The following is a 144,179-nucleotide window of genomic DNA, read 5'->3' as shown; positions in this document are numbered from 1 at the left end:
CTCTGCAATCTCCTCCCTTGCTTCCCAGAGAATCCTAGGATAAATGCCATCAGGCCCAGGGGACTTATCTATTTTCACCCTTGCCAGAATTTCCAACACCTCTTCTCTACATATCTCAAAGCCATCCATTCTACTTATTCGTGCCTCAGTATTCATATCGACAACAATGTCCTGTTCCTGAGTGAATACTGACGAAAAGTATTCATTCAGCGCCTCCCCAATCTCTTCAGCCTCCACTCCAGCCTTTATACAGCAGATTCTGATGTGAAAACAGTCTTTTTGGCTGATTTGGTGCATATCCTGCCAACGTGGAGACCATGGGTCCAGTCAATGCCCTCTCCTAATCACTCCAAGCTGGTGGACAATGAGCCAACACCCAATAAGGTCATTTAAATAGACAGCCATCCAATGGCCACTCAGCACTCAGGTACTTTGACTGAGTATTGTTGTTGCAAAGTTTGTGGATGCCCTGTAGTAACCTTTAAACGTGAAGGTCTAGCTGAACGATGGGTGATCCAAGCACTTTACTGGCCCCCTGTTGATTGTGCAGTCTGATTCAGTGCTGGGCTGCACACTGACATTATTGAAGTGAGGAGACAGTGTGTCGTTTGCATACTGCCTGTCTCAAGGAGAACAAATGTAGACTCATCATAAATTGTAATTCCTGTTTTCTAAAATGAAAGTTTCCTCACTGGAAGTTTTCATTCACAGTCAGTTATTTAGTTGAAGCCGTATTCTGTGTTCATCCTGACAGATTCGTACCTGAGGGACATTACCAGTATCTCCCTGGAAATACCATTTCCCATTGAGCAGTTTGGGTTTCTCTAGCCTTACCATGTTTGAAACAGGGATCAGTCTTCATATTATCAAGATACTCCTTTTGAATATTGTTTAATGAATGAATGCATATGTTTTTGGCGACAAGATGCAAACTCAGAAATCCAGGAAAGATGAGACCAGTGTCTTATAAAACCCTCACTTTAAACTTTTAAACAGTTACATTCTTATGTCTGACCATTCTGTGCTGTATTGAGTCGTTATTTTCATATTGTTCAGACCATTGAAATTGGTTTGTTCAGTATCATTCTGAAACCCCTTACTAAATGCTCTGTCCCAGTTCAGTTCTTCCATTACACACCTTTTTATCTATTGTTCATTCCTTTACAGAATGCTTGTGATGTCGACAGCATTGACATTAGTGGCATTAACAGTAACTGGTGTCACAATGAGGAAGCTGGTCTTGCTGGGTTAAACTTTCACCAATATACCATCCCCACTCCTGAACTAAAAACCCTCAGCATTAACCCCAACTCCCAAACCCCAGCCCAAAACCCAATTTACATCAGTCATCCTGATTTCCAATCTAAACTCCTAATCTGAACTAATAATCTCTGACCCTATTCCCAATTTCACAATTGACCCACTTACTCCAAATCTTCCCCCAAACCTATAAACCAAATGTTGCCTCTAGCAGGTATGTCGGTTATAGTCTGGATAATCATGTGTGTTTTAAATTGATTATTCATCTATTTGCCCATTAATTTTGGTTGGTCTGATTCCTGCCCTAAACATTCTGAAGTGGTATAATTTGATTCACTCTTTTTCATAACGTATTGTCCTGAATGATTAAACATATGAGGAGAATGAAGATTAGAGTTGTACGATGGCTGCAACATTATTGTGACTCCTTCCCTACTCATCCAGAAACACCTGGGGAGGGGAAGGAGCGTATTTAAAACAGAGAATGATGGGTGGTAATGGGCAGGGGGATTAGCTTCACATCACCCAAACAAAGAGACGGTGGGGGGAGGGAGAGTGTCATTTGGGTGAATGCTGGATCAAATGTCACATTCACTCCCTGGATCACAAGCTTTTCCACAGTAATACCCAAGCCAGCTCTGGGATTATTTGAAAACCTGAGGGAATTACAACCCAAATCTATATCTGAAGAATTGATGGAACATGACAATCAATTCAAACTGATTAATTCCAGACATTTCTGTCTACTTTTGAGCTCAGACTACCTGTGTTTATATTTCCGGTCTCCGATCTCCTCAGACCATGAACTAACAAGGACAGATGAGCTGCCCTCAGCCTCTATCAGTCCCTGTTTCACTTGGGCACTCACAGCTGAGTCCCAGCAGCCTGACCACTCCATCTGAGGTTTTCTCTCCAACAAAATCTCAATAATTTCCCCCAAAATTCACCGATCACGGTGATTACAAGTGGGAGCTACATCCTGTCAACTTTTGTCACTGGGTGTTGGTACAATGACAGGTCATCATTTAACTCCATGTAATTTTGTATGTTTTGGATATAACCATCATTTGTGTGATTCTCACCCTGTGCTCTCATATTCACAATGTTGATTTTCCAGAGGAGGAACCCAGTGGAAGATGCCTCTCAAAACCAGCTCCTTTCACAGACTGATCAACTCTCAATGCCTTCTGTTCTGTTTCTTCAGCTTTCACATTGGGAAAGGTAATTCATTTCTCAGCACTTCCTTTGTTTCACTTCTTTTACATTCCCCAGTTTATTTTCAATGCTGTATGAGGCTGGTGATCCAATACGATGAATTGTGCATGTACCTCAGTATGAACATTGATCATAGCTTTACTGTACAAACACAGTTAATAGAAGGTAAAGTAATAAATTAAGACAATTGCAGTGCTGAAAAAATTAGCTGAATGTGGCAGTACGCAATGGTAATGACAAAGATGGGGGATCAGACCTTTCACCTCTATCATCAGATTGTTATACCTGAGTCCTTTCAGAGAGTAACATAGTTGACAAAAAGGAAAAACATGAATCTAAAATGGCTACAGGGGCCACCTGCCCAAAGGTTGGCAAGATTCATGAGACCCATTTGTATGAAACAATCAATCTACTGTGAAATTACCATTTTATTTGAAGAAATGCAATGAGCAACCATTCAGAGATTTTTACCCCCTGTTTAGTACAGTTGTGAGTATTACTTTAATATTTTGGCAGATGCAAAAGTTATCAATCAATCAGACTGGTTGAAAAAAACAAAGGATCAGACTCTGGAATACACACTGAATTGTATTTCAACAGCTGCTTTTCAGCATCAGGACTAAGAGAATGAAAAGTGAATGTGTGCAGCAAGAGCTGGAATTCTCTCTCCCCTTTCTGTTTCTAACATTATCTCAGAAACAGCACCCAGTGAAAAAGTAAATTTGAGAAACAACTGTTCACCAAGAATTCAAAGATCTTCAGATTCTGTTACTGTTGAGGATAAAAGTCCCTAAACTCTGATTTCAGATTAAGAGTTAACATCTCAAGGAGTCTAAACTCTCCTCAACTGCATGAACATTATTCCTGTCTATTTTGAACTTTCTACCTCTGTGTATGTGTGTGTTAATTTTAATGATTGGTTCGAGAATTAAGTGAGTCCTAAAAGTTCTCTTTTCATTCAAGAAACTCTTGATAATGTACTCCTTCATTTTGTAGTGATTGTTAATTTTTTTTTTGATTGGAAGATCATCACTGTAAGCTGAACAAAATAAATAAAATGTTTTTCCAGCCGACTAATAGGAGTGAGAAAATAGGGACCTGATTCCCTTCACACACCTGGTTATAATAGGTTCAAAAACTGAATTTAAAAATTGGAAAAATTTACTTATCCTCCTGAATCCTGAAACTTCCTCCAGTCAAAGCCCAATAAACTCTCCAGCAGCGAAGTCATTCAGTTTGGTGAAAGGCCTCCTCAGTGAGCAGGATATGACATGAGATTCTGTTCCTGACCTTCTTCCTTGCTGACAGGCTCAGGCTGAGGAAGGGAACAGACACGGCAGGAGGAGGGAATATTGTGAACTCTCTGAACATGAGATCCCCTTTCAGTGCAAAATCTCAGGCAAGCTCATTTCATCAAAGTTACAGATTAAACTCACAGTGTCACTTTACTGTTCGGTACTATCTATTGTCTTTACATTTCCTGATCCCTTTTCCAGGGTGTTGGTTTGGAAGAGCAATAACTTCCTCCATCTCAGTGTTGGCAAGCTCAAAGCCTTTGACTGTGGCTTTGTTTTATCACACTTGATAAGTTGATGGAGGATTGAGGAAACAGGTCGAACAGTTATATATTTTCATGCATATACAAGGACAGCGAGTCTGATCATGAAATGTAAAATCAACTCTCCTGGGTTACAGCCAACTCCCAGCTTTATACAACATATTACAACATTACTTATGACACAGACCGTGTCTGTACTTCACCCAAGGATGGATGTATCTTGCTGATAATATGGCTCCTGTGTTTTAAGCCACCTGTGTACATCCGTGGTTCCTGTTTGCTTGGTATGATTAAAATTTAATCCCTAACTGACTGAAATTTATTCAACACCTTCACCTGATCACACACATTTATTAACCTGCTCCTCAATTCACCCTGTCTCCTTGATGACAGGAGGGAAAAGAAATTGTTCCCCAACTCAGTGTTCCATTTATCTCTGATTTGAGATTGTGAACCCACATCCTCTCCATCTCAAAGACTCCCTGTGTGCACATTTGTAATGTCCTAATTTCTGCTCTGACCTCATATCATTTGTAGCTAATCCCCTTTCTCATCTCGTTGACAGCTCCATCCTCCTGAATCGCCTCGTCTGCCTCCCCCCTGAGACCCTGTGTTAACCTGTATTCACCCTGTTGATGTCTGTTTGAATTTTATATGTCTGGATGAGACCCCTGTTATGATCGCAGCTGATGTTCTTACTGGATAAGTCAGATCTCAAACTCAAATCCAGCTTGATAGATCACATCACATGAAGGGGATCGAATTGGCTGAAGATTGGCATCTGTAATGGTGGGCACACCTGGAGGAGGCCAAGATGGATCATCCAGTTGGCAGTTCTGGATGAAGGTTGCTGTGAATGCTTCAGACGTATGTTTTGAGCTGATGTGCTGGCCTCTTCCATCATTGAGGTTGGGGATGTTTGTGGAGGCTCCTCTTCCTCCAGTGAGTTAATGGTCCACCATTATTCATGACTGGGTGTGGCTGGACTGCAGAGCTTAGATCAGTTCCATTGGCTATGGGATTGCTCGGCTCTGTCTATCAGTTGCTGCTTGTGTTGTTTGGTATGTAAGTAGTCCTGTATTGCAGCTTCACCAGGTTGACACCTTACCTTCAGGTATGCCTGGTGCTGCTCTTGGCATGACCTCCTGCACTCTCCATTGAACCCAGATTGATTCCCTGGCTTGATGGTACTGGTTGAGTGGGAGATATGCCGGGCCATCACTTTACGGATTGTGCTGCAGTGCAATTCTGCTGCTCTTGATGACCCTCAGTGCCTCATGGATGCCCAGTCTTGAGTTGCTAGATCTGTTCGAACTCTGTCCCATTTAGCACAGTGATAGTGCCACACACACACGGGAGGTAATTCTCAATGCGAAAGCGGGACTTTGTCTCCACAGGGACTGTGTGCTGCTCACTCTTCCTGATACTGTCATGGGCAGATGCATCTGTAGCTCCCGATATTGTGCCCTTGCCCCCCTCAGTGCTTCCTCCAAGTGCTGTTTAACATGGAGCAGTCCCAATTCATCAGCCGATGGGTGGATGGTCCATGGTTATCAGCAGGAGGTTTCCTTGCCCAAGTTTAACCTGATGCCATGAGACATCACGGGGAGTTCATGACATTTTGGCCTTTTTATCTGCTCCCCTTTTCACTATTTGCTGAGCCCCAGTCAAAAGTGGTTTGTTCACTCACAAGCATTGGTTAGATTCAAAACGTGGAGACGTGGATTGGTGGCATCGGTTGTGAGCTTTTGATTATAAACGTCTCTGTAATTAGTTTCAGTGGTCTGGCAAAACATGACTCCATCTTTATATAATCCTGACCAATAAAAATGTTTTAAAATTTTAACCTGCGTTTTATGAATACCAATGAGTCCTTACAACGGCATCAACGTTTTGTTTGCCTCCAGTGAAGGGCCTTGGACCTTTTTATTCCTCGAAAGGTGCGATGAAAAGAAAAGTTGTTGTTGTTGCTGATGATCAATTCCTGATAATGCAATTGGTGTGGGATTTCCCTCAATTTTCCACCAAAGTCACAGTATTGATTTAATAAGCCTCTGAGAAAATTTCTCAGGTGTTGATTAATGCTTATCTTGTGATTGTATTTGCAGCAATAGTTGGTGCTGAGTTTACAGTTTGTGGATACCTGAACAGTCACATTAATAAATCTCATCACTACATTGGCCCAGACCCATGTTCATTGAAAGTGTCTGTGAAGAAAACAGGCTTAGAAATAGAAGCTCATCTCTGTGGGAATGGTTCATCTTCCTGGACACAAGATCCTGCAGCACCTACACCTGCAGCTTCATCAGAAATCTGCATCACCTGGAAAGGATCCGTTGGCCAACTCTACATAACCCGTGGTGATACTGGAAAGTCGTATCCAACTGCCATGTCCACTGGAGGGAAATGTTGTCAACATTTCACTCTCACCAATAGCAGTTCACACAAGAGTTCACCGTTGCTGAGAGACATTATTTACATAAATCAGTCAGACTTCAGTCCAGTTCATATGGAAAATGCTTCTTATTTGGAATTTACTGGATCTGAAGGAGCATGTGGTGAGTAGAATAATAACTGACACATTGTGAATCATAGATATGTGACTCGATGACTCTATTTATCACAGATAAAGAATAAAATAGAGACATAGACCCAGGCTTTCTCTGTTTCTCCTACAGCCACAGGAGGAGGAAAGTGTGAGTGGGGGGTGTGTGCTGCTCCCTGTCTTCAGAGACGTCCCCAGTCAATGGGGAGGGGGAGATGGGAGGCCTGGGCTATATTATGGAGCACCAGATGAACACTAAAAATAAAACTTTTGATTCTATAAATAATAATAATTGTACATCGCAGCACAATTAATTTCACGACCTGCTTAATGAAAAGATTCGATGGTTTTGAACCCAGATTGTGGAATATGCATTTCATTAAGCTTGAGAGTATATTTCTCACAGGTAAACTACTCCCAGTATTCCAGGAATATTAATTCCTGTCCAGCTTGATTTGGCAACATCTGTTCTAACCAGATTCAATTGTAATCTAATAAAACTGAAAGGTTTTTGGTGAAGTTTTTAATTAGATGATTGATAATAATCACAACAGATGTGATGTTTTCAGCTATTTATCAGGACCCATGTTGAGAGTTTAATGTTCCCGATGCTGTATCAGGACCACAAGTGATTTACTTTCCCAGTCCCAAGCTTCCTTTCTCCTTTCCTTGTATTGTTCCTGTTTCTGATGTGGGACCTTTCACTCAGGAGAAAGATCTGGCTGGACATCATTAAGTTACCACGTCCATTCAGTTTCCCTCTCCCCAGATGCTGCAGGCCTGCTGGGTAGTTCCAGCATTTCCTGTTAGTGTTTCACAATTTTAATTGTACTGTTCCAGACAGAGTTTGACACAAAGATGGAGATGTGTGTACACAAAGCCTTTTTAACATTACACTGCAATTTGCAAACATACACATAACATTTCAAAGTTTGAAATACTTTCCTGATATTGAAATGTTGAGTTTCCCCTTTCTTTCTACCAGTATCTTTCCTATTAGAATCCCCATTGGCTGATTGCATAAATCAGAAAAACAAATTGACTGACCTCACAAGGAAAGGACAACTGAAACTAAATGATGCTCGCTACGCAATGTTACTGACCAACAGAATTCTCGGGCAATGTAAGAGGAACATTTCAGTTGGGTAAGTGTGAACAACTTAAAGTTGAAAACAATATTTAAAAGGTGCTGTGGTGAGGGGACACATTTTAGATGTATTTTATCCAAGGATTAAACAGATCCACTGCCAGGTTTTTGTTCCTTTCTGCTTCAATAATATGTCTGCGAGGATTGTTTGTCTAGTTTTAAGGTTTCTGATAAGTGAATAAAATTTGTTGTGTCATGCAATGCTGCTTTTTTCAACTTCAATCTTTTGTCTTACCAGTAAAATTCCTCGAAGAATATGAAATGCTAAAGTGCATTTTGATGTGTGCTTAGCTCAAACATTTTAATTAAAAATGAGCCTGAACAGTGCATTCTGCCATTTCATTCAAACTGACACATTTTGTACTGACTGGATGTTGCCAGACTCTCTGGCCTGTGGTGCTTTTTAGCAGCAGAGGGAGAAGCAGGAAAGGACGCCCCATAGTTAGCATCACACTGAAGCAGTTTGGGAAGGGTGTCCCACAGTCAGCATCGCACTGAAGCAGTCTGGGCGGCTTCTCGGCCTTTTGGCTCGGAATATGTGTAGTCCCTGAGGACCAGAGGAAGAGATTCTGCTCGAGTGCTGCAGGTTCGGCGCAGCAGACGTGTACTGGCTGGGGAGATACCACAGGGGTTGTGTTGCAAGTCATCAGAGCTAATAGAGATCATTGCTGGATCGTGGTAGGATGTTGGAGGTTTGTTTGGTTGTGCTGACCTGCTCTTGGTGGATCTTCATGCTGGCTTCGGCCTAACATCAATTCAGGTACTCACAGCCCAGACCAGGGCATTCGCAACACAGTCAGAGTGTCTGTGAAGAAGGTGAAGGAGTGCACACTGTTCGATCAGACGATGTTTATCAAGAAGATTTTGCTGGAGTGCTGCGGGTTCGACGCAGCGGTCGTGTACTGCCGGCAGGATTTCCCAGGGGCAAGCTATTTTGATGTGACCTTCAGGAGCATGAAGAATTGCGAGCAGTTTCTGAAGGTCTTCAAGGAGAAGGAAGGGGAACCTCTGATCTTCATCTTGTCGGCAGTTCCAGAAGGAGAAGGAGAAGGAAGGGGAACCTCTGTTCTTCATCTTGTCGGCTTCCTGCACAGAGGAGTCGGGTTGTTACAATCCATATGTACAACCCCCACGTCCCAGCAGCAGATATCTTGACCTTCCTGAGAAGATACGTCCAGGTCGAGGGAGAAAGCACCGATGTGGTCGATCCTTTTGGGATCTGGACCAGCAAGCGGCAGGTCAGGGTAATCCTGAGGGTCGATGCCAGTGGGAACGTCCTCCACCCACCCACCAGCTTTGCTATCGGAGGAAGCAGAGGTTACCTGACATATGCAGGGCAGCCGAGAGTGTGCCGAACCTGCGGGAGGTCAGGCCACATGGCGGCGGATTGTAAGGTGACCGCCTGTCAAAACTGCAAGCAGGAAGGGCACCCGACCAAGGATTGTAAGGAGGCCAAGAACTGTAATCTGTGCAGAGAGGTGGGCCTGCCATGTATAAGGCCTGCCCAAGACGAGGGGCCGCCACCTACGCACAGATAGCCAGAGGTGGTAACACGAGCCGTGGACCGCCTAAGACCAGCAAGGTAGCATAAAACAGCATGGAAACGGGGTCTGGAGGCACCCAGAAGGAAGGGCAGGCTGTAGCGGAGCAGGCGGCAGACAGCGGGGAGGTGCAGCAGTGGATCCAAGCTCCTTCAAGACAGACGGAGGAAATGGAAGAGGAGGGATCAAAGGAGGCAGAGGATTGGATGACTGTCAAAAGCAGGAAGAGGAAACCTCGCCAGGCCCCCAAAGCCGCCCTGCAAAGGGGGAAGCGACACCTACATGACGAAGATACTGGCAGCTCTTCCAACAGTGAGGACAGGTGCAAGGAGGGACGTCACCAGAGGAAGAGACAGCGTCACAGGGAAAAAGCAGGGCAGCACAGCCCAAACAGGAAAAGATGATCCTTCTGAGGTACCCACCGGCCCACAGCTCCAGGTAACTGGGAGCAGCGGCCCTGTGACAGCCCCGCTGTCAGACAGAGAACTGGACTATGTGGACCCTGGGCCTGACCCGAAGACTCCAGAGTGGGAAATGGCCCCAGCGTGGAGACGGACAGCTATGTCAGCCCTGGGAGGGTCCAGCAGTTTGCCGTCACCACGGGGATGCACACATCTACCCCAGAGAGGCAAGACCAGCGGCAAATGGGCACTGGTAACCTCACAAACTGTTAAAATGGGGATTAAAATTGCCAGTATCAATGTGCGTAGCATCAAATCTGTTTCTACGATGGCCTTCCTGGCCAACGTTAAAGCCAACGCCCTGTTTCTGCAGGAGTGTGGGATACCGCACCTCAGCAGCTACAGGAGATGATCGAGCTTGTGGGCCCATGCGCCGTCAGTGTGGTCGGGGGGCAACGATAGCCGCGCCTCCAGCCTGGATATCCTGTTGCGAGGAGGCAACTTCACCATCTCCGAGGTTAAGGAGGTGGTAGGCGGGTGCCTCCTCATCACCGATGTCATGTACAGGAATGACTCCCTGAGACTGATTAATGTGTACGCCCCAGTGGGTAAGAGGGAACGGTTGGCCGTCCTGCAGCAGCTTCCACTGTTGTTGGCTACGTCCAGGCCGGTCATTCTGGCCGGAGACTTCAACTGCATCATTGATGCAGATGGACGATCTGGCGGGGGGGACAGTAAACTGGACGCCACGTCCAGAGCCCTGATGGAAACGGTCAAAGACGCCAAGCTGCACGACGTCTTCAGCACCCCTGCAGATGGAGCGCAGTGTAGATACACCTGGACACGGGCAGACGGGTCTATCCGCTCAAGGATAGATGACCTGTTTGTGTCCCAAACGCTCTCGGTCAGAACCACCGACGTCAAGCCGGTGTTCTTTTCTGACCACTGCCTCCTGCTGGCCGACTGTCACCTACAGGACGAGCAGCAGGCGGGCAAGGGAACGTGGAAACTGAACATAAAGCTGTTGACCCCGGGAAACATTGAGGAGCTCAAGAGGGACTACGCAGGTTGGAGAACCGTGATGCCCCTCTTTGAGTCCCCAGCAGACTGGTGGAAACAGTAAAAGGGAACATCAAGAGGTTCTTCATCCTCCAAGGTATTCAGGAGGCGAGAGAGAGGTGGGGAAAACTGTCCCAGCCCCAGGAAAGTATGCAGAACCTGCTCCTGCTGTAGACGATGGGGGTGGATGTCACGGAGGACCTCCAGGAGGTGAAGGGCCAGCAAGCCTCGCTCTTTGTCTCGGAGGCCTCCAGGATAATCTTCCGGTCCAGAGTCCGCTCGGTGAAGCAGGACGAGACGTGCTCACGTTTCTTCTTCCAGAAGGTGCACAAAGAGAGCTCTGTGCTCAGCAGCCTGAAGGAAGAAGTTGGCTCGGTAACGTCATCTCAGGCTGACGTCATGAGGATCATTAAATCCTTCTATGCCAGTCTGTATGACTCGAAGCCGACTGACAGCGCGGCCTCCCAGTCGTTCCTGTCCTCTATCACGGAGGTCTTAGACGACAGATCACGGCAGAGGCTGGACCAGTCGCTATCTCTAGATGAGCTGACCAAGGCCCTCGAGTCCTTCGAAAAGAATAAAACTCCTGGAAGCGATGGCTTACCGGTCGAGATCTGTTCTGTGCTGTGGGACTTGATTGGCCAGGACCTGCTGGAGGTGTATGTCAGTATGCTTCGGGCAGGTACCATGAGTGAATCCATGAGGAAAGGCATCATCACCCTCATCTACAAGCGGAAAGGGGAAAGGGAAGAAATCAGAAATTGGAGACCAATCTCACAGTTGAATGCGGATTACAAAATTCTGTCAAAGGTTATCACCAACCAGGTCAAGTCTGCTCTGGGGCCGGTGATTCACCCTGACCAAACCTGTGCTGTACCGGGCAGGAAGATCGCTGAGAGTGCGCACTCCTCAGGGATACGATTGCCTACATGCAGGACAAAGGATTGGACACCTGCTTGATCAGCCTGGACCAGGAGAAAGCCTTTGACAGGATATCACACAGGTATATGAGAGATGTTCTCTCCAAAATGGGCTTTGGAGAGGGAATCTGCAATTGGATCAGACTGCTCGACACCAACATTGTCAGTGCAGTCTCACCCAATGGGTGGGAATCAGATAGCTTCCCAGTCAGATCTGGAGTCAGGCAGGGCTGCCCTCTCTCTCCTGCCTTGTTTGTGTGCTGCTTGGAGCCATTTGCCGAGTCCATCAGGAAGGATGCGAGCCTGAGAGAGGTGACTATTCCTGGCAGCGGGGGCCTGCAGGTTAAGGCCTCCCTGTACATGGATGTCATCACCGTTTTCTGCTGGGATTCACTGTCCTTGCGCAGACTCATGTGCATATGTGACCAGTTCGAACGGGCCTCCGGGCCAAGGTAAACCGAGGCAAGAGCGAGGCCATGCTCTTTGGGAAACTGGATTCTGGGTCATCCAAGATGGAGGATGGGAAAAATTTCTGGCTGTAAGAGCTGCTCCTTTTTATTTAGGTATTTAGGTGTTGGAGGTGATTTCCTCGAATTCTAGGAGCAGCGATTACTGTTTTATCTGCTGTTGCATTGTTTTGGAACTTTGGGAAAAAAAAGTCAAAACAACAGCAGATTAAAAGGGAGAAGAGCAGACAAAGGAAGCACGTGGTGAGGACAGTGCAGGAGAGAGAGACAGAGAGAGAGAACCTGCACAGTTACTGCCTTTGCTGTTTGAATTAGTGTGTCGCTGGACATCGGAGTGCATCTGGGAAAATTAACAAACAGTGAATTTCACAACTAATCTTGGAGGAACCAGTTTGGGCAAAGTTCACAGCACAGAGTCAGATAAGTTAATTGTTGTTTTAAGTCTGTCCAAGAGAAAGGCTGCAGAAGTGAGTATAGTGGATTCAATCTTGATTATAATTTTTTGGAGATAAGTCTCTTGATTAAACTTATTTTAAGTCATAGCTATTAATTTAACCTGGGGCAGTGTTTGCAGAGGAATAAGACGGTGATATTTTCTGGGTCTGTAGATTGTGAAGGAGCAAAAATGGCCTTTGCAGTGATATGTACTTCTTGTCAGATGTGGGAGTTTAACTGTTACTGCAGATTATATCTGCCATAAAGGCTGTTGGATGTGAATCTTATCAGATCGAGTGGATCGGTTGGAGAGACAGATAGAAGCGATCAGGCATTTGCAACAGCAACAGTATGTAATGGATGGCAGTTATAGGAAGGGGGGAAAGTCTCAGATACAGTCACATAGATGGGTTAACTCCAGGAAGGGTGAGAGAGGTCAGCACGTAGGGCAGGAGTCTTTTGTGGATATACCCATTTCAAACAGGTATACTGTTTTGGAAAATGTAGGGGGTGATGGATTCTCAGGGGAATGTGGCACGAACAGCCAAGTTTCTGGTGTTGAGACTGGCTCTAATGCAACGAGGGGTATGTCGGCTTCCAAGAGATCAATTGTGTTAGGGATTCTGTAGTCAGAGGTATAGACAGACGTTTCTGAGGCCAGCAGAGAAAAAGCAGAATGGTGTGTTATTTCCCTGGTGCTCGGATCAAGGATGTCTCAAAGAGGGTGTAGAATGTTCTCACGGGGGAGAGGGGCCAGCAGGAGGTCATTGTCCACATTGGAACCAACGACATTGAAAGGGAAAAGGTTGAGACTCTGAAGGGAGATTACAGAGAGTTAGGCAGGAATTTAAAAAGGAGGTCCTCAAGGGTAGTAATATCTGGATTACTCCCAGTGCTACGAGCTAGCGAGGGCAGGAATAGGCGGATAGAGCAGGTGAATGCATGGCTAAGGGCCTGTTGAATGGGAGAAAGATTCACATTTTTGGATCATTGGAATCTCTTTTGGGGTAGAAGTGACCTGTACAAGAAGGATAGATTGCACCTGAATTGGAAGGGGACTAATATACTGGCAGGGAAATTTGCTAGGACTGCTTGGGAGGATTTAAACTAGTAAGGTGGGGGTGGGACCCAGGGAGATGGTGAGGAAAGAGATCGATCTGAGACGGGTACAGCTGAGAACAGAAGTGAGTCAAACAGTCAGGGCAGGCAGGGACAAGGTAGGACTAATAAATTAAACTGCATTTATTTCAATGCAAGGGGACTAACAGGGAAGGCAGATGAACTCAGCGAATGGTGAGGAACATGGGACTGGGATATCATAGCAATTACGGAAACATGGCTCAGGGATGGGCAGGACTGGCAGCTTAATGTTCCAGGATACAAATGCTACAGGAAGGATAGAAAGGGAGACAAGAGAGGAGGGGGAGTGGTATTTTTGATAAGGGATAGCATTACAGCTGTGCTGAGGGAGGATATTTCTGGAAATACATCCAGGGATGTTATTTCAGTGGAGCTGAGAAATAAGAAAGGGATGATCACCTTATTGGGATTGTTTATAGACCCCCCCCAATAGTCAGAGGAAAATTGAGAAACAAACTTGTAAGGAGATCTCAGCTATCTGTAAGAATAATAGGGTAGTTATGGTCAGGGATTTTAACTTTCCAAACATCGACTGGGACTGCCATAGTGTTAAAGGTTTAGATGGAGAGGAATTTCTTAAGTGTGTACAAGACAGTTTTCTGATTCAGTATGTGGATGTACCTACTAGAGAAGGTGCAAAACTTGAGCTACTGTTGGGAAATAAGGCAGGGCAGGTGATTGAGGTGTCAGTGGGGGAGCACTTTGGGGCCAGCGACCATAATTCTATTTGTTTTAAAATAGTGATGGAAAAGGATAGACCAGATCTAAAAGTTGAAGTTCTAAATTGGAGAAAGGCCAATTTTGACGGTATTAGGCAAGAACTTTCAAAGCTGATTGGAGGCAGATGTTCGCAGGTAAAGGGACGGCTGGAAAATGGGAAGCCTTCAGAAATGAGATAACAAGAATCCAGAGAAAGTATATTCCTGTCAGGGTGAAAGGGAAGGCTGGTAGGTACAGGGAATGCTGGATGACTAAAGAAACTGAGGGTTTGGTTAAGAAAAAGAAGGGAGCATATGTAAGGTATAGACAGGATAGATCGAGTGAATCCTTAGAGTATAAAGAAAGTAGGAGTATACTTAAGAGGGAAATCAGGAGGGCAAAACGGGGACATGAGATCATGTTGGCAAATAGAATTAAGGAGAATCCAAAGGGTTTTTACAAATATATTAAGGACAAAAGGGTAACTAGGGAGAGAATAGGGCCCCTCAAATATCAGCAAGGCGGCCTTTGTGTGGAGCCACAGAAAATGGGGGAGATATTAAATAATATTTTGCATCAGTATTTACTGTGGAAAAGGATATAGACTGTAGGCAAATAGATGGTGACATCTTGCAAAATGTCCAAATTATAGCAGAGGAAGTGCTGGATGTCTTGAAACGGTTAAAAATGGATAAATCCCCAGGACCTGATCAGGTGTACCCAAGAACTTTGTGGTAAGCTAGAAAAGTGATTACTGGGCCTTTTGCTGAGATAGTTGTATCATCGATAGTCACAAGTGAGGTACATTAGTTTTGCTCATGCTGGGTATCGGGTCCTTTGTCTTGGTGAGTTGTTGTCTGAGAGTCGCTGTTGGTTTGTGTGCTGTTATGAGTCCTAGTGGTCGCAGTAGTCTGGCTGTCAGTTCAGAAATGTTCTTGATGTATGGTAATGTGGCTAGTCCTTTGGGTCGTGGCATGTCCTCATTCCGTTGTCTTTCCCTTAAGCATCTGTTGATGAAATTGCGCGGGTATCCATTTTTGGCGAATACATTGTATAGGAGTTCTTCTTCCTCTTTTTGCAGTTCTGGTGTACTGCAGTGTGTTGTGGCCCTTTTGAACAGTGTCTTGATGCAACTTCTTTTGTGTGTGTTGGGGTGGTTTCTTTCGTAGTTTAGGATTTGGTCTGTGTGTGTGGCGTTCCTGTATACCTTTGTGGTGAATTCTCCGTTCGGTGTTCTCTGTACCATCACGTCTAGGAATGGGAGTTGGTTGTCCTTTTCTTCCTCTCTAGTGAATCAGATTCCTGTGAGAATGGCGTTGATGATCCGGTGTGTGTTCTCTATTTCTGTGTTTTTAATGATTACAAAGGTGTCATCCACATATCTGACCCAGAGTTTGGGTTGAATTCGCGGTAAGACTGTTTGTTCTAACCTTTGTATTACAGCTTCTGCTATGAGTCCAGAGATGGGTGAGCCCATGGGAGTGCTGTTGATTTGTTCATATATTTGGTTGTTGAATATGAAGTGAGTTGTGAGGCACAGGTCCAATAGTTTGAGTATGCCGTCTTTGTTGATAGGTTCCCCATCTTGTTGTCTGTTCTGTATGTCCAGCAGGTTGGCTATTGTTTCTCTGGCTAGGGTTTTGTCGATAGAGGTGAACAGTGCCGTTACATCGAATGAGACCATAGTTTCTTCCTTGTCTATGTGTATATTTCTGATGATGTCCAAGAATTCCTGTGTTGACTGTATAGAGTGTATGGATCCGCTGATCAGGTGTTTCAGTTTCTGCTGTAGTTCTTAAGCCAGTTTGTGTGATGGTGTCCCTGGTAGTGATACTATGGGTCTGAGTGGGATGTCTGGTTTGTGCACTTTCGGTAGTCCATAGAATCTGGGGGTCTTGTTGCTTTCAGGTTTCATTCTTTGTAGGTCAGACCTGGTTATCTGTCTGTTTTTTTTTTGGAGGTTCCTCAGTGTGTTGTTTATCCTATTGGTGATAACAACGAGCACCCGAGCTACAAATCTTCTCCCAAACTTTGAACTGTTTAAGAAGGGCGGTAAAGACAAGCCAGGGAACTATAGACCGGTGACTCTGACCATGGTGGTGGGCATGTTGTTGGAGGGAATCCTGAGGGACAGGATGTACATATATTCGGAAAGGCAAGGATTGATTAGGGATAGTCAACATGGCTTTGTGTGTGGGAAATCATGTCTCACAAACTTCATTGAGCTTTTTGAAGAAGTAACAAAGAAGATTGATGAGGGCAGAGCAGTAAATGTGATCTATATGGATTTCAGTAAGGTGTTCGACAAGGTTCCCCATGGGACACTGATTAGCAAGGTTAGATCTCATGGAATACAGGGAGAACTCACCATTTGGATACAGAGCTGGTTCAAAGGTCGAATACAGACAGAGGGTGATGGAGGAGGGTTGTTTTTCAGACTGGAGGCCTGTGACCAGTGGAGTGCCACAAGGATCAGTGCTGGGTCGTCTACTTTTTGTCATTTATATAAATGATTCGGATGCGAGCATAAGAGGTACAGTTAGTAAGTTTGCAGATGATACCAAAATTTGCGGTGTAGTGGACAGCGAAGACGGTTACCTCAGATTACAACAGGATCTGGACCAGATGGGCCAATGGGCTGAGAAGTGGCAGATGGAGTTTAATTCAGATAAATGAGAGGTGCTGCATTTTGGGAAAGCAAATCTTAGCAGGACTTATACACTTAATGGTAACGTCCTAGGGAGTGTTGCTGAACAAAGAGAACTTGGAGTGCAGATTCATAGCTCCTCGAAAGTGGAACCGCAGGTAGATAGGATAGTGAAGAAGGTGTTTGGTATGCTTTCCTTTATTGGTCAGAGTATTGAGTACAGGAGTTGGGAGGTCATGTTGCAGCTGTACAGGACATTGGTTAGGCAACTGTTGGAATATTTCATGCAATTCTGGTCTCCTTCCTATCAGAAAGATGTTGTGAAACTTTGAAAGGGTTCAGAAAAGATTTACAAGGATGTTGCCAGGGTTGGAGGATCTGAGCTACAGGGAGAGGCTGAACAGGCTGGGGCTGTTTTCCCTGGAGTGTCAGAGGCTGAGGGGTGACCTTCTAGAGGTTTACAAAATTATGAGGGGTATGGATAGGATAAATAGACAAAGTCTTTTCCCTGGGATGGGGCAGTCCAGAACTAGAGGGCATAGGTTTAGGGTGAGAAGGGAAAGATATAAAAGAGACCTAAGGGACAAATTTTTCATGTGAAGGGTGGTACGTGTATGGAATGAGCTGCCAGAGGATGTGGTGGAGGCTGGTACAATTGCAACATTTAAGAGGCATTTCGATGGGTATATGAATAGGAAGGGTTTGGAGGGATATGGGCCGGGTGCTGGTTGGTGGGACGAGATTGGGTTGGGATGTCTGGTTGGCGTGGACGGGTTGGACCGAAGGGTCTGTTTCCATGCTGTACAACTCTATGACTCTATAACTGGGCCAACCAATCCTTGATCCCCTTCACCATCAGGACCGACTACCTGAAGGTGCTGGGTATTTGGTTCAAGGGGGCTGGGGCATTCGCCAAGTCTTGAAGGAGCGTATCAGCAAAGCAAGGCAGAAACTGGGCAGATGGAAGCTGTGGTTGCTCTCCATTGCAAGAAAAACTTGATCATTAGGTGTGAGGCACTGTCATTACTGTTATACGTGGCATAGGTCTGGCCTATTCCCAGAACTTGTGCCGCTGCAGTCACCCGGGCCATCTTCCAATTTATATGGAGGTCAAAGATGGACCGGGTCCGAAGGGACTCGCTGTACAAAGATCTGGGCAACGGGGGAAAAAATACACCCAATGCCACCCTCACCCTGATGGCCACCTTTGTGTGTGGCTGCATCAAGCTGTGCATGGATCCCTAGTACGTAAACACCAAGTGTCACTACGTACTGATGTTCTACCTGTCCCCGGTGTTGTGAAGGATGGGCCTGGCGTCACTGCCGCAGAACGCTCCGAGTAGTTGGACCGTTCTGTATCACCTGTCCTTCGTGGAGAAGTTTATGAAGAAAAACACCTTTGACCACAAGTCCATCAGGAAGTGGTCAGCCCGTAGTGTCCTTGAGACCCTTCGGGAAAAGGAGAGGGCGGATCCTATCGAGCGGTTCCCTGAGCAGACTGTCAAAGCCATTTGGTAGAATGCCTCATCACCAGAACTTTCCAACAAGCACCACCAGCATGGCTTGGCTGGTGGTGAGAAGGGCTCTGCCTGTGAGACCCTTTATGCATGCCCGGACTCTCTCCCACACCGCACACTGACCTTGAAGCGGCTGCGGGGGGGGGGGGAAATGAGACAGGCACATTCCAGAAGGAGGTGTGTGACAATGCAGAAGAAGTCTGGAAAGGAATGTGGTGGTGTTTGTTGAGGTTCGTCCCGAGCAGCACCATGACGAGGGATTCCGTGCTCTACGGTCTGTTTCCCTGGATGCACACAGAGACAAACATCAACAGTGCCTGGAGGATCATCAATTCAGTGAAGGACGCTCTCTGGGCGGTCTGAAACCTGTTGATCTTCCAGCTGAAGGAGTGACCCCGACTGAGTGTTGTAGACTGGCACATTCCAAGGTCCAGGACTACGTGTTGAGGGACGTGTTGAAGCTTGGGGCAACTGCTGAAAAGGTGCGGTGGGGAAAAGACCACTGTGTAACATCTGCCTGCCTAAAAATAGGGGGGGGCACCCAGTTATTTGGGCTCCACTGACTCCTCAGCAGAAGAGCTGGATAGTAAATGTACAGACTTGTATGTTGGAAAAATAAATTTTGATGTCTGTATGTAAAGAAATGTAATGTGTGCACAAGAATGGCATGACCAATTGTATAGAGATCCAAATTATTCATAAAATTAAGTATATTTTTGAAATAAAAAACATCTGTGAAAATCAAAGAGTTGGATGGTGAGAAGAAGAAGCCAATTTAGTGAGTATGGTTTAATGAACATTTATTTTATTTTTCTCACTTATAGTTTGTAAGGTGTTTATTTTTGGTTTATAGCTTGTAAGTGTATGAAAATGGACGTGTACTGTACCTCTGAGTTAAAAGGTCTCAGAACTACCTCATACAGCACCAAGTGTTCTCAATAAGATACAATGTAGCAGGTGGTCCAGCAGATAGGGTAACTGGTTACCTGGAGACAAAAACAAATTTGAATTAAGCCAATCAGTTTAAATAAAACCGCCCAAAAATTAACCAACCTCCAATCAAGTTTGAATTTAGCAGCTTATTAAAAACCCAATCAATCACACTACCCAATGCTTTGGAGGTATAGGACCAGGAAAAATTGAACAGTTGAGGAAGAACTGCCAAAAGACCAACAGATGTAGACTGCCAGTCAGAACTAAGGACCTGTCTAGAGAAGGAGTTTGCATAGAGAAAAACATCAAACAGGCCTGGAGAGCAAATCTACTGAGGAAGATATAAAGAGAAGATTTGACCACTGGCTGGTTTTGAAATTTGAATATTTCAGTAAATCTTAATCAGGGGTTTTATCAGACTAGTCTTATAGAAGGGAAAGTGAAAGATGGTTAAAGGAAGGAGTTGTAAATAGTTGTTAATTATTCTGTTACACTTTGAGAAATAAGTTGTTAGTTTGTACTTTAACTAGTTCTTGACCTCTCAAATTTTCACAGATTACAGCAAGGGATAAATCTTTTCTGTGTTGCTGGTTTAAATTGAGCAGGAGGGCTTGCCCCATGCCGTAACACAAGGGAATAATGCTGTAGTCCAGAGAATAAGAACCTGGAAAAAATCAACGTTATTGATTTTACAGACAATCTGAGGGTCGAATTGAGCAGAAAGTTATGGGAGTAGATCTCAATGTCGTGGTGTGCTCCTCCTGCTCTGTGGGGAAAGTGGGACCAGAACATGTGCAGGAAGTGGCTCCAGCTGCAGCTACTGGAAGGGAGCCTGGGTTTCAGAGCTGGAGCAGAGACTGGGGACACTGTGGAGCATCTGGGAGGCTGAGGGTATCGTGGAGGGAAATGGTCACACCGCAGACTCAGATGTGAGAAAGTGAATGGATGACCACTGAGCAGAGTCACAGAATGATGCAGCAAGTGCAGGAATCCCCTGTGGTTGTCCCCCTGCTAAACAGATAAATCCACGTTGGATCCTGTTAGGGGTAATGGCCTCTCAGAGGAATGTAATGACCCTAAAATCTGTTGCACCATGGTTGGCTCTGCAGGACTGGAGAGGAAGGGTGAACAGCCAATAGTTGTAGAGTACATTGATGTCAACAACATAAGTTACAAAAAGAAATGAGGACATAAAAGCAGAATGTAGGGAGTTAGGCAGCAAGTTACAAAGGAAACTCAAAGGCCGTGATCTCAGGATTGATCCCAATACCATGTGCAAGTCAGAGTAGAAATAGCAGGATACATCAGATGATTATGTGGCTGGAGAGCTGGTGTGAGGGGGAGGTTGTCAGGTTACTGGGGCAATGGGGAATTCTGGGGGCGGTGGGACTAGTGCAGTCTGGATGGTGAACACTTGTGCTGGACTGGTACTGATGTCCTGCTGGGAGTATTTCCCAGTCTGGTTGGGGAGGATTCAAACTGAAATAGTAGGGGGATGGGAACCTATCCAGGGAGACAGAGGGGGAAGCCAGGACAAAAACAAATGATATAACAGACAAAAGGGAAAAGGAGGGAGAGGAACATTGCTGGTTAAAGGGCAATTTACGCAATAGTTAGGAAGGATATTGACTCCAATGAAATGGAATCTCTTTGAATGGAGCTTAGAAACACCAATAGGACATAAACCAACACTGGAAGTTATATATAGACCAACAAACTATCGTGGTAATGTGGGCATTAAACAGGAAATCATAGAAACAGATACATGGTAATTCAGTGTAATTTTAATCTGCAGATAGATCAGGCAAATCAAACCAGTACCAATGCTGTAGGAAGAGGAATTCCAGTGCGTTTGCGAGATGATTTTCTGGATCAATGTGTTGATGAATGAAATAGAGGAAAGGGCATCCTAGTCTGAGTATTGTGTAGTGAGAAAGGAATGATTGCAAATGTCGATGTCAAAGGCCCCTTGGGAAAGACTGGCCATAGTATGATACAATTCCTTATTCAGTTGGAGAGAAAAAAATGATTGAAGACAAATGTATATCTGTTACAATCAGAGAAAGGGAATTTATAATGGGGCACAAAGAGATGGCAGAACATTTACATGTATAGTTTAGTCTGATTTTCATAAATAACATTTGAAAAATGTTGAGGGAATCAGGATCTAGTGACAGGGAAGAACTGAAGGAAAACAATTGGAGAAATTGATGGGATTAAAGATCAATAATTGCCCAGGGCCTGACAATCTCCATCCTGGAGTACTTAAGGAAGTGGCCCGAGAAATAGTGGATGCATTGGTGGTCATCTTTCAGAATTCTCTCGTCTCTGGAACCGTCCCAATAGATTGGAGGGTTATTCATTTAACCCACTATTTTAGAAAGAGAGCAAACAGGGATTTATAGAGTAGCTAACCTGTCAACAGTAGTTAGGAAAATGCTCAAGTCTTTTTTGAAAGATTTAATAGCAGTGCACTTAGAAAGCAGTGAGACGATTGGACAGTCATTTCATGCTTGACAAATTCACGGTAAAGTAGATTAGTTAAGGGGTATCTAGTGGATGTGTTTATTTAGATTCTCAGAAGGCTTTCGATAAGGTCTCACAGAAAAGAGTGTGTGGGTTTGGTGGTAGTGCACTGTCATCGATAGAGAGCTGGTTGGCAGACAGGAAACAAAGAGCAGGAATCAATCGGTCTTTTTCTTAGTGACAGGCGGTAAGTAGTGGGGTACCACATGGAGTGGTGCTTGGGTCCCAGTTATTCACAATATATATTCATGATGTAGATGAAAGGACAAACAGCCATGATCATACTGAATGGTAGATCAAGCTCAAAGGGCCGAATGGCCTACTCCTGCTCCTATTCTGTGAAACCTTGCCATTTTCAATTCAAACTACACTGAACAATAAAACACAAAGACTGTCACCAAATGGTTTTCACTTTGGGGATGAACACTTTGATTGTGTTGCCCTCCCAGGGGCGATTGTGTTCATCGTGAATACACTGATTCAGTAAGGGCACCCATCTGGAATCCAATTACAATTCACTGGCACCTCGATCCTCTTGCAAGAATAAAAGTGAAATATTAGAACATAGAACATTACAACACAGGAACAGACACTTTGACCCACAATGTTGTGCTTAACCTAACACCAAATTATACTGATCCCTTCTGCCTGCCCATGGTCCATATCCCTCCATTCCTTGTTTATTCATGTGCGTATCGAAAAGTCCCTTAAACACCACTATCGTATCTGCCTCCAACCCCATCCCCCCACCCCCACCCCCACCCCCAGCCCAGCCCAGCAGCATGTTTCAGACTCCTACCACTCTATGTGTAAAATACTTACCCCTCACACCTCTTTTGAACTTTCCCCTTCTCATGTTAAATGCATGTCCTCTAGAATTAGACATTTCAACTCTGGGAAAAAGATTCTGACTGTCAATCCAATCTATGCATCTCACCATTTTATAGATTTCCATAGAGTCTCCCCTCAGCCTTTGCTGCTCCAGAGAAAACAACCTGAGTATGTCTACTCTCTCCCTCTCGTTCATACCCTCTAACCCAGGCAGCATCCTGGTAAACCTCTTCTGCACCCTGTCCAAAGCCTCCACATCAGCCATCATGTAATGTGCTGACCAGAACTGAATGCAGTACTCTAAATGTGGCCAAATCAAATTATTATAAAGGTGCAACTTGACATCCTGAATCAATAAAGGCAAGTATTCCATATGCCTTCTTTACCACCGTATCTACTTGGGTGGCCACTTTCAAGGGAGCTGCGGACTTGAACTGGAGACCCTTCAATATATCAATGCTGTTCAGGATTCTACCATTAACTGTATAGTTTTCCTTAACATCTGATCACCCAAAGTAGATCACCTCACACTTACCCAGCTTAAACTCCATTGGCCATTTCCTCTGCTCATTTTTCTTTTTAAAAGCTGTGTGATAATTCCTTGGTGTTTTTAAAATTAACCCCCACACTACCACCTAACTGCGGTAGTGCTTATTTTTTCCCCCAGCACCCATGGTGTGTGTGTGTGCAGGTGTGAGACACAGTGAAAGACACAAGGTGCACGAATCTTTATTCAAATTTCCACCACCAGGAAGATAGGAAAACACCCGAGTGGCCAGTGACAAGCACTGCCCTTCAAACCACAGGGCAATGCTGTGTGAGCAAAACAGTGAAGGGGAGGGTAGGGACTAAATCAAAATAGAGTTGGACGGGGAAGTAATGCACTCCACTCCCTGCGGCGCCCACCTCTCCCTGAACGACTCCAGGGTGTTGGTGGACACCGCGTGCTCCTTCTCCAAGGACACCCGGGCCCTAACGTAACCCCGGAAGAGGGGCAGGCAGTCGGCCCTAACGACCCCCTCCACGGCCCGCTGCCTGGACCTGTTGATGGCCAGTTTGGCCAGGCCCAGGAGCAGACCCACGAGGAGGTCCTCGGACCTGCCCTCCCTCCTCCGTACCGGGTGCCCGAAGATCAGGAGCGTGGGACTGAAGTGCAGCCAGAAACAGAGGAGAAGGTTTTTAAGAAAATCAAAAAGGGAGTGCAGACGCCCACACCCAATATATACATGGTCCACGGACTCCACAGCGCCACAGAACAAGCAGTTGGGCTGGGAGTCCGTGAACCACCGCAATCTGCGGTTGCAGGGGACTGCTGCGTGCAGCACCCTCCACCCCAGATCCCTGAGAGAAAGGGGGAGGACTCTCGCGTAGAGAGCCCTCCACTGGGGATCCCCAACGCCCGGTGGCAAATGGGCACGCCAAGGCGTGTCCGGACGGTGGATGAGGGAGAAGAGGTGGATGGTGTGCAGCAGCAGTCGATACAGGGCCTTCCTTTTTATATCCCTGAAAGGGACAAAATTAAAATTCCGGAGGCGGCTCAGGTTGTGGGGCACAGGCTCCCGCGGGAAGTACGGGACCTTGGGGCCAATGTGAAATTCCGTCCGGGCCGGGGTGAGCGCGGACGGGATCCCACCGCACACCTGAGCGTCCTCCAACCGGTGCACTACGTCGGGTCCGAGCACCGCCGTTTTAAGGCGTCGGATGGCGGTGGCCACGTACCGGACGTCTACCGCTGCCCTGCTCGCTATGTCCTGTGGCAGCGTCCAGCCCAGCACCCAGCATGTCCCCGACCCTGGTCGCCCTCGCCGCCACGGCCCTCCCCTCCGACAGCCACTCGAACCCGCGAGTACGGAGGTGCGGATTCCTGAGCAACGGCTCCCTGACGACAGCCGCTACTCCAGCCGGAGGGTAGGCGCGACGCGATTCGACCATGTTCCAGACAGTGATCAGGTCCTGGTAAAAGACAGGCAGCACCTTGAGGGCGACCTCCAAACCGTCACGGTCGACGAACAGGAGCTGCGTGTCGTAGTTGAGGTTACGCACCTGGCGGAAAAAATACGTCGCCAGGGCGCACCACCTAGGAGGAGGCTCGACGTAAAGGTATCGCCGCAAGGTCTGAAGGCGGAACGTCACGACCTGGGTGCGGACGCACACCAGCGACTGACCGCCCTCCTCGATAGGGAGACTCAGAACCTGCGCGGCGACCCAGTGCATCTTTTTGTCCCAGAAGAAGTCGACCAACGTTCTCTGGATATCAGCGACAAAGCCAGGAGGAGGGACCAAAGTGACCAGCCGGTACCACAGCATGGCGGCCACCAGCTGGTTTATGACCAGCACTCGACTCCTGTAAGATAGCACTCGGAGCAGTCCTGTCCAGCAGCCTAGGCGAGCCGAGACTTTGGCCTCCAGCTCCTGCCAGTCGGCCGGCCAGGATTCCCCAGCCGGGCTGAGGTAGACCCCCAGGTAGAGGAGATGGGTGGTACTCCAGCTGAACCCCCGTTACTCCTCCGGCAGAGAGTCCACCCGCCACGGGCCTACCAATAGTCCGGAACACTTGGCCCAGTTGATCCTGGCGGAAGACGCCGCAGAGTACACGGCCTGGCACTCGCACATCCTCCCCAGGTCAGCCGGGTCGGTGAAAGTGAGGAGCACGTCGTCGGCGTAGGCCGAGAGGACCACCCCCGTGCCCGCGCCGCGCAGAACCAGCCCCGACAACCTCCTCCGCAAGAGGCGCAGGAAAGGCTCCACGCACAGGGAATACAGCTGGCCGGACAGGGGGCAGCCTTGACGCACTCCTCTCCCGAAGCGAAGGGGCGCCGTCAGGGACCCGTTAACTTTAACCAGACACTCTGCGGCGGCGTACAAAAGTCGGATCCGGGCGACGAACCGCGTCCCGAACCCGAACGCCCGCAGAGTCCCGAGCAGGTACTCGTGATCGACCCTGTCGAACGCCTTCTCCTGGTCGAGGGACAGGAAGGCGCTCGGCAGACCAGCCCGTCGACAGAAATGGATCAGGTCCCGGACCAGGTGGACGTTGTCGTGTATCCTCCGGCCCGGGACCGTGTAGGACTGGTCCGGGTGAATCATGTGGGCCAGCACGGAAGCCAGGCGAGAAGACAACACCCTGGCGAAGATTTTGTAGTCCGTGCTGAGGAGGGAGACCGGACGCCAGTTCTTCAAAGAACGAAGGTCCCCCTTCTTCGGCAGCAGGACGATGACCGCCCTGCGCCAAGAAAGGGGCAGCTGTCCGGCATTTAGACACTCCCCCAGGACCTGTGCGTAGTCGTTCCCCAGGACGTCCCAGAACGCCCTGAAGAACTCCACAGTCAGCCCGTCCAGCCCCGGGGTTTTGCCCCTCGAGAGCCGGTCGAGGGCGCCGGTCAGCTCCTCTAAGGTGACGGGAGCGTCGAGCCTTCCGGCGTCCTCCGGGCTGAGCTGCGGCAGGTCCTCCCACAGAACTCTGCGAGCGTCCTCGCTGGACGGATCCGGAGAGAACAGAGCCGTGTAATAGTTTCGGACGTGGGCCCTGACGCCCTCCGGATCCGAGACGAGGGACCCGTCGTCGGCCAGCAGCACAAGGAGCTGCTGACGGGTGCCGCGCCTTTTTTCCAGCGAGTAGAAGAAGGGGGAGCCGCGGTCCAGGTCCTGCAGGAGCTGGATCCGCGACCTCACGTACGCGCCCCGAGCCCCGACGAGCTGCAGGTCCCGGAGCGCGGCCTTCTTCTCTTCGTACACCCCGCGCAGGGCCGGGTCCGCGTCGGGCTGACCGAGGCGTGACTCCAGGTCGAGCATCTCCCTCTCCAACTCCGCGATCCTGGATTTCCGCCTCTTGGTCGACCCCCTCGCGTACTCCTGACAGAAGACGCGGACGTGAGCCTTGCCCACGTCCCACCATAGCCTCAGGGAGGGGAAGCTTCCCCGCTTCCTTCTCCAGCCGGCCCAGAAACGACGAAACGAGTCCCGGAACCGCTCGTCCTCCAGCAGCAGGTTGTTAAGGTGCCAGTACGCGGAGCCGAGCCTGGCGCCGAACGGAAGGAGTTCCGCCCACACCAGGTGATGGTCCGTGCACGACACCTGCCGCGTGGAGGCCTTCGGAAAACAGGAGGCGTACGCCCGCGAAACGTACAGGCGGTCGATTCTGGACGCTCCGACCCCAGGCCTCACGAAGGTGAAGGCGATGGAGTCGGGATGGAGAGTCCGCCAGACGTCCACCAGGTCGAAGGACTTGACCAAGTCCCCCAACCTCTTCCCCGACGCGCAGCCAGTGCGGGCACCGCCGTGGTCCCTGCCCTCGAGGACGCAGTTAAAATCTCCCCCGAGGACGACGCACTGGTTCTCGTCGATGGAAGCCAGATGAGCGGACAGTTCTTCGAAGAAGCTCGCTTGCCTCGGCCCGGCCAGGGGAGCGTATACGTTCACCAAGTGAAGCACCGCGCCCCCCAGCCGAACCGTCAGGTGAAGCAAACGGCCTGGCACCGGCTCCCTGACCCCCAAGATCTCGGGCTGAAAATGCGGGGCCAACAGGATAGCCACCCCGCCAGATCTGCGGGTGAGGTGACTCATGTAGACCCCCCCTCGCCACTCCAGGAGCCAGGTGGCTTCGTCTCCCGGGGCAGTGTGGGTTTCTTGCAGGAAGCACACCGCATACCTCCCGTCCCGAAGGACCGAGAGGGTCTGGAATCTGCGCTGTGACTCCCTGCTGCCGTTGATGTTGAGGCTGGCTATAGTAGTCTCCATGTCGGAAGCGTTGTGCTACCACCACCAGTGCAGTTAAAAAACAAGTACAATTACTGGGAGGACGAGGGAGGGGCACAGGAGTCCCTCGCCCTCACCAGGAGTGCCCCCAGGAAGTTCCTGACTCGCTTTCGCTCGTTGACGCCGAGCCCAGGCGCCTGGCGAGCAGCGTGGGCCGACCAATAAACTTTCTCAAAAGAGCTCCAGCGGTCGAGCGCCAGTTGGGCTCTATCCCGGCGACCTCGAGTTTCCTCGACAAATTCCCGGAGTTCCTCGAGGGGGATGAGGGGGAGATCGGCGGGGGGCACCTGGGACTCAAAAACGTCACTGCAGACGGAGTCCGCGTCGTCCCCGGTGTCCGCCACCGACCCCGAACCCTCCTCCGGGAGGTCGCCCTCGGTCGCCGACCCCTCCCCCACCGAGAGGATGGGGGCTGGTCCGGCGCCGCCAACAGGCCTCGAACCCCCGGCGACCCCACCCCCAGGGTCACCGGCGGTACCTTCCTCGGCGCACCCCGTCACGGAACGCCCCGAGTTCGGGTCGTCGGGCGGCGGAGGCTCGGGGCCCCGCTCTCCTCCCGACACCGGGACGCCTGGCTCCTCGGGGAAAAGGTCATCCCCCAGGAAAAGATCGTCCCCCAGGGCCAAGGCTCCCGGAAAAACAGTCTGGGAGGGAGGAGCGGGGATAACACCTACCTCCCCTCCGCCGCTCGGCGACCCAGTAAAGGGTCCTTTGTCGTCGCCCGCACCGCGGCCCTCGTGGTTGTCAAAGTCCCCCCCAGGGGCCAGTGGAGTCGAAGCAGCAGGAAGCCCTGCCGTAGCCCCTGGGGGTTTGGGCAGGTCAGGCCGCGGTGCGGGATCGTTGGTGGGTCCTGCGGGCCCATCCCCTGGAGAGGGGCAGCGCCGCCGGCGCGCTGCAGGACTGTCTCTCCCCTCCAAGGGCCAGCCCCTCTTTCCCAGAGAGACAGGGGGGGATTTATGGGCCTTCCCCTCCCCGCCCGCCTTGGTGGTCATGGGGCCTGAGGCCCCTCCCCCCAGCCTTTCCCGGAATACGATTGGCTGGGGGAAGGCAGGGGGCGTGGCCAGGGTGGGGAGGGTCAGCCGTGTCACTTCCTGCCCCGCCCCTGGTTTATCAGGTGATAGCGGGCGGGGCAGGGGCCCAGTTCCCTCTCCGGGGCCTGGAGACACGGTGGCTGCGGGAGATTGGGCAGCAGTGGTCCCCCCCAGGTTAGTGCCAGGGTGTGGCTGGGCGGGGCAGGGCTCGGGCTCGGGCTCCGGGTCCCCGGGGCCAGGTGTTGCAGGGCCTGGGGCAGGCGTCGCAGCCCCAGGGGTTTCTCCGTCGGGGCGGGGGTTGGATGTGGGGTCAGTGGGGTCAGGGTTGGGCACGGGTTCGGGGGTTTGGGGGTCAGGGTTCCCGCGCCGGGGCGACGCTGGCACGGCCGCAGGGGCATCGTCGTGCCGGGGCGGGGCAGGTCGTGGGCTGGGTGTCGGGGATGGGGATAGGGTGGTCTCCCCGTGGGCGGGCCTGACGCGTCGCGCCTTCCTGAGCGCCTTCCGGCCGGCTGGACGCTCACCCCCCTCCCTGCCGGAGGCTGGAGGATCGGAAGCCTCCGGCTCAGGCTCCGGTGCCGGGGCCTGTGGTGTAGACTTTGGGGGAGGGGGAGTGGGCGCGGCGGCACCACCGGCAGCCGTTGGCGAGGGCTGGGCGGCCTTCTGGGTGGGGCAGTTTCTTCTAATGTGCCCCACCTCGCGGCACAGGTGGCACCGCACGCCGTCCGCCGTCCAGAAGGCGCGGTAGGCCGCGCCCTCGTGGAGGAGGGTAAAGGAGCCCTCCGTGACCTCCTCCCGGGCCAGGCAAATAAACACCTGGCGACGGAAGGAGTAGACGTGACGGAGGGCGGGGTCCTTCAGACCGAGCAGGAGCGGCTGGATCCCTGACCGGATCTCCCCCAAGGTGGTGAGGTGGGGGAGAAGGAGCTCGCTGGCAATAAAGGGCGGGACGTTGGAGATCACGACCCTCTGGGCCGTGACCTCCAGAGGGTCGACGGGCAAATGTGTCCCGCCCACAGCGAGCCCCCTCTCCACGGCCAGGTGGACCGCCTGCTCGGTCTTCAGGAAAAATACAGCCTTCCCGTACATCCGGGCCGCAGCGACTATGGCCAGTGGGCCGACCACACTAGCCATGGCCTTGCTGCAGGCCTCGATGGTCATATTGGGGTGGGGATAGGCCTTGACCCCCAGGCGTTTGGTCAGGTGCCTGAAGGGGGTGTGGTTTGCAGCCGGGGCTGGGCCAGCCGAGCCTAAGGCAGCGGCTACCCCGGCGTAGGTGCGGCTGGGCCCCGCGACCTTCGGGCTCGCCATTCTCTGCTGCCGGTGGTGGAGTCGGTCCTCTGGTAGCAGCAGTGGTGGAGGTCGCAGGGAGAGCCTCAAGCAGCGACGGTGGAGACCTGCCTCAGGTGTCAACAGAGGTGGAGGCAGGCCTCAGGCGAGTCCCAGGTAGGCCCTCGGTCGCAGCGGTGGGGGGCAGACCTGTTGGGGAGGGTCCCCAAGGCAAGTCCCAGGCAGCCCCAAAATCAAGTCCCAGGCAGCAGATGTAGAGGCAGGCCTCAGGCAACAGCAGTGGTGGAAGGCAGGCCTCCGGCAAGTCCTGGGCAGTTCCTCCAGTCACAGCAGTGGTGGGGGGCAGGCCTGTTGGGGAGGGTCCCCAAGGAAAGTCCCAGGCAGCCCCAAAACCGAGCCCAAGGCAGCAGTGGTGGAGGCAGGCCTCAGGCAACAGCAGCAGCGGTGGTGGTGGTGGAGGTCCTGGGGAGGGGCCCCAAGGCGAGTCCCAGGCAGCAAAGGCGGAGGCAGGCCCCAGGCAGCAGCAGCAGTAGAGGCAGGCCTCTCCTCAGGCCACAGCAGCAGCAGTGGTGGTGGTGGAGGTCCTGGGGAGGGGCCCCAAGGCGAGTCCCAGGCAGCAAAGGCGGAGGCAGGCCCCGGGCAGCAGCAGCAGTAGAGGCAGGCCTCTCCTCAGGCCACAGCAGCAGTGGTAGTGGTGGTGGAAGTCCTGGGGAGGGGCCCCAAGGCAAGCCCCAGGCAGCAGCAGGGAGGCAGGCCCCAAGCAGCAACAGGAACAGGAACAGTCCTCGCACAGACACAGAAATGGTCCAATCTCTCCAGCAGGGAAGGAAACACTCAAGTGGCCAGTCACAACTCCAGGAGTGTCAGTGGACACCCGCGTGCTCCTTCTCCAAGGACACCCGGGCCAACATTCCTGTTTATTTTTTTTTATTTTATTGGAGTCAGTCCTCAACGAAGGAGATTTTAATCACCTGCTTATACTTTGAGAGTTGGTTCCCTAAACTGAGGAGATTCTAAATCTCCTGGTTATATTTTATTTTATTTTTTTTTAACTCAAGTGGCCAGTCACAACTCCAGGAGTGTCAGTGGACACCCGCGTGCTCCTTCTCCCCCCAGGGACTAAATCAAAATAGAGTTGAAGGGAGAAATGATGCACTCCATCACTCCTGTCTATATTTTTTTTTAGGAAGATAGGAAAAAACACCCGCGTGGCCTGTGACAAGCACTGCCCTTCAAACCACAGGGCAATGCTGTGTGATCAAAACAGTGAAGGGGAGGGTAGGGACTAAATCAAAATAGAGTTGGAGGGGGAAATGATGCACTCCACTCCCTGCGGCGCCCACCTCTCCCTGAACGACTCCAGGGTGTCGGTGGACACCGCGTGCTCCTTCTCCAAGGACACCCGGGCTCTAACGTAACCCCGGAAGAGGGGCAGGCAGTCAGCCCTAACGACCCCCTCCACGGCCCGCTGCCTGGACCTGTTGATGGCCAGTTTGGCCAGGCCCAGGAGCAGACCCACGAGGAGGTCCTCGGACCTGCCCTCCCTCCTCCGTACCGGGTGCCCGAAGATCAGGAGCGTGGGACTGAAGTGCAGCCAGAAACAGAGGAGAAGGTTCTTAAGAAAATCAAAAAGGGAGTGCAAACGCCCACACCCAATATATACATGGTCCACGGACTCCACAGCGCCACAGAACAAGCAGTTGGGCTGGGAGTCCGTGAACCACCGCAATCTGCGGTTGCAGGGGACTGCTGCGTGCAGCACCCTCCACCCCAGATCCCCGAGAGAAAGGGGGAGGACTCCCGCGTAGAGAGCCCTCCACTGGGGATCCCCACCGCCCGGTGGCAAATGGGCACGCCAAGGCGTGTCCGGACGGTGGATGAGGGAGAAGAGGTGGATGGTGTGCAGCAGCAGTCGATACAGGGCCCTCCTTTTTACATCCCTGAAAGGGACAAAATTAAAATTCCGGAGGCGGCTCAGGTTGTGGGGCACAGGCTCCCGCGGGAAGTACGGGACCTTGGGGCCAATGTGAAATTCCGTCCGGGCCGGGGTGAGCGCGGACGGGATCCCACCGCACACCTGAGCGTCCTCCAACCGGTGCACTACGTCGGGTCCGAGCACCGCCGTTTTAAGGCGTCGGATGGCGGTGGCCACGTACCGGACGTCTACCGCTGCCCTGCTAGCTATGTCCTGCGGCAGCGTCCAGCCCAGGCCCCCGGCACCCAGCACGTCCCCGACCCTGGTCGCCCTCGCCGCCACGGCCCTCCCCTCCGACAGCCACTCGAACCCGCGAGTACGGAGGTGCGGATTCCTGAGCAACGGCTCCCTGACGACAGCCGCTACTCCAGCCGGAGGGTAGGCGCGACGCGATTCGACCATGTTCCAGACAGTGATCAGGTCCTGGTAAAAGACAGGCAGCACCTTGAGGGCGACCTCCAAACCGTCACGGTCGACGAACAGGAGCTGCGTGTCGTAGTTGAGGTTACGCACCTGGCGGAAAAAATACGTCGCCAGGGCGCACCACCTAGGAGGAGGCTCGACGTAAAGGTATCGCCGCAAGGTCTGAAGGCGGAACGTCGCGACCTGGGTGCGGACGCACACCAGCGACTGACCGCCCTCCTCGATAGGGAGACTCAGAACCTGCGCGGCGACCCAGTGCATCTTTTTGTCCCAGAAGAAGTCGACCAACGTTCTCTGGATGTCAGCGACAAAGCCAGGAGGAGGGACCAAAGTGACCAGCCGGTACCACAGCATGGCGGCCACCAGCTGGTTTATGACCAGCACTCGACTCCTGTAAGATAGCACTCGGAGCAGTCCTGTCCAGCGACCTAGGCGAGCCGAGACTTTGGCCTCCAGCTCCTGCCAGTTGGCCGGCCAGGATTCCTCAGCCGGGCTGAGGTAGACCCCCAGGTAGAGGAGATGGGTGGTACTCCAGCTGAACCCCCGTAACTCCTCCGGCAGAGAGTCCACCCGCCACGGGCCGACCAGTAGTCCGGAACACTTGGCCCAGTTGATCCTGGCGGAAGACGCCGCAGAGTACACGGCCTGGCACTCGCGCATCCTCCCCAGGTCAGCCGGGTCGGTGAAAGTGAGGAGCACGTCGTCGGCGTAGGCCGAGAGGACCACCCCCGTGCCCGCGCCGCGCAGAACCAGCCCCGACAACCTCCTCCGCAAGAGGCGCAGGAAAGGCTCCACGCACAGGGAATACAGCTGGCCGGACAGGGGGCAGCCCTGACGCACTCCTCTCCCGAAGCGAAGGGGCGCCGTCAGGGACCCGTTAACTTTAACCAGACACTCTGCGGCGGCGTACAAAAGTCGGATCCGGGCGACGAACCGCGTCCCGAACCCGAACGCCCGCAGAGTCCCGAGCAGGTACTCGTGATCGACCCTGTCGAACGCCTTCTCCTGGTCGAGAGACAGGAAGGCGCTCGGCAGACCAGCCCGTCGACAGAAATGGATCAGGTCCCGGACCAGGTGGACGTTGTCGTGTATCCTCCGGCCCGGGACCGTGTAGGACTGGTCCGGGTGAATCATGTGGGCCAGCACGGAAGCCAGGCGAGAAGACAACACCCTGGCGAAAATTTTGTAATCCGTGCTGAGGAGGGAGACCGGACGCCAGTTCTTCAAAGAACGAAGGTCCCCCTTCTTCGGCAGCAGGACGATGACCGCCCTGCGCCAAGAAAGGGGCAGCTGTCCGGCATTTAGACACTCCCCCAGGACCTGTGCGTAGTCGTTCCCCAGGACGTCCCAGAACGCCCTGAAGAACTCCACAGTCAGCCCGTCCAGCCCCGGGGTTTTGCCCCTCGAGAGCCGGTCGAGGGCGCCGGTCAGCTCCTCTAAGGTGACGGGAGCGTCGAGCCTTCCGGCGTCCTCCGGGCTGAGCTGCGGTAGGTCCTCCCACAGAACTCTGCGAGCGTCCTCGCTGGACGGATCCGGAGAGAACAGAGCCGTGTAATAGTTTCGGACGTGGGCCCTGACGCCCTCCGGATCCGAGACGAGGGACCCGTCGTTGGCCAGCAGCACAAGGAGCTGCTGACGGGTGCCGCGCCTTTTTTCCAGCGAGTAGAAGAAGGGGGAGCCGCGGTCCAGGTCCTGCAGGAGCTGGATCCGCGACCTCACGTACGCGCCCCGAGCCCCGACGAGCTGCAGGTCCCGGAGCGCGGCCTTCTTCTCTTCGTACACCCCGCGCAGGGCCGGGTCCGCGTCGGGCTGACCGAGGCGTGACTCCAGGTCGAGCATCTCCCTCTCCAACTCCGCGATCCTGGATTTCCGCCTCTTGGTCGACCCCCTCGCGTACTCCTGACAGAAGACGCGGACGTGAGCCTTGCCCACGTCCCACCATAGCCTCAGGGAGGGGAAGCTTCCCCGCTTCCTTCTCCAGCCGGCCCAGAAACGACGAAACGAGTCCCGGAACCGCTCGTCCTCCAGCAGCAGGTTGTTAAAGTGCCAGTACGCGGAGCCGAGCCTGGCGCCGAACGGAAGGAGTTCCGCCCACACCAGGCGATGGTCCGTGCACGACACCTGCCGCGTGGAGGCCTTCGGAAAACAGGAGGCGTACGCCCGCGAAACGTACAGGCGGTCGATTCTGGACGCTCCGACCCCAGGCCTCACGAAGGTGAAGGCGATGGAGTCGGGATGGAGAGTCCGCCAGACGTCCACCAGGTCGAAGGACTTGACCAAGTCCCCCAACCTCTTCCCCGACGCGCAGCCAGTGCGGGCACCGCCGTGGTCCCTGCCCTCGAGGACGCAGTTAAAATCTCCCCCGAGGACGACGCACTGGTTCTCGTCGATGGAAGCCAGATGAGCGGACAGTTCTTCGAAGAAGCTCGCTTGCCTCGGCCCGGCCAGGGGAGCGTATACGTTCACCAAGTGAAGCACCGCGCCCCCCAGCCGAACCGTCAGGTGAAGCAAACGGCCTGGCACCGGCTCCCTGACCCCCAAGATCTCGGGCTGAAAATGCGGGGCCAACAGGATAGCCACCCCGCCAGATCTGCGGGTGAGGTGACTCATGTAGACCCCCCCTCGCCACTCCAGGAGCCAGGTGGCTTCGTCTCCCGGGGTAGTGTGGGTTTCTTGCAGGAAGCACACCGCATACCTCCCGTCCCGAAGGACCGAGAGGGTCTGGAATCTGCGCTGTGACTCCCTGCTGCCGTTGATGTTGAGGCTGGCTATAGTAGTCTCCATGTCGGAAGCATTGTGCTACCACCACCAGTACAGTTAAAAACAAATACAATTACTGGGAGGACGAGGGAGGGGCACAGGAGTCCCTCGCCCTCACCAGGAGTGCCCCCAGGAAGTTCCTGACTCGCTTTCGCTCGTTGACGTCGAGCCCAGGCGCCTGGCGAGCAGCGTGGGCCGACCAATAAACTTTTTCATAAGAGCTCCAGCGGTCGAGCGCCAGTTGGGCTCTATCCCGGCGACCTCGAGTTTCCTCGACAAATTCCCGGAGTTCCTCGAGGGGGATGAGGGGGAGATCGGCGGGGGGCACCTGGGACTCAAAAACGTCACTGCAGACGGAGTCCGCGTCGTCCCCGGTGTCCGCCACCGATCCCGAACCCTCCTCCGGGAGGTCGCCCTCGGTCGCCGACCCCTCCCCCACCGAGAGGATGGGGGCTGGTCCGGCGCCGCCAACCGGCCTCGAACCCCCGGCGACCCCACCCCCAGGGTCACCGGCGGTACCTTCCTCGGCGCACCCCGTCCCGGAACGCCCCGAGTTCGGGTCGTCGGGCGGCGGAGGCTCGGGGCCCCGCTCTCCTCCCGACACCGGGACGCCTGGCTCCTCGGGGAAAAGGTCATCCCCCAGGAAAAGATCGTCCCCCAGGGCCAAGGCTCCCGGAAAAACAGTCTGGGAGGGAGGAGCGGGGATAACACCTACCTCCCCTCCGCCGCTCGGCGACCCAGTAAAGGGTCCTTTGTCGACGCCCACACCGCGGCCCTCGTCGTCGTTGTTGGGCAGGTCAGGCCGCGGTGCGGGATCGTTGGTGGGTCCCGTGGGCCCGTCCCCTGGAGAGGGGCAGCGCCGCCGGCGCGCTGCAGGACCGTCTCTCCCCTCCAAGGGCCAGCCCCTCTTCCCCAGAGAGACAGGGGGGGATTTATGGGCCTTCCCCTCCCCGCCCGCCTTGGCGGTCATGGGGCCTGAAGCCCCTCCCCCCAGCCTTTCCCGGAATACGATTGGCTGGGGGAAGGCAGGGGGCGTGGCCAGGGTGTGGAGGGTCAGCCGTGTCACTTCCTGCCCCGCCCCTGGTTTATCAGGTGACGGCGGGCGGGGCAGGGGCCCAGTTCCCTCTCCGGGGCCTGGAGACACGGTGGCTGCAGGAGATTGGGCAGCAGTGGTCCCCCCCAGGTTAGTGCCAGGGTGTGGCTGGGCGGGGCAGGGCTCGGGCTCGGGCTCGGGCTCGGGGTCCCCGGGGCCAGGTGTTGCAGGGCCTGGGGCAGGCGTCGCAGCCCCAGGGGTTTCTCCATCGGGGCGGGGGGTAGACGTGGGGTCAGGGTCGGGTACGGGTTCGGGGGTTTGGGGGTCAGGGCATTGTCGTGCCGGGGCGGGGCAGGTCGTGGGCTGGGTGTCGGGGACGGGGATAGGGTGGTCTCCCCGTGGGCGGGCCTGACGCGTCGCGCCTTTCTGAGCGCCTTCCGGCCGGCTGGACGCTCACCCCCCTCCCTGCCGGAGGCTGGAGGATCGGAAGCCTCCGGCTCAGGCTCCGGTGCCGGGGCCTGTGGTGTTGACTTTGGGGGAGGGGGAGTGGGTGCGGCGGCACCACCGTCAGCCGTTGGCGAGGGCTGGGCGGCCTTCTGGGTGGGGCAGTTTCTTCTAATGTGCCCCACCTCGCGGCACAGGTGGCACCGCACACCGTCCGCCGTCCAGAAGGCGCGGTAGGCCGCGCCCTCGTGGAGGAGGGTAAAGGAGCCCTCCGTGACCTCCTCCCGGGCCAGGCAAATAAACACCTGGCGACGGAAGGAGTAGATGTGACGGAGGGCGGGGTCCTTCAGACCGAGCAGGAGCGGCTGGATCCCTGACCGGATCTCCCCCAAGGTGGTGAGGTGGGGGAGAAGGAGCTCGCTGGCAATAAAGGGCGGGACGTTGGAGATCACGACCCTCTGGGCCGTGACCTCCAGAGGGTCGACGGGCAAATGCGTCCCGCCCACAGCGAGCCCCCTCTCCACGGCCAGGTGGACCGCCTGCTCGGTCTTTAGGAAAAATACGGCCTTCCCGTACATCCGGGCCGCAGCGACTATGGCCAGTGGGCCGACCACACTAGCCATAGCCTTGCTGCAGGCCTCGATGCTCATATTGGGGTGGGGATAGGCCTTGACCCCCAGGCGTTTGGTCAGGTGCCTGAAGGGGGTGTGGTTTGCAGCCGGGGCTGGGCCAGCCGAGCCTAAGGCAGCGGCTACCCCGGCGTAGGTGCGGCTGGGCCCCGCGACCTTCGGGCTCGCCATCCTCAGCTGCTGGTGGTGGAGTCGGTCCTCTGGCAGCGGCAGTGGTGGAGGTCGCAGGGAGAGCCCCAAGCAGCGACTGTGGAGACCTGCCTCAGGTGACAACAGAGGTGGAGGCAGGCCTCAGGCGAGTCCCAGGTAGGCCCTCGGTCGCAGCGGTGTGGGGCAGACCTGTTGGGGAGGGTCCCCAAGGCAAGTCCCAGGCAGCCCCAAAATTGAGTCCCAGGCAGCAGATGTAGAGGCAGGCCTCCGGCAAGTCCCAGGCAGTTCCTCCAGTCACAGCAGTGGGGGGCAGGCCTGTTGGGGAGGGTCCCCAAGGAAAGTCCCAGGCAGCCCCAAAACCGAGCCCAAGGCAGCAGTGGTGGAGGTGGGCCTCAGGCCACAGCAGCAGCGGTGGTGGTGGTGGTGGAGGTCCTGGGGAGGGGCCCCAAGGCGAGTCCCAGGCAGCAAAGGCGGAGGCAGGCCTCGGGCAGCAGCAGTAGAGGCAGGCCTCTCCTCAGGCCACAGCAGCAGCAGTGGTGGTGATGGAGGTCCTGGGGAGGGGCCCCAAGGCGAGTCCCAGGCAGCAAAGGCGGAGGCAGGCCTCGGGCAGCAGCAGCAGTGGAGGCAGGCCTCTCCTCAGGTAACAGCAGCAACAGTGGTGGTGGAGGGAGTCCTGGGGAGGGGCCCCAAGGCAAGCCCCAGGCAGCAGCAGGGAGGCAGGCCCCAAGCAGCAACAGGAACAGGAACAGTCCTCACACAGTCACAGAAATGGTCCAATCTCTCCAGCAGGGAAGGAAACACTCAAGTGGCCAGTCACAACTCCAGGAGTGTCAGTGGACACCCGCGTGCTCCTTCTCCCCCCAGGGACTAAATCAAAATAGAGTTGAAGGGAGAAATGATGCACTCCATCACTCCTGTCTATATATGTTTAGCCAGTGTTCTCTAATTGGACCAGGTTAACTGCACCAATCAGGGAACTCTTTACTATCTCAGATCCACCTGACTGACCTTGTTTCAATCACGACAGTGTTCAGTAACTGCACCTCACGCTGGGTAAGCCATTGAGCCACGGCCTTCAGGAAGTCTGACAATACTCTTGTCTCCCAATTTAATCTTACCTCATGGTTCTTCAGATTCATCTGAGAAGGAACTGAGAAGAGACTGATGCCCCCATTGAAGCTGCTATGTTTGATCTGGTGGTGATGTGGTTTCTTTGGGGATTAACAGATACTCAGATCAGACACCTTAGTAATTATTACAGTATGTTTACTATCACACTGAGCATGGCAGCAAGGTAACAGAGCAGCATACATAGTGATGACATCATGATAAAGGCTGATGGGTTCTGATGCAGAGTCACTGGACTCGGAACATTCATTCTGCTTTCTCCCCACAGATACCAGACCTGCTGAGTTTCACCAGCCATTACTGTTTTTGTTTCATGACACAGACTGAACTGTAATAAATAAGTTAATATTGACCCTAATGTGTGAATCCCTGTTTCTTATCCAGTCCAGAGCTAACTGTCTGTGCATTTTCCAGCCTGGAGTCTGATCTACGTAAGGTCCTGATGGATATGGATTTTCCAATGGACAGTGAAACCTTTGTACTTCCAAATGTTAAGGCTACTGTGATCAAAGAGGATCTGAAAGGTGCTTTAGCATTTACAGTTACTGCCAATTTCTCATGGGTAAGTGTTTTCAGAATGCAGTAATTAAAAAGGGTGGAGTAATGAAATGTGACATTGTCTGCCTATTGATAATATTCGTATATTAAATACCCACCCACCCCCCCCCGGAGTAAGGATCACACAAATATTTAACTGCAACAGTTAATAGAATCAGATCACTTCTAACTGGATAATCTGAACAATGACCAAGGGGGAAAGTCCCACCTTTGTAGTGTTGCTTGTGATGAGACTACATGAGCACTGTGCCCCCCCTGGAGATGGGTGCTGTGGTGCCAGCTGTTTCCAGTATACCCCACATGGTCCAGCCTCTTGAGAAGGTGCCCCGTGAGCCCTGTGTGTTACTGGAACCAGGTGATGAGCTACTATCCTGGTTTTACACAGCAGCCTCCCTGCCTGATGTAATACTGAATTCCCCAACTTGGACCACCCAGGGCCAAGCACCAAACATGTGCATCACAGAATCTTTATTCAGGAACATAGCCAGTGACATGGACAAATGGGAACTGATCATCCTTGTGCAGTGTCCGAGTGCCTGTCCTGGTGTTCCTGTCCAGCTTTACCCCATTGGTTACTGCATGGTTAGTGGAAGGCAGCTGACTTCCAATGGGGGGAGACTGCAGGTGGCTTTTGCAGGATTTCCTGGGGAAACCCTGGGCCTGGCTTCAGACTGAACCATCTCACAACAGACAGCAGCTGTCTGGACTGACAGGGTAAGGGACAACAGCAAGGGGACTGGTGGAGTGGCCACAGTGAGAGCACAAATGCTGTTACCCTGAGAGAGGGCAGCAGGTTGATGCTCCAAGGTGCCTCTGCCAGTCCCCCAGGCAGCATCCCCAGATCCCTAGTGATCTGTTGGAGGATGAGCTGCTGGCCTGCTCCAAGAGCCTGCAAACCCCTTTGCCCACTGGGATCCACAGACATGTTCACAGCAGGTCTGAGCCTGCATGGGACCAAGCACAACCTCAGTCTGATCTCACACTGCAGCATTGAGGGGTTTCTTGGCTTCTGTCTGTGCTTCAGTAGAGGCTGAGACAGTGAGCACAGATACTGGATCACTGCCCTGTCAGCTGCTGCACTCAAGGAGCTGGCTCCCACTGTCCCAGGGGGAAATGATGGGATCCAAGCTCTGTGCAGTGCCCTCTGTCACATTGGGACTGAGCTTCACCATGCCCTTTGATAGGCTGTCTGACATGGCCTGCTAATGTACCAAGCATCTCAGTGTGCATTCCCATCATCCTCCTTCTGTAGGCCTCCCATTAATGACCCCATCTGTGTTCCCTGCAGCAGAACCTGCCCTCCATGGAGTTGGCACACTTGGTACCCATTTCCCCTGGCAGCTCACCTGTGAGATCAATTTATAATGCCCCCTCACCAGTGACCTGGGTTTGAACTTCCGCCTCCTCATGGCTGTGAGGAGATCCCCAGCTGGCAGTTCCTGGGAATCGGAAAGCAGCCAATCAGAATGGGAGGGTTGGGATGTTGGAGGAAGAGGCAGAGGAAAGCACCAGATCCATGGTCCCACAGTCTGCAGCTTTCATTTGATTCCCCATCTCAGGGTGAGAGTGAGGAGGGGATTGAGATCAGCAGAGGCAGTTACTCACCGTCATCCTTAATGTCCCCCATGAAGCCATGGGCTCTGTTCCAGCTGTCCCCATGATTCTCAGCATATTTCCAGAGGTCCCTCTGTGAATGAAATGGTCCTGTAGCCACTGATTCTGTCGGCACTGTAGCTATTATGGAGCACCTTCTCCTGTAAAATGTGATTGCGTCTATTGCAGTGTGTGTGCGTTTAGCATGAGTGTTGCTGAGTGCTGCCGGTGAGTGAGAAGGGTTTGGTGTATTGAGTGGTTAAGAATGTGTGGTACACTTGGTGGGACATCCCAATGGATGGTGCATGAACTCACCTTTCTGACACACGTGAGACTATTCACTATTTTGTGACAGGGCCAGGTATTGAGGTGTCATCTCCCTTGCAATCTGTCCTGACTCCATTTGGAAGCTCTTTCATGAGGGCCTTCAGTCTGCCCACAGCTACAAGTGCCTCCTCCCTAAATCCATTTAAAAATGGAGCTCTCTCCTTTGCCTGATGTCTCAGTTTCCCTGACCTTTCTATTCCAACATGGAATTTGTGCTCCCAACACCGGCAATATACTTCCAAATCTCAAAATGGCTGCTGTAATCTATCTGCCCAGGCACAGCTTCCTCTGCAATACAATTGTTCCTCTGTATGTAACTTCACTGGCCTTCAAAGATTTGATAATTTCATTGATTAAATTTTGGGAATGAAATAGATCTGTCAGTCTGAGAGAATCACCTAAAGCACAATGTTTCTTTCCCCATTCGTTCCTGCATCACTTGCAGTAAGATAAATCAGCCCATTCTTCTGTTGTCAGAGTGAACTGAAGGCTGTTGCTGACAAGGTGGCAAACTGCTTCCTCTTTACTCCTGGGTTTTTCTGCCACACAATGAGTTTTGGGTTTGAGACAGACCGGTTGTGGAGAAGACAAGTGAAAGCTTATCTCTGTCCTATTCTTCACATTAACAGTGTTCATGAGACTTTCTACAAAATATTCAGATACATGGTGACCTCACACCAACATCTGACTTATAGTTACAACAGGGAATGATTAATCTGTTTCCTTCCAGTGTTGAGGCCCATGTCTTCCAGAGAGTCACACCTTCTAGTGTTTTTCCCAGTGTATTTATACCCAGTGATGTGCAGCTCTGTGACATCTCAGCAAGCTTGCTCCAGGGTCCTATTACCCTGACACAACACTGGGTTATGCAGAAAGCACAATGAATGGGGATTTGCTGCAAAGGTCATTTGGACCCCCTCAATTCAGATACTTCTGCTCATTTTCACAGATGATGTGGACGTTTTTTGGATTAGATTCCCTACAGTGTGGAAACAGGCCCTTCGGCCCAACCAGTTGACACTGACCCTCCGAAGAGTATCCCACCCAGACCCATTTCCCTCTGACCAATGCACCTCACACTATGGGCAATTTAGCATGGTCAATTCACCTGGCCTGCACATCTTTGTGACTGTGGGAGGAAACTGGAACACCCGGTGGAAACTTACCCAGACACGAGGAGATTGTGCAAACTCCACACAGACAGTTGCCCAAGGTTGGAATTGAACCTGGGACCCTGGTGCTATGAGGCAGCAGTGCTAACCACTGAGCCACCATGCTGCCCTTTTAAGAATATCATGCTAGTGTTGAACTGGGATGTACAAATTAAAAATCACACAACACCAGGGTATAGTCCAACAGGATTATTTGGAAGTACAAGCTTTCAGAGTACTACTCCTGATGAAAGATCGGTGTTCCGAAAGTTTATACTTTCAAATAAACCTGTTAGACTATAACCTGCCAGTTTCAGGGAAGTCTCCCATTTAGTTTCTGAGTTCCTGCTCATGCACTTAGACTTGCCATTGCTCCTAAACACAGTCATTCCAAAATCACCTTTTGTCAGATTTTAGCTCAATCGTGTAACTTCCCTTTCAGAGCAACAGCCAACCTTTGAACCCTGGATCATGTGATGTTCTCCTATTGGATGAACCAGGTGAATGACCCCAATCAGGGAGTGCATGTTCTGAGGGCCAGCTGCCTGACCTTGTTCCAATCCCAGCACTTTTCCCAATGGGGATTGAGGGATGATTTGACAGAGAGGCAGAAGATAGTGAGAAGATTGGAGAATGTGGACAGTGTGAAGCTACTGCCATTTCCTGATTGTATAAGTGTCAGGGAACAGGAATTTAAGGTTTTTGTAAAAGTTGCAGTGGGAGTGTGAGGAAGAATGTTTTTATACTGTGAGTGTTTGTGATGTGGAATTCATTACCTTCGAAATTATTGGGGGTGGAAAGGATCAATAATTTCCAAAGGAAATTAGATGGGCACTTGAGAGCAATAAATTTGTATCCGACAGAATAAATCAAGGGAAATGGGAGTGAGCAGACAAGACTAGACTCTCACAGCTCCCTTTGTACACCTCAGTTTTCACAACTCTTCCCCCTGTCCCTCCAATGCTGTCACAGTGCCCCCTTCCCACCCACACTCTCATAGCTCTGGGAATAGTGATTTTTGTCTAAAGTTTGGGAGTCACTGATCCACACACTTTCCCTGTTCCTGATACTCCAGATGTTCTCTCCTCCTGTGCACCTTCCGGAAAAGATCCTCAGGGACGAGGGGTGGCCATTGCAGGCACAGACACATGGCCACCTCTCCCATTATAGCAGGGGAAAGGTACACGGCCTGTCACAGTGTGACCCAGCAATGCATGAGCAGGCCCTTGGCCTCTTAAACATGTGATCCCATTGGCTGGTCTGCACTAGTCCCAGAAAGGACCTTCCATACTGTCCCTGTGCTCTGTGCACCTCACACTGCAGAAAGGGGGAGGCCTTTCATCAGGACCACATCATCAATTGTCACTCCTCATCTGACCAGGAGGATGTAGAGGGAGTAAGGGGGTCTCGGGCCCAGACTCTCCACACACAGTGACCCAGCTGAGGTAATGACCAAACACTGCCTTCCCTGATGTCCTTGGGAGCTGTGATTCACTGCCTGAGGCCTGAAGTGCCCTGACATGCTGTGGTACTGCCTCACAGCTACAGGAACTCACTGTGTCACCATGGCTACTGGAGGTGCTGGGGTCACTGGCAGAGGGACTGAGGAGGCTCTGTGTGTACTTGGAGCACACTGAGAGAAGGCCCCGAGCCAGAAGGGGCCTCTTCTCCTCCATTGCAAGGGATACCTGCCCCATTGTGTGATGGGGAGATGGAGGAGCCCCGAGAAGAGACTCTCCAGCTATCTTGTTCCCCTCTCACCTGGTCACCCTGTGGGTGTGTGTGTGTGTATACATCAAGTGACCTGGATGTGGCTCTCCATGAGGAGCACTAACCCATCGATACAGGAAGCAAGACACACCCACGGCTGGGACAGGATAGCACCGATGGCCTGAATGGACTCCTCCATTGTCCATCCATGGGGATGTCAGCCTTTAGCAGCTCCCTCACCTCTCGCTGCGACTGCAGCAGGTTCCATGTTACTGACTGCAGAGGCCCCTCATCAGCTTGGGGCTCAGTATAGGCTTGGCCTCGACCAGACCTCTGTCTGTCAGTGGTTTCAGTCATCACCGTCCCCATCAGCTGCTCAGGAGAGGCAGTGATGTACTCACCAGCTTGTGACATTGTATCAGATAGTGAGCAGATAGCCACTGCCCGGGTCTGTGTTGGTGGGGGGTGTCGGGGAATGATGTGATGCTGCATCCTCTGAAGGATCCTCCTTCTCCGAGTGGAATACAACTCCCTGGTCTCAGCAGCTGACTGTCCTTCTGGAGCACGGAGTCTGGTCTGAGAAAACACAAACAGTCAGGGGGGTAAGGGCTTCAGATCCCCTCCTCCCAGCCCTGCCCTGCCTGTTGTGAATCTCTGTGTGCCCAGTGGTGACACAAGAGCTCAAAGCCCCCTCACTCTCTTTGCTGTTCCACCTCACGGGGGGAATGGACTGGAAATCAAACTCTGCTATTCCCAGAGTCGTGACAAAAGTTAATGAATTTACATCATATTCAAAACTCCCTCATTTACTTGTCTTTTTAGATCCAGGTTAACAGAAAACATGGACCAGGTTTTCATACTAAACTATTTCCTTCAATTTATTCCTGGTACACGGGTGTCACTAGCGAGGTCAGCATTTCTTGCCCGTTGGGAATTCCCTTTGAGAAGGTGGTGGTGAGCTGCCTTCCTGACCCACTGCTGTCCAACTCAGACTTTATCGCGATTGACACAACTGAGTGGCTTGCTCGGCCATTTCAGAGGGCAGGTGGAAATCAACCAAGTGATCCTGATGAACAAGATCACTCTGCTCACAGGATGGAAAGTTCTTTTGAGATGGTGCCAGGTCCTGTCTTTCAGTGAGGGCACACTGAGATTGGCACCTCATTACCCACTCCCACTTATCCATTCAGCATGTCCCTCACCCTGGGTCCTATTACCATTGGGCCTTTTCCTTGTGTGGGAACAGCACCCGCTCCTAGTGCCAACACCAAGATGGGCACCATCATTAAAAACAGAGGGTTCAGGGAGGCTCCAACTCCATAAACTGCATTTTCTGTCTGATTCCCATTAAAAATCCTGATATATTGATGAACTGTGGAGTGCTGGGAACATCCTAAGGTCATCGGTTGCTATAGAAATGCAAGTCTTTTTTTCATCATCAGTTAAAAGTCCCACAACACCTAGTGATAGTCCAATAGGTTTATTTGGAAGCACTAACTTGTGGAGATTGTAAGACACAGGATTTAACACAAAATTTTGCTATCTGTCTTATGATTCTACACCACAAACACCTGATGAAGGAGCAGTGCTCCAAAAGTTAGTGCTTCCAAATAAACCTGTCGGACTGTATCTAGGTGCTTTGGGATTTTTATCTTTGTCCACCACAGTCCAAGACAGGCTCCTCCAAATCATATCCCTCATTCAGAGTGAAGGTTGGAGTGACAGATCTTCAACTCCCTTAAAACCCACTCTCTGCCTCGTTCAACCTGTCACCATGGAATTATTAAACAACAAGGTTACATTGTCAGTGGCTTGTTCAGTAAAAGACGATGGAAACTATTTGAAACCATCTTATTATCATTGTGCAGGTGGGCCCTGATGGTCGGATGGAGTTCACTGCTGTTCAGATGTCTTTGCTATTTGCATTACCTCTGGCCGGGAACCCAAGGGCCGTTGTCACTCAGTTGAAGAACGAACCCTCCATCCAGGTAATGGAAGGAACCCACTCACTCTGAATCTGTATTGATATGGATTCCAGACTGTCAGTGTTTCTGTTTGTTATTCCCTTTTGTGGATGAATCTGGGGATTATTCTCTCTTTATCTGGAACCTGCTGTCTCTCCAGTATTTCTGACATGGCTCCTCCTCACTTCAGATAAAGGCAGGCTTTAATTCCTGGGCTTCAAGTGAGCAAGATCTTACATTTACAAACATCATGATATCATCTGAGTATATCCGAGTTTTCCCACCCCATCTCCTTCTGTATACCACGAGAATAAATCTGTTAATTCACCAAACATCGAACTACAGGAGATTAAAGTGACACAGTAACTCAGTGATGATCTGCCTCACAGCGCCAGGGACACAGGTTCGATTCCAGCTTCAGGGACTGTCTGTGTGGAGTTTGCACATTCTCCCCATGTCTGCGTGGGTTTCCTCCGGGTGCTCCAGTTTCCTCCCACAGTTCAAAGATGTGCCGGTTCGGTGAATTGGCCAAGCTAAATTGCCCACAGTGTTCACGTGTATCTCGGTTAGGTGCAGTATTCAGGGAAATTGTAGAGTAATAGGGTAGGGGAATGGGTCTGGGTGGGATACTCTTCGGAGGGTCGGTGTGGACTGGTTAGTAAATGGCCTGTTTCTACACTGTCGGGATTTGATGATATTATTGATCCAGACCTGTGGATAGCAGTATGTCCACAGTCAGGATGTTCTTCAGTGTAAATGGCTGGGACAGGGGCCTCCATATTAATGGGGAAATGGGGAGGGTGCAGGAACCCAGCAGGGGGTGAAGGACCTGACCAAGTAGACAAACAGGAGGCTGGAAGAACGCAGCAAGCCCAGCAGCATCAGGAGGTGAAGTCAATGCTTCAGGTCTAACCCTTCATCAGGACTGGATGTGGGGATTGGGGGATCTGCAGATAGAGAGAGGGGAGAGGAGGGGAGGGATGGGGAGAGTAACAGAACGGTGAGGCAGTGATAAGTGAACACAGGTAGTGGGTTCGACCTGGTTGGTCAATGGGAGGGATGGATCTGGTTGGGAGCTGGAAGGAAGGATCAGTGGGTGGAATGGAAGGGAGGGGTTGGGGCTGGAAAGGAAGCCGGGGGGATGGGTGGGAAGGTTTTTGGAAGTTCGGTAACTCGATGTTAAGTCCTTTGGGCTGTAGCCTGCCCAGGCCGACCTGATCAGGCTGGGGACGTGGAGCTCCTCATGATCTTCCCTGGAGAGAGACATTTCCATCATTCTGTCCAGCCTCCCGAGTGACAGTCGCCCAGACTGACTGCCTGGTTTACAGCAAGAGCAGAAATGTCAAGGGGATCTCATGAAACCTGCAAGAGCAGGAAATGGAATGAAAAGAGAAAGTACTGGAGAAACTCAGTAGGTCTGGCAGCCTCTGTGGAGAGAGAAACAGAGTTAATGTTATCCGTCCAATCTGGCTTTTCTGATGAACTGAGGAGACGTGCTGGGAGTGTGGCTGAATTAGGCCGGGTATGAATTGTTGTATTTCCTAATGACAGGTTGTGGTGTCGAGATAAAGCCGTGTGTTTGCAGTTTGTCAGGTATTACACCAGACTGTGGTGCTTCCAACTTGATTTACATTTGGATCCTATAAATATTCATTTACATAAAAACCCAGTCCCTCCTTGAAAACCCAATCAGCAGTGTGTGAGAATCTGGTGAGACCATTTCAAATCTGTTTCCCGGTGATGTACAGCAGACAGGTTTCTGCAGTTTGGTCTGAGGGCAGCACTTTCTCTTGGTTACGGCACAAGGGAGAGGGACAGAAAGCTGGCAGCTGGCATGGAACTTTGGGAATGGCCAGGTTGTGGCAGTGAGGGGAGCTGGGGGAATGGGGTCAAGGGGGTGGAGGGATACACAAGGAATTCAGGGGAGGGCAGAGGTGGGATAGGGAGTGGAGATAGACTGGGAACAGTCAGACATGGTAAGGAAATGAGGGGCCTTGAAGGTGGTGTCAGTCCTGTCCACATTTGGCTCCACCTCAGGCTGTTAGCTGATAAACCCATCGTCTGTTTCCACTGAGGCACATCCCACAAGGAGCTGGTATTGATCTGTTCCTCACCTGAACCATGGTGAGAGCAACATACAGAGGCAGTGAGACTCTGGGTGGACAGGGTGGATCTGACAGGGAGTACCCTCTCTCCTCCAGCTGGGATCAGAACAAGATCAACTACAGTGAAACCAAATGGGAACATTCTGGATATACAGAACGCCCAAGGTCCAGGTAACTTTAGTTGTGTTCCAGACCCAGCTGATGGTGCTACTGGACACATCAGATCTCAGAGTGAAACCTGACCTGATAAACCACAGTAAACTGGAACAAAGAACTGTGGGTGCTGGAAATCAGAAACACAACACAAACTGCTGGAGAAACTCAGCGATTCTGAAGAAGGATCACTGGACTGGAAGCATTAATTCTGTTTTTCTCTCTGTACATGTTGCCAGATCTACTGAGTTTCTCCAGCACTTGCCTGTTTTCTTTCAGATTCCCAGTATCCACAGTTCTTTGTCTTATATTGGGCTGAGGCGGGTGTTGGGTACATTCCCTACTGCTGTATCCCCACAGACATGGCCCGTTGTTGAACTCCAGACAAAGTGGAAGATGTTTTGAGTGACCTCCACTGTCCAGGAGTGGAGTATGGGCCAAAGTTTCACCACATTGAGAAATGAAGAAACATCTCCCAGCTGATGACCAGCTCCTTATCTCCAATGGAGAGGGAATGTCACTTCCCCAGCCCAGTTTCAGTCACATCACAGTTACCCACACCTTCCAGGTTCTAGCACACACCTCAGCTCCTCTGAATCACATTCCCAGCACCTTCAGGTAGTCTGCTCAGACAAGGCAAAGGGCAAAGGATTGATTGGCCCAGTTCTGAAAAGGAACAGGAGCTCATTCTTGCTGCAGTTGATTGTGTCCTGAAGCCAGTTTGAACTGGTCACAGATTCTCATCAATCTGATCACTGACGGTGAATCTGTGCAGAAAACAGTGATGTTTTCCATGTGCAGGGATGATTTGAACTCAGTGTCTGCAGTACCTGGCATTTTCCCTTTTCCTACACCTGCCTCCTTCCTACTGTACTCCGTAAATGGTTCAATACAGCACACAAACAGGACAGGAGAGAGGACAGTCCTGCCTGGCTCCATCTCTGATCGGAAAGCGTTCCCATTCCCACCCATTATTTAAACTGTTCCACTGATGTTTGTGTAGAGCAGATGGATCCAATTGTGGAGTCCCTGCATTAACCCCATTTGAAGATCAAGTTGATTAAGTCAGTGTTGGATATTCTTCCAAAGGCCTTCTCCAGGTCCAAGCTGACAAGTCACATCTCCAAACCCCTCTGGCCTCACTGAGGTGTTTGTCCAGACTCTCCCTCATACTGCTGTCTGAGACCTCCATGAGAAAGAACAGCAAAGACTGTGAGGTCTTTCTGCCTGTGGGCTTCCCATCCTAAACTCCGATGCAGTGGGACATGCCATCCAGCCACAGCAACAATGTAGGTGAAGCCACGGCCTAGAATGACCAGCCTGGAATTCACCAGCAGCAGTGGGAGCTGCTGGACACCAGCAGGTCACTGGCTGGTTTGAGTTGGGTGACATGTTGCTTCACCACGGTCAAGACTGTTTTTACAAAATTACATCTTTATTATGAAGGTGACTGCCCACAAACTCCTTAACTTTGTGGGAAGGGCAATCAGTTTCCCACAGTGGAACACCAAGGCCAGAGAATTGGACATTATTTCCTTCTGACCAGATCGATGGCCCATGGAGCCATTGCTGTGACCACTGCCTGTATTTACTGAGCTGCAGTATTCCACATTCCTGTCAATACAGTAAACAGCACTGACCTTGGTGAAGGACACAAGGTCAAATCACTTTGCTCAGTGAACATCTGCTGGATACAAAATGGAGGCAATCTTGATACATCATTAAACTCGTTTGGTTACCAGTGTGATGAAGGTTCAGGAAATGTTATTGATATCAATTGGGAACCTGTGTTCTAAGGTAGGAGATGCATGGATAGCTTTCAGGTTGATTTTAATTTCTAAGGTTATTGTTAAGAATGGAAGAACACAGTTTTATTTCATTTTTGAGTTTTGTTAGTGGTACTGAAATGTTGGACAGTTTGTTCATCCTCACTTTACTGCGGGTTTCCAGACTGGAATAGACCTTGAGGTGAACAGTTGAGCGCATTAGAAAATAAAACTTATCAAAACAGAAACTGCTGTTGTCTATTGACAGGGCTAAAACAACACAGAAAGGCAGAATTGTACAGAAAATCAAAGGATACTTGTAGGTTCAGTCACACCGAAGAGCTACTGTCTATTTAGCTGTCTCCAAAATCTCCTGGAGGTCAGTAAGGTCGGCGGATTTGTGGACAGTGATGAAGGATGTTGTAGGTTACAGAGAGACATAGATAAGCTGCAGAGCTGGGCTGAGAGGTGGCAAATGGAGTTTAATGCGGACAAGTGTGAGGTGATTCACTTTGGCCGGAGTAACCGGAATGCAAAGTACTTACCAAGTAAGATTCTTGGTAGTATAGATGAGCAGAGATCTTAGTGTCCATGTACACAGATCCTTGAAAGTTGCCACCCAGGTTGACAGGGTTGTTAAGAAGGCATACAGTGTTTTAGCTTTTATTAATGGAGGGTTCGAGTTCCGGAACCAAGAGGTTATGCTACAGCTGTACAAAACTCTAGTACAGCTGCAATTGGAGTATTGTGTACAGTTCTGGTCACCACATTATAAGAAGGATGTGGAAGCTTTGGAAAGGGTGCAGAGGAGGTTTACCAGGATGTTGCCTGGTATGGAGGGAAGGTCTTACAAGGCAAGGCTGAGGGACTTGAGGCTGTTTTCGCTAGAGAGAAGGTTGAGAGGTGATTTAATAGAGACATATAAGATAATCAGAGTGTTAGATAGGGTGGACAAGGAGAGCCTTTTTCCAAGAATGGTGACGGTGAGCACAAGGGGGCATAACTTTAAATTGAGGGGTGAAAGATATAGGACAGATGTCAGAGGTAGTTTCTTTACTCAGAGTAGTAAGGGTATGGAATGCTTTGCATACAACGGTAGTAGATTTGCCATCTTTATGTACATTTAAGTCGTCATTGGACAAGCATATGGACGTATATGGAATAGTATAGGTTAGATGGGCTTCAGATTGGTATGACAGGTCGGCGCAACATCAAGGGCCAAGGGGCCTGTACTGTACTGTAATGTTCTATGTAAAACAGAACAAACCAATTGTACCAGTATGAGCTGAATGAGAAACTTTAATGTGGAAACAGGGGGATCCTCCTATTCATGTACCTGTCCAAATGTCTTTTAAAAGTTGTAACTGTACCTGTATCTACCACTTCCTCAAACAGTTCCTTCCACACAAACCATCCTCTGTGAGAAAATTTCCCCTCAGCTTCCTTTTCAATCTTCCTCCACTCAGTTTAAAGTTATGTGCTTTAGTTTAGAACTCCCTAACTCTTTGGGAGTTACCTTATCCATGTCCCTCATGATTTTATAAACCTCCATAATTAACTGGGGGAGGGGAAATTTATATCACGATGAGACAGGAACTGTGGAGTATAAATTGGGAACATTGTTCTGCGGGAAATGTACAACAGAAATGTGAAGGCTGTTTAAGGAACACTGGTTGTGAGTGTTGGATAATTTTGTCCCACTGAGACAGGCATAGGAATGGTCAGGTTAAGGAGCCTTGGATGACAGAAGAGCTTCTTGTCAAGAGGAAGAAGGAAGCTTACTGAAGGATGAGGAAGCAAGGACCTGGCACAGCTTTAGAGGATTACAGGGTAGCTGGGAAAGAACTCAAAAATGATCTGAGGAGAGCTAGGAGGGGGCATGAAAAAGCCTTGGGGGAAAGGATTAGGGAAAACCCAGAGGTGGTCTACGTGAGGAATAATAGAATGATCAGAGAGAGGGTAGGGCTGATCAGGGATAGTGGAGGGAATTTGTGCCTGGAGTCTGAAGAGGTAGGTGAGGCCTTAAATGAGGTTTTGCTTCAGTATTCACAAGAGAGAAAGACCTCGTTGATAATGAGAACATTGTGGACCAGGTTAACAGATTGATATTAAGGAAATAGATATGCTGAAATTTCTGGGAAGCATCAAGTTAGATAGGTCCCCAGAGCCAGACCAGATATATCTGAGGTTACTATGGGAAGTGAGGAATGAGATTGCTGCACCTCTGGTGATGAACTTTGCATCCTCACTCTCCATGGGAGTAGTACTGACTGATTGGAGGGAAGCAAATATCGTTCCTCTGTTCAAGAAGGAGAATAGGGAAATCCCTGGGAATTACAGACCAGTCAGTCTTATGTCTATGGAAAGCAAGGTACTGGAAAACATTCTGAGAGATAGGATTTATGACTATCTGGAAAAGCATAGTTTGATTAAACACAGTCAGCATGGCTTTGTGAGGGGCAAGTCATGCCTCACTGGCCTTATTGAGATCTCTGAGGATGTGATGAGGCATGTTGACGAAGGTTGAGCAGTGGATGTGCTGTGAATGGAGTTCAGTAAGGCATTTGATAAGGTTCCCCATGGTAGGTTCATTCAGAATGTTAGGAGGTATGGGATATCGGGAATTTTGGCTGTCTGGATACAGAATTGGCTGGCCGAAAGAAGACAGCGAGTGGTTGTGGATGGAAAGTATTCCTCCTGGAGCTTGGTGACCAGTGGTGTCCCACAAGGATCTGCTCTTGGGCGTCTGCTCTTTGTAGTTTTTACAAATGACTTGGATGAAGAAGTGGAAGGATAAGTTAGTAAGTTTGCCAGTAACGACATAAGGGTTGGTGGTGTTGTGGATAGTGTTGAGGGCTGTTGCAGGCTACAAGACGTTGACAGGATGCAGAGTTGGGCTGAGAAGTGCAGATGGAGTTCAACGGTCCTTGCAGAAGGCAGAGAGGGGTAGGGACAGCAATGTGTTCTTGGTGGTCAGGTCTAATTGGATTTGGCGGAAGTGGTTAAGGATGATGCGTTAGATGCAGAGACTATTGGGGGGTAGGTGAGGACAAGGGGGATTCTGACTTTATTGTGTTTTGAGGGGTGGGAGTTTAGAGCCGTTGAACAGGGAATGAAGGTGGTCCGGTGGAGAGCTGTCTGGATGACAGAGGGAGGAAAAGCATGTTGGTCAAAATAGGTGGACATCTGGGATGATCGTGAGTGGAATGTTTCCGCATCCGAGTAGATGTGGCAGAGGTAGAGGAATTGGGTGAAGTCGATGAACTGCTTCAGTTCAGTCTGGGTGTAGGACGCTGCACCGATGCAGTCATTGATATAATAGCAGAAGAGTTGGGGTACATTGACTGTGTAGGTGCTGAAGAGGGACTGTTCGATATAGCCAACAAAGAGGCAGGCATAGCTGGGGCCCATGTGGGTACTTATGGCCACTCCCTGGATTTGGAGGAAATGGGAGGAGTTAAAGGAAAAGTTATTGAGGGTGAGGACCAGTTTGGCGAGGCAGAGGAGGGTATTGGTAGAGGGGGACGGGATGGGTCTGGTGGACAGGAAGAATCAAAGGGCCTGGAGGCCATCCTTGTGAGATATTAACATGTATAAGGACTGCACGTCGATAGTGAAGAGATAGCACTGGAGGCCAGGGAACTGGAAGTTGCTGAAGAGATGGAGAGTGTGGTTGGTGTCGCGGATGGAGATGGGAATTGCCTGAACTGAGGGGCAGAGGATGGAGTCGAGGTAAGAAGAGATGAGTTCATTGGGGCAGGAGCATGCCGAGACGATGGGTCGGTCGGGATAGTTGGGCTTGTGGACCTTGGAGAACAGGTCAAACCGGGCAGTGTGGGGCTGGGGGACTGAGTTTGGAGGCAGTGGAGGGGAGATCACCGGATGCAATGAGGACACAGACAGTGCGGGTGATATTGGTTTTTGGCTTAAAGCCAGGATTGTGGGCAGAGTGGAGGAACAGTGGGATGTTGGGGCCCATGGACATAAATCCCTCAAAGTTGCTGCCAAGTTGATCGGGTTGTTAAGAAGGTGGATGGTGTTTTGGTTTTCATTAACAGGGGGATTGAGGTTAAGAGCCAGGAGGTTTTGCTGCAGCTCTAGAGTATACACACAAATGATTTGGAAGAGAGCACTGTTGGTATGATCAGAAGTTTGCAGATGAGACAAAGATTGGTGGAGTAACAGAAAGCATAAGGGACTTTCAGAGAATACAGGAGGATAGAGATAGACTGGAGATTTGGGCGGAGAAGTGGCAGATGGACTTCAGTCCAAACAACTGAGGTGTTGCATTCGGCATGTCTAATCCTAGAGTGAATTATACAGTGAACGGAAGAGCCTTGGGAAAAGTTGATGGGCAGAGAGATCTGGGACTGCAAGTCCATTGTACCCTAAAGGTTGCTGCACAGGTGGATAGAGTGGTCAAGAAGGCATACAGTATGCTTGCCATCATTGGACAGGGTATTGAGTATAAGAGCTGGCAAGTCATGTTAAAATTGTACAAGATATTGGTTTGGCCGCATTTAGAATAGTGTACAGTTCTGGTCGCCACATTACCAAAAGGGTGTGGATGCTTTGGAGAGGGTGCAGAGAAGGTTTACGATGAGGTATGGAAGGTGCTAGCTACAAAGAGGTTGAGTAGGTTAGGTTTGTTTTCATTAGAAAAAAGGAGCTTGAGGGGGGACCTAATTGAGGTTTACAAAATCATGAAGGGTACGGCAAGGTTGATAGAGACAAGCTTTTTCCCAGGGTAAAGGATTCAATAACGAGAGGTCACGTTTTCAAGGTGAGAGGTGGAAAGTTTAAGGGGGATACATGAGGCAAGTACTTCACACAGAGGGTGGTGGGCATTTGGAATGGGTTGCCATCAGAGGTGGTAGAGGCAGGCATGGTGAATTCATTTAAGATGCATCTGGATAAATGCATGTGTAGGTGGGGAACAGAGGGATGCAGATGCTTAGGAATTGGGTAATAGGTTTAGACAGGAGATTTGGATCAGCTCAGGCTTGGAGGGCTGAAGGGCCTGTTCCCAGGCTGTAAATTTTTCTTTGTTAACCCTCCATTACCCCTCTCTGTTTCCTATCATGAAGCCAATTTTGTATCCAACTGGCAAACTCCTCCTGAATCCCATGTGATCTAATTTTACTAACCAGTCTACCTTGTGGAACCTGGTCAAAAGCCTTACTAAAACCTATGTATGCAATGTCTACCCCTCTGCCAAGTTTAAAAAGAAAAATCACACAGCAGTCCAACAAGTGTATTTGGAAGCACTAGCTTTCGGAGCACTGCTCCAAAGGTGTGTTTTTTTTTAGGTGGTTGTGGAGTATAAGATAATTGGACACAGAATTTATAACAAAAATTTACAGTGTGATGTAACTGAAATTATATTGAAAAAGACCTGGATTGTTTGTGTCTCATCATTTAGAATGGCCACGTTGGTTTCACTTCATTCTTATGTAAATCCCAGAACATTTTTAAAGTTACATTCTCAAGTGAACTTTAACAACGTGTGCCATGCTCGCCCAGATAATGCACTGAAGGTGAGAGGTGCACTGTGTGAGGCTGTCTGTGCCCCAATGTTCAGACTGATTCTATTTCCAAAACTGGGAATTTACAGCATCTAACAGATGTTGTGCAGTTTTTGAGCAAAATAAAATATAATTTTGCAAGTACAAATTTACCCCACAAAGGTGTGTGTGTGTGCGGGGGGTATTAATGTCTGAGAGTGTGTGTGTGTGTGACTGAAAAGGGGTGAGAAGGTGCATGTGAGGGTGGGAGTGTGAGAAAGTGCATGTAATTCTGCACAATTTTAAAACTAATACAAGTATGAGCATTGTTCCTAAAATGCAACCACGAACACTTCCGTCACTTGCCCTGCATTATTTCCCAAGAGAAGGTCATGTTTTGCATCTTCTCTCGTAGGTATATCCACATTTTGAAGAAAGTTTTCTTGAATGCATTTAACAAATTCCTCCCCATCCCAGCCCTTAATATTATAGCCATCCCAGAAATATGTTTAGGAATTTAAAATCCCCTATTTCACTCCAGTTATTCTTGCACATGTCTGAGATCTCCCGACATATTTCCCCCCCTCAGTTTCCCACTGCCTACTGGGGGACCTATAGTACAATCTCATCAGGATGAACATTCCCATCTTGTTTCTGATTTCCACCAATATGGCTTCACTGGACGATCCCTCAGCAATATCCCATCGAAGGAGTAATGTTTTCCCGAATCAAAAATGCCATTCCCCCTCTTCTCTTGCCTCCCTTTCTATCCTCCCTATAGTATCTAAACCCTGGAACATTAAGCTGCCAGTCCTGTCCCTCGGCTTCCCTGTAGTTGATGTTGTGCTCCCAGTGATGTTAGTGCTGGAGAATCAGATCCCAGACTGAACCCTGGCAGGATTGATCACATTTTGTTTTGTTTAAATTTAATGTGGCAGTATTTCATTGAAATAAGCTCTCAAAGCTGCAGATTTGTTTGTCACAATAAGACTAAAGTTTATTATGCAAAAGAAATAAAAACTAAATCAAACAAACTACACTATTGAAAACAACCATTTGAATGATTTCACAACACAATAGAAAGAAACAAAATCCCAACTACTTTCCAGCATCATTTACTTTGGAAAGATCCAGAGAAATTGCTTCTGAAGTGTTTCTGGAGTTTTGAGTTCACTGTTTCTTCTCAGTTCAGGTCCCGTGAGCTGTGGGGCCTTTTCCCTTGACCACTTACACATCTGAGAACTTAGACTTTCTCAGTCTTTTAATAATCTGCAGAATTCGAGCCAAACACTTCTTTTCTAGAATGTTTACAAACTACATGGTTTCACCGAGGTATTTTATTTTCTTAACTGCTCTGATCAATTCCTGCTTTCTTGGAGAAAATGTATTTTTTTCTGACCCCAAGAGCTGTCCTCCCAACTGCCCTCAAAAGTTGAACTTAAATTTAAAAGGCTTCCTCATCTGAGCTGCTAGTCAGCTAAGAACCTCATATGTTCTCTCTCTATTCATAAAACCCCTCTGCCCACCCTGGTACCAACAAACTTGGTGCCCCAGGAAGCACATCCTGGATTTAAATCATGGTTCCAGGAAGACTGACCTTGGTCATCTTTAAGCTCCGTCATCACAAACTGAACAATCCGGCCTGTTCCACTTCAGTAGACACGGGGGTGCCCACTGGACATCCCACTGCACTCAGTCATTTGGGTTGGGATATGCTCTACCATTTGCAATTTCCAGTGTTTCAGAAACGCGGGGTATTTTCCTCCAGCTCCTTAAAGATTTGCCATTACTTTTTCTGGAGTCACCATTCTTCCATTCTCCAGCCAAAATGGAGCAGCTCGTTCTCATCTGTTTCCGTGTGGAGCCGCCCCTTGACACTGGGTTGGTGATGGCTCATCTCTTATTTGACTCATGTTTTGTGGTTAAACTAAGACCATAAGATGGAGGAGCGAAGGGAAGCCATTCAGCCCATCAAGTCTGTTCCACTATTCAATGTGATCATGGCTGGTCTGATAATCCTCAACTCCACTTTCCTGCCTTTTCCCTGATTACCCTTGATTCCTGACTGATTAATAATCTGTCTGTCCCAGCATGTTTGTCTATTCCTTTGCAAATGCTGGCTGATATTGCCATTAATACCATGACCATCACTTTTGCAGATGATTGAGAGCAGACTGATGGGGTGGGAATTAGTTGGGATGGATTTGTCCGGCACGTTCTGTCCTTTGTCAGGGCATATCTGTCATTGTCCAAATTGTGGGAAACTTCCTGTATTGTGTGTGATGGACTGCTCTTCCTGGTTCACCATTTCCCCTTCCTGTGCACAGTCATTACAATGGAGGGGCTGTTTGGTTCACCTTACTGGGCCATTTCACATGAGCCAATGTGGAGTCACATATCAGCCAGACTGGGGAAGGATGGGAGGTTTCCTTCCCTGAACAGCATTAGTGACAACCTGATAGTTCCATGGTCACCATTACTGGGACGTGCTTTTGATTCCAAATGTATTTGTTGGTTAATTGGATTTAATTTTCACATCTGCACTGGGATTTAAACCCACATCCTGCATTGACTGAGGCTTCTGGACAACTAGTCTAGTAACCTTTCCCTGACACCATCATTCCCACAATCCTCGCCACTGTTATCCAAGCATCAGCTGAAACTACTCAAATATATTCCCCAACAATGAAGAAGGGAGAAAGAGAGAAAACAGAAAACTACAAACCTGTTAGCGTTATACCAGGAGGAGTGAAAATATGAGAATCGGTTTGAAAGAATGTAATAACTGAATACTTCGAAAATAACATTTGTTTGGACAGGGTCCACACGGATTTGTGAAAGGGAAATCATGTTTGACAAATCTGTCGGGTTTTTTTTTGAAGCTATTACTTGTAACGTAGATAATGGAGAACAAGAGGATGTGATGTACTTGGATTTTCATAAGGCCCGAAGCAGGAGGTTGGGAAACACACTTCGAGCACCAGGGACTGGGAGAAAGGTCCTGCTGTGGGCATTGGGAATTGGTTACCAGACAGAAAAGAGTTGGAATAAGTGGGTCATTCTGAAGATGGCAGCCTGTGTCCAGTGAGATTCCACAAGGGTCAGTGTTTGTATCACTGCTGTTCACAATCTAAACCAATGATGTGGATGTGGGGACCAAATCTAATGGACAGCATCGTATCGGGGTCTGAGCAGCGTGTGTTATGGTGAGCTGTGTGACAGAATTGGGTGACACATGCAGTGAGATCCATCTTGACATCAGGAGCAACTCGCACCATCTTTTCACAAGCAGCATGGCAAGTTTCTCACTAGGCAGCGGGGAGTTACCAACTGATGCTCCGTATTGATGGTTAAACACCTGGTTCATAACCCAGACCACCTCATTAACAGTCAAACTGCCATCTCACCAACAAGCCTGATGGCAGGGAAACTTGACTGGGGAACCAGAGTGAGCACAGCGTGAGTATGAGGTATTCGAGAGAAGATGGTGGGACTTATGCTGGCAGACTGGAGAAGGTCATTGACTTCTTCCTATAGCACTGGGCATTCCACCAAACAGTTCAGACTGCTTTACCCCAGTGAAACCTTTGAGCAGGATGGCATGGGGTGTCAGTGCCAGCCCCTGTGGGGGAGGGGTATGGGGAATGGAGTCAGCACTGGGCCCTGTGAGGGAGGGGGATGAGGAATAGAGTCAGCACTGGGCCCTGTGGGGGAAGGGCACGGGGTGTAGAGTCAGCACTGGGCCCTGTGAGGGAGGGGGATGAGGAATAGAGTCAGCACTAGATCCTGTGGGGAGGGGCATGGAGCAGTGAGAACAAATTTACATTTTTGAGGATTTGGAGGCCTAACCCCTGGAGGAAAAGAGCAGGATTGTTATGGTTAGAGGTAATTCAGTAATAAGGGGAACAGACAGATGGTCCCGTGATTGTAAATAAAACTCCAGGATGGAGACATCGGGTGAAGGATGTCTCAGTGTGGCGGCAGGACATTCTGAAATGAGAGGGTGAACGGCCAGTGGCCGTGGTACACTTTGGTGCCAATGACATGGGTAAGACAAGGGATGTGATCCTCAAAACTAGAATAATCTGGATTTAGGAAGCAAAGGACACGGTAGCTCAATGCTTTGCACTGCTGTCTCACAGCACTAGGAACCTGGGTTCAAAACCAACTGTGTTATTGTCTGTGGAGTTTGTACATACTCCTCGTGTCCACCCGGGTTTCCTCCGGGTGCTCTGGTTTCTTCGCATAATCCATGTCCAGGTTAGGTGAATTGGTCATGCTAAATTGCCCATGGTGTTAAGGGATGTGTCAGTTTGGTGCTTTAGTCAGGGGTCAATGTCGAGTGATAGGGTAGGGGTGTGGGTGGCTTGCTTTTCAGAGGGTTGGTGTGGACCTCTTTGGCCAAAGACCCTGTTTCCACACTGTTGGGTTTTTATGAAGTTAAAAAAAGTAGGATATCAAAGGTAGTGATCTCAGGATTCCATTGGTTCAGGCTCACATTGGTGTGAACAACATGGGTAAGACAAGGGATGATGTCCTAACAGCAGAATACAGGGATTTAGAAAGCAAGTTTAAAAAGTAAGACCACAAAGGCAGTGATCTCAGGGTTAATACCAATGCCACATGTACATCAGAATAGAAATAGTAGGTTATATCAAACTAAAAAGATGGTGCACAGGAGAGGGTTTGTTTGCTGGAGCATTGGGACATTTTCTCGGGGAGGTGTCACTGTTACAATCTGGATGTATTGTACCTGGACAGGACTGGAACTGGTGCCCTTGGGAATGTATTTGTCAGTGCAGTCAGGAAGGTTTAAACTAATATGCCAAGGGCATGAAACCCTTATAAAGGGAGAAGGATGACACCAAGGTAAGGATGAAATCAGAAGACCAAATGGGAGGTAAGAAAGGTGTGAGGCAGAGAATCCAAGGGCTAGAATTGAGCAGGGCAACAATGAACAGAACTGTGGAAGCCTTAAGGCCTTGTGCCTCAATGTGCAATTACTTTCAATAAAACAGATAAATTTGCCACACAGATCAGAGTGGATATGATATTGTGGGTATTACAGAGATGTGGCTGCAGGGTGACCAGGAATAGGAACTGAATTGCCACAGGTTTTTAAATTTAAGAAAGAAGAGACAAAAAGCAAAGGTGCAATAACACGGCTGATTAAAAGGGAAATTGTTGTGATTATGAGGGAAGATATTAGAATAGACCCGTGACGGTGCAAATAGAGGCCATTCAGCCCATCAAGTCTGTACCAACTCACTGAAGATCATCCCACCTATCCCAGTCTGCCCACATTTACCACGGCTAACCCACCTAGCCTGCCCATCCCTGGGCACTGTAAGGCAATGTTTTTAGTGTGGCCAATCCACCTAACCTGCACATCCTTGGATAGTGCCTGGCAGAAACCCACATAGACACTGGGAGAACATCCAAACTCCACACAGACAGTCCCCCAAAGGCTCGAATTGAAACTGGGTCCCTGACACTTTGAGGCAGCAGTGCTCCCCACTGTGTCACCGAGCTGCTCGAGAATAGCTCTTGTGAAGTAGAATCTGCATGGGTTTAGAAACACCAGGGGGCAGAGAATGATAGTGGGAGTTGGAATATCAACCCCCAAACTGTGGGAGTAATATTGGGCAAGGCATGAAAAAGGAAATTAGAGACACAAGTAACAGAGGTAATGGTGACCTTCGGGGAGGGTGACCACAAGAAGATGAAATTCTTCATTAAGATGGAGAGGGCTATAGTTGTGTCTAAGACTGTGGCACTGAATTTAAATAGAAGAAATTATGATGGTCTGAGATACAAGCTGACCATGATAATTTGGGGATTGTTATTGAAAGGGATGGTAGTGGTTAGGCAATGACAAACATTTACACAGACAAACAGCAAAATATATTAATTTCTGGAATGAAATTAAAACAGGAACCGTGTAACGCCCTGGTTAACAAGGGAAATTAGGGATAGTTTTAAATCTGAGGAAGACACATCCAAATTGGCCAGAAAATCAAAGACCAGAGGATTGGAAAGACCTTTGGCCCTTGCAACGGGAGAAATAGAGACAGATTAAGAAGGGCAAAACAGAGTATGGGAGTAATCTTAAAGGAAACATACAAGCTCATAGTAGAAGCTTCTTGGAGTACGTTAAGAGAAAAAGGATTAATAAAAATGAATATAGGTCTCCTGCAGTTAAGAACAAGAGAACTTCTAATAGGAAACAAAGAGATGGCAGATCAATTAATGACATACTTTAGTTTCGTCTTCACAAAGAAAGAAAACATACAACTTCCAAAAATATGGGGGAACCACAAGGTCAAATGAAAAGAGGAATTGAATGAAATGAGGTTTTGTAGGGAAATGGTATTGGGGAAGCAGATAGGAGAAAAGGCAGATCAATCCCAGGGCCTGATAACCTCGAGCACATCTGTATTTTCCAGGGCCACATTCTAAACCTCTCTGATGAAGGTTATCTCCCATAATTCTCTCAACTCTGGAACAGTTCCTATGGATTGGAGAGTAGTTAATGTAACTGAGGAAAATCATCAGTTGTTGTCTTTTCCTGAGATGAATTAATGTTCAGAGGTTTTACACAATGTTGTGGTCTTCTCCACTGAGGTATTGTCACCGTCAGATATTCTGTCCTCAGGTCTTTATTTGGCAAAATTATTTGTGGATCTTTAAACAATGTTGTCTCTGACACATTTGTTCAGGTTGCCAAGTGTTGATCTGCATATGACCTCATCTGTCATCTGTACAGTGCAGGAAACTGGTCCCGTCTGTGTTATAATGATGGCCGGTATCTACTTCACACCAGTGGTATAATTCCTCACCAACACTTGTTGAGCTTTTTATAAAACCCAGTGTTTGCCCTTGTTCTCTCATTGGGAACCCTGATTCTGCTGTTTCCCATCAATGGGGTCCTCTATAATGGGTGGTTCCAGCAAATCAAATGCCATGTGCAACTGATCCTTTCCCAAGGGCAATGCTGGAAGCTTTAGTCATAGAGTGGGTTGTGTTCTGGTATGGGAACAAAACTTGGCTCAGTCTTTTGGATTGTGATTCTTGTTGTTACCCTGAAGGAATGTTTCATTGTCTGAACAAACGTTTCTGTCAAATTTTTAAGACCATAAGACATAGGAGTGAAAGTAAGGCCATTCGGCCCATCGAGTCCACTCCACCATTTAATCATGGCTGATGGGCATTTCAATGCCACTTACCCTCACTCTCCCCATTTCCCTTAATTTCTTGCGAGATTAAGAATTTATCAACCTCTGCCTTTCAGGCATTTAGCGTCCCAGCCTCCACTGCGCTCCGTGGCAATGAATTCCACAGGCCCACCACCTTCTGGTTGAAGAAATGTCTCCTCATTTCTGTTCTAACTTGACCCCCTCTAATTCTAAGGCTGTGCCCACAGGTCCTAGTCTCTCTGCCTAACAGAAACAACTTCCCAGCTTCCTCCCTTTCTAAGCCATGCATTATCTTGTAAGTTTCTATTAGATCTTCCACAACCTTCTAAACTCTGAGTACAATCCCAGAATCCTCAGCCGTGCATCACATGTTAAACCTATCATTCCAGAGATCATCCATCTGAATCTCCGCTGGACACGCTCCAGTGCCAGTATATCCTTCCTGAGGTGTGGGGACCAAAACTGGACACAGTATTCTAAATTGGCCTAAGTAGAGCTTTATAAGGTCTCAGAAGCACATCGCTACTTTTGTATTCCAACCCTCTTGAGATAAATGACAACATTACATTTACATTCTTAATCACAGATGCAACCTGCGAGTTAACCGTTAGAGAATCCTGGACCAGCACTTTCTACTTCGGCTTTGTGAATTTTCTCACTGTTTAGAAAATAGTCCATGGCTGCGTTCTTTTTTCCAAATTGCAAGACCTCGCATTTGCTCATGTTGAATTTCATCAGCCATTTCCTGGATCACACTCCTCAACTTTCTGCAGCCTCCCCACCTCCTCAGTACTAACTGCCTGTCCACCTAACTTCATATCATTGGCGAACTTTGCCAGAATGCTCCCAGGCCCGACATCCAGATCATTAATATATAAAGTGCACAGCAACGGCCCCAACACTGAACCCTGCAGGAAACCACTTGTCACCAGCTACCATTCTGAAAAAGAACCTTTTATCCCAACTCTCTGTCTTCTGTCAGACAGCCAATCCTCAATCTATGCCAGTAGCTCACCTCTAACACCATAGGCCCTCACTTTACTCTGCAGCCTCCCATGAGGCACCTTATCAAAGGCCTTTTAGAAATCTAGATAGATAACATGCACTGGGTTTCCCTGATCTAACCTATTTGTTACATCTTCAAAGAATACTAACAGATTTGTCAGGCATGGCCTCCCCTTACTAAATCTATACTGACTTGTTCTAATCCGACCTTGCACTTCCAAGAATTTAGAAATCTCATCCTTGACGATGGATTCTAGAATGTTACCTACAACCAAGGTTAGGCTAATCGGCCTATAATTTTCCATCTTTTGTCTTGATTCTTTCTTGAACAAGGGGATTTCCAATCATCTGGGACTTTCCCTGGCTCCAGTGGCTTTTGAAATATCACAGTCAGCACCTCCATTATTTCCTCAGCCACCTCCCTCAAAACTCTAGGATGTAGCCCATCGGAGCCAGAAGATTTATCTATTATTAGACCTTTTAGCTTTTCTAGCACTTTCTCTTTTGTAATGGCTACCATACTTACCTTTGCCCCTTGACTCTCCCTAATTGTTAGAATATTACTTATGTCTTCCAGTGTGAAGACTAATGCAAAGTATTTAAGTTCTTCAACTATTTCCTTATCTCCCATCATTAGCCTTCCAGTATCAATTTGGAGTGGCCTAATGTCTACTTTTGCCTCTCATTTGTTTCTTATGTATTGAAAGAAACTTTTGCTATAATTTCTAATATTACTGGCTAGCCTACCTTCATGTTTGATCTTCTCCTTCCTTATTTCTTTCTTTGTTATCCTCTGTTTGTTTTTGTAGTCTCCAAATCTTCTGATTTCCCAGTGCTCTTGGCATTTCATGGGCTCTCTTTTTTTCTTTTCCTTTGATGCATTTCCTGATGTCCTTTGTCAGCCATGGCTGTCTAATTCCGACCCTCCCGGAAAATCTTTATTTTCTTTGAGATGAACCTCTGTACTGTGTCCTCAATTACACTCAGAAACTCCAGCCATTGTTGCTCTACTGTCTTCCTCACGAGGGTCTGCTTGCAGTCGATTTCCGTCAGTTCCTCTCTCATGCCCCTGTAATTACTTTTCTTTAACAGTAACACCATTACATCTAATTTTGCCTTCTCTCTTTCAAACTTCAGGCTGAACTCTACCATATTATGATCACTACCTCCTAAGTGTTCCCTTATTTTAAGATATTTTATGTCTGGCTCATTACATAGCATGAAATGCAGAATAGCCTGCGTCCTTATGGGCTCCATCACACACTGTTCCAAAACGCCATCCTGTAAGCATTCCAGGAATTCCCTTTCTTTGGATCCACCAGCAATATTATTCACCCTGGATATTGAAATTCCCCCATGGTCACCCTGACCTTTCCTTTCTGACATGTCTGATCTGTTTCCTGGTACATCTTGTGCCCCTGGTCCTGCCCACTGTTAGGAGATCGGTACATAACTCCAATTATGTATTTTTGCCTTTGTGGTTCCTCAACTCCACCCTCACAGACTCCACGTCATCTGACCCTATTTCATTCAGTGCCATAGATTTAATTTCATTCTTAACTAACAAGGCAACCCTGCCCCCTCTGCCTACCTCCCTGTCTTTTTGATAAGTTGTAAATCCTTGGCTGTTTAACTGCCACTCCTGAACCCCCTGCAACCATGTCTCGGTGATGCCTACCACATCATAATCATTCACGATGATTTGTGTCATTAATTCATTTACTTTGTTGCAAATACTACGAACATTCAGGTAAAGTGCCTTAATGCTAATTTTCTTACCATTATTAGAAATATGGGAAATCATAAGATGTCCTAAGGCATCCTTTCTTTTTGCTGCATTCCTAGTCAGCCTCGAGCTTAAACCTACGTGCACACATGCTCTCCTGCTTATCTTTCCATTTAACTCCATATTCCCTGTAGCTTTCACTCCCCACACCTCCCCACCCCCCGACTCAGACGTTTAAAGTCCTACTGACCACCCTATTTCGCCTTTGCGCCAGAACACTAGTTCCAGATCAGTTCAGATGGAGACCAACCCAATGGTACAGCTCCCCCCGGTTCCAAAACTGATGCCTATGCCCCATGAAATGGAATCCCTCTTTCCCACACCAAGCCCTTAGCCACGTATTTACTTCCCTAACTTTCTTATCACTATGCCAATTGGCATGTGGCTCGGGCAGTAATCAGGAGACTATGATCCTTGAGGACCTGTGCTTCAATTTCCTTCCTAGTGTGTGATAATCCCCAAACAGGTCCTTTACCCTAGCTTTGCCTGTGTTGTTAGTCCCAACATGAACCACACAATTGGATCCTCACTATCCTGCTCCAATATTCTTTCAAGCTGGTCGGAAATGTCCTGCACCTTGGCATCAGGCAGGCAAGGTGTTTAAAACGGTGAGTGAAGGGTTTTGATCGAGCAAAGAAATAGAATCTGAATAGCTGAAGGGTGGTTCATCAGGGAGTACAGATTTAGAAAAAGGAGCCGCGGTGATATGAGGAGAAACAGTTTAATATAATCTGGAGTTTGCCTGTGAAATGTAATGGCTGATAGTGCAGTGGGTGCACATTCAGGATTAAATTTTAAAATGGAATGGAATAAATAATTGAAGGAGAAGGATTGCCAGAAGGTGAGTCCGTGCTGTCTGATTCTATAAGGACAGAGCAAAGGAGGGGACCCTCAGTGGATTGCTCTTTGAAACACCAGGTACAGATTCGATGGACCAAATCACCTTCTGTGCTTTCAGTCGGGATTCGGGATTTTCAGTCTGAGGTTCCTTCTTCCCAGTTGCAGGGCTCTGTTTCTGATTGGTGGGATTAGAGCCTGGGAAAGGGGAGATCAGGTTCACAGCCTGCAGTCCTTCGAAAGATGGCATAGGGGTAAAGCTGTTCTGTAACAGTGTGGAGTAGAGCTAGAGGAACATCTTCCTGGAGAAACTCAGCAGGTCTGGCAGCATCTACGAAGAGAAAGCAGAGGTAATGTTTTGAGTCCATTGACCTATTTTCAGAACAGTTCTGAACAAGGGTCACTGGACAAATAGAAATATAGAAACAATAACTTTACTTTCTCTCCACAAGTTTTTCCAGACCTGCTGAGTTTCTCCAGCACTTTCTGTTTTTGTTTCAGATCCTCAGCATCCACAGTTCTTTGTGTTATTTTGGATGAACATCTTCCTTGTCTTGAGGGTCCCTTGTCTCTGAGTTGCACAGGAGCTGGTGCAGTTGGAGACCATGTCCTTAAGGGAATCCGAGATACCAGGCCACCTCCAGGTTACTGCTCCCAGACACAGCACTTGGAAATCCCCAGGTATTCCTGGTGGATCTTCTGGAGGATGTCTGGATCGAGAGCCTGTGGGATCACTAACTGCTCGTTTTAGACCAAATGAATGTGCTGGCCTTGTTGGAAATGCTGCCTCAGTGTCATGTTGGAATGAAATGCTTCACCAGGTTCTGGTTAATCTGATTGAGAAATAGTCATGAGCAAAGAATCATATTTTGTTATCATGATTAACTTGAATAATTCAAATCCCACATATTAAAAGCAACCAGTGAGTGTCACATCCTCCTGCCCATTGGCGACCCCTCAGTGACCTCTGGCCTGAAGGATCGATCTCAATTTCCACAGCACCGTTTATGAACCTGGTCGGATGGTGAAGTTCCACAAGTGGGACAAAGTCCGTGATATTCATCCTATTCTCAATTTAATGTTACATGTTGTATCAGCTCATCTGAGTACTTTCCCAAATGTTCCTGAGACCCAATGATCATCAGTAATACTGATGTAAGGGCCTTGTTTGAAATACTGCCACAGGACAGAGTGACTGGGAACACATTGCAGCCAGAGTGAAGGGAAGATATGCAGATCAGGACATAATTCTCACCATGTGACAGATCCTCACAATATTCCTCCAACATTTATTGTTGTGGTGAGGAAATGAGGAGTGGTTAAGTGTCCTGGGAGGTGTTTTTCATGGACAAGGTTTAGACCATAAGACCTCGGAGCAGAAATTCGGCCATTCAGCCCATTGAGTCTGCTCCGCTATTCAATCATGGCTGATAGGTTTCTCAACCCCATTCTCCCACTTTCTCTCCATCACCCTTAATCCCTTTGATAGTCAAGAGCCTTTCTATCTTAGTCTTAAATATACTGAATGACCTGGCCTCCACAGCCTTCTGTGGCAATGAATTCCAGAGATTCCCCACTCTCTGGCTGCAGAAGCTTCTCCTTATCTCTGTTCGAAAAGGTCTTCCCTTTTCTCGAAGGCTGTGCCCTTGGTTCAGAGTCCCTCCTACCAATGGAAACATCTTCCCAACATCCCTCTGTCCAGGCCCCTCAGTATTGTGTGTGTTTCAATTCGATCCCCCCTCATCCTTCCAAACTCCATTGAGGACAGACACAGAGTCCTCAAATGTTTCTCATATGTTAAGTTTTTAAATCCTGGGACCATTCTAATGAACCTCCCCTGGACACGTTCCAGGGCCTTCCTGAGATGTGGGGCTGAAAACTATACACAAAACTCCAAATGTGGTCTGACCAGAGCCTTTTCGAGCCTCAGAAGTACATCCCTGCTTATATATTCAAGTCTTCTCAAAATAAATGCCATCATTGCATTTGCCTTCCTAACTTCTGACTCAACCTGTAAGTTCACCTTGAAAGAATCCTGGACGAGAACTCCCAAGTCTCTTTGCACTTCAGACTCCTGAATTTTCATCCCCTTTAGAAAATAGGCCGTGCCTGTATTCTTCCTCCTAAAGTGCATGACCTCACACTTTCCATCTGCCAATTCTTTGCCCACCTTCCTACCCTGTCCAAATCCTTCTGCAGCCTCCCCACCTCCTCAATACTATCTGTCCCTCTACCTATCTTTGTACCATTCACAAACTTAGCCAGAATACCCTCAGTTCCTTCATCTAGATTTTTAATGTACAAGATGAAAAGTTGTGGTCCCAACACTGAGCCTTGTGGAACACCACTTGTCACCAGCTGCCTTTCTGAGAAGTTTCCTTTCATCCCCACTCTCTGTTTCCTGTCAGACAGCCAAGCTTCTATCCTTGCCAGCACCTGGCCTCTGACACCATGGGCCATTGTCTTACTCAGGAGTCTGCCGTGTGGCACCTTGTCAAAGACCTTCTTTATGTCCTCCTTGCTCAGATGTTGATGGGATCCTTGATGGAGTGTCACATTTATCTGGTGTTTCCCTGTAAATTTTCCTGACCTTGTCATACTGCATCAGTCACCATCAAGAGCTCTGGATTTTGGGAGGAGTCTTTATGCTTAATAAGGTGAACATTGAGAGTGAGTCTTGATGAGCATCCAAGCATCAAAACCAGAGGGTGACTGGGCCGAATCATCAGGAACAGGGCTTGTACCCCACACCCCTTCACTCCCCAACACTGAGTGTCTCTGTATTTCTGTTTCTGTCCCTGTGTAAAGTGTTGATCTGTCTCTCTGAACTCCCACTGGGGTGGACATCACTGATGTACTTTAATGTGTTAATGACCCATCCCCACAGTCTAGGGCAGGGCAGGCAGAAAGCTTCATGGAGGGTCTGGAGTTTTATCATTCACCCATTTCTGACAGCAAAGGGAGCTTCTGGGATTACAGCCCCTAAGGTAATATTTGTTACAATGAGGAAGTCTCCTCTGTTCACCCTCACCACAGAAATGAAGATCATTGAAATGTTTCTGTGTGTTCTCTAAATCCCCAGTGAGTAGATTTTCAATCATTCATTCTGTGTGTTGTTACAGGGCCAGGAGAGGAACCCTGTCTCACCCGATGTTACAATCCAAATGGGGGATTCAATGATTGATGATCTCACCAGCCCTCTGACAGTTACCTTTCAGGACGTGCCTTTCCAGGTGAGATAAACCTCCACATTATCATCGAGCTGAGCCTGTGAACAGCCAGGTCTGACTGGATTGTGCAGCACAGTCTGGGTCATCTCCAGTGTTGATGAACAAGTTAAACTGTATGACCCAGAAATTCTATAGTCCTCAGGCTGTGAATGGAGTCCAAAACACCCAAAACCCATCCCCTTTACAGCCTGAGAGACTCTGGGGGTGAAACCTGCTCATGGAGCATCACCTCGAACAGAGCGACACAATCTCACCTCAATTCCCTGACAGTAACAGCCACGTCCTGCCTGTCCTCAGGGAATTCGGATAAGTCTTTGCTTGAATCTCCTCAAGACTATTGAATTTTGAAGGGCTTTCTCACTGGGAGGGCAGTGGACCATGTGTAACTGATATAACTGACAGCATCAGGGAGCTACAATGCTCACAGTGGTCCTGGAGTAGTGCAGATACTCTTTCAGAGGGATCACTGTCCAACCTGAGGCTCCTCACAGGACTTTGTATCGTTCTCACCACTGAAGAGAGAGACATTTGTGAGTGCCCCGATTTGAAGGTCTCTGCTCGGTCTCTCCCGTGTCCAGCAGCGTTCTCCTCTTCCAACGAGGCTGCTGTCTGGGCACTGCTTCAGACCCTCCCCCTGGGCCCTGTACTTCCTGGTAAAGTTAAAGATGGTGAATGGGGAGGTGACCAGTTAGGAATCTGCTTTGTGTAAAGTTGCTTTGGTGGGAACACTGAGGTCATACCCAGGATCCGGAAAATTTAACCCAATCATTTCCCAGTTGGCATCACATTTCCTCCTCCTTCCCTGCCTTACCCTGTTAGACAGGCGAGAGGGAAATGTCTCAATGTGTTTGTAGCGACACAGCTGCTTCAACTGTGTTATTGTTGGTGAAGCTAATGTTCTGGTTTATCTTTTCCATTTTAGTCAGATATTATACCATGCAGCGCCTGGGACTCTGGTGGAAATGGTAAGTGAAGAGTTTTTTAAAATGCTGACATCACACAATACTGGAATGTGTAAATGAGGGAAGGATTCTCATGATTAATAATTCTCCAATACAGGCCCCTTCAATCAGAATGGATGTAACCCCCCCATAAAGGGAACAGGGAACAGAGTGGATACGATCACTTGCAGATGTGACCGTCTGGGTTTCTTCTTTGTACTAACACTGGAATCGAAGGTATGAATCGTGCTCATCTCCACACTGTAAATAAACTCCAATATAAGGTTCAATTGGCCTGGAAAGTGGGACTGTTATCACATTCTTACTGCAGTTCAATACAGCTCTGCCCAAAGTCTTGAACATGCCTCTGCAAAATATTCTGTCGCGCTCCCACCCCAGTCTCTATGTTTACTTTTAATCTGTTTAAAAACCAGCAATGTAACAATATTTTAGCCCCTCAGTTCAGATGAACCTCCTGCTTGAAATCCCGTTCTGACTCTGATCTCAATGCCCAGACATGGATTTTCAATGGGCCTCCCATCTCTGCTGCAGTGTCTGAGCTCCCGCTAGTGCAGACAAACCAGGGAAATCAGTCATGTTTTTTCATTCTCTCCCAGGATGCAGGTGTTGCTGGATGGGACAACAATAGTTCCCTGTCCCTAATTGCTCTGGAGAAGCTGGTTGTGTGCTGCCTACTTGAACCTCTGTAATCCTTGGAGATGCACCATCATGCAGAGAGGAAGGGATTGTCCTGATCTTTACCCAGAGATTGTGAGTGAAGGGTGATGTGTTTCCAGGTCGGGTAGTGTATGACTTGATCGGCAACTTGTGGCTGGTGTTGTTTCCATGAACCTGCTGGCCATGTGGTCAATGTAGCAGGTTTGAAAGGGACTTGTCAAGGAGCTTTACTGAGGAGCTGGACTGAATGTGAGATGTGGTACTCACTGCTGCCCCCTGTCAGCCAGTGGTGAAAGGAAGGAATGGTAAAGGTGGTGGATGGAGTCCCACTCAAGTGGGGTCCTTTATCCTGGGGGCTGTCAACCTTCCTGAATGTTCTTGCAGCTATACTTATCCAGGTGTGTTGTAAGGTTCGGATTTTTACAAATGTTAGTATTATTTTAAGAGTTTAGAGTTCAAACTGGTGGCATCGGGTGTTGGTTAAATGTCACAGGTGTTTAAAAAATCGTCAGAGTGTCTGGAAGAGGGACCTAATGCAGCAGGTGTCAGAGAGCAGGTCACTGCAAACCCCCTGCTGTGAGAATGGAGGGTTGTTGATTTGATTGGATTTATGACAGGGGGAATAAATATTGAAAAACATTAATTTGCTTTTGGTTTAGAATGATCAAGGATTAATTTCTGAGCAGTTGAGGAGGGGACGTGACTGGGGTAAGAAGGGAATATATTTTCTCACCTAAAAAGTTGTAAAGAAAAGTTCAAGGAAAACATGGCCATCTTGGTGCAAGAGGTTAACTTGTGAAACTTCCAGACCAGGAGTGTATGATTTAAGATATGCAGATGATTAAAAGACTGAGAAAGAGTAAGTTTTCAGTGACATGAGTGTTCATGTCAGAGACTTGACAGCGCACTTTAAAAATAACTGGAAGCAGCTGTTAAGTTGAATTTAAAGATTTGACATAGAAGGGTAATTTCTCTGGATTTGAATCACTGTAAGATGATAATGTTAGGGATTGATGAGAGTGTGTGGTGCTGTGTTTAAAGATCTGTCAAACTGTATTATTTATTTAGATTAGTTTTTTGTTATTTTTGTCCAGGAAGCTTCTGTTTTATTGCTGAAGAGAACTGCAGCCTTTTGCATCTACGATTCAGTTAATGAGCCCCACTTTAAATTAAGAATAAATATGATTTATACAATCCATTCAGTCAGGTTTCAATCTGGGATCTGAACTGTCCAGGGATAATATCAGCTGGCATCGTAATGAAGACAAGTGGAGAGTATCCCATCAGAGTCCTGAGTTCTGTGACATAGGCAGGTGTACAGATGCAGGGATGAGTTACTCACAACCCAATTCCCAGCGGTTGGCCTGCTGACCAGCCACAGTATTTATATCACTGGTATAGCTGGTCAGTGATAAGCTCATGATGCTAAAAGTGGGGAAGTCAACAATGATAATGCCATTGAATGTTAGGAGGAGATAGTTAGATTCCCTCTTGTTGGAGATGACCACTGTCTGGTAGTTGGGAGTGAAGGTTACTTTCCACTTAGCAGCTGAAGCTGCATGTTGCGCCGGTCTTGCTGCATATTCACATGGACTGCTTCAGTAGCTCAGGTATAGTACTGAGAGTGAAGATCCTCACTTCTGACCTTATGATGGAGGGATTGTTGTGTAAGAAGCAGCTTATTCAGGTTAGGCCTAGGATACTCCCCTGTGGAAGTCCTGCCGAATGATCTGGACTGAGATAATTGATCTCCACTAACCACAACCATCTTCCTTTGTGTTTGGGATGTCTCTAACCAGCGGAGAGTTTTCTCCCTGATTCCCAGTGATTCGGGTTTTCCTGAGGCTCCATGATGCTTACCCATGGTTAAATACTGCCTTGATGTCAAGGGCAGTCACTCTCACTTCAGTTCAGCTCTTTGTAAACAGTTGGACCAAACCTATAATCATATCAGGGAGCTGGGGATGCTGTGATGCCCAAACTCAGTTAGCAATGTATTACTGAAAGTGCCATTTGAGAGCCCTATTAACCAGGCCTGCTATGGTTATCAACAATAGACAGCTTGAGCTGTAATTGACCGGGTTGGTTCAGTCGATGAGATATTCCAAGCTGCTTTGTAAATGGCAGCAGTGTACCTTGATCAGGGGTGTGGTTACCACTGGATAACTTAACCTTTACGTCCAGGTTAGTGTCCAGGGCCTTCAACTGCTCCTTGATATGATATGGAGTAAATCCACTTACCCACAGACTGGCATCTCCAGTGCAGGGAATGTCAGGTGGAGGCCAAGATTTAGTTTCCACTCAGCGATCCAAGCTGAAAATGATGAAAATGCTTCAGTCTTGTCCTTTGCCCTGATGTTCTGAGCTCCCTCATCATTGAGGTGGGGGATATTTGTGGAGCCTGCTAATCCAGAGAATTGTCTAATTGTCCACGTCCATTCAGCATCAGGACTGCAGGGCTGAGATTTGACCCATTGGTTGTGGGATTGCTTAGCTCTGTCTATTGCAGGTTGCTTACAATGTTTAACATGATTGTAGTCCTGTGTTGTCTGATCACCATGTTGGACCCCCATTTTCAGTGATGCTCATGTTCTGTTGATTAGATTAGATTACTTACAGTGTGGAAACAGGCCCTTTGGCCCAACAAGTCCACACTGCCCCGCCGAAGCGCAACCCACCCATACCCCTACATTTACCCCTTACCTAACACTACGGGCAATTTAGCTTGGCCAATTCACCTGACCTGCACATCTTTGGACTGTGGGAGGAAACCGGAGCACCCGGAGGAAACCCACGCAGACACGGGGAGAACGTACAAACTCCACACAGTTAGTCGCCTGAGGCGGGAATTGAACCCAGATCTCTGGCGCTGTGAGGCAACAGTGCTAACCACTGTGCCACCGTGCCGCCCATGGTGAAGACTTTGAAGACTTTGATTCACCCTTTTTCCTGGGACCATGCTCTGGATTCTGGAAAGTGTACTCTAGCACAACTTAAGCTTTCCCAAGGTTAGCCTGAGATCCAAGCTTGCTCAGCTGTGCAAAGCAAACACTACTTGTGGGATTATATGATCTCACAGTATACTGCCCTGAGCTATTATCACAGCCACACCATGGCTCTCAGTACTTTTGCTAAATCTTAACTGTGTAACTGCTTGGTATCTACTAACAGCCTTACTCTGCCTGAAGGCAATTCTACATTCTGGCCTCCTCTAAGTTACAAATCCTCGCTCCCAGGACTTTCCTTAATCCTGACTAACTGCAGCTGTCAAATCGCTCCTGGGACATCCCCCTGATCCCTAGTTACAGGCCCTCTCTGTAACTTCAGTCAGTTCCACATGGAGCCTGTTTCTCTCTCTCTCTGCCATTGCTTTACTGACTGAAACTGACTGCAACTCTTCAGCTGCTGTTCAGTTTCCTTTGAGTTGTTTTGCATGATTTATCAAAACCCCTCAACAGGCCCCATCCTTATTCCTCGGTAGGATTGCAACCATTGGAACAGGCAAAGGTAGCAACACTCGCAGAGCATGAGGATCAGCTTAATTTTCACACTTCCAGATGCAGTAACAAGTAGCAGGATTTAAACATCATAGCGTTTCAAGGTAGCAGCACTGTTTAAATAATCTTCCTTTAAAGCTGCACTGAATATTTGAGTTAAGGACACAGACACGTCATCCATCCGTTCATGCACTGGAGATGTACCTTAACCTCTAAGTTTATTCTTCAAACTTAAATACAATAGACTCCTATTTTTAGTCACTGAGGTAAAAATGATATCTCTGTGTTCTAACAATACACCTCTATTCCAAATAATATCCCTTTTAGCTGGTTTGAGAAAATTATTGAGATTTTGTGTGTTGAAATGTTTTGGATTCCTGTTGGCTTTGACCTTTGACCTTTGAGATATGTCACCACCTCCTGATCCCCTTTTGAATGTGCTTCATTGGAATCTTTCTCAGCGATGTCAATAGTTCCCTTCTTCTGTTTCTCTTTCTAATATTTTCAGTCTTTTGGGAAATTTATGAACCACATCCTTCCCATCCTCTGGCCTTTTGCTCTTCCTCTTCTCTATAGGTAGAAATTCCATGGCTCCATGACGGTGGCTGTGGGAAGCTGGGTTCCTGACTGACAACCGGCTTCAAACTCATCTCCCTGAATCACTTCCTTTGGAACAGAATTGGCTGCATTGTGTGGGTCTATATTAGTTTATTCAATCAGCGTGAAGCGACTTCTGGTTTCTTGACTCCGATCATGTTCTAGTTTCTCTGAGATACATAGCACAGCCTTCTGTAACCAATCATTTTCTTCCCTGTGAAGTTTTAAAGAGTGGCAACTTAATTTTCACTTCTTTCACCATTTCCTCTGATTTTTGTTTTCTCCCTTCATAATTCATTCTCAAATTTGTTGACTTTTTTTATTCAACCGCACAACTACTCTGGTCAGTTTAGTTGCCTCTGTTTCAGAGTTATCTTAAAAAAGCCCAGCTACATGTTTCACCATTTCACACGATAATTCCACACATTATGGAACTATTCCTCCCTATGTATCTGATTGCTCCTCAGCCCATTCCTTAAAAGTCTCTCTCTCTGTGTTCAAAAATCTGGTTCATTTCTTTCACACTGAACATCTCATCGTTCCTATTCTCCAGTCTGCGTCAGCATTTTGTCTGTCTTCGTTTTTAATTCTGCACTGAGCCAACTATTCTGAGGCATCAGAAATTCCGTCTTCTGTTCAAGGTATTTGTCACCTCACAGAGAATTTTGATATTTGATGTCTTAAACTGAAGATCAATCTTTGTTGAATTTGCTTCCACGGGTTTATCATTGAGACATTTTAAGTTTTTTTTGTTCCTGTGCCCGATGCTGAAGTGTTCTCACCTGTTTAATTTTTCTTCAGTAAATTCATCATTTGAGCGTGGAAGTTGGTTCTCCACATTACTCAGTTTTTCCTTAAAGTGCGATTGTCAGCAAAAGGCTTCTTGGGTTTGGCCGCAGTAATTGGGCAAGATCAGCATGATCAAGAACTGCAGCAACACACTCATTGCTGTGTGACTGTCTATGCTGGACAACTCACTATCCAATATCATTTCCTCCCCCTTCAATAAGTAAACCAGGAATAATTTACACAGTTTAATTTCATTTCATTTCCAAGCCACTTTGCAAGTCAACTTTGTACAAGGAAATATCTTCATAAATCTTTATTAATACTTTTTATTTGTCAAATGATCTGCAACATAAATCACAACATCAGCCACCATCAAAGACTGATGTGCCCAGAGTCTGTCAAAATATTAATTAATTTTCTCACGCAGGAGAAAGAGGATCATTCTTGCTGAGAAAGAAAACACTAGTAAACCCCCATAACATGACAGTTATGCAGTTTAGCAGTGGTCAGCTTCAGGAACAATTCCTTTAAATGTTCTAAGATACATTCTGGAACGTTCTGGGAGAACATGCTGCTTGTCTATTGCCCCTAGTTCATGGGTCCATTTCCACCAATCAGTGCAATGCGGTTGCTATGACGCATCTTGTTTCCAAGGAAACATAAGCTTTCAGACTTCACTCCCACTCTCAGCAAACTCATTTTGACTGGAGGAGTGTATCCTTTTGGGTGGAAAAGGTAATAAAACTGGAAAATATAGGGAGAATGGGAAAATCCGGTTCTCGATAATATTTCCAGCTTTCCCTGGAGTTTACACATCAACTTTTCAATCTCTCAATCAGCGATCACCACCTTATTTAAAATGAAGTTACATCGCATTATTCAACAGACTCATGTCATTTGTAAGCAGCTTCCAGTTCTCCTCTCTGTCCCTGAGAAACCAGATTGCACCAATTCCTGACATGAAAGTCACTGCGGTTACCTGGCAACAATAGCTTGTTGTTTCCTTCTCTGTGCCTTTGGACAGGTCCATCTCTGCCTTGAAGACACACAACGTCCCAGCCTCCACTGCACTCTGTGGTAATGAATTCCACAGGCCCACCACACTCTGGCTGAAGAAATGTCTCTGCATTTCTGTTTTGAATTGATCTCCTCTAATTTTAAGGCTGTGCCCACGGGTCCTAGTCTCCCTGCCTCACAGATACAACTTCCCAGCTTCCACCCTTTCTAAGCCATGCATTATCTTCTAAATTTCTATTAGATCTCCCCTCAATCTTCTAAACTCTAATGAATACAATCCCAGGATCCTCAGCCGGTCATCGTATGTTAGGCCTACCATTCCAGGGATCATCCTTGTGAATCTCCGCTAGACATGCTCCAGTGCCAGTATGTCCTTCCTGAGGTGTGGGGCCCAAAATTGGACACAGTACTCTAAATGGGGCCTAACTAGAGCTTTATAAAGTCTTCGTAGCACATCACTGCTTTTATATTCCAACCCTCTTAGAGTCAGAGAGATGTACAGCATGGAAACAGACCCTTCGGTCCAACCCGTCCACGCCAACCAGATATCTCAACCCAATCTAGTCCCACCTGCCAGCACCCCGGCCCATATCCCTCCAAACCCTTCCTATTCATATACGCATACAAATACCTCTTAAAAGTGGCAATTGTACCAGCCTCTATCACTTCCTCTGGCAGCTCATTCCATACACGTACCACTCTCTGTCTGAAAAAGTTGCCCTGTAGGTCTCTTTTATATCTTTCCCCTCTCACCTAAACCTAGACGACATTACATTTGCTTTCTTAATCACGGACTCAACCTGCAAGTCAACCTTTAGAGAATCCTGGACTAGCACTCCCATATCCCTTTGTACTTTGGCTTTAGGAATTTTCTCACCGTTTAAAAAAATAGTCCATGCCTGTGTTCTTTTTTCCAAAGTGCAAGACCTTGCATTTGCTCACGTTGAATTTCATCAGCCATTTCCTGGATCACTCTCCTCAACTGGCTAGACCTTTCTGCAGCCTCCCCACCACCTCAGTACTAACTGCTTGTTCACCTAACTTTGTATCATTGGTGAAATTCATCAGAATGCCCCAGTCCCTTCATCCAGGTCATTAATATATAAAGTGAACAGCTGTGGCCCCAACACTGAACCCTGCCATTCCCAAAAAGAACCTTTTATCCCAACTCTCTGCTTTCTGTCAGAGAGCCGATGCCCAATCCATGCCAGTAGCTCACCTCGAAAACCATAGGCCCTCACCTTACTCAGCAGCCTCCTGTCTGAGGCTGAGGGGTGACCTTATAAAGGTTTATAAAATCATGAGGAGCAGGGGTAGGGTAAATAGACAAGCTCTTTTCCCTGGGGGAGGGGGGGGGAGAGTCCAGAACTAGAGGGCATAGACTTTAGGATGAGAGGAGAAAGATTTGAAAGGGACTGAAGAGGCAACATTTTCATGCAGAGTGTTGCATTTATGGAATGAGCTGCCAGAGGAAGTGTTGGAGGCTGGTATAATTACAGCATTTAAAAGGCATCAGGATGGGTATATGAATAGAAAGAGTTTAGAGGGTTACGGGCCAAGTGCTGGCAAATGGGACGAGATTAATTTAGGATATCTGGTCGCCATGTACACCCAAAGGTCTGTTTCCATGAGGTACATCTCTGCTATTCTCTGACTCTATATCAACAGGTGAAATAGTGGGCAAAATATTGGCAGATGGAGTATAATGTGGGAAAATGTGAAGCTGTTCATTTTGGAAGGGAGAATGCAAGAACAGAGAATGATCAGGGAGAAGGTAGGGCCGATCATGGATAGCGGAGGGAACTTGTGTGTAGAGACCGAGCAGATCAGGGAAGCTCCATGCCTGATGAAGGGCTTTTGCCCAAAACGTCGATTTTCCTGCTCCTCGGATGCTACCTGACCTGCTGTGCTTTTCCAGCACCACTCTAATCTAGAATCTGGTTTCCAGCATCTGCAGTCCTTGCTTTTACAAAGCCCTAAATGAGTTTTTTGCTTCAGTTTTCACCAAGGAAAGGGAACTTGTTATAAATGAAAGTTTAGAGGAACTGGGACACAGTCTTGACCAGATCAAGATTGATGAAGTTGATGTGCTAGAAATTTTGGAAAATGTGAAGATTGATAAGTCCCCAGGGCCAGACCAGATTTATCCTAGGCTGCTCCGGGAAGTGAGAGAGGAGGTTGCTAAGCCGCTGGCAACGATATTTGCCTCCTCCTCGAGCAGTGGATGTGGTGTATATGGACTTCAGCAAGGCATTTGATAAGGTTCCCCATGGTAGACTCATTCATAAAGTCAGGAAGTATGGGATACAGGGAGATTTGGCTATCTGGATTCGGAATTGGTTGGCTGACAGAAGGCAGAGCGTGGTTGTAGATGGAAAGTATTCTGCCTGGAGGTCGGTGTTGAGTGGAGTCCAGCAGGGCTCTGTACTTGGGCCTCTGCTCTTTTTAGTTTTTATAAATAACTTGGACAAGGACATTATGTTGTGGGTTAGTAAATTTGCAGATGATACAAAGGTTGGAGGTGTCGTCGATAGTATAGAGGGCTCCTGCAGGCTGCAGTGTGATATAAACAGAATGCAGAGATGGGCTGAGAAATGGCAGATGGAGTTCAACCTGGATAAATGCAAAGTGATGCATTTTGAAAGGTCGAACTCGAATGCTGAATAAAGGACTAAATATAGGATTCTTGGCAGTGTGGAGGAACAGAGGGATCTGGGTGTGCAAGTACGTATATGCCTCAAAGTTGCCACCCAAGTGGATAGGGTTGTTAAGAAAGCATATGGTGTTTTGGCTTTCATTAACAGGGGGATAGAGTTTAAGAGCCGTGAGGTTTTGCTGCAGCTCTACAAGTCCCTGGTGAGACCACACTTGGAATATTGTGTCCAGTTCTGGTCACCCTACTATAGGAAAAATACAGAGACTTTGGAGAAGGTGCAAAGAAGGTTTACCAGGATGCTGCCTGGACTGGAGGGCTCGCCTTGTGAAGAAAGGTTGAATACTCTCGGAGTTTTCTCTCTGGAGAGAAGGAGGAAGAGAGAAAACCTGAGCGAGGAGTACAAAATAACGAGAGGAATAGATAAGAGTCAGTAGCCAGACACTTTTGCCCAGGCCAGGATTGACTGGTATGAGAAGTCACAGTTTGAAGATATTAGGAGGAAGGTATAAAGGAGACGTCAGAGGTAGGTTTTTTACACAGAGTTGTGAATGTATGGAACGTGTTACCAGCAGTGGGGGTGGAAGCAGAGTCATTGGGGACATTTAAGCGACTGCTGGACATGCACATGGATAGCAGTGAGTTGAGGGATGCGTAGGTTGTTACTATATGTTACATTAGAATTAAATCTCGGCACAATATCATGGGCCAAAGGGCCTGTTCTGTGCTGTACTTTTCTTTGTTCTATGTTCCAATAGTATTATTTAAATGGAGAATAACTGCAAAAAGCTGCAACACAAAAGGAATTGGAGGGACATGTGCATGAAACACAGAAAGCAGGTCTTCAGGAAGACCAGTGGAACATTGGGCCTTATTTCATTGGGTTTGGAATATAACAGCAGGGAATTGTTTTAGTTTTCCACCTGTTTCCCAGTAGATAAGTGTCCACACCCAATAGTCTCTATGTCTCTGCTCAGGCTGCTTCTGGAACTTTGGAAAGCTCTGCCTGTCCCCTTCAGGGACAAACCCAACCGCACTGAGGCGAGTGATCTTGGCAGTTTCACAATCGACAGAAACTTCTTCAGAAAGCATTTCAAAATCCACAGGGGTTTCACCAGTCAGCCTGCTCTGCATGAGAAGGGTCCAGCCTTCTGTGGGACAATTGTTTTGCTCAGCAATGTTTCAAAGGAAAGGAAAATGCCTCCATGTCCCTTTCTTCAAATTTGTGGATTGTTGGGAAAATTTAAATAGCACCGGACTTGTCCCTGAGCTGGAGGCAGATCTTTCCCCATCAATATCTTCACTGAGTTCTGGGGAATTGTTCTGTCTTAGTTCAAACTTTTAGGACTGATATTCACTTTATTGCCCCCTCCCTGTTCTCCCTTTTTGCTTTCCTCCCCTTCCCTTTGGAATTATAGTCCTGGTCTCCTGTGTTCCAACTAATTCTTTCCCAGTGCTACCTCATCTATTTCCAGCTCTACACTTCCCTCTATCTCCCTCAAAATTAGCCGTTTCCATAAAACCATCAGATATCGGTGCAGAAATCGGTCATTTAGCTCATTGAGTCTGCTCCATCATTCAGTGAGATCCTGGCTGATTTGATAATCCTCTGCTCCAATTTCCTGCCTTTTCCCTGGAACCCTCGAGTCCCTTACTGGTTAAATATCTGTCTATCTCAGCCTTGGATATCCTTAATGGCCCAGCCTCAACAGCCCTGTATGGTAAAGTTTCACAGATACACCACCCTCTGAGAGAAGGAATGCTTTCTCATCTCTCTCTTCAATGTGCAAACACTTCCTCTGAAATTATACCCTCTGCTCCTAGACTCTCCCACAAAGGAAACCAACTTCCCCACATCTACCCTGTCAAGTCCTCTAAGAACCGTGTACGTTTCAATAAGGTCACAGTTCATTCCCTGAGCCTCCACTGATTATAGGCCCAACGTGCTCCGCCTCTCCATACCTGGTGCCAACCTTATGAATCTGCTCTGGAATGTCGCCAAAGCCAGTGTATTTTTCTTAGACAAGAAATCAAAAACTGTTTGTAGTATTCCAGCTGTTGTACAATTGGTACCTTGTATAGTTTCAGCAACTCTCCCTGGTTTGATTCTCGATTCCCTTTGGAATTAAGGCGAACATTCCATTTGCCTTCCCTATTTCCTTTTGAAATTGGATACTAATTAATTGTGAGTCATGCATGAGGACTCTCAAATCCCTCTGTTCTGTAACTTTTTGCAATCTTTCTCCATTTAAATAAGATTCTACTCCCTTATTCTTCCTGACGAATTGCATAAATTCACATTTTCTCACGTTATGTTCCTTCTGCCTAGAGTTTGCCCATTCGCTTAATCGATCTCTTTTTTTTTTTGGTCATCCATACCACTTGCTTTTCCATCTATTTTTCTGCTGTCTGCAAACCTGGTGAGAGAACATTCACCTTCTTCATGCAGTCACTAATATATATTGTATATGATTGTGGCCACAGAACTGGTCCCTGTGGCCCACCACTGGTTACAGGCTGCCATCCTGAAAATGTCCCCCTTATCCCAACTCTGTCTTCTATTAGTTAACCAATCCTCTGTCCATGCTAATGTACTTCCTCCAACACCATGAGTGCTTATCTTTTTAAACAGCCTAATGTTTGATACCTCATCAAAAGCCTTCTGCAAATCCAATTTATTAATAAACCGCTTCCACTTTATCTGTCCTGCTGGCTATTTCCTCAAAGAATTCAGGTAAATTGATCAGGCTTGATTTCCCCTTCATGAAGCCATTCTAACTTTCCTCAATGATATTACATATTTCCAAATGCTCTCCTATTACATTCTCGATAATTGACTCCAACAGTAGACTTTGTTCAGATGTTAACCTAACCGGCCTAGAGTTACTTGTTATTGTCTACTTCACTTTTTAAATAAAGGTGCTACATTGCCAGTTTTCCAAACCTCTGGTAGCATTCCTGAATCCTGGAAAGATTCTGGGAAAATTATTATCACTGCATCCATGATCTCTCCAGCCACTTCCATTAATTACTTGGGATGGATCCCATCAGAGTGTCTTTAGCCCCAGCAATTTCTCTCGCACTTTTTCTCTTGTGATCGTTATTGTATTTATTTCCTCTCTGCCTTTGCAACTTGATTATTTAATAAATTCAGAATGTTATTAGTGTCTTCTACTGTGAAGGCTGATGCAAAGTATTTTTCAACCTCTCTGCCATTTCCTGGTTCCCGTCATTCTCTAAGGGGCTTACCATCTCTTCCTTTTTATATCTTTAAAGAAATTCTTCCTAACCATTTTATGATAACTTTTAAGTTTACTCTCAGAGATTATTTTCTCCCTCTTTAATATTTTTGGTCATTTTTTTTGGTTTTTAAAGCTTTCCAAATTGTTTGGCTTGCCACTAATCTTTGCCACATTGTACTCTCCTTCCTTCAATTTGATTCGATCCTTAACTTCCATGGTCAACCATGGTTGGCTTATAATCATCCTGGGATCCACCTTCCTCACTGGAATATGTCTTTACTGGGAGCCATGAACTATTTTCTTTAAGTTCTGCCATTGTCCTCAACCATCATTGCTGCTAAACCCCTTTCCCAAACCACTCTGCCTTCATTCCTTTGTAATTACCCTTATTTAAGATTTGCAGAGTTGTTTCAGACCCACATTTCTCCCTCACAATTTGAATGGTATATTGTACCATATCATGATCATTGTTTCTTAGCTGCTCTTTTACTCTGATGTTATTTATTAAACCTGTCTCATTACATATCACCAGATCCAAGATAGTCTGATCTCTAGTTGGATCTATAACACATTATTCTCAAACTGTCCCAAATATTTGATGAACTCATCCTCCTGACTTCTCCCAACAATCTGACTAGCCCAATCTGCGTTAAGATTAAAATCACGCATGATTCATGTACTGGTTTTGTTACATGCCTTCATTATGTCCTTGCCTATTCTCTGTCCCACAATATAGCTCTGGTTAGGAGGCCTATAGACTATTCCTTCCAGAGTCGTCAACTCCTCGTGGCTCCCTCTGCTAATCTGACTGACCCAATCTAAATAAAGATTAAAATAATCCATGATTTTGGTTTGTATAATTTTACTCTTGTGCACAGGAACCTGGATTTATAAAAAATGATTATTTACAGCACAATTATCCTCATTCCTCTAGAATTAGGATTCCATTTCAGGGTCATGTGTGATCATGTGAGTTCAGTGAAAAGTGTAGAAAGCCGCCATTCCCAGCACCGTCTATGGTTCGATGCCAGATACGAGCATTTGTTCCGGCCAATGTTGGAGGCGTGCACTGAGTCCATTGCAGGGCCACTTCTCCATTGGTCATTACAAAAGTTAGATTTAACCAGGGGGTAGTTAACATTGCCAATTAGAGAGAGCTCAGACTGTAGTTAAAACAGCAAGTGCCGTCTAAAATGGCTGTGTAAAATGAAGCCGAGATTAATCATAAATGGGCCTGTTACAGCTGGGAAGGGTATAATGAGTGGTGTGCTGTAGGATTAGTACTGGGACTCCACTCTATACAATTGACATAAATAACTTGGACAAAAGGACAAGTTTATGTTTTCCAAAAGATATACAGAGGTACTTTGATTATCCGAAGGCCACAGGCAGGGAGTATTCCATTCGGCGAACCAAATGCCGGATAACATAGATTAGCCATGCATTGGGACCTTGTGATCTTGTTTGGATAATCTGAAATTTGGATAATCGAATGTCAGATAATCGAGGTTCCTCTGTAGATAAGTTAAGTGAGTGGGGAAAGATCTGGCAAATGGAATATAATGAAGCAAAACATGAAATTGTCCATTTTGACAGAAAGAATAAAAAAGCTTATGATCTAAATGGTGAGAGATTGCAGTGCTCTTGGGTGCAGAGAGATACATGTGTGTCCTAGTACAGGAATCATTAAAGGTCAGTGGGTGGGTACAGCAAATTAGTAGGAAAGCTAATAGAATGGTATAATTTAATGAGAGGAAAATGGAATACAGAAGTGAAGAGGTGAGACCACATCTGGAATACTCTGTGGAGTATTGCTCACCTTACTTAAGGAAAGATGGAAATAAATGGGAAACAGTGCAGGGAAGGTTTACCAGACTAATACCTGGATTAGAAAGGTTGACTTATGAGGAAAGGTTGGACAGACTAGGTTTGTATCCATTAGAGTTGAACAGAGTAAGAGATGACATGGTTGAAATATATATGATTCTAAACGGCTTTGACTTGGTGGATGTAGAAAGGATGTTTCCTCATCTGGAAGAAACTACAACTCGGGATCATTGTATGATTCGGGGCTTGAGAAATGGAGAGGAAGCAAAATATATTTTTCTCAGAGTCATCTTGAAAAGTTGGTAGAAGCAAAGGCCTTGAATATTTTGATGTCAAAATATGCTAAATTCTTGTTAAAGCAAGAGGTGAAAGGTTATTAATGGGAGTGAAAAATGGATTTGAGTCACAGCTTTTCACATTTACAGTGTAAAACAGTAATAACATTCTAACAATAATCATTGTTGAAACATTGAGTCTGGGGAGGAAATAAATCAGCAGAGACAAAGTATTAAGGAAACTAATAGGGATAAAGGTTCCCTAGACCTGACTGGCTGCTTCCAAGAATATTAAAGGAGGTAGCTACAGAGATACTGGATGTGATAGTGGTAACCTTCAAAGAATCGTTAGATTCTGGAAAATTCCCAGGGGATTGGAAAACTGCCTGCCTAACACTCATTCAAAATGTGGACCAAGTTAAACATCACACAACACCAGGTTATTGTCAAACAGGTTTATTTGGGAGCACTAGATTTCGAAGTGCTGCTCCTTCATCAGGTGGTTGTGGAGAATAAGACCACTCCTAAAAGATGTTGGAGAGTTGAGATAAGGGCAACATTTGCCAGGATGACAGCCTCTAACACTCAGAATGTCACAGGGATCAGTGCTGGAGCCAGTGCAACGGCCTCCTTCTGCACTATAAGAATTCTGTGATTCTGTATGGAAGGATATCCTTATGATGAGAGGGTGAGTAGGTTTGGCCTGTACTCACTGAAGTCTCTCAAAATGAGAGATAACTTTCTTGAAACATTTAAGGTTCTTTGAGGATTTGACACTCCCTAGATGCTGAGAGTTATTTCTCTGTGGTGGAGTTTAAAGGCGGGGGCATAATCTCCCATTTAAGGAAGGGATCACCCATTTAAGACAGATATGATGAATATCTTTTCTCAGAGGGCACTGGTTCTGTGGAACCCTTTACACAAAGGACTGTGGAGACTGGACCATAAAGTGTATTCAAAACTGAGGTAGACAGATTTTTAATCAGTGACAGAGTTAAGGGTTATTGGAAAATAAGTAAGAAAGTGGAAGTGAGAATGATCAGATCATTACAGCGGCACGGTGGCACAGTGGTTAGCACTGCTGCCTCACAGCGCCGGAGACCCGGGTTCAATTCCTGACTCAGGCGACTGACTGTGTGGAGTTTGCACCTTCTCCCTGTGTCTGAGTGGGTTTCCTCCGGGTGCTCCGGTTTTCTCCCACAGTCCAAAAATGTGCAGGTTAGGTGAATTGGCCATGCTAAATTGCCCATAGTGTTAGGTGAAGGGGTCTGCGTGGGTTGCTCTTCAGAGGGTCGGTGTGGCCTTGTTGGGCTGAAAGGCCTGTTTCCACACTGTAAGTAATCTAATCAGCCATGAACTGATTGAATTGCAGAACTTTGATGGGCTGAATGGTCTACATCTACTCCTTATGGTCTTATTAAATTGTGGAACAGGCCCAAAGGCCTGTATGGCCTGCTCCTGTTCCATATTCCATCTGTTTATATGGGTACCTGCCTGCTAGGCCTCAATGTTTAGCAGGTACATCTGGAACCTCCACCAGACTGGGAAGGCTGAATAGGGCCCCAGTGAGAGCTGAAAATGTGTTGCTGGAAAAGCGCAGCAGGTCAGGCAGCATTCAAGGAGCAGGACAATCGACGTTTCGGGTTTGCCCGAATTAATAGGATTCTCCACTCCTATTAATGCTCCACTCCTGTTAATGTGTGATTACCCTCCAATCCGGGGTAGTTAGAGCAGTTACACAAGAGCACCCACTGAAGGGCTAAGACTTGGGAATTCTCACATTTGGAGTCTGCAGACTGATTCTCCGTGATAACAATGATCATGTTTTAGTCACCATTGAAGTATTTCAACATTTATCCAAGACCCAGTGGTACTTAGGTACTGATCGAGTACACAGACATTCTGGAATGTTCCCTGACCCCCTTTCAGTTGCTCAAAACTAATTACACTTCTCATTTTTCTGAGTTCTGAAGAAAGGTCAAACATTTGAAAATGTTAACTCTCATTCCCTTTTCCATAGATGCGGCTGGACATGTTAAATACTTCCTTTTGTGTTTGTTCTTGGCAGATTGTTGGTCTTTTTATTGTTTGAGACATTGTTTGTAAAACAGTGTCACCTGAAATATCAGGGCAATGGGTATTTTCTTATCTCTATTTCTAATTAATTTATGCACTAAAAATAAATAAACCTTGCTTATTTCACTGAGCACTTATTGGAGCGACTGACAACAAGTTGGAAATAAAAACATCTATAAAATATTCATGGTATGAACTTTTACTTTGAGATCTGTTTCAATATTTTTATCATATTTCTTTGCAGGACATTTTTGCCTTTTTTCCAAGTGGTGACCCATTTAAAATTACAACACAGAGTAACCTTTCCAATCATGTCAGTGTCACTACCCCAGTGACAGGCAGAGCCTATGAAACACCCCTGGTAAGGTCCAATTATTATTCAGTATCTCCATTCTGTTATTTATAAACATTTATTTGATTGAAAACTTAGCTGATGCTGTAAATTTCCACTTTAGGAATCAAGCATCAGCACATCCTCTTCAGCAGGTAAATAAATGTTTTTATAAATATATTATTCTGATCTGGACAGTGTACATCTCAAGTTAAATCAGTTTACATCAACAACTTACAATTTTCTTCAGCAATTAGGTTGCCATTGAGGACCCATTCTGTGATATTTCAGGGTATTGTACATGACTGTTGTGTGATAGACACCCTTTACTATCACACATTGAGGTCTGCTGCAGTTGGACCTCTGTGAGACAGTTCCATCAGAAATTTAAACTCCGCTCAATTGTATGTCCATTGACGGAAATATTGGCAAAAATCCCATTACATATGAGTACATTAAACTTAAAAAAAAGATTATGGCAGATCCGACCTTGGCCTAATCTTCACTTTCCTGCCCAATCACTGTAAACCTCAACTCCCTCGTGGATTAATAATCCAACAGCAAGGTAACAGCTGTTTGACAATTCAAATCCAACTGCTCATCAAGAGTGTCCGCTTTGGTGAGGATCTCATCGTAACCAATCTGGAGTGTAGTAAAAGGTTTCCTCATTGGTTACTTACCACACAACTATGGGAAGTACATCTTTCCACCAATGAATCATTTAAAGAATTCGCAGATTATGGATATTGTCAGGAAGACAGACTTTTACATAAATATTCTGTTGCCTGTGATCACAAACCATTCCTTATTAATGGAACTGAATCCCATGACTGGATTAATTAAACGCAGTTCTGGCCCTCAATGTAAATATTGGACTAATCAGTGACTCTTTACAGCCTGGGAGGGCCAGAAATGTAGAAGGAACCACTCTCCCTGCCCTGTTGGTGTTGCTGGTCAGTGTGAAGCTGGTGCCATGCACCCAATTAGTGCATCATGCAGCAATGATCAGTGAACTGTCTGATGTGTTCAACATGAACAATGGGGTCGTGAAATGTTCCTGTTCCAGAAAAATTAAGTACTGTCATTCTCTTTGCTGCTGCTTTATTGGGGCAGCATGGCTGCTTGTAGCAGATGGGTGGAGGTTTGCCATGGCTTCCTTCAGTTCTCTGCCTGAAGAGAGGTCCAACTCACAGCCCATCAATCTCCACCATGAATGGAGTGAGGAGAAGGGTCTTGAACCCACCCCAGTGGAGGACATCTGTGTGCTGGGGGCACCAATCTGATACACACCAGCCATCCAGCCAACTGAGCTCACTAGCCATTTCAAGGGATCTGAAATGCTGTGGTAACATGTACTGTTAGACACATGTTGAAGCCTGGGTGGTGCCACTGTAGCTGCGGAAGATGGACTGTTTCACATATCCTACAAAGAGGCAGGCATGTGGGTGCCCATGGCTACTCCTTTGGTTTGGAGGAAGTGGGAGGATTGGAAAGAGAAGTTGCTCAGAGTGAGGACCAGTTCAGTCAGTCGAAGGAGGGTATCAGTGGGAGGGTACTGGTTGATACGGCAAGATTTGAAGAAGGAGGCCATCTGGGTTGTACGGTATTGGAACTGGTCCTCCCGCATCTATTCCCAGGAGGACCAGTTCCTATACCGTGCAACCCAGATGGCTGCCTCCTTCAAAGACAGTAATTTCCTCCCAGACGTGATCGACGATGCTCTCCACCGCATCTCCTCCACTTCCTGCTCTTCTGCCCTGGTGCCCCTCCCCTCCAATCACCACCAGGACAGAACCCCACTGGTCCTCACCTCCCACCCCACCAACCTCCATATACATCATATCATCTGTCGTCATTTCCGCCACCTCCAAACGGACCCCACCACCAGGGATATATTTCCCTCCCCTCCCCTATCAGCATTCCAAAAAAAACCACTCCCTCCGTGACTCCCTCGTCAGGTCCACACCCCCCCCCCCCACCAACCCAACCTCAACTCGCGGCACCTTCCCCTGCAACCGCAAGAAATGCAAAACTTGTGCCCACACCTCCCCCCTCACTTCCCTCCAAGGCCCCAAGGGATTCTTCCATATCTGCTACAAATTCACCTGCACCTCCACACACATCATTTACTGCATCCGTTGCACCCGATGTGGCCTCCTCTATATTGGGGAGACAGGCCGCTAACTTGCGGAATGTTTCAGAGATCACCTCTGGGACACCCGGACCAACCAACCCAACCACCCCGTAGCTCAACACTTCAACTCCCCCTCCCACTCCACCAAGGACATGCAGGTCCTTGGACTCCTCCATCGCCAGACCATAGCAACACGACCTCACCGGTCACTTACCACACAACTATGGGAAGTATATCTTTCCACCAATGAATCATTTAAAGAAGAGCACCTCATCTTCCACCTAGGAACCCTCCAACCACAAGGGATGAATGCAGATTTCTCCAGCTTCCTCATTTCCCCTCCCCCCACCTTATCTCGGTCCTAACCCTAGGACTCAGCACCGCCTTCTTGACCTGCCATCTTCTTGCCGACCTCTCCGCCCCCACCCCCTCTCCAGAAAATCACCCTCAACCTTAACCACCTTCCACTTATCGCATTCCCAACGCCCCTCCCCCAAGTCCCTCCTCCCTACCTTTTATCTTAGCCCGCTTGGCACACTTTCATCATTCCTGAAACATCGATTCTCCTGCTTCTTGGATGCTGCCTGACCTGCTGCGCTTTTCCAATAACACATTTTCAGCTCATGTGGACATTTCCAACATACGTTACAAGATTGAGCTTTTATGTGGAATTTTGGATATTGCAGACCATTTTTAACCAATTCTGATAAGAGGTTTAGCAAAATCCGTGGAGTGACATCTTAATTAGCTTCACTTCACAAACAAACCCACAGGAAACAGAATTCTAAAAACTGAATCACTGTTCACTGAATAAAGATAGGAACCCATCAGTGGATAAAGAGACAATTAGATCCCAAACTGTTTCAATTGTGTAAATGAGATATAAAATTGGAAATAAACTCCAGCCTCTGCAGTCTAGAAATCTAGAGTTTAGAAACATGAGTGTTCTAGAAATGTTTTGAGTGGATTTGAGCAACTTTAAACACCATTTTAGTCCAATACTTTGTGAGTGGAAATGGGGCGTAAGTAATGCAATATTTTTACTGCTTTATAATGTTTTATCGGTGTTTTATGCTGTAGGTGAAAATTTATAAGTTTGATATTCTCCAATTTTGTTTTCTAACATTATTCGTTAATCCAGAAAATTCCAATATCCAGAGATACTTTGATCCTGAACACTCTGGATTGGAGAGGTTACAGTCTATCCATTTCGTTATGCTCCATTTTTTCTCTATGACTATAAAGTTCAAGGTTCTTAATATAAACTGGTCCAAATGATCCCTCTGTCAGATTGTGGATTTGCTGTGGTCCCAGTTAATAATTATTCTAGTTTTTTGAAATATTTGATAAGTTTGAATCATTGTAAAAGCATAGTAACATGATGGGATTATTACTGTTTAAATTATTTGTAACAAACTGATTGATGCACCAGTTTGAAACTTTTCTGCTTACAATTTAATTGAAGATTTCACTGATTGATTTGAGTCAAAACTCGAAATTTCTCTCAAACTCATGAACCAGTTAATTAAAGAGCTGAGAAAGGGATTCCACTCCCAGAATAAAACAAAGCGGGTTTACCCCGAGACCGTACTGTGGGTGTTTTCCTGTTGGTATTTTGAAGGGCTGGATCTGATTTGTATTGACCTGATTATTTAATCTCCTTCTCCACTCAGGGCCGACTGAGACTTGTGAACATTTGTGGCACCAGCTGAATGAAAGAGAACAATGCACGGCTGCAGTTGGAATAGTGAACAAACTCATCCAGAGATGTACCAACCACACTCCTCACATGTAAATAATCATTCTCCTAGTGGGCTATGTCAGCCTCACAACACAGTTCATTTAGATATCATCCCAGTACTATGGCTTTTAACTAGACTGTATGTTCAATAATACTTGGTGTTTTTCTGGCCGTTCCCTCTGTTTGAACCTACTCTGTGCTCGTATCCCAGTCTGAAGGAGATACCAGAGGCAGTCTTGTTGAAATATCAGAGGTCTCACCTGATGACTTGAGAGAGTCAGCAAGAGACCCATTGTGTTTCTTTAGGATGAATACCAGCCAAACCACATGCCAATCAGGCAGTGGCACGGCGATTGACAGAGCCTTCCTTGGAATCATTACCCTCGAGGTAGCAGTGCCATACAGTGAGAGCTGCTGGCAGCTTTCAGGAGCTGGCAGTCGATGTGCTCAGCAGTGCCACTGAAGTGGTCATGGATGATGTCAGAAGGATCCCCCTCTCCCCTCTCCCCCCACCCCCCCCCCCCCCAACTCCCCCAAATCCCAGGCTCCTGGAGGAGCCAAGCCACAGGTCAGTAATGTAGCAGGGATAGTGCTGTGGGAAATTGCAAGGAAAAAAAGAGGCCAGCAGGGTAGGAAACAAATGCAGGGGCAAGTCTCATCAGCCCACCCTTTCCCGATGTGCTATCCCTCGATTAGTTATTGATTGCCTCTGATTGAAGGACACCAATCCCCGCTCTCCCCAGAGATGACAAGCAGCCCACACGGTTTGATCAGTCCAGCACGCCACATAGCACCATGCCCACTTGTAGTTGCATTAATCCCAGCAGAGGTGGTGTGATGAGGCCATCTTGTGATCCATAATTGGCCACTTCAGGGTCGTGACTATGAGCATGGTGGGGAAATCGAGCTGCAGCCCAGACCCTAACTCTGAAGATGGGAAGTCAGCAGGGTTCAGGTAAAAGACTTTCCCACCTAATTATTTACCCAAGCTTGTGAGAACACCAGTGAGAACAGGATATTCTGCCTCTCGCTTGATGCTAATATTATTCATGAAAATCCTTTGTCAGGGTGATAAATGGGGGGGGGGGGGCAGAAATTAGGATTTATATTGCTTCTTTTACCATCAGCAAGCTCAGGTAAAATTGGTATCAAATGGAGAAATCGTTCTTGATGTAAGATGTTAAACTTGCACATTTGTGTTGCTTCCATATAGTGCTCTTTATATTCTGCACACATCCCTATTCTGTTTCCCTGCATCTGTAGAGCCCAATACACTTCAGGACAATACTGAAAATTATACCTATTCTTAGAAAGGAACTACAGAAAGCAAGCCATTGTCTTGTTAAACCAGCATCCCCAATGTTTAAACCACTCTGGTCTCTTTCCTAACGGCTAGATCGAGCTTACAAAATAATTTAAGTATGTTACATGTTACATTGCCATTTAAAAATGTCTGCCCAAACTTACAAAAGAAGATCAGCTACACATTAAATTCCAAGACAGGAAGAAGGGGAATATATACTCTGGGGTGTGGTGTTTAGGAGAATGAGAGATGATCTCACTGAAACAACCAAGCTCCTGAGTGAACCTGAGTGTGTGGGCGCTGAAAGGGTGATTCCCCCGGAGGAGAGATTAGAACACAATTTCAATAAAGAAGTCTTCCATTTAAGATGCCAATAGTGAGTTTTTTTTTTCTGAGAGTTGTTAGTCGATAGAGTTCTCACCCCACATAACATTGGAGGCTGAATTGAATTGACAAAGTAGTCACATGGTACTGGGGGATCACAGGAAAATAGCAACAGTTCCCCTCTGACCTTATTAATGAGGGAACAAGCCCAAGGGACTCAATGGCCTACTCCTTCTGTGAACTCATGTTAATATTTGTGTCTACCCCGAGTAGGGCAGCACTTGGTACGGAAATCAACATCGCTGCAATGGACATTCATCTGGAAATTTTACCCTTTCATGTTTGTGTGTCTCCAACAGAACTCGTGCTGTATGAAGCAGTTTTCTCCACAGAGAACAATGTGCATTGCCTGATGGAATGTTCTCCTGAGAGATGACAAGTTTCCAAACTGGGATCAGTATTGGAACTGTCAGAGAATTGTCCAATTACAAATAGAGGCCACAAAGAGATCTTGTGAAATTGACGAACGCTGGCTTATTTCTCACAGTCTCATGGGGAAGAGAAATTGAAAGGACTAGTACAGAACAGACACTCTGCACAGCTAAGTCAAGAATTCTCTTCCCTGAGCTACAGATAAAGACAGTTTTTATTGTGTTATAGTAGTGCTACAGTCGTGTCATGTTAATTACAAGACAATATGAATTAAATTAGATTCAATGGAAAACAATCGGTTGTCCGGTAGTAACAATCAGGTAATAATTGTCACTGGAAGTTCCCTTCCTTTGCTAGAGCAGGTGCTAATAACCAGTATCCTGGTTCCAATGGGTCTGCAAGGTGGTGTGCATTCTCGTCAGGGATCTAGGTGCCACTCAGTCAAGGGAGGGTTTGTGTGGTGCTTCATGACGTGTGGAGACTGGGGATGCCCTTGGGGCTGCAGGAGCAGTGATGCTATTGGGAGATAGGAAGTCTGTTATCAGATCATCTAAGGAGTGTATTCCTTCAGTCTGGAAGCTTTAAGGTAATGTCTTGTTTTGCTGTTTAGTTCCTGAGCTGGTTGTGGTCAAGTTGAGGCATTACGGGTCTGCTTTGTTTTGTGAAGAACAGACATACTTTCTGTGAACAATTAGTGGGCAGGCAGAGTGGTTTATCTTTTTCCCACAGGGAACCTTGTTTTTCCTGACTTATATTCCATGGTCTAGGATATTAATGTAAGGGAAAAGTTTCCAAGTTTGGAGAAGATACAAAACTTCAAGACACTGTACACTGTGAGGATAATAGTGCAGCGCCTCAAATGGACATTGATGAGATGTTGGAATGGACAAAGAAGATTCAATGCAGAAAGGTGTGAGGTGATGCACTTTGTTAGAAAGATCATAGAGAGACAGTATGAAGCAAAGGCTATTTTTGTAACGATTGTGAAAGGGCAGAGAGACCTGGAAGTACATGTGTGTGAGTCATTAAAGCTGACAGCACAAAGAATAAAGCATCCTTTGCTTTATTAACAGAATAATGGAGCAGGCAGGGGAAGCTGAACCAGTCTCAGACTCTGGTGAGCCCTCAGTTGGAGTATTGTGTACGGTGCTGGGGTACCACACTTTGGATGAATGTTAGAGAGTGTAGAAGAAGTTTCTGAGAATGTTCCCAGAGATGAGATCCTTCAGGTATGAAGATTAGATTGTAGAAGTTGGGACTATTGGTCTCAAGATGAAGTACAATCTATATTCTGCTTGCGAGTTAACATGAAATTAGACCTTTTCACCATTGTGACAAAGCAGCAATTGTTTTATTCCTCATATTATTCAGTCAGACTAACTCTGAGCCTGAGTGTAGGCCAGCTGTTTTATCCAGATGTTAAGCTTGTGCCTAACCTTGAATAAGGTTCAGTTTGACTTTATGTCTGCAGACCAAGAAGTCACATGGATCTCTCTCTGAGCAGACAAAATATGAGGTTACGTGAGCTTGTCACCAGGAGGTTTGTAAGAGGTCACACACCCGCTCCTAACTATTACGATTTACCTTGAATTAAAGGAGACAGTGTAAAACATAATATATGTACGTATGAGTCAGAATCAGAAACAGGCTATCTTGCCCCTTGAGCCTGTCCTCGTCATTGAAGATCTTATTAAAGATCATGGGAGTGGGGGGGGAGGGGGTGCTAATCTGAACGTAACCTCAACTCCACATTCCGCCTCCTCCTCCCATAACCTTTCACCCCTTACCAAGAATCTATCTACCTCTGGCTTAAAAATCCTCAAAGTTTCTGCTTCCGCCATCTTTTGAGGAAGAGTGTTCCAAAGATGCATGATCCTCTGAGGGAAAACAACTCTCCTTATTTCCATCTTTAAGCCCTTTGTTTTTAACCTCTAGTTCTGGGTTTTCCCGTAAAGAAGGAACATCATCTCCACATCCTTCACATCGATTCCCTCCGGGTCTTACATTTCAATCAAGTCACCTATTACTTTTCTTAGCTCCAGCATTTACAAGACTAGTTTGTCCAAACCTTTCTCATTAGCCAACATGCCCACTTGGGTCTATTAAACCTCCTCCTTCAATTCCATCCTTCCTTAAACAAGGAGATCAGTGTTATACATAGATCGACAGATGTGATCTCAACTGGTGCCCTGCATAACCTTCCCACTTTTGTATTCAAATCCTCTCACAATATACAATTACATTCAAATAGCATTCCTAAATACTTGTACTTGCATGCAAGGTTTCGGTGATTAATTCACTAATAAACCCAGATTGCTGTGTTTCACAAAGGTCTACAATCTCTCCATTTAGAAATGTTTCTGTTTTATTTCTCCAAAATGGGTAGTTGCAGTTTCCCACATTATACTCCATTCATCAAACATTCATCCAAATATTTCTCTTTAACCTGTTGTAGCCTCAATCTGTCCTATTCATGACTCTGTATTCTACCTATCTTTGTCATCAACTAATTTAGCAATTCTGCCTTAGGTTTCTTAATCCAATTCAGTTCTATAAATTATAAAAGATGGAAGCCCCAGCACTGATTCCTGAGGCACATTATTTGTAATGAGGAGAAAGTGAGGACTGCAGATGCTGGAGATCAGAGCTGAAAATGTGTTGCTGGAAAAGTGCAGCAGGTCAGGCAGCATCCAAGGAGCAGGAGAATCGACGTTTTGGGCATCAGCCCTTCTTCAGGTATTACATTATTTGTAACACCTTGCCAACCAGAAAAAAGTCTGGATGCTACCTGACCTGCTGCGCTTTTCCAGCAACACATTTTCAGCTCTGATCTCCAGCATCTGCAGTCCTCACTTTCTCCTAAAAGTCTGTGTCTGTCTACTTTGTTTCCCGTTAGCTAGTTAATCTTTGGGCCACATCATATGTCATACCCAACACCCTAAGGCTTTATTTTCCTCCAAATCCTTTCTGAAATCAGTGCAGTATATCCACCTTTACGACAGCACATGTTACTTCTTCAAAGAGCTCCTGTAAATTAGTTAATTTTGTTCTGGTTTCCCTTTCACACAGCCTTGTTGACTCTGCCTAATTATTTTCAATCTTTCTAAGTGCACTATGATAATATCTTTGATAATATCTTCTAATATTTTTGCTCTGACAGATTTTAAATAAAGGAATTGCATTAATTATCTTTCACTTGAACAGATATTTCCCCAAATCCAGCAACTTATGCAAAATGAGAAGCTACATATCTACTATTCACGTGCCACAGTTTGAGGATCCGTGGATGGAGTCCATCTGGACCAGAGAACTTGTCAGCACAGAGCTCCAACAGTTTGCTCAACAGCATTTCCCTCATAATTGTACATTTCTTTTCTGTCTGTTTCTTAATTTCCCGCCCTAAAAGGTCCACATGTCATAACAATAAGAAAAGATCTTCTGAGTAATACAGTGATTAATATTAGAAGATTATTCTAATACGTCTTTGAGGGAGGGTTGAGCTAATTAAACACAAAGAAAGGCAATACTGCAACAGACACAAAGATCTGGTTTCCAGTGGAGTCCTGGAAACTCCTATACCCATTAAAACGGTGGACACGACCCAGATGTGAAACTGTTGGATGCATTTCCGACAGATTCCATTTTCACTGGAAGGGAAAAGATAGCAGCATATGATTCAAACGTGAAGGATACCTAAAATTAGTAGGCCCCTTTAAACTCAGTGTTAAGTTCAAACTGACTCATTTTTGCCTTAGTCAGGATCTTAATCTACGATGTGGGGTCACAGTTTGTTTTCGAGGAGATTGAAGTGCTCTGGAGGGACGGATAATGTCCATAAAACTGTAATGATGTGAAGTGATTTAATTTTCCAACTATGTAGAAGATCTTTAAAAAGGTTGTCTTTGTCAGTGAGAATTGAAAACTGTGCTAGCAATTATAGTCGTTATTTGTTGACATTTTCCAAGGGCTATCATTATGTCAATACGAAATTTCCCAACTTGTACTTTGCACTTCGGAAATGAAATTCCATGAAAGATATTGATGATTTATGCAGTATGTATTTTGCATCTCTTTCCACAGCACAGCAATCCAATCCAATTCCAATGCTCGAAGGAAAATGGAACATAAATCAAGGTTTCAAAATCAGTTTCAGAAAATGTTAATGGAGAAAGTAATGGGATTTGGTTTAGTTAAATTTCCAACCCCTGATATTTCCTCCTATAGGTGTTAAAGCAGTTGGTTAAAGCAGAAACTATAGGAGTGTTCATCATCATTTCAGCCTCCCTTGTTTTGAGAATTGTGCACTGGATTGGACACTGGCTGATTGTTTTAGATAGGAAGGAGAGTGAACCCAATTGCAACACCTCCTGTCAGTTTAACATTGTTTGTAAGAAAAGTACATGCATCTGATGTTGGGGTTAAAGTTACAGACGAGGAGGGTGGATCACCCAATTTAGAGTCCAATAATATTGAAGGTGTACATAGTTATAGAGTCATAGAGATGTGCAGCATGGAAACAGACACTTTGGTCCAACCCATCCAGGCCGACCAGATATCCCAATCCAATCTGGTCCCACCTGCCAGCACCCAGCCCATATCCCTCCAAACCCTTCCTATTCATATACCCATCCAAATGCATCTTAAATGTTGCAATTGTACCAGCCTCCTCCACTTCCTCTGGCAGCTCATTCCATACACGTACCACCCTCTGTGTGAAAAGGTTGCCGCTTAGGTCTCTTTTATATCCTTCCCCTCTCACTCTAAACCTATGCCCTCTAGTTCTGGACTCCCCGACCCCAGGGAAAATACTTTGCCTATTTATCCTATCCATGCCCCTCATAATTTTGTAAACCTCTATAAGGTCACCCCTCAGCCTCCGATGCTCCAGGGAAAACAGCCCCAATCTGTTCAGCCTCTCCCTGTAGCTCAGATCCTCCAACCCTGGCAACATTCTTGTAAATCTTTCCTGAACCCTTTCAAGTTTCACAACATCTTTCCAATAGGAAGGAGACCAGAATTGCACGCAATATTCCAACATAGCCTAACCAATGTCCTGTACAGCCACAACATGACCTCCCAACTCCTGTACTCAATACTCTGACCAATAAATGAAAGCATACCAAACGCCGCCTTCACTATCCTATCTACCCACGACTCCACTTTCAAGGAGCTATGAACCTGCACTCCAAGGTCTCTTTGTCCAGCAACACTCCCTAGGACCTTACCATTAAGTGTATAAGTCCTGCTAAGATTTGCTTTCCCAAAATGCAGCACCTCGCATTTATCTGAATTATACTCCATCTGCCACTTCTCAACCCATTGGCCCATCTGATCAAGATCCTGTTGTAATCTGAGGTAACCCTCTTCGCTGTCCACTACACCTCCAATTTTGGTGTCATCTGCAAACTTACTTACTGTACCTCTTATGCTTACATCCAAATCATTTATGTAAATGACGAAAAGTAGAGGGCCCAGTACCGATCCTTGTGGCACTCCACTGGTCACAGGCCTCCAATCTGAAAAACAACCCTCCACCACCACCCTCTGCCTTCTACCTTTGAGCCAGTTCTGTATTCAAATGGCTAGTTCTCCCTGTATTCCATGAGATCTAACCTTGCTAATCAGTCTCCCATGGGGAACCTTGTTAAATGCCTTACTGAAGTCCATATAGATCACATCTACTGCTCTGCTCTCATCAATCTTTTTGTTACTTAATCAAAAAACTCAATCAAGTTTGTGAGACATGATTTCCCACGCACAAAGCCATGTTGACGATCCCGAATCAGTCCTTGCCTTTCCAAATACATGTACACCCTGTCCCTCAGGATTCCCTCAAACAATTTGCCCATCACCGAGGTCAGGCTCACTGGTCTATAGTTCCCTGGCTTGTCCTTACCACCCTTCTTAAACAGTGGCACCACGTTTGCCAACCTCCAGTCTTCCGGCACCTCACCTGTGACTATCGATGATACAAATATCTCAGCAAGAGGCCCAGTAATCACTTCTCTAGCTTCCCACAGAGTTCTCGGGTACACCTGATCAGGTCCTGGGGATTTATTCACCTTTAACTGTTTCAAGACATCCAGCACTTCCTCCTCTATAATCTGGGTATTTTGCACGATGTCACTATCGATTTCCCTACAGTCTATATCTTCCATATCCATTTCCACAGTAAATACTGATGCAAAGTATTCATTTAGTATCTCCCCCATCTCCTGTGGCTCTACACAAAGGCCGCCTTGCTCAACTTTGAGGGGTCCTATTCTCTCCCTAGTTACCCTTTTGTTCTTAATGTATTTGTAAAAACCCTTTGGATTCTCCTTAATTCTATTTGCCAAAGCTATCTCATGTCCCCGTTTTTCCCTCCTGATTTCCCTCTTAAGTGTACTCCTACTTTCTTTATACTCTAAGGATTCACTCGATCTATCCTGTCTGTACCTTACATATGCTTCCTTCTTTTTCTGAACCAAGCCTTCAATTTCTTTCGTCATCCAGCATTCTTGAAGACTGATGGCTTACTCCAGACTGAATTTGGTGGTTGTGTTAATTTCAGCATCAATGTGGCTTAAAGATGTCGATTGATGGTTTATCAGTTTTTTGTGGAGACAGCAGCGATAGGTTAAGTTCTTTTTAAAACCTTGGTCTGTGGCACGTGGATAGTCAAGATCAGCTGACAGGGTTCCAAACTTGCAAACTGGATAGAGAGAAAGCGAAACAAGGAGAACCCACTCATGCTTTTCATCCTTCAGTGTCTCAGATGTTTGATTAGTAAGGCAGCTGCTTAAACATCTAAAGAGATTTGTTGTCACATGGCATTCTCTGTCCGATTGCCCAGTGACCCAAGTGTGACACTAGTAAGTACAGTCCAGCTAGAACTTGATTCAATCATGGCTGGGAATTCCTCTCAGCCAGAATCCCATTGTCCAAATGATTAGTCCTTGAATTATTGAATTATAGAATATCACAGGACAGAAGGAGGCCCTTTGATCCATTGGGTCTGTACTGGCTCCTGAAAGCACTCCCCAGCCAGTCCCAGTCTCCAGCCCTATCTCTGTACCCCTGTAATTCCATTACTTTCAAATATATATCCAGTTCTCTTTTAGAACCTGAAATGGAATCTGACTCCATCCCTCTCCCTGGCAGCACGTTCCAAATCTTAGCAACTCTCTGAGGAAAGAAGTTTCTCCTCATTTCACTCCCAGCTCTCTTGCTGGCAATCCTGAAATTTCTGGTAAATCTCCTTTACACTTGCTCCAGGGCTTTAACATCCTTCCTTAAATAAGGTGCCTGGAACTGAATACAATGCTTCAAATGTGGTCTGACCAATGATTTACAGAGGTATGGCATCATCTCCCTGCTTTTATACATTTGGCTCCTATATAAACCCAAGGATCCTTTACGCCTTCTCAATAACTGTTTCAAACTGTCTGATCACCTTCAGAGAATCATCCACATGACCCCTGAGTTCCCTCTGCTCCTGTACCTCCCCTCAGGGTGGTACCATTGAGCCTGGATTCTGTATCGTGATTCTTCTACCAAAATGTATCACCTCAAATTTCTCTGCTTTGAAATTCATCTGCCAGGTGTCTGCCTATTTGGTCACCTTGTCAATGTCCCCCTGAAGTCCCTCAGTATCCTCCTCCCAATTCACTATTCTCCTGAGCTTAGTGTCATCTGCAAAGTTAGAGATTTTACCCTCAACTCTCAACTTCAAATCATTTGTATGAATCAGAAAAAGCAAGGGTCCCAACACCAGACCCCAGGGAACAACAGTTTCAACTCCTCTCAGTCTTAGAAATGCTCATCTACACCTACCGTCTGTTTCCGACCTTGTAGCCAACGTCTACCCCATGCTGCCAAGGACCTATCAATCCTAAACCTTTCTAATTCACGAACCATCCTGCCGTGTGTGGCACCGGATCAGATGCTTTCTGCAAGTCCAAATGTACAGCATCCACAGCACTACCCTCTCTACTGCCTGTTTCACCTCATTAAAGAACTCAATTAAGTGCTGAAACTTGACAAAACCGTGTTGACTGTCTAGAGGTATATCTTTATCTTCTCCCCTGTTATAGCTTCCATCAGATTTCCTCCTATTGATAACAAGCTGACAGGTCTGCAGTTTCCTGGGTTATCCTTTGCCCTTTCTTAAACAATGATGTCACTTTGCAATCCTCCAGTTCCCCAGAACTAACCCTGTGCACAGAGAGAGCTAAACAATTTCTGTCAAAGACTCACGTATTCTCTCTCAGCAATCTAGGATGCATCCCATCTGGGTCAGGCAACTTCTCTACCTGGAGTGCTGCCAGCCTTTTTAGACTTTTTGACTGATTTTGATCCTTTACCAACATAATATCAAACACGATTAATACTATGATCGCTATTTCCCAAATGCTCCCCTACTCTGACATTCTCCATTTGGCCTCCCTCATTTCCTTGGACCAGATCCAATACTGCTCCCTCTCTGTAGGACTGGAAATGTACTGTCCCAGACAGTTTGCCTGCGCACACATACTACATTTTTCCCAGGCTTCCTGCCTCTATTCCTGATGAAGGGCTTTTGCCTGAAACATCGATTTTCCTGTCTCAAATGCTGCCTGACTTGCTATGCTTTTCCAGCACCACTCTAGTCTAAACTATATTTTTCCCAGTGAACCCTCTGGTAATTGCAATCACCAACAATCACAACCCGACTTGTCTTGAAGATTTTCATAATCTGCCAAAAAATGCTGTCTTCCATTTCCCCATTATTTGGACGTCTATAATAAATATCTAACAAGGTGACCACTCCCTTCCAGTTTCTCACCTCTAACCATATCGATTCCATCACTGCTACTACATCATATCCCACGAGACAAATTTCTGTTTCCTGTCCCCAGTTTTGTTCACTACACTCCGTACATTTACATACATACAATTTACCCTGCCCTTATTTCTTTCTTGCCCAGTGGGAGGCAATTATTTCTTTGTTCACTGTCAACACTCAATCCTTCTCTCTCTTCCTTTTTCTCATTCTCCATCTTCTCTGTTTAATCCTCTCTAGTACCTCCAAAACTAGGTCCATTAGTCAACCCATATCTCCACCTTATAAGTTTAAACGCACCCCCACTCTACTATTTACTCTTTCAGCCAGGAGGTTATTTCCATTTCTGTTTTGGTGAAGCCCATCTCCTATTTCCCAAAAGTGATCCCACTTGTAATAAAATCTAAACCCCCTCCATTCTGCACCATCCCTCAAGCCACACATTTACCTCCATGATCTGCCTTTGCCTAAATGGTGAAGCTCATGGCACAGGGAGTATTCCTGAGATCCCTGCCCTGGAGGTGCTGCATTTCAACCTACTCCCTAACTCCTGAAACTGATCCTGCAGGACCTCCTTGCTATCCCTCCCTATGTCATTGGTTCCCACGTGAACAGCCATCGGTTTTTCACCCTCCCTACCAGAAGTTTATCCAACCGTTACATTACATCCATGCACTCAGGAAGCAGCAGAGCATATGGGACTCACAATCTCATCTGCAAACCAGACTGTCTATTGCTCGGGCTATTGAGTCACCAATTGCTACCGTCTCCCTAATCTGCCTCTCAGCCCCTCTCTCTTTTCCCAGAGTACCTTCATGCACCATGGTATTGTGGTTTTCCTTCGAGTCATCCATCCCCAATTCAGTCACATTGCTCACTAAATAGGGATCTAAAATGTCAGACCCGTTAGACAGCTCCGTGGAATCCTGAGTTTCCTGGATCTGCTGTCTCAATTCCTTTCAGTCACTCACATGCCTGCCATCTCTACACTCCTACTGCCTGGCCATCACATTTTGGAATGACCACTCTTTGGTACGACTGTTCTTTGAGACTGTTCTTCAAAGCTGGGTCCTCCACAATCCCCTTTTCAGTTGGAGTGAGCGAACTGTCTTCTCCCAGAGTCCTCCTTGGTCCCTTCTCATGACCGACCTCTGTTAGAAACTCACTCTCCTGTTGAGCACAGGGTCCTCCGCAATCCCTTTCTCAGTTGTGGGAAGCGAGCCAACTGCTCCTAGCGCCCTCCTCGATTGCTTGTCACTACCTCCACCTCATGGTGTGTTACCAGCCCCTTGAGTTTACCTGTTGGATTGTTTGTTGACCAGTGTTCATGAGATAAGGATTGGCACCCATTCACACTCTTTCCAGGCTACTTCTCTTGGTGCAGCCTGGCAGCCAGGGTGTCTCAATTTCAATGGTTTAAAATGTAGAATGTACAAGTGATGGTGCTTTCTATGACTGTAACCCTCAGTCAGTGCAATGTGGCTTTTGTCTTTAAAAAGAAATGAAGACATTTCCCAACACGATCTTCCTCTTTGCCTCGGTCCTAACTGGCTGACCCCTTATTCTGTGACTATAACCCTCCCTACCATCCATCTTTCTTGGTTGCATAGTCTTCTGCTTCTACACCTCTGGAACGCCCTCGATATCTTTCTCTGTCTCTCTGTTTTATAATTAATCATGAATAAACCGGCTGTAATCGTGTACTTTTATAGAATTACTCAGATAGACAGATGTCATATCTCAATCATTTAAAACACTTAATTTCTGAAATATTTTAACAACCATAGTTGGACATTTATAGACGAGGTAGAGTTATTATAATCTTACCAGATCACTGAACTTCTCTTTCATAGAGAGAGATTACTGGAGGTGATGTAACTGAAAGTCACCACACTTCAGGTGAGGGGGTGGTGTTTGAGAAGGAGAGTCAGTCGAGGAATTGAACTCAAGCTGCTGGTTTTACTCTGCAGAACAAACCAACCATCCAGCCAACCTAGCTAACTGACTCCCAGATCTATACATGTACACATGTAGGTAATTTAGTCACTTCCCTGAATCACATTGGTGATAAACACCACGATCTGTAATCCTACCAAGTGCAGCGAGTGTGCAGTGTCTTCCTACTTTGTTCAGTGCCATCCTGCATTTCCTGAAGCGTCTGATCCTCCCTTCCCTCAGCACTCCCCCATTGCCATTTGCAAACATCTACTGTCGTGTTGAATAACTGAGCTTCCTGGGAGCTATCCTTTCCCTACTCTGGGCCTCAGAATGATATCTTCTATCAATTACACAGCTTTTATGGCTAATGACTGAATAAACCGAATGGGTCTGATAAAGTCCCCCAGTGCCTCTGCACAAACTGGTCTGACCCCACCAGATATCTCCAGGCCAATTGATTGGCATCATTCTGTCTTATTTCATGTGAGTGCTGCATGTTATGCAGAGAATGTAATCAAAGAGCATTGTCTGGATGGCATTGTGCAGAACCAGGACATTCTTTGGCCTAGAGCAAGCTGCTCAAGGCACTGGGCAGATCCCAGGATGCTAACAGGAAGCAAAATGTGTGAATTTATTACAAACAGGAATGCAGCCTCACATTTCGACCCGTACCAAATGAGCAAACTGGTCTGGTTACTCCGTGAGGAAGTGCCGTATTTACACTGAAGATAAAGATCCTCATGAGCCGGCGGTACAGGCTTTCCAAGGGCTTCAGGCCTCTCTCCTTCACCTCCTTCACCCAGACGGGCAGCTACAGTGCAGTGTGGGCCTCAGGCCAATGCACCGTGTAAAACAAATTGTCTTGATGCAGCAAGTTATCCCGAGCCCAGTGCTGCTGAAATCCAGCCCTCTATTACCGGTGGGCAGTAACATTCTTCCTTTACCAATCTTTTGCAGACCTTCGATCATCTCAGGTTTGGAAAACAAATTACTGATTGGAGACTGTGAAACGGACAGACGAGTTATTGAAACAGAGAATGTAATATTCTTCATTCAAGATACAGAAGCTGAAAATTTCCCAGGTCTCCAGTTCCCTAATGCAGATACGGTGAGTGTATATGGAAATCCCCTGGTGTCCCAGTTAGAGTCCTGCTGGCAGGATGAGTGGCTGGAAGTCATGTGTCTCCACTTTCTCTTCATAGTGCAGTCTCTCTTTCTCTGTTATTGCTCCGAGTTTGAATGTGTGACATTCACTTACTTTCTGTTCTACCTCCACCAAGACCTCTGACCATGCAACACGCACACAGACATGCACACACATTCACAGACACAGACACACACACACACACATTCACAGACATTCCGATACATATGCACACAGGCATACACACAAAAACAGCATGCACCCAAACACGGACACATATACATAAACAAACACACATGTGCATACACAGACATAAATACACACAAACACACTACACAACTGGGTGGGACAGTGGTTAGCACTGCTGCCTCACAGTGCCAGTGACCCAGGGTTGATTCCAGCCTTGGGTGACTGTTTGTCTGTGTGGAGTTTGCACATTCTTGCCATGTCTGCGTGAGTTTCCTCTGGGTGCTCAGGGTTCCTCCCATAGTTCAAAGATGTATGGGTAAGGTGATTGGCCATGCTAAAGTGGGGATGTGATCCAGGGATGTGCAGGATAGGTGGATTGACCTTATGGAATGCAGGGTTTCAGGGATAACACAGTGGGATGGATCTGGGTGGGATGCTGTTCAGAGGGTCAGTATAAACTCGATGAGCCAAATGGCCTGCTTGCACACTGTAGGGATTCTATATAACATGCAAACAAGTGCATAACAAACAAGCACATAACCCTGTGTATGTGCTCACACTCTTCTCCTCCCATATTCTTAACGAAGAGAATGAGTAAGGGCTCCATCCTGGTGCTGATCCAATGGCCACGTTACTGACCGGAAGATTGAGAGGGAACTGAAATTAATACGGTGGAAATTTGAGTGCAGCATAAAACTGTTGGTTGCTTTAACTCCATTTCATACGGGACAAGTGAGATTAAAATTACCTCAGAAGTTCTCTCTTAAAACAGTTAAAATTCCAATTCTGTTTCGAGACGAGCAGAGTTTTGGTAATGAGTTTGAACAGTTTGAGGGTGACCATAATTATATTTCTGATCTTGTGAGTCAGCCTCTATTTTCTGGCCCCACTGTCATTTCCCTGATGGTCATGCAGGCCCCAGGCCTCTGGTACCATATTGTGAGGTGGAAGATGCTCTGAGTGCTGCTAAAGAACTCCCACAGCGAGTGTTAGAACTTCCACCAAAGGTCAACAGGTTTTTAAAAGGAAGGAAAGAAAGAAATTGGATTTATTTGGCATTTCTCAAACCACTTTACAGCCAGTGACATACTTTCTGAAGTGTGGACACGGTTGTAGGAAACAGGGCAGTGAACTCATGCACAGCAACCTCCTCCAAACAGCAATATAACAATGACCCAGATTACCTGCTTTTCTGATGTTGATTGAAAGATAACTCCTGAGCTCCTCTTCAAAATGGTGCCATAGGGCCTTTCACATCCAACCAGGCAGGTAGAAGGGACCTCCGTTTCATATCCCATCTGAAAGACAGCCTCTCCAACAATGCAGCCCCCCCCCGCCCCCAGTACTGCACTGGTGTGTCAGCCTTAATTCTTGTGCTCAAGTCCTAAAGTGGGACAAAAGGCCAAAAGTTTGAAACTTCTTCAGCATGTTACTCCTGAAGGGAAGAGGGAAATGGCATTGCAGATTCTTGTCAGTTAACCAAATGTATTATTTCTATTGAATGTAAAACCCAGGAGAATATCTCTGCCTTTCACCCAGCGATTAGGATCAGTCTGTCACCAACTCTCCTGGACAACATCAACATTACAACGAAAATGATACGGAGTAAAGTAATATTATTCAGGGATGCAAGACTGTTCCAGGTAATTAATCACTTTCCCAAGTGTGTAATGAGTTGTTGGATTTTATCAAAAGGTACTAAAATAATAGACCTTTCTCCCTGTTGCTTATTGAGCATTTTATCGGAGGTGATAGTTTTCATTCTTGTTGAGCATTATTTAAACAGTTATTGAACTCTTGCTGAGGTAAATTGATGCTTTGAGCAGATATTTCTTTGTGTGTTCAGTTAGTACACTATCCTGAATGTGAGAGTTTCCAAGGCCATACCGAGTAACATGAGCAGAATACACCAGGATGGGGGAGGGAATGGAATAAAAATGATAATCTTTTGGTAAAATCCTAATCGTCAAATATTTTTGCTTCAGGTTAACATCAGTCACTTTGTAGTGCATCACTCCAAAAAATAAGTGACTAGTATGTTTTGTGTGACAGTAAACACTGTGGTGCAGTGGTAGTGTCCCTACCTCTAAGCCAGGAGACCAGGGTTCAAGCTCCAACTGCTCCAGAAGTTTGTAATAACATCTCTAAAGAAAGCATCGAAATGTTACCTTTCTGATGGATAACAGGAAGTGACAGATTCAAGCTTTAGGTTTCCATTAGGTTCAATCAATGCAACAATAACAGATTGCATTTAAATAGCAATCTGCCAAGGTGCTGCACAGCGGTGTGATTCACCAAGAATGATCCAGGATATCATCTCAGGTACGTAACAGCCCTCCAAGAATGATCCAGGGTATCATCTCAGGTATGTAACAGCCCCTTCATGTTGTTGAAGATGAGAGTGCTCCAAAGTACAAGGAGTTCTTACTTATCGAGTTTCCCACTTTAGTGTGATCATCAGTGATGGTCATTGTCAGAGAGCGTGGAGTGAGGCCTGGTGTGAGGATCATGGAACCAGTTTGTATCATAACTGCAGAGACAGTATGGGTTTACTGATGGACACAGGTCCAGGGATTGTGATGTCCAATTAATCCATGCCTGTTGATTGAGGTGGAGATGGGATATCAGTTTTCCATTGTTGCTACATACAGCTGCTGCCCCGTGGCTGATCATTGGCTAAACAGATCAGTAAAGGTTCCAGTATCATGTGTGTCAAACATTGTCTAAAGCCTGTGTCCACTTCGAGATGGGGAGATGCTCTTTGGCTGCAGATGGTGCTGAGACCATTCAAACATCAGGGTTGTGGAACAGCCAATAGTGCTGATCCTTGGGGACAGCATGGATAAAACTTTCTGATGTGCACTGCAAATCTTATTGGAAGAGGTATTGAAAAGAAGAGATGTAATGAATAGAAGAGGTGCACTGTGTACTCAGGGTGACAGAATCACTCAGTCACATCTCAAATCATCAGAGACCCACCACCCACTAACACACAATAACCATCAGTAAAGACACATCCTTAACGCACACACGTTTTCCCTCATCCACTCTTCACACTCTTATATTACTCACAACTTTGACACACTGCCAGCTATTCAATCAGAACAGTTGCATCAGCTTTGCATATTACTCACGGACACACTCGCTTCATTCTTGCAGGAGAGGGTGGGTCACAGATGAGGAGGCAGGAAGTGGGGGGAGAGGCCCCTGTGTGTTTCAGCTGCTCTGGAGGGGACAGTATCAGCCATTGTGTTGGCTTTTACTCTTGCTTTGTGGGGAAAGTAAACAATGTGACGGTCAGTGACCGAGAACCAATAAGGAATCTCTGACTTGGAAGTGGAGTTAAAATTCTAGGTACAAAAACAGAAGTTGCTGGAAAAGCTCAGCAGGTCTGGTAACATCTGCGGAGAGAAATCAGAGTTAATGTTTCTGGAAACCGGACCCGAAGCGTTAAGTCTGATTTCCCTTCACAGATGCTGCCAGACCTGCTGAACTTTCTCTGTTTTTGTTTCTGATTTATAGCATCTGCAGTTCTTTCGGTTTTTATTTTGAAATTCTTGGTATTGCTTGTGAATGATTTGTTCACATCCAGCCTGAACAGATATCTGTCTTGTTTTTCCACTTCTCCCTTCCCATTCTTACGCCTGTTCCTCAGCTTCTCAACTCAGAGGGGACATTGAAAGCCTCATGATGACGTTGGATCACTATAAACCCAGCGGCCGCCTTCTGTAGTCTGGTCTATCAGAGTCTCTGTCTGAGCTTGTTACAGGAGTCTATTGTGTGATCTTGCATTCAGGCATTCTCATTATAACAAACATACTGCAGACCAGGACAAATCCTGACACCTGCTCAGCTGGAGATTACTGGGCTCTTCCAGAACAGTTCAGGACATTGCTTCAGGACATCAATGGTCTGTTCTAAAGAATGGGAGCATGTCAAATATCATGTGCACATGTGCAAGGTTCCCATCTGGAGTCAAACGCCATATCATGAGGGGGTCATCCTGCTGATCATTAACCAATCTTTGCATTGCCAGGATAATGGGCACAGATGGCACAGAGGACTGCCACAGAATGAATGTGTCAGAATTGCTGCCAGGATAATGGGCATGTACCTGAAAGATACGTTACCTGTGGTCACACAGAAGACCCACATTGAGGGAGTGGAATTACTTTCAGCTCAGGGAAATGGTAAAACATAAACTGTAATCATACACAAGGCACTGTGTGTCAGCTCATTGACAAACCCGCACTGTGTAAAGGCTGCAATCCAAAGAAATCCTTCAATTTGTTCCACCTTCAAGAGGGACCGGGATGAATTCCATTCCCTTTGAACGGAGAGTCTCTCTCATGCAGGAGTATACTGAAAACTGCAAGCTGTTGCAGCCTCGGGGACAGTCAGAAGCTTAAGAGTTCAGTGCCACAGTCCCATTGATGGCCATTATTAATGCTGTCCCTGCTGAGCTCTGAGGTTGTGCTGCAATCGTTGGTAAATTGCAGTCACAATCTTTCTTAGTGAAAGAGCCACAAGTTGTTTTCATCGCTAAAATTCAGGGGGAAATTGCTTCCAAAACAGCCTTAGCTGACATGGTATCTGTTTGAAAGCCTTGTCCCTTTTCTCACAGTTACGCCTCTGTTCATTTTCCCCGTCATGCTCATAGTCAAGATGAAGCTTCCCAGGCCCCATTGTGTCTGATGACAACTAATTAATACAGCAAAATCCACCAAAAAAACTCAGCACTATCCAGATCACTCCCTGTGTCGCTCCGTGTGTCGCTCCCTGAATCTATTAACAAGAATGGAAAGATGCCCAAAAGCACAAAATTGTAGCATCAGCCAGAAAGAATACAGCAATCCTATAATTAACTCAGAAGACTCGAAGCAGCACAGTCTTAATGTTGTGTTCAGGGTGAACCATGGGGTCGGCTGGATGATGGAACTCCAAAATGGCAGCACTGGTGTCAAATCGCTGCTCCTCACTGACTGACATCATGATCTATCTCCTGTCGATGATGCTGGTGATCAATAGGTACATGCACACAAACTCTTCGATGAATATGGTATCTTCTGTGCTCCTGTTGGAAGTGTGTGTGCACAACCTTGGTACATTTTCAAAACTTGAGAGTACTCATGGTACTGCTTGTATCCCACTAGGAGATCTGCTGTCCCACTATGCAACACCCTTCTGACTTGTACCATCCTCCCATATCCACTATATCTAACCTACAACCCCTCTCTGACATCTTTCCTTGAGTCTACCACCGATGATGCCTCTTTCTGCAGCCCCCACTTTGACCTTCAGAAGAGACCTTTCTGGCTTTTCAGTTCCGATCCAGTCACTGAAATACTGACACTTTCTTTTCTGGGTGTCACATTTTAGAGTTCTTTTTGCTCTTGAAATGTCAACCCCCTCTTCATTTTCAATGTGGTTTCTGTATGACAATCTGAGCATATGTTTTATTAGATACATTCCAAAGGCCTCTGTTTTCTTCCATAGATCCTAATGTATTGCCCAGGTTTCCGAGAGAAAGGGGAATGTGGATGGAATGGAACATCATCTGAAGTCTTTTCCTTGCTTTACGTTTGAACTTTTATATTGTTCTGTCATCCTTTATCTTCACGAAATTACTCCTGCCTATCTCTATCCTCCTTCAACCTTCTGCATCATATCTGTAATCTATGGTTGTCATTTGGCAGAAATGGACATAGTTTTCCACTTATTCCAGTGTGACATTGCCCTGGTTTCATTAAATATATTCTATTCTTGTTTTTGACTTTTTGGTGTTCATACTTAATCCATATTCTCGACGTTTTCTCGATCTTAGATGTTTTCGAATCAACCTGTTCAGGGATGTTATTACATACCTCGGGAGCAGGTGGGACTTGAGCCTGGGTTAATCCATATTCTAAACTGCTATTTTTCTATAATATTTTCCTTCTTCTGATTCTGTAAGTAGTGTTGTCAGCATACTCCAAGTTTTTTATGGATAAAGAACAAAGAGAATGAAAGAACAAAAAACAATCCAGCACAGGAACAGACCTTTCAGCCCTCCAAGCCTGTGCTGACACATTTTGCCCTTCCATACTAAAACTGCCTTCACTTACTGAAACAGTATCCCTCTATTCCCTTCCTATTCACGTATTGGGACAGGTTCATCTTCGATGCTGCTATTGTGTCTGCTTCCACCACCTCCTCAGGCAGAGTGTTCCAAACACTCACCACCCTTTGTGTGAAAACCTTACCTCCCACATCTCGAATGTACTCACCTCCAGTTTCTACTCCTGGAAGTGCACCTAGTTTTCTACATATATGTTCTGTGAACTGATTGAAACGTTTTGGCCCCAGTATACAGTATTGTTAAGCTCCTCTCTTCAATGTGAAATATATCTGATTGTCCCTCTTCTAGTCTAACGTTCAGAGTCTGGATAAATCACTTTTCCTTCCTGTCAATGATGCATTTCAGCAACACACCAATTAATTTTTGGTGATAAAAACAATGCAGTGCTCATATATATCAGAGATTGTCCTTAGGTTAAATATCCCATGCCTTGCTCCTATTCCAAGGCTCAAACAGGACTGTGTTTCTCCAATGGCTGCTTCAAATGGGGCTATTATTTCTTTTTATTATGATTTTTGAAATTAGATTAGATTACTTACAGTGTGGAAACAGGCCCTTCGGCCCAACAAGTCCACACCGCCCCGCCGAAGCGTAACCCACCCATACCCCTACATCTACATCTACCCCTTACCTAACACTACGGGCAATTTAGCATGGCCAATTCACCTGACCTGCACATCTTTGGAGTGTGGGAGAAAACCGGAGCACCCGGAGGAAACCCACGCAGACACGGAGAGAACGTGCAAACTCCACACAGTCAGTCGCCTGAGGCGGGAATTGAACCCAGGTCTCTGGTGCTGTGAGGCAGCAGTGCTAACCACTGTGCCACCGTGCCGCCCATGTCTTTAATAGGATGACTTAAAAATTATCATTCTAAAATGATTGCACTCCATTCCTTTAGGCTGCTTGGTTCATGAACAATGAACACTTCAACCAACTTAAAATGTGTTCTTTGGTCTATATTTAATTCCAACTTCCTGTTATCCCTTTTAATTCTATTTCTCTCGGGGCTTTTGAATGGTATATTCTTATTTCATCTATACTTGAAGTTTTTTCCTGTACTCATCAATGTGAAAGCGTTCTATAATCTCTGATGCCAACGTTTTGGCATTTTCCTCTGGATTTATATTCCTCAATTTGCATGATTGTCTTGCCACTGCATCACTTTCAAACAATATCTGACCAGCTTTGTCTTCCATTGTTTGTTGTTATCCCTTCCTATCTGTGAACAATTTCTCCTTCTCGTGCCTAACTCTCATTTTGTGGTTTCTTTCCAGCTCCAACATTTCCCCACACACCTTTACTCTGCCTCCATGCAGAGGGTTTTCTTTTCAATTCCATCGTACTCTCTTTGGTTTCTCCCCTTTCTGTCATCCTTGCTGGGTTCTCATCTCTCATCCAGTTCAGGTCTTGCTTTCTTTTCTGGGTTGGTCATATTTCCTTTGCAGCAGCTGCTTACTCTCTTTCATGTTTATTTTCCACTTTTTTCCTATTCCTTCTCCTGAGCACTCGCTTTGGTCTGATTCCTCAATCCGGAAACGTTCCAATCGAGTTTTCCTTTCAGAGTGAATGTCTCTCACATCTTTTCATCCTTTCATCTAAATGGTCAGACATCATTTACTTTTCTGGGATTTTCGGAATGTCTCTCCATGCTGGGACACACACACATATCATTTATACTTTTCAAAAATATTATTTCAACAGCGCATAATTTCTAAACACATTGCTTCAACTTCTCAAGTCTGTAATTTCATTGTGGTTGCTTCACTGTGGTTGTGTTTTCTATTATCGCATCATTTTCTTGATAAAACTGTGACAGTCTCTCTCCTTTTCCATTTTATCTGGGTCTATACTCGATGGAGTTTAGAAGGATGAGGGGGGATCTCATTGAAACACACAGAATACTGAATGGCCTGGACAGAGTAGGTGTTGAGAAGATGGTAGGAGAGACTAGGACCTGAGGGCATAGCCTTAGAATAAAGGGAAGATCTTATAGTATGGAGGTAAGGAGAAACTTCTCCAGCCAGAGAATGGAGAATCGATGGAATTCATTGCCACAGAAGGCTGTGGAGGCCAGGTCATTGAGTATATTTAAGATTGAGATAGAAAGGTTCTTGAGTATCAAGGGGATCAAGGGTTATATGGAGAAAGCAAGAGAATGGAGTTGAGAAACTCATCAGCCATGATTAAATGGCAGGGCAGATTTGATGGGCTGTATGGCCTAATGTCTGCTCCTATCTCTTATGGTCTATTGGTCTTCGGGATCTGAGGTTATATTGATCGACACATGTCCTGATATTCCTTCACCAATTTTATTGTTTAAGTCACCCATTGCAATTATCATAACATCCAATTTAACTGAATTTGCAACACTTCAGATTACCACCAAAAATGCCTCTATTTCCTGCTCACTGTGTTTTTATGCTGGGGCAGGATGGAAGCACAGAAAATAGGAACAGAACGAGATGATTCAGTCCTTTGATCCTTATCTACCATCTAACTCAGTCCCTTGTTCCTGCTTTCTCCCTGTACCCTTTGATCACTTTAGCACTAAGAACTATATCTAACTTCAGTTTGAAAACATTCAGTGAAATGGCTTCAACCACTGTCTGTGGTAGAGAATTCCACAGGCTCACCACTCACTGGGTGCAGAAGGTTTTCCCCATCTCAGTGCTAAATCACCGACCCCATATTCACAATCTGTGATCCCTGGTTCAGGACTCCCCAGTCAACGGGAACATCTTTCCTGCAGTTACCCTGTCTACTTCTGTTAGAATTGGATAGGTTTCTATGAGATTCTGCCCAATTCTTCTAATCTCCAGTGAACATAGACTGGATTGGTTCAGACATTCTTCAAATGTCAGTTCTGCAGTCTCCGGAATTAGGTCACTGAACTTTCATTGAACTCCGTCAATATCCAGAACATCCTTTCTCAGATAAGGAAACCAAAACTGTCCACAATACTCCAAGTGTGGTCTCACCAAGGCCGTGTATAATTACAGCAGGACACTCCTGCTCCTGTACTCGAACCTTCTCACTATGAAGGACAACATGCCATTTACCTTCCTCACTGCTTCCTGCCCCTGCATGCTCACTTTCAGCAATTGCATTATGAGGACACACCGATCTTGTTACGCCTCCCCTTTGGAAATCGATCATTATTCAGATCATAATCTGCCTTCCTATTTTTGTAAACTAATCACATTATACTTCATCTGCCGTCCATTAGCCCACTCACTCAGCATGTCCAAATCATATTGAAGCATCACTGCATCCTCCACAGAGCTCACCCTCCCACCCAGCTTCATCTCATCTGCAAACATGGAGATATGACGCTGACTTCCTGATCTAAATCTTTCATAAACATTGTGAGTAGCTGCTGTTCTAGCACTGATCCCTGTGGACTGAAGCATGAGAACTGCTGAGAGTTATATGCTGCTGGTCTTGGACAGGGTTACACACGGACATGATATGTTCAGAATGGCCGATTGAATGTTTAATGACAGTACGTTTTCTTCACCATGAAGCTGACACCTCAGGCTCCCTGTTCATTTAGGTCTATCCCACCAGTGGAGGGTGTCACTGGCATTGTATTCATCAGGACCTCACCCCGGGACCAGTAGATCAAGTCAAGTCTGGCTGGCCCCTCATCATTGGGGGAACTGGTGTCACCAGCATTGAGCATTTTTCTTACATTCCAGCAGACAGCTTTCTGACTTTCTCTTCCGGTCAAAATTTTATGGGAAGGATTGGAGTTGGCATTAAATTCAACAATATCCTGAGCTGCCCGAGTGCAGGCTTGGAACTGCATCTGCCAATACCATCTCCCACCTCATGGTGTGGGCCTTTTCCAAACACTCCAGGACTTTGCTGTTTGAGTTTTAGTTCGGGTGGTGTTATTTTTCCCTTGCTGCCTGCACAGTGGAGCTTTAAGGTGGCGTGTAGTGTGTGCTGACTGACCCCATCCTTTAAGCTTGGAGTTAATCTGTGAGACCCTGCAAACGGTCTCCAACTTAACGATAGGTTTGAATTCAGAGTTTCCCTTTCCTGACCAAGATTTGGAAGAGCCCATGCTATTTTACCCATTACTGATATACCAACACCCACAGTTCATGGAATATGGTGTGGCATGCACTTGGTCCAGAACATTCTGGTTATTTCAATCCCTTGGAATCTTTCTGCCCTGGCTGTTTCTTTGTCAATGAATACACCTCAATGTTCATCATTTCTCCTTCCATTACGGTTTGTCCCTCAACTCAGACAGGGTATGACCCTTCGACCTAGCAGTGAGAGCTGGGTGGAGATGAGAACCATTGATCCCAGTCCATCACACAAGGTGGGATGACTGAATGCACAAGGGTAAGACCTCGATCCAAACACTCCATGTCAACACACTTTGTACATTTCACTATAGTGAGTGGAGTCTGTCTTCACCCAGAAATTAGGCTGCTGTTCATTCCTTTCCTTCATTTGATTTTAATCAGAAGTTCTACTGTAACCTAAATGTATATCTTTGTAGGTTAAAAATCAAACTGTTCTAAATCATGTGGTTGGAATTGAAGTGGGGAGTAGAGCGCTTGATAATCTGACAGACCCTGTGATAATTGTATTTTACAAACCATCACCGGTAAGGACATTTTTCACTTTTCATTATTCAAGTGATTAAGAGGAAATATTCATATTAAGAGTGGTAAAGATTTATTGATCATTTTCTTCATATTAGGTAAAGGCCATTCCAAAATGTGTCTTCTGGGAGTTACAACAAAATGGTAAGGAAAACGGTCATGTTATCAAAGATTTCAGTTATCCTAGGCCCAAGGATTGAGTTCTCAGTGCTGTCCCTTTCTATTGCAGGCAACACAGCTGAGGGTCACTGGAACGATTCCGGCTGCACAACACAAAACACAGTTAATGAAGTCATCTGTCGGTGCAATCACCTGACTTTCTTTGCTGTCTTGCTGGTAGGGTCAATGCAATGCAATATTTTGTATCTTTTGGCCTATTCCACTTTGGCTGCAATCAACAAATTTTAGCAGCAATAAAAATACAAAATACATAAAGATGCAAAAACAGAGAAGAAAAGCCAATTGTTTTATTAAGACAATCCCATCCCAACAGGCAGCAAGCTACTCAGCTTCAAACCCATTTCCCCCCATTTCTTTCTTCCAGAGTTATCCCATCTTTACAGGGAGGCAAGAGAAATTAAATCTGAGGGAGGAGCTTTGGGAAGTGTCACACTGACCCTGATAGGTCCATGAGACAATGACAACTGATGTCACAATCGCTGTTAATCCACTCACCTTGGGCAGATCAAGATGTCTCCCACTCACCAAAACTCATCCAGCTCCCTATGGATTGGTTGTAGTAAATCTCTCACTCCCAGTGTGTGCTGGTGATTTCTTTCTAGAAGTTTATGGCTCTTGGGAAGTGAATTGTTTGAGTACCTAACCCATTTGTCATTTCCCACTGTCCCAACGCCATCTTCACTGCCTATCCCGTCAGGATTGTCAACATTAGGGCTGGGAGTTTCATTGAATTGGCTTCTTTCCTGACGCTATAACTTCTCTGGAAATGTTGTGAAAACCCTTTTTTTTTAAATCTAGAGAATCCGTCCAGTGTGGAAACAGGCCTTTCTACCCAACAAGTTCATACCCACTCTCCGAACAATATCCCACCCAAACCCATTCCACTACCCTATCACTCTAGATTTACCCCTAACTAACACATCCCTGAACACTCTGGGCAATTTAGCATGGCCAATTCACAAAACCTGCACATCTTTGGATTGTGGGAGGAAACCAGAGCAAACCCATTTAGCCTCTGGGAAAATATGCAAACTCCACACAGACAGTTGCCTGAGGCTGGAATTGAACCCAGGTCCCTGCTGCATGAGGCAGCAGTGCTAACCACTGAGCCACCATGCGGCAGTGTGATTTCTGCCCGAACCCATTAGATTGATTGAGGTGGAGTGGGAGCAGCTCTGGGAAAATTCCCAGTCCTCATCAAATCACCTCAAAGGCAGCATTTTTCCAAAGTGAGAAGGCCCAGCGTGCTCAGTTGGCTCTGATCTCCATGAAGCCTCAGACTCCGTGTCAATAACGTCGCTGTCCTCAAAACCTCTTCCAGGGACTCAATCTCCCCAACTATCTGAGGGGACCAAACCTAAAACAGTCAGTGAGATGTGGCCTGACTCGGGTCTTGTGCACAGTATGGACAGACTTCTAGTTTAACATTGAATTGTTCCAGTAATACATCATTGGCTTTTTTTCAGCTGCCTAATGAATTTAGTCATCAATCTTCATTCCCATTTATCTTCATAATAAAGTTTTCTTTGGGAAATTGAGGAAACCTGCCTTCCTTACATGGTCTATTTACATGAAGGTTACCCTTGCCTGTTTTTGGCTTTCTGGGAAATTAGTCCAGGAGGAGAAAGTGAGGGCTGCAGATGCTGGAGATCAGAGTCGAGCGTGTGGTGCTGGAAAAGCACAGCAGGTCAGGCAGCATTCGAGGAGCAGGAGTATCGATGTTTCGGGCAAAAGCCCTTCATCAGGAATTAGTCCAGACTAATGGAGTAATCAGGTAATTAGTCCAGGCTAATGCAGTAATCAGGTAACGAGGGGACAGTGAAGTCTGCAGATTAGATTAGATGATTAGATGAGATTCTCGACAGTGTGGAAACAGGCCCTTTGGCCCAACAAATCCACACCACCCCTCCAAAGAGAAACCCACCCAAACCCATTCCCCTACCCTGTAATTACCCCTGACTAACACACCTAAAACTGCAGGCAATTTAGTATGATCAATTCAGCTGACCTGCACATCTTTGGATTGTGGGAGGAAACAGGAGCACCCGGAGGAAACCCACGCAGACACGGGGAGAATGTGCAAACTCCACACAGACATTCAGGAATTGAACCCAGGAGCCTGGCGCTGTGAGGCAGCAGTGCTAACCACTGAGCCACCATGCTGCCCTATGCTGGAGACCAGAGTTGACAGTCTGTTGCTGGAAAAGCACAGCAGGTCGGGCAGCAGCCAAGAAGCAGGAAAATTGACCAGAGGCCTTCATCGGGAATTCCTGCTGCACGGGTGCTGCCTGACCTGCTGTGCTTTTCCAACAACACACTCCCAACTCTAATCAGGTAATTAGTCCAGGCTAATGGAGTAATCAGGTAATTAATCCAGGTTTATGGGGTAATCAGGTAATTAATCCAGGCTAATGGAGTAATCAGGTAATTAATTCAGGTTTATGGGGTAATCAGGTAATTAATCCAGGTTTATGGAGTCATCAGGTAATTAGTTTAGGCAGACAATGAGCTACCTGGTCTGTTGTGAGCAGTGATTCCAATCACACAACAGTGTGCTTGTTTCTTCCCCACCATCAGGCTCTGAGTTCGACAGGACAAGGGGGGATTGTTAGAAACAAAATTCAATAAAATTTAGATGAGACCACCAAAGCTGGAAACAAGACAATTTATTCTACGATCTTGCAAGAAAGGACGCCAATTGCAGAGAGCAATTGAAGTGTTGATTATTCAAACTATTACACAGTTATACTTTTGAGCTGCGTGAGGTCACCTCTCCCAACTCCTATATTACCCAATCTCTCTCATTAGTTTCTGCCACTACCCTTCTGTGCTCGCCCTTATTGATTCCCCCCTTCTCCAAGCTGGTAACCTTTCCCTCTGTCAGTGCTGACATAAGGCTAAACTTGTATCTTGATGTTTTTTCACTTTGCTTGTAACATCTTCCATTGTTCAGAGGTACATTCCATTCCTGAACATATGTATGTTCAGGACAATGTATCTTTTCTTGCCTAGTTTATGTGTTTCAGCTATCGCAGCTATTTTGCTGACACTAAATTATTTAAAACATTATGATGAAAGAAATTATTTGCTTGAATAATTCTGCACTAAAGTTAGTATTCAATTAACCTCAATTATACATTAAAGATAAAGATACATTTCCCTAATGCTTGCTGAGCTGATATTTTTCCTTGTACCCCTTGTCTGCACATACATACTCTTGCTTTTCTATATCTGCAAAAACAACACACTTCCCCATTTCTTACAGGGATTAGAAAGAAACAGCACTCCCAGAATGAACGAAGTCAATAGCAGTGCATCAGAATATGGACATCAGCTATTCCCCCATTACTCTCCAGGTGCTGAGTATCTGATGTGGAGCTTGTCGCTCTGGGGATTGTGTGGAGGCCCAGCAGCTCAGAGTAAAAAAGAGAATTGTTCAGAGTGTGTACATTATTGTGGCTGCTTTCAGACTGACATGGCCATAGAGCAGGTGTTTGTGAGGCTTCTCAACAGGAGATGAGTAGATATCACAGGGGGACCCCAATCCGGAGGTGAGGGAAAGTGCAGTGAAAGTAGGGTGTGTCACTCAGTTGAAGAAAACGTTACCCAATCCTCACGTCAATGGTCTTGTTTTCTGTTATAAAGCAAATCGATGGGAACCAACACTTGGATGAGAAGACATTGAGATCGCTAACATACATCACCCAGATTGGTTGTGGTGTTTCTGGCATTTTCACAGCAATTACTTTAATCATCCACTTTATTCTCAGGTAGGAACATTAATCATCAAAGATGAAATTTCATGTCGAAGAAGCCATTCTCAATGATCTCACTGTACAATCACAATATATCATAAATGTCTCCTTGAAGATAGACCTTATGAGTAATTCACAACAACAAGTTCATTAAACAAAGCTTACTTCTGTTTTAATGTTTGACATTAATTCTAAGAGTATTGTAGCTGAGTAATGATTCACTTTACTTTCAGATTGTACCTCAGTATGTCATGGTCAGAGATCGTATCCGCAGTGAGCAGTGTCACTACCTCTGAGTTTGCAGCTCTGGGTTCAAGTCCCACTCCAGGACTTGAGGACCATAGAGGGTACATCCAAACTGAGGCCAAACTGATCATCGAGCTACAATTCCTTCCAACACACCTTTAGCATGTCGTCAGAGAGGGAGAGTTTCCTGATTAGGGGTTCTTGCTGTAGGGAGGTGCCTCTCAAGCTGTGCTTTCAGGTTATCCACCTGCTCCAGGAGATGGGAGTTATAGAAACAACCATAGGCACATGCTTCACCTTCCTCAGGCACCTCCAGATGCAGGAAGTCTTCAAAGTCAATGTTTATCAACTTGCTGTTTTTCTCCCAAATGGAGTCATTGAGATATACAGCACGGTTAGAGACCTTCAGTCCAACTCATCCGTGCTGATCAGACATCCCACTCTGACCTAGTCCCATTTAACAGCACCTGGCCCATATCCCTCCACACCCTTCCTAATCATATACCCATCCAGAAGCCTTTTAAATGTTGTAATTGTACCAGCCTCCACCACTTCCTCTGGCAGCTCATTCCATACACGCATCACCCCCTGCATGAAAAAGTTATTCCTTAGATCCCTTTTAAACCTTTCCCCTCTTACCCTAAAGGTATGCCTTCTCGTTCTGAACTTCCCCGCCCCAGGGAAAAGACCTTGTCTATTTATCCTATTCATGCCCCTCTATTCATGCCCCTCAGCCTCCAATGGTCCATGGAAAATAGCCCCATCCTATTCAACCTCTATCTACAGCTCAAACCCTCCAACCCTGGCAAATCCTTGTAAATCTTTTCTGAACCCTTTCAAGTTTCAGAACATCCTTCCAATAAGTGGGAGACCAGAATTGCACAAAATATTCCAAAAATGGCCAAACCCATGTCATGTACAGCCGCAACATGACCTTCAAACTTCTATACTCAATGCTCTGACCAACAGAGGAAAGCATACCAAACACCTTCTTCACTATCCTGACTACCTGCAATTCCACATTCAAGGAACTATGAACATGCACTCTGAGGTCTCTTTGTTCAGCAATACTCCCCAGGACCTTACCATTAAGGGGAAGTCCTGCTTTGATTTGCCTTTCCAAAATGCAACACCTCACATTTATCTAAATTAAACTCCATCTGCCATTCCTCAACCCATCTGATCAAGATCCCATTGCACTCTGAGGTAACCTTCTGCTGTTTCTTTTCCCTTCATTCAGAAAAAGACAAAAGGAAGCTTCCATCCAGATCCACGTGAATCTCTCTGTTGCCTTGTTTCTTCTCAATGTGAGCTTCTTAACCAGCACAGTGTTCAGTTCCGAGAGCACTGATGATCTGTGTAAAGCCATTGCTGTCCTGCTGCATTACTCACTGCTTTGCAGTTTCACATGGATGGGAATTGAAGCATTTCACCTGTACCTTATGCTGATCAAAGTCTTCAACATTTACATTCGGTTTTACATGCTGAAACTCTGTCTTCTCGGTTGGGGTGAGTGTGAAGTTTTCTGTCACTGAGTTATTTATAAATGCATGGTCTGATTCTCACTGTCTCATGTAGTAACAACTTTTATTTCATTGTTACAAGAAAAGGGGCTGAAGTATATAACAGCTATTCTTTAAGGGTTTTGGCTGTCTGTCATATAGTAGGAGAAAATCTCTGTCAAATTTCAGGCCAAGTGTATTAAGGATCAAACTTGGTGAAAGTAGGAATTGTAATTGATAAATGAACAGATTCAAACCCAGACAGAAAACAGAATGGGAGTGATGTTTGATAGTCCAGGTTTACTTCCAGCTGGGAATGAATACAGCATGAAACATCCTTGAAATGTAACCCTGAGACAGCACCAATCAAAGACACCATCCCCTCTTGAGAGTGGAATTAATGGTGTTAATAGATAGAGGGTTTCTCTTGATTAATTAGAGAGATTCCTCCAGCAATGAACTGTGTCTCTGATTGAAAGCTGAGTGTTAGGAATCTAAATTCAGTGCTGAAAGGTTCAAGGGTGAGGTCCCCCAGAGTCATCACTGAGAGACACATGTTAATATGTGCCAAGCATGACCATACACACAGGCCGGTATTTTAAACCAAAGAACAAGTTTTCTTCCAAACGCTGCCACCTTCTTGTTGCTGTAGCAGGAAGTGAAGGATTCAGACAGCAATGTTCACTTTCCAATCTGTCACCACTCCCCATAACAGAGCAGGCAGTTCATTTCTGACTGTACTCACATTACTCAGCAGAAAAACAGGCAGAGTCAGGGGACAGCTCCATGTTGGGTAGAAGCCCTGCCAACTGTATTCAACATTCCCAGTGCAGCACCCCACAGCAACCTGCCAACATCTGAAGTCTGAGTCTTAACGTCAGTGACCTCTTTGTGTGTCTGACACTCCTGTATACTGGAATCTAGGGGGAGTGAAATTTGTATATACCAGCTACACAGCAGGGGCTCTGAGTGAATTCAGCAGCTTGTCACACACTGTCTCAGTTTATATTCTGACAAATATAACCAAGAGTTTTCATTTCAAGCCAAATAAAACAAGTTGAAACAAGAAAACAGGTCTCCAAGAGCAGTTTGAACTCTTGCTGTACAAAGTTAGTTCTAAAAAATTGATAACAAGTTGAAACAATTTCCTCTTATACTCATCCGGACTGGGATGCAAGAAAATAATGTTGAAAAGGGACCATCAACTCGTATAGTGTAAGAAGAGGGTACTGATCGATCAGACCATGTTTGGATATAGATGCAGTAGTAACTCATAACTGTTAGTCTTAGTTAGATGCTTAAACTCAGCCAGGCAAGCAGACATTGTTTAATCAAGACATTGTGATGGATAAAGCAGCACGGATTGACTGATTCCATAACCCTTTCCTCAATGAAGAATATACGATGTATGGGCAAATATCTTCTTCCTCCAAAGGATAGGGTCCTGTGTGCGAATAGATATAGCTTCTACCACATGAAGCTAACTCTCACTGTGAGCCTGATTGATAATATTAAATTGGTTTGGAGTGTAATTCTCACTGTAGTCAGAATTATTAATAAATGTTGTCTATTAACAATCACAGAATAATGTCAGTAATCTCTGTAATTGTACTCATTTGAATTCCCAGGCCTCCCAGCTGGTGTGCTTTTAATCATCATTGGAGTACACACAGATAATTATGGCCAGTACTCAATCCTTGTCAATGGCAATTATGCCCATTCTAGCATGTAAGTTTTGATAATTTAACATTTTAAAAGTTACTGGTAAATTAAATAATGCAATAGAGAAAGAGGCCATTTGGCCGATCAAGTCTGTGCCAGCTCCTTTGGGAAAACTGTCCAGTCATCCTTACTCTCCTACTCTTTCCCCATCGCTCCCCAGGTATTGACCCTTTTACCTCTCAAAGTTTATCTTTTGTATTGCTGAAGAAAGATGCATCTTGTCAAAGCTTTATGTCTTATAATCATCAGGACAATTTGTAAGAATACCAATTTGGGGCAACAACATTTATACTTTAAGAGAGAAGAGTTGTCATTGGTGAGCAGGTAAACTCTGATTGGCAGAGGCATTACCATAGAGAAGTTAATGATGACAGTCAGGAAATAGAAGGAAGGGAGAAATTGAAGAAAATCCCAGTCACTGGAGAAGTGGTCCTGAATAAATTGATGGACCTGGAGGCTGACAGGTGTTTGGGTCCTAATGGACTCCATCCCAGGGTCTGAAAAGAAGTGGCTAATGAAATGATCAATCCATTTTATCTTAAATTTCCAAAATTCCCGTATTGGTCAGCTTATTTCAAAAAGGATGTCAATACATTGGAGGCAGTTCAGAGAGGATTTGCCAGGACTAATATGTGGAATGAGAGGATTGCTTTGTGAGGAAAGGTTGGACAGGGGAGGTGATGGCCTCGTGGTGTTAGGTGTGAATCCAGAGACCCAGGTAATGTTCTGGGGACCAGGATTTGATTCCTGCCCTGGCAGATGGAAGAATTGAAATTCAATAAAAGAAATTCTGGAATAATGACCATGAAACCATTGTTTAGATCAGAGTGGTGCTGGAAAAGCATAGCTGGTCAGGCAACATCTGTGGAGCAGGAGAATCAATGTTTCAGGCAAAAGCCCTTCATCAGGAGAGATTGTTGGGAAAAGCCCATCTGGTTCACTAATGTCCTTCAGGGAAAGAAACTGCCAACCTTACCTGGTCCATCCTATATGTGACTCCAGACTCGCAGCAAGGTGGTTGACTCTTAACTGTCCTCTGGGCAATAATTGCTGGCCGAGCCAATCATACTTTTTAAAAAAATAAATCAACTGGCATTTAGAACAGTAAAAAATGACTTGGTTGATAGATACAGGTTCCTGAGAGGTACTGACAGTGTACATGCAGAGAGTGTCACAAAGCTGTTTTTTTCTAAAAGCTATTCTGTCCTTGATATTTTTCAGAGGGATAATATACCAGGCAGGGCTCTGATCAGACTGGTTTGGGACAGAGATGAAAAGGACTTTGAGAGGCCTTTTGTTTATATGTAAACAGATGAGACTTCAGGCCAAAGTGGTCATGTTTTAGAAGTGACCTGTATAATGAAAGAGGAGTGGTCAGCTCTCTAACTGAGCTGAGCAGTTTAATTCAGTCCAGAACCGGTTGAGAGTTCAGCAGTGAGCTGTGCGGAAACTCTCTGTCTCCTTCTAAGTTCAACCTGTAAGCATGTAACTACATTTATACTGGTGTTTAAAGGGAGTTTGTTTATTGGGACTGCGTGTATATTCAGAACAGCATAATTAAGTCTAATTTGGATAGACTGAGTTCTGTAGGGGTTCTTCATTCTGTTTATAAAATCAAGGGCACCCATTTAAAACAGGCTGTTTTTTTTCCTTCAGATGGTTGTGAGTCTTTGTGCAATTCTCTCCCAAAAGAGATGGTGGAAGCATTGTCCTTAAATATTGTTAAGGCAATGATAGACATACTGTTGCTAAGGAGGCAATGAGGGTTATCAGCTGAAGCAGGAATGGCAATTTGATATTACAATCAGTCTACCCATGGTCTTATTGAGTGGCACAGTCAGTTTGAGGGGCTGATTGGTCCACTGTTGTTCCTAATTCTTATGTGAGCATGGTTCATACGAAGCCTTGGTTAAATGTTAATCCAGGCATGGTTGACTCTGGTTAGTCAAGGCACTGCCCTGAGAAATGAACCAAAGAATGGCAGTCAGCCATTTTGTTGAGTTGAAATGGGCAGTGGGTGTACATGTTCTTTCTGTCTGCAATAAAAAGGGCCCATAGGTTCAGGAACACATCATTAGCCCACACTCACAACATAGTGTCCAACATTAGATGTGCTTCTGCAATTGTACAGCATATACTAAATAATCCAGTGTGCAAAGAATTATGCTAACAACCAATATAGGATTGTCAGTCAAGCTCAGTGTGGTGTACCTGCTACTGTTACTCTGAATAACTCAATCAAGTTAGTCAAGCACAAGACTTTTTTTAAATGATCTCCTAACTTCCATTTGTGAATCCTATACTTCACAAACTGCCAATTCCATTTTGTGTGAATCCTTGTCTCTAAAGATCCCCATCACTGACATTAACTGCCTGGCCTGTAGTTACTGGGTTTATTCAAGCTTCTAGTTTAGACAGGGCTGCAACATGAGCAACCCACCAGTATCCTGGCACTGCTCCCATATCCAAGGGGAGGAATGAGATGACAGCCACTGCCAATTTCCACCCTTGATACCATCAATTACCAAAGGTGCCTCCCATCCAGACTGGGCAACTTTTCTTGTGATGATAATTATTTGCCTCCTTTTTATCAAATCCATTCAGCTGCAGCAAGTTCAAAATTACAGGTGGGGTGAAAGGATCTCATTGAGATTTTGTCTATTATCCAGCTCCATGGGGTTTCCTTCACTTCACTGCTCTTCCCTACTATGGCCAGAACACTTCTAACAATGGCTTCCCTTACTAGCCTGTACCTTTATCTCTGAATCCAATTGTGGGCCATCCTCCAGAACTAGGAGCTTGCTGACATTATTGTAATAGCAAGTCTCCTTCTCCACCATCATGTGAAACGTCTGTAGTTTCCATGCTGCCAGATTGTTTTTCAGCATCCACTTCTGAAACTATTTTAGCTTCCTACAACCAAATATTAGGAAGATTGAAGCTGTTGTTTTGGCCCCATTCACACCCTCTATCCCCTCGCCATTGATTCTATTCCTGTCCCTGCCTCACAACCTCAGGCTGATCTTTAAAACTTTGGTCTTTTCTATGACCTCAGGTTCAGCTTCTAGCTGCAAATGTTTCCCATCACAATGTTCTGTACATGTCCCTCCCTGAGCTCTCTCCACCTCCCCCCCCCCCCCCCCCCAACCCCCCAACCCCCCAACCATCTGCTGCTGAAACCCTCACATATTGGGCTGAATGGCCTGTTTCCACATTCGGGATTCTATGATCTGTATCTTTCTTTGTTGTCTCCAGCCTCGACTATTCCAGTATGCTTTCTCCATCTCTGCGTCCTTCAGCTCATCACAAACTCTGCAGTCATTTCTTCTTCTGCACCAAGTCCTAATTATCCATTTTCCTTTGTCCTCACTGATCTACACTAACTCCTGATCTTCCTCCTTTTCTGATTTATGATTCCGATCCTTGCTTTAAAAGCTCCATGACCTTTCCCTTCCCTATATTGGTGGAAATACTTCCCTCCCTACAACTCTCCAGAACGGCCATTTTGAACATCCCTCACTCCTTTTGCCTCATCATTCACTGGCATTGCCTCCTGAAGACTCTCCAATTCACTCCCTTTATCCACTAAACATTAATAAACGACCTCAATATCCAAACTTTTAATCATCCCTCTGAATCCCTTCTTTGGCTTTATGTCCTCTTCATTCACTTGTCTCTGGGAAGCAGCTTTGCTGAAAATATAAACCACTGAAGGCCATTTATAAATCCAACTGATTGTTTTATTTACAAAAATACATTGGAGAGTTAGCAATCCTGTTTGAAAGTGTAAATAAGAGATTGCAAATTGTTGTCTACAGCTTTCTTTCTCATTCCTTCAGTCTTCACTTTCCAAAGATACCTCGGGAGGCGTTGAATTTATTTCACTTTCTTAATTCATTTTGCATTAGCTCCTGACTTTTAACACTATTTTTAGAGCAATTAAAAAGCATTGAGATGTGGATTTCCTCACTGAATATTTTAATCCATGAAGAACTCGACTGGAGAATCCTCATTTGTCAACACGGAATGTTTGAAAGGAGACTCGAGGCCAAGAGTCACTCTCCGAGATAACTGCCACAAACGGTTAATGCACACGCAACATTCCTCTGTGCACTATTTTACCCTGAAACATTAAACTGTTTCATATAAACCAGTCATTTCTGATGATGAAACAGCAGCCAGCAAAATGTCACATTCAATCTTTGAACATCGACCTAATGATAATCAACTGTCATTTCTCAGCTTCTGTATAACAGGGACTGCTTGAATGGAGTTGTAAATACAGCTTGTGATCCAATGTAAGTCACAGCTTGAATCGTTTATCCTTTACTTGGTAAAACTCTTCTTTTTGCCTTGTACAGACAGCTAGTGCTTTGAGAGTATTGCTGACCTATTTACCATAAGACCATAAGACATAGGAGTGGAAGTAAGGCCATTCGGCCCATCGAGTCCACTCCGCCATTCAATCATGGCTGATGCGCATTTCAGCTCCACTTGCCAGCGTTCTCCCCGTAGCCCTTAATTCCTCTAGACAACAAGAACCTATCAATCTCGGCCTTGAAGACATTTAGCGTCCCGGCTTCCACTGCACTCCGTGGCAATGAATTCCACAGGCCCACCACTCTCTGGCTGAAGAAATGTCTCCGCATTTCCGTTCTGAAATGACCCCCTCTAATTCTAAGGCTGTGTCCACGGGTCCTAGTCTCCTCGCCTAACAGAAACAATTTTCTAGCATCCACCTTTTCAAAGCCATGTATTATTTTGTACGTCTCTATTAGATCTCCCCTTAATCTTCTAAACTCCAACGAATACAATCCCAGTATCCTCAGCCGTTCCTCATATGCTAGACCTGTCATTCCAGGGATCATCCGTGTGAATCTCCGCTGGACACGTTCCAGTGCCAGTATGTCCTTCCTGAGGTGTGGGGACCAAAACTGGACACAGTACTCCAAATGGGGCCTAACCAGAGCTTTATAAAGTCTTAGTAGTACATCTCTGCTTTTATATTCCAACCCTCTTGAGATAAGAGACAACATTGCATTCGCTTTCTTAATCACAGACTCAACCTGCATGTTTACCTTTAGAGAATCCTCGACTAGCACTCCCAGATCCCTTTGTGCTTTGGCTTTATTAAGTTTCTCACCATTTAGAAAGTAGTCCATTCCTATATTCTTTTTGCCAAAGTGCAAGACCTCGCACTTGCTCACGTTAAATTCCATCAGCCATTTCCTGGACCACTCTCCCAACCTGTCTAGATCCTTCTGTGGCCTCCCCACTTCCTCAGTACTACCTGCCTGTCTACCTAACTTTGTATCATCGGCAAACTTCGCTAGAATGCCCCCGGTTCCCTCATCCAAATCATTAATATATAATGCGAACAGCTGTGGCCCCAGCACCGAACCCTGCGGGACACCACTCGTCACCGGCTGCCATTCTGAAAAAGAACCTTTTATCCCAACTCTCTGCCTTCTGTTAGATAGCCAATCCTCAATCCATCCCAGCAGCTCACCTCGAACACCATGGGCCCTCACCTTGCTCAGCAGTCTCCCGTGTGGCACCTTATCAAAGGCCTTTTGAAAGTCCAGATAGACCACATCCACTGGGTTCCCCTGGTCTAACCTACTTGTTACCTCTTCAAAAAATTCCAACAGGTTTGTCAGGCATGACCTCCCTTTACTAAATCCATGTTGACTTGTTCTAATCAGACTCTGCTCTTCCAAGAATTTAGAAACCTCATCCTTAATGATGGATTCTAGAATTTTACCAACAACCGAGGTTAAGCTGATTGGCCTATAATTTTCCATCTTTTGCCTTGATCCTTTCTTGAACAAGGGGGTTACTACAGCCATCTTCCAATCATCCGGGACCTTTCCTGACTCCAGTGACTCTTGAAAGATCTCAACCAATGCCTCTGCTATTTCCTCAGCAACCTCTCTCAGAACTCTAGGGTGTATCCCATCGGGGCCAGGAGATTTATCAATTTTAAGACTTTTTAACTTTTCTAGCACTATCTCTTTCGTAATGGCAACCATACTCAACTCAGCCCCGTGACACCCTTTAATTTTTGGAATATTACTCATGTCTTCCACTGTGAAAACTGACGCAAAGTACTTGTTAAGTTCTCCTGCTATTTCCTTATCTCCCATCACTAGGCTCCCTGCATCAGTTTGAAGTGGCCCAATGTCTACTTTTGCCTGTCGTTTGTTTCTTATGTACTGAAAGAAACTTTTACTATTATTTCTAATATTACTGGCTAGCCTACCTTCATATTTGATCCTCTCATTTCTTATTACACTCTTTGTTATCCTCTGTTTGCTTTTGTATCCTTCCCAATCTTCTGATTTCCCACTGTTCTTAGCCACTTTATAGGATCTCTCTTTTTCTTTAATACATTTCCTGACTTCCTTTGTCAGCCAAGGTTGTCTAATCCCTCCCCGGTTAATCTTTCTTTTCTTGGGAATGAACCTCTGTACAGTGTTTAGTACAGTTACCATTCATGGTAAATTCACACATTATCAGATTCAGTATAAAACATTCTCAAATTGTTTAATTAGTTAATAATTTTGTGAGAAGTCTCATTATCAATGAGCCAGCCAGCCAACTGAGCGAGCCAACCCCTTCTCTCTGTAGCAGCAGGATTGACCAATTGAAACATGCCCTTCCCCATTTGGATGAATATTGCACCATCATCAATTCTAAACAAAACTCTTCTTGGGATAATTTTAGGGATCTTAATTAAAGTATTTTTCTGTCCTCTCAACAGGTGTTGGATAAAAAACAAGACGGTGCATTATGTTACAAATATTGCATATTTTGCACTTGTGTTCCTGAGTAACTCAATCGTGCTGCTAATTGTGGGTGTGAAGATGTTCAGATTGAAAGGGAGAGATAGAAAGAGTGTAATCACTGTACTCGGCTTGACCTGTCTACTGGGCATTACCTATGGCATAGCTTTCTTCTCATATGGACCTCAGAGTGTAACTGCAATGTACCTGTTCTGCATCCTCAACCCTCTCCAAGGTCAGTCAGATTATTACCGGGACTGTTCATATTGATGAGATTTTAGGTCAAAATAATATTATGTTTTGAGGGTTTCACTTAAGATTTTATTTGGGATTTTGGAGACTGTTTTTCCATTTAAGTTAGTCAGAGTAAGCAACAAATGGTTTTTGAAAAAACCATACAGACACATACTCTAATCAAACATCCATCACCTTAAACATGTTTACTGTGGACTGGCGAGGTCTCTGCTAAGTGGGAGCATGATTGTCTCAAACACAGTCACTGCACCTCAGATAATTCACTGCATATGAGATGATTTGAGATAATACATTTTAGGACAAATAAAAGCAAATCTTTGTGAAATACGGCAGTAATATTGAATTACACAATTAACAGTAAGTTCATTTCACTAGCATTCACCACCTCTTCCCCCATATTGCAGCTGCTGACCTCATGCAGCTTTCTGTTTGCTCCTAATTGCAGCCACTCTCTCCCATTTGCGAAAATCTCTCCTTTGTAGCTCCTTCCATCCTTTTGCAGTGAATTCTCTCTTTGCAGCCTCTCTCCCCCTTTTCATACCTACTTCTACAGTTGCAGCATTTTTCTCCCATTTGCAGCTTTCAGTCCCCAGGCCTCACTCCCTACATCTGTCTCTGTCCTCATTTCTCCCTCCCCAGCCTCACAGCACACTCCCCACCCCTCTCCCATCTAACAAACTGGCACCAGGGCTCCAGTCTCACCCTACCTCTTGTCCTCCCATAGTCTGCAGCCTCCCTACCTCAAACCTCAGGGCCCCTACTTCCTCCGTCTCAAAAGCCTTGCTCATTGCCACCGCTCACCTTCTCTCAGTTCTGACAATCAGAGGCTGTTTCTATGCCACTGTCACTGCTGATTGGAGATGATTGGAGGAGCAGATCCTTGTAGATTCTGTCCATTCTACCTGCAGGGATGACTTTTCTCTGAGTGATCAACCCTGTGATTGAACTTTCCTGAGTGTTTTTAGGAAGGGGTTCACCTCTGTCTATTATGAACATTGGACCATTGATCATTTCCCCACTTATCAAGTGCTCAAACTCTCCTAGTGATGGACATTAAGTTGAAGTCTTGTGATCCTGCGCCCAGAGAGTGTAAAACTGGCCAAGCCTGGGCCAGTCAGGACGATTAAGAAATGTTATAAAATTCTGATCAGACTAGACAGATTGATGCAGGAAGGATGTTCCCAATGGTGGGGGAGTCCAGAACCATGAATCACAGTCTAATGATACGGGGGAAACCATTTTGGACTGAGATGAGGAGAAATAACTTCACCCAGAGAGAGCCGAGGCTGTGGGATTCAGAATCACAGAAAGCAGTCGAGGCCAAAACATCGTCTAATTTCAAGGAGTTGGATATAGCACTTGGGACTCAAGCGAACAGAGGATGTGGGGGAAAAGCAGGGATAGAGCATTGAGTTGGACAATCAGTCATGGTCAGAATGAATGATGGAACAGGTTTGATGGGCCGAATGTCTACTGCTGTTCTAATTTTCTTTGTACCATGTCATTGATAGAGAGGAGGGAGAAATTCATCAGACCACTATTCTTGATATGTTGAATAATAAATCAATCACATGAACACTAAAAATAATCTACCAATTTACATTCATTCAAGGATCAATATGCCTTGTTCTGGATCATCAAACTAATGTTGGCCATGTCAGAATTAAATATCTAGCTCTTTAATGAATAATCTTAAAATATATTTATTAGTGTTAACATACTTGATGTAAACACTGAAACAAGTTCCTGAAATAGTTTGTTTTGCTTGCAGGGTTTTTCATATTCCTGTGGTACTGCATGTTAATACGATCACCCAGTAGCACGGTCAGCGAGACAAGTAAATCTACAACCACCTGATGAAGACAGTTGTAATGTGCTGCCATCTGTTTCTGAGTCACAATGTTAAACTTTCATCTCTCATTTCCCCGCACAGAGCAAATTTCCCCGCACAGAGCAGCACACCAGGGACGTATTCAGGGAATTCTGCGAGGGCCCCATAACTTTCCATCACAGATAGAAAAGGATGTGGCCTCTGTACCTGAATTCCTGGTGCACCCCTGAAGCTGTGCACTGGAAGGACCAAAGATCAAAGAGAGTCACCCCTTCCATGTGCACAGATTTCCCACCAATTGATTCCAAACAGTATTCAGGCTGTTTCAGCTGAGCCTGATACAGAAGCTATCCAGCATTGTCCAAGAATGTTGGAGCCATACGCCAAACCAGTGAGAGGAAGATGAAATGAGGGAGGCTCATGTGCAGCATAATCAGTGACACAGCCCAGTTGGGCTGAACGGCCTGTTTTGTGCTGCAGAGTTGATGCCATTCTATTTAGGATCGCAACTTCTTTTGTGATACATTCAGAACCCACCAGATACTGTTTTCCGTTATAGTTTTACAAATGTCTTAATGCAAAATAACAAACATACTTAAACAGAATATCCTTTCAAAAATTTTCTTTAATATCCAAAATGTATTTCACTGAGAGGTTTGATCTTTATGATGGAGAAAGTGAGGACTGCAGATGCTGGAGATTTCATCTCTTGATCTTTATGATGTTGAATCACAGAATGTGATCATTTTGAACATTTACATCTTGCTTTGATTTGATTTGTATTTAATTTTTAATCCTGTTTCTTTTTCTCTCACTGTAACTTGGGACCAATGTCCTGCGAAAACCTTGCAATGTTTTTACTTGGGAGTTTTAGTGTGATTTACTGCCTTGATCATCTATTTGTTTTGAGATCAATTGTCACTGACTGGTTTATGAAGTGGAATTGCTATGATAAAGCATTGTCTTATTTGATAATATTTAAGAATGCTAATGATCGCAATGATTAGCTTGAAACCTAGCTTATATTTTTATTTGTTTATGATAGTTAGTAATGTTCTTGGGTTAATAGGCAACCAGTAGCCAGTTAGTTTAACTACAGTGGTGGGATATCTTCCAATAAAAATAATATGAGAGAAAATTAATAGTCGCATGGCCTTAATTGAAGAAAGCCAACATGGATTTCTTCAGGGAAGATTGGATTTAATAATTTGCTGAATGTTTTGAAGAGGTTACAGTGAAGTTTAATGAACACTCTGCAGTTTGTGTGGTTTACATGGACTTCTAGAAATCATGTGATACAATGCCGCACACCAGACTTGAGCAAAGTTGTCATTTGTGGAATAGCAATGTGCTGTGTGTTGTGACATAGGGCAAACTCTCCCGCTTAATTTAAAACCAGCAATACAGAAAAGATTTATCCCATGCAGTAATCTGTGAAGATTCGATAGGCTAAGAACTAGTAAAAGTAAAAATTAACAACTTTATTTCTGAGAGTATAACAGAGAATAATTAACTAACAACTATTTATTTACAGGTCCTTACTCTAACCTATCTTTTACCTTCCCTTCTATAATGCTAGTCCCATAAAACTCCTGATTACGATTTACAAAACATAACTTCTTACCTCACAACCAGGCAGCTTTTGTTCTTCGGTGTTTCGGCTTTCTTTTCTTCTTTTTAGGGAGTCTGTTTCACAGGTTACTGAACGGTCAAGGTACTTTTATGAGAGCTATTTCTCAGGCAGTCTTTTGACATGCTGGTAGCTTGGCAGTTTCATCCCTCAACTGTTCAATTTTCCCCAGTCTTATAACCCCAAAACCTCAGATTGTCTCTTTGGCTTTCAAAGTTGTCAATCTCCTAAATTTAAACTGGATTGGAGTTTAGTATTTTTCGGGGTATAATTTAAACTGATTGGCTGAATTTGAATCTGTTTTTTCATTTCCAGGTAACTAGCTACCCAGAAACTGGAGCACATGTTACATTGTATCTATATTCCGAACACTTGGCGCTGTCAGGTAGTTTTTGCTAGCTTTTATCTCTCTTAAAGGTGCAGTATACCCACATCTTCATAACATATGGACTACCTGAATGAAAGGAAACAGGAGTTTCTAATTTAATAGAAAGATTGGAGTGTCTGGTTGTTGGAATGGGTGGTTTTTATTGTTTTATTAATTACATGTTACAATGCAGATTAAAGCTTGAAATTGCATCATTGCTTTGATTAATTTCAATAACTCAGGAGATTTCTCATTCTAATTTCAAACTCAGTGCTGTTTTTAAACACAGGCCATTTGTTTAATTTTAAAGCAGTTTTTTAACCACCTACCTGACAGCCTCATGTATAAACATGCCCATAGTACAGCAAGAAGCATTATAATGGGAATTTGTCTGTAGTGTTTCAGTGTAGATTGTAGAACACTTAAAAAGTATATCTTTAGGCTAGTAAGACTTTCTGCAGGAAATTTCTAACTAACACTAATAGTTGCATGGCTGAAAAATGGTTAATTCCAGGACTATCATTCTGAGTACTATGTTTAGTGATTATTTTTTCTTTAATGTTCTTGAGGTAAAGTGTACAATCTCTTTGATGTTGTTTGATATTGAAATTTCCTAATGATTTAATTTCATTATTTACTGAATGATCAGTAGTGTGCTTCAGAGAGGGAACAGTTTCTCAGTGCCAGGTAGACTAAATGCCAAGAACATGCCATTGCTTAAGGACTGCACAGACCTATAAAAAACGAGATAACTTGGGGCAGAAATTTGTCGCTGCCTTCAGCAATGTAAGCAATGGTGAGAAATCTCAGAAAATGCAGCAAGAATGATCAAATCTGATTTATGACACCAAGAGAAGAATTTCCAATATTCTTCATAACGGGGAGATCAGAATCTCACTGGGTGCTGACTGCCCTCTTTCCATCTCATTTGCATCTCATTAATACCATAACTCACCTTCTTTACATGCAGCTTACAATTCTCCCCTCCTCTCTCCAGAAACCAGACAGCGATAATTCCCAACTTGATCGGTTAGGTGGCAGATGCAACTTACATTTACTTCTCTGGTGATCCAGTTTAATGTCCCTTCAGCAACACGTCCCTCAGTATTTCACAGACAGAGCCTCCTCCGTACACGGTCCATTGTAATCCACATCAGCAAAATACCAACTTCATCACATTGTTCGGACTGATCTTGGACCAACACAGAACCCACTCCTGTCCTTCAAGACTTCCCTCTGGAACACAGTAACACCTTAACTTCCATGCTCCTGCCATGCCACTTTGTACATAGGGTCACACAGCTATCTCATGCATCTACACAGGACACATTGTAAGGCTTTTAGCTTCATTTCTCAGCCCTCACTAACTTTGCACTAACTGGGGGCTTCCAGCCTCTGTGGCCTGTATAGTTGTTTTTACCAGAAGGGAGGAAAGGTTAGTGATTGTAGAGGATGAAGTGTCGAGGAGCTCATGACTGGAGATATGTCGTCCAATAGTGAGGTTAGTAATCCATGGCATTGGTTAGGTTTCTGAGAAATAGCATATTTGGAGTGACTATGAGGTAACAGAGAAAAGAAAGTGGCACTTACCCTTGTGGATGGGGAAAGAACAAAGGGAAGGTCTTGATAGGGTGGCAGACATGGCAAAATGATACAAGAGTTGTTTGTTGGAAAAGTGAAGTGATAAAAAGTGTTCTGGAGAAGGTGTAAATGGCAGAATTGTTCCAAAAACAATTAAAAATGGACAGGGAAATCAAGGAGAAACAGTAACTGTATAGAAAAACATTATGGGGAATAAAAATGACAGTCTGAAATTGTGAACTCAGTGTTGAGCTTGGGACGCTAGAAAGTGCCCAGTGAAAAGATGAGGCTTTGTTCCTCAAAACCTGCATTGAGCTTCTTTGGAACACAGCAAAGCAGACAGCTCACTGTGAGAGCAAGCTGGAGAGTTTTTAATGACAGGCAACAACTAGTTCAGAGGATCTTCTGAAAAAACAATCCATCAATCTTCATTTGGTCTACTCACTATACTCTAGACTGCTTTATGAGCAGTGAATACAATAACTAGATTAAAACTGATTGTCCCCATGTAACTACAATCATCTCAGCTCCAGGACATCTCTGCAGGAGTTCCTCAGAGTAAATATTTTCCAATTAGCCTATTCAGAGATGTTATGGCACACCTTTGGAACTGTTGGGATTTGAACCCCGGTCTCTTGGCTCAGAGGTAGGGGCACAAGTACTCTATCACAGGTTTGTTAGGATCTGGTCTGATTTACTGGGATCCCATTAACGTTCTCCAGGTAAAACTCTTGATTTATAATTGTTCCCAACTTAGTTCCATCCAATATACAATCCTATATATTTAACAGCTCCTGGAGTCTGACTTCCAACTATAAATTCAGCTTTAAACCCATGAAATACATTGTTTTCAAAGTCCCATCTCCCACTCCACAAAAAGAAAATCATCAAGGTGCATCATGGAGACGACTGAAAGATCCCCCATGATGCCAATAAAACATTGCAAGCTCTGCTTTCAACTGGATACTCACCAAGTTTAATGCTGAGAAATACCAAGCCCTAGAGGCATCAGTTAGGGTATACATGTATACCCTTTCATTTAACACCCAGAGTGTCCCCACTCCATTTGCTGCCTCTTTCGAAGGGTGAAGAAACCCTTCACTGTTGAACCAATCTCCCTCTGGAAATGCAGCTTTCACATCAGTGGGTCTACAAACAAGCCAAGAAAACATTCAATACTGCTGTGGGTGAATCTACTCTCCTATCTTGATCCTTAAGTTTCTCTTAAAAACCACCTGCCACTAGCCTGGCTTTAGGCTGAGATATTCAATCAGAAAGCACCTTTTCATTGTGTATCCATATCTGTAATAGAGCTGGTTGTCCCCAATCTGACCACTCTCTTTCCATCTCAAATTCTGTCCAGCTCTGACTGCTTCTATTAATTTGCCTTCTAGTTTGTAAGAGCTGCCAATCCTATGGACTTCTGCTCTTGGTCTGAGCTACATTCCTTGACCTTGTTAAATGTTACTCTCTGTCTTGCCTCCTATCTCCTTCTAGACTGGTCCTGTTTGACTTCCTCTTTCCAGTAGATTCCTTTCAATGGGTCGAGATCAGTTTCTCGGGGTATGTTCACTCCCAGAGTCACTGTCTGAGTTTACACTGCAATTCCCTGCCTTTCAATTTTGTAGTTCAATGCTCACAATCTAAGGACCTAATCACTTGCCCTTCATTCTCCATAATCAACCAACTGATATCTTGTAATAGTTCCATTTCACCATTGACTAGCACCTTCTGGTAAATATTTGACTTTTTTACCTACTTATATCTATAGTCCTTATGACTGATGAACATACTGCTAATCAGACCTGATCTGTCCATGGGACAAACTATCGATTACAACAGTTTGATCTGCGTATTTGGGTATGAGTAGTACATGGTTACTCATTACCTTCCATAGCTCCTTTAGAATCTGTAAAGTTCTAAATCAAGTGACTAACACATCTGTCTCCATAGGGATCCCATGACAGACTGCTTCTTCTCCACTAACAGACTGGCCTCCACTGGTAATCCTTTTTGACCCAATACCTTATACAGCAGTCACCTCCTGTTTGGTGAAATGTTCCCTATCTCCCTGAAGTACCATAGGAGAGGAAGCAGGCCTTTGCCCTATATTGCTGGCTTCATCACTAAAATGGCATTGAAAGCCTGGAACTCTGTTGCTACCACCATCAGGATGGGTTGCAGCCCTTCAAGAAGGCATCTCACCAGGACCCGTTCATTGGTAACTGGAGATGAATAGCAAGTGCTGGTCTTGCTCCACGCTCACATCATATGAAATAATGTTTAAAAATACCTCTGTTGAAGGGCCTATCAGAACAGGAGTTAAGGAAAAGGGAGGACAAAGCTAAAGCACTGGTTTGGAAGGTCGCATTATGAGAATGTGGAGAAACTGGAGACTAGAACAGTGTCCTTGCTAGACATAGGGCGTCAGGAATGGGTTTGTAATAATGTTAGTTTATCGTCTACTCCAGAAATTGAAATGGAGAAAATAAGAAACAGAGAGGAAAAAGTCAGAGGCAGACTGTGTGAAGGTGAGAGCAGAGTGGAAATAGAAGTCAAATAAGGATACTGTCCAACTGCGAGCAAGAGCAGTGTACAGCCATCAATGTACTGGAGAAAGTGTTGGGGGACCCAAAAGAGAAAATGCTGGAAAATCTCAGCAGGTCTGGCAGCATCTGTAAGGAGACAAAAGAGCTGATGTTTTGAGTCGAACTGACCCTTTCTCCATACCCTCTGACCTTCCCCTCTCTGAGGCTGAGCGTGCTGTTCTCAGTAAAGGACTCAGCCTTGTACCCTTACGTCCCCACCTCAATGAATTCCGGGCTCGACATGATGCTGAGCTCATCTTCCGTCGCCCTCGCCTTCGCGCTCACTTCTTTGGGCAAGAGTCCCTCCCCCCACTCCACAGATCCTTTCACATCCCTCCAACATTCCACCTCTAATTGGACACCCCTGTCAGGACAATTTCCTGCCCTCGATCTTTTCATTGACAATTGTCGACGGGACATTGGCCGCCTTAATTTCTCTGCCCCTCTTACCCATTCCAACCTCTCTCCATCTGAACTTTCTGCCCTTCGCTCCCTTAGGTCCAAACCTGCTGACAAAGGCGGTGCTGTTGACATCTGGCGTACTGACCTCTACCTCGCAGAGGCTGAGTGCCAACTCTAAGATTCCTCCTCCTACCTCTCCCTGGAGCATGACCACACCACTGAGCATCAAGCCATTGTCTCCAACACCATGACTGACCTCATTTCCTCCGGATGCCTCCCCCCACCCCCACAGCTTCCAACCTCATAGTCTCCCCACCCCAGACAGCCCGTTTCCAACTACCCCAAAATCCACAAGAAGGACTATCCCGGCAGGCCCATTGTGTCAGCATGCTCCTGCCCCATTGAACTTATTTCTTCCTACCTCGACTCCATCCTCGCTCCTCTGGTTCACTCCCTCCCCACCTACACCCGGGATTCCTCTGATGCCCTGCGACACATTGACAGCTTTCAATTCGCAGGCCCTAACCACCTTCTATTCACCGTGGATGTGCAATCTCTTTACACCTCCATCCCACACCAAGACGGTTTGGAAGCTCTTCGCTTCTTTCGCGAAAAGAGGCCCGAACAATCTCCATCCATCACCACTCTCCTCCGCCTGGCTGAACTTATTCTCTCTCTCAACAACTTCTCCTTCAACTGAGCTTTGACAAAGCATCCGCAGTAATTTGCTTTAGTAAAGTGTTGGAGGAGCCTGCCCCCAAGTAGGAATGTGGGGGAGGTGTAAGGAGTAGATGATAGCTGGGGATAGAGCCCAAAGTGAGAGAAGAACAGTTGGACAGATAAAGGAGTGGGTAATGATCAGGCTGGGAGGGTGAACAGCTGTTCATGAGGACTGTTAGTGGTTAACAATGGGGTAAGACAAACAAATATTTACAAGTCGAGTTTTATTTGCATCATGAATAGAGATGCTCACTAACAGTCCCCATTAACAGCTGGTCAGCCTCCCAGCCAGACCGTTCTCCACTCCTCTGTCTGTCCAACTCCTTTCCTCTCTCTTTGGGCTCTATCCCCACCTGTCGTTTACTCCTTACCCCCCTCCCCCCATCCTACCTTCTGAATATAAATAAATATTTCCCGTGCTACTATCAGCTCTGAGGAAGGGCCACTCAACCCGAAATGTTAGCTCTGGTTTCTCTCCCCAGATGCTGCCAGACCTGCTGAGCTTTTCTAGCAATTTCCATTTGTCTCTGATTTACAGCATCTGCAGTTCCCTCTGTTTTTATTTAACATTTTGAGCCCAGTGTGACCCTTCTCACATTATTAAAAATGGTTGGTTTTAATTGTTAATGCATTTGCATCACCACACGTGGCCTCTTAAATTTATGTGAAGACGCTGTCTGAAGTATATCTATAAGCAGCAAAGTGGTTAGCACTGCTGCCTCACAGCACCAGGGAACTGGCTTCGATTCTACTCTCGGGGAACTGTCTGTGTGGAGTTTGCATGTTTTCCCTATGTCAGCGTGGGTTTCCTCTGGGTGCTCCGCTTTCCTCTCAGTATCCAAAGATGAGCATGTTAGATGGATTGGTCGTGGGAAATTGCCCTGTAGTTTGCAGGGATGTGCAGGTGAGATGGATTAGCCATGGGAAATACAGGGAAGGGGGATGGGTCTGGGTGGGTTGCTTTTTGGAGGGTCAGCATGGGCTGAATGGCCTGTTTTCATACTGTGCGGATACTATGATAAGCATTTTGAAATATTAAAGACCTTGCACATACACTGGCAAAACTCCCCATGCTGTGAAGTCTGATGTGTGCTAGAAACCATCCCACACAAAGGTCATTGAAACTCACTGACTCCAACAGCGATGGTTGGATGCAAATAAAACTCTATTTGCAAATATTTGTTTGTGTTGGCCCTGCATTGTTTGCAATGAGCTGCCTCATTTACATGTTCACCCTTTCCACTGAACAGGGAGTGTAAGAATATCACCTAAAACCTGGAGTGGTTCCCCCTTCACATTAACATGCTCTGAAACCTGAACATTACTGACATCAACTGCAGTTTAAACAGTGGCTTGATTGGGAAGTGGGAGTGAGTTTACCGCGAGATTAACCCAGTGAAAAAAGGCACTGGGGTCTGGAAGAGATTCAGACCTGGCAGTTTGGCATTCATTATATTGTGGACACTTTGTCCGCGTGGTCAGGGGATGCTGGAGTTCCTTGATCGTGAATCCCTAATGTCTGTCTGGTCACTGTCTGCTCTCATAGAGTCATGGAGAGTCACAGGGAAATAGACTCTCCAGTCCGACTCATTCCCCTCCTCTCGGTCTATGTTCAGTCTCCCCGCGCTGGGCTCTTTCCCCTCACACTGGGCTCACTCTCCCCTCGCACTGACCTCACTCTCCCCTCGCACTGACCTCACTCTGTTACATCACAGGGGAAACCCTACTGCTTAATTTAAACAGAGAAAAGGTTTATTCCAAAAATTCAAGAGGCCAAGAACTATTTCAAGTAAAATTTTTCACAGATTACTCTATGGGATAAATCTTATCTGTGTTGCTGATTTAACATTAACAGAGGGGCTTTACCATGTTGTAGCACTCCCCCGTATTGAGCTCGCTCACTCCCCACACTGGCCTCACTCTCCCCGCGCTGGGATCATTCTCCCCCGACACTGGCCTCACTCTCCCCACACTGGGCTCACTCCCACCCCACACTGGGCTCACTCCCACCCCACACTGGGCTCACTCTCCCTGCACTGGCCTCACTCTCTCCCCATACTGGGCTCACTCCCCCCACACTGGGCTCACACTCCCCCCACACTGGCCTCACTCTCCCCACACTGGGCTCACACTCCCCCCACACTGGCCTCACTCTCCACACACTGGGCTCACACTCCCCCCACACTGGCCTCACTCTCCACACACTGGGCTCACACTCTCCACACACTGGGCTCACTCTCCTCACACTGGCCTCATTCTCCCCCCACACTGGGCTCACTCTCCTCACACTGGCCTCACTCTCCCCCCACACTGGCCTCACTCTCCTCACACTGGCCTCACTCTCCTCACACTGGCCTCACTCTCCCCACACTGGCCTCACTCTCCCTGCACTGGCCTCACTCTCCCCACATTGGCCTCACTCTCCCCCCACACTGGGCTCACTCTCCCACACTGGCCTCACTCTCCCCACATTGGCCTCACTCTCCCACCACACTGGCCTCACTCTCCCTGCACTGGCCTCACTCTCCCCACATTGGCCTCACTCTCCCCCCACACTGGCCTCACTCTCCCCCCACACTGGCCTCACTCTCCCTCACACTGGCCTCACTCTCCCTCACACTGGCCTCACTCTCCCCACATTGGCCTCACTCTCCCCACATTGGCCTCACTCTCCCCACATTGGCCTCACTCCCCCCACACTGGGCTCACTCTCCCCCCACACTGGGCTCACTCCCCCCACACTGGGCTCACTCCCCCCACACTGGGCTCACTCTCCCCCCACACTGGGCTCACTCTCCCCCCACACTGGGCTCACTCTCCCCCCACACTGGGCTCACTCTCCCCCCACACTGGGCTCACTCTCCCCCCACACTGGGCTCACTCCCCCCCCCACACTGGCCTCACTCCCCCCCCACACTGGGCTCACTCTCCCCCCACACTGGGCTCACTCTCCCCCCACACTGGGTTTACTCTCCCCCCACACTGGGTTTACTCTCCCCCCACACTGGGCTCACTCTCCCCCCACACTGGGCTCACTCTCCCCCCACACTGGGCTCACTCCCCCCCCACACTGGCCTCACTCTCCCCCCACACTGGCCTCACTCTCCCCCCACACTGGCCTCACTCCCCCCCCACACTGGCCTCACTCCCCCCCCACACTGGCCTCACTCCCCCCACACTGGCCTCACTCCCCCCCCACACTGGCCTCACTCCCCCCCCACACTGGCCTCACTCCCCCCCCACACTGGCCTCACTCCCCCCCCACACTGGCCTCACTCTCCCCCCACACTGGGCTCACTCCCCCCCCACACTGGCCTCACTCCCCCCCACACTGGCCTCACTCCCCCCCCCACACTGGCCTCACTCTCCACCCTCCCCACCCCCTCCTCATGTGTCTCATTGCCACTGACTCTGTTGCCGCCGCTACTGCACATGCTCAAGAGGCCGGGCCCACTCTCAGCCTGCCAAAGATGCCGAGAAAGGCTTTTAAAGAGAAATAGAAAGAAAAGAGAAAAAGAGAAAAGGAGGGAAAAACAAAAGTAGAAAGAGAAAAAGAGAAATAAAGAAGAAGAGGAAGAGGACAAACCCTGGAGCAGGAGCTCGGACACAGTGCTCCTACTCTGCCGCCATCTTGGCCACAATGCTCCTCCATCCAAACCGTCCATGTTAACATTGACCATGGTCCTGCTTCTGTAAACCAGGGTCCCAAACACTTTCCCACCAGGAGCCCATGTCAAAGGTGGAAATATGTAGTGAGGGTGATGAGGTGGGGGAGGGGTGTCAGACATATCAGTGCGGGTTTTTGGGAAGTACTGCTTGCTCTAAACCTCTAAACCCTTCCTATTCATATACCCACCCAGATGCTTTTTAAATGTTGTAATTGTACCAGCCTCCACCAGCTCCTCTGGCAGCTCATTCCATACACGCATCACTCTCTGCAGAAAAAAAAACCCTTATGTCCCTTTTATGTCTTTGCCTTCTCACCTTAAAGTCATATCGTCTAATTTTGGACTCTCCCATCAAAGGGAAAAGACCTTGACCATTTACCTGATCAATGTTCCTCATGATATTATAAACCTCCATAAGGTCACCTTTCAGCATCCATAACCCTCAGGAATAAAATGCCCCAGTCTATTCAGTGTCTCACTATAACTCAAACCCTCCAGTCCAGGCAATGGCACATTCGCCTGTTTAACAACATCCTTCCTATAACATTGAGACCAGAATTGTGCACAGTATTCTAAAAGTGGCCTCACCAATGTCCTGTACAGCAGCAACATGATATCCCAACTCCTCCATTCAATGTTCTGACCAGCTTTTCCAGTGACACTCCCCTCACCAGTTTTACTGAGGAGTGTCTCCTTAACAGTTTTACTGGGTCATGGCCCTTCGTCACTTTTAACTGGGAAGTGTTCCCTTCCCGGTTTTATTAAGGAGTATCCCCCACCAGTTTTACTGGGACGTATTCCCTTCCCAGTTTTACTGGGGAGTGTCCCCTCACCACTTTTAATGGGGAATGTAAAACCAGTCAGGGACACTCATTCTAATCCCCATGTGGCCTCATCGTAATCCACTTCACCACTGGAAACAATCGATCTGT

At 46.4% G+C, this 144,179-nt stretch overlaps 1 protein-coding gene across 1 annotated transcript; it reads left to right on the top strand.

Moving 5' to 3' along the window:
• The first annotated feature begins 39,251 nt into the window (after positions 1-39,251).
• Positions 39,252-132,317, top strand: LOC140496228 (adhesion G-protein coupled receptor G5-like). Its single transcript, XM_072595729.1, has 18 exons — positions 39,252-39,596; positions 45,664-45,783; positions 69,234-69,344; positions 70,264-70,306; positions 70,401-70,519; positions 87,178-87,294; positions 87,389-87,419; positions 91,072-91,189; positions 104,897-105,047; positions 106,787-106,915; positions 115,910-116,017; positions 116,114-116,159; positions 116,245-116,351; positions 119,841-119,965; positions 121,437-121,705; positions 123,327-123,426; positions 130,184-130,440; positions 132,232-132,317. Exons 1-18 carry the CDS (start codon positions 39,252-39,254, stop codon positions 132,315-132,317), a joined length of 2,382 nt encoding a protein of 793 aa, XP_072451830.1.
• Positions 132,318-144,179: the final 11,862 nt, after the last annotated feature.

The sequence above is a fragment of the Chiloscyllium punctatum genome, chromosome 26 (assembly GCF_047496795.1).
Source record: "Chiloscyllium punctatum isolate Juve2018m chromosome 26, sChiPun1.3, whole genome shotgun sequence".
In the NCBI taxonomy this organism is placed as follows: domain Eukaryota; kingdom Metazoa; phylum Chordata; class Chondrichthyes; order Orectolobiformes; family Hemiscylliidae; genus Chiloscyllium; species Chiloscyllium punctatum.
The sequence above is the reverse complement of the archived record's forward strand: the minus strand, read 5'-3'. Positions and strand labels throughout refer to the sequence as shown.

Excerpts from the sequence above, each read along its gene's own strand:
- LOC140496228 (XM_072595729.1), top strand. The coding sequence starts at position 39,252 with ATGAGCACTGTGCCCCCCCTGGAGATGGGTGCTGTGGTGCCAGCTGTT. Across the intron at positions 70,307-70,400 it reads CTGGGACTCTGGTGGAAATG|GCCCCTTCAATCAGAATGGA; the intron begins GTAAGTGAAGAG and ends TCTCCAATACAG. Across the intron at positions 116,160-116,244 it reads CTGGGAGTTACAACAAAATG|GCAACACAGCTGAGGGTCAC; the intron begins GTAAGGAAAACG and ends TTTCTATTGCAG.